At 34.2% G+C, this 144,179-nt stretch overlaps 8 protein-coding genes, 2 long non-coding RNA genes and 1 other non-coding gene across 14 annotated transcripts; 5 read left to right on the top strand and 6 right to left on the bottom strand.

Moving 5' to 3' along the window:
• The first annotated feature begins 2,842 nt into the window (after positions 1-2,842).
• LOC145608243 (KIN14B-interacting protein At4g14310-like) lies at positions 2,843-6,651 on the top strand. Its single transcript, XM_081663853.1, has 3 exons — positions 2,843-4,530; positions 4,906-5,519; positions 5,813-6,651. The coding sequence occupies exons 1-3, from the start codon at positions 2,908-2,910 to the stop codon at positions 6,342-6,344; spliced, it is 2,769 nt and encodes a 922-aa protein (XP_081519979.1). The 5' UTR covers positions 2,843-2,907; the 3' UTR covers positions 6,345-6,651.
• Positions 6,652-39,208: 32,557 nt separating this feature from the next.
• Positions 39,209-43,832, top strand: LOC145609724 (long-chain-alcohol oxidase FAO1-like). Its single transcript, XM_081665188.1, has 3 exons — positions 39,209-39,433; positions 39,549-39,821; positions 41,839-43,832. The coding sequence occupies exons 1-3, from the start codon at positions 39,209-39,211 to the stop codon at positions 43,594-43,596; spliced, it is 2,256 nt and encodes a 751-aa protein (XP_081521314.1). The 3' UTR covers positions 43,597-43,832.
• Positions 43,833-43,922: 90 nt separating this feature from the next.
• LOC145609723 (phosphate transporter PHO1-like) lies at positions 43,923-56,827 on the bottom strand. Its single transcript, XM_081665187.1, has 15 exons — positions 56,466-56,827; positions 54,445-54,546; positions 54,069-54,312; positions 49,272-49,614; positions 49,117-49,165; positions 48,404-48,475; positions 47,923-48,052; positions 47,053-47,179; positions 45,805-46,054; positions 45,562-45,666; positions 45,393-45,437; positions 45,147-45,299; positions 44,707-44,991; positions 44,484-44,623; positions 43,923-44,375 (listed from the first exon to the last, which is right to left on the bottom strand). Exons 1-15 carry the CDS (start codon positions 56,718-56,720, stop codon positions 44,285-44,287), a joined length of 2,391 nt encoding a protein of 796 aa, XP_081521313.1. The 5' UTR covers positions 56,721-56,827; the 3' UTR covers positions 43,923-44,284.
• An 8,071-nt stretch (positions 56,828-64,898) lies between these two features.
• On the bottom strand, positions 64,899-80,010 carry LOC145609285 (uncharacterized). 2 transcript variants are annotated; one of them, XR_014105998.1, is made up of 5 exons: positions 79,877-80,010; positions 79,622-79,712; positions 66,883-67,004; positions 65,612-65,707; positions 64,899-65,264 (listed from the first exon to the last, which is right to left on the bottom strand). It is a non-coding gene; the product is annotated as an uncharacterized LOC145609285 (long non-coding RNA). The 2 variants fall into 2 exon arrangements; XR_014105997.1 differs by lacking the exon at positions 64,899-65,264 and adding an exon at positions 65,274-65,503.
• Positions 80,011-85,069: 5,059 nt separating this feature from the next.
• Positions 85,070-88,196, top strand: LOC145609119 (peroxisomal membrane protein PMP22-like). Its single transcript, XM_081664673.1, has 7 exons — positions 85,070-85,378; positions 85,463-85,561; positions 85,717-85,818; positions 85,920-85,995; positions 87,010-87,080; positions 87,230-87,315; positions 87,735-88,196. Exons 1-7 carry the CDS (start codon positions 85,307-85,309, stop codon positions 87,784-87,786), a joined length of 558 nt encoding a protein of 185 aa, XP_081520799.1. The 5' UTR covers positions 85,070-85,306; the 3' UTR covers positions 87,787-88,196.
• Positions 88,197-99,154: 10,958 nt separating this feature from the next.
• LOC145609385 (uncharacterized) lies at positions 99,155-100,000 on the bottom strand. Its single transcript, XR_014106019.1, has 2 exons — positions 99,833-100,000; positions 99,155-99,392 (listed from the first exon to the last, which is right to left on the bottom strand). It is a non-coding gene; the product is annotated as an uncharacterized LOC145609385 (long non-coding RNA).
• A 6,201-nt stretch (positions 100,001-106,201) lies between these two features.
• LOC145609018 (uncharacterized) lies at positions 106,202-108,016 on the top strand. The gene has a single exon (XM_081664595.1). It carries the CDS (start codon positions 106,286-106,288, stop codon positions 107,726-107,728), a length of 1,443 nt encoding a protein of 480 aa, XP_081520721.1. The 5' UTR covers positions 106,202-106,285; the 3' UTR covers positions 107,729-108,016.
• Positions 108,017-110,218: 2,202 nt separating this feature from the next.
• Positions 110,219-121,069, top strand: LOC145608321 (protein NPGR2-like). Of its 3 annotated transcripts, none has more exons than XM_081663940.1 (6): positions 110,219-110,563; positions 111,314-111,588; positions 114,664-114,907; positions 117,760-118,985; positions 119,536-119,686; positions 120,447-121,069. In XM_081663940.1, exons 2-6 carry the CDS (start codon positions 111,328-111,330, stop codon positions 120,764-120,766), a joined length of 2,202 nt encoding a protein of 733 aa, XP_081520066.1. In that variant the 5' UTR covers positions 110,219-110,563; positions 111,314-111,327; the 3' UTR covers positions 120,767-121,069. The 3 variants fall into 3 exon arrangements, with proteins under 3 accessions (XP_081520066.1, XP_081520065.1, XP_081520064.1); XM_081663939.1 differs by having other exon boundaries at positions 111,311-111,588; XM_081663938.1 differs by having other exon boundaries at positions 110,219-111,588.
• A 1,089-nt stretch (positions 121,070-122,158) lies between these two features.
• Positions 122,159-124,516, bottom strand: LOC145609394 (large ribosomal subunit protein bL28c-like). The gene is made up of 2 exons (XM_081664888.1): positions 124,208-124,516; positions 122,159-122,656 (listed from the first exon to the last, which is right to left on the bottom strand). Exons 1-2 carry the CDS (start codon positions 124,422-124,424, stop codon positions 122,424-122,426), a joined length of 450 nt encoding a protein of 149 aa, XP_081521014.1. The 5' UTR covers positions 124,425-124,516; the 3' UTR covers positions 122,159-122,423.
• Positions 124,517-125,849: 1,333 nt separating this feature from the next.
• LOC145607677 (uncharacterized) lies at positions 125,850-139,579 on the bottom strand. Its single transcript, XM_081663270.1, has 10 exons — positions 139,391-139,579; positions 136,231-138,419; positions 135,982-136,119; positions 129,762-129,902; positions 128,863-128,904; positions 128,669-128,758; positions 127,842-127,949; positions 127,616-127,708; positions 127,432-127,511; positions 125,850-127,135 (listed from the first exon to the last, which is right to left on the bottom strand). Exons 2-10 carry the CDS (start codon positions 138,364-138,366, stop codon positions 126,286-126,288), a joined length of 3,678 nt encoding a protein of 1,225 aa, XP_081519396.1. The 5' UTR covers positions 138,367-138,419; positions 139,391-139,579; the 3' UTR covers positions 125,850-126,285.
• Positions 139,580-142,912: 3,333 nt separating this feature from the next.
• On the bottom strand, positions 142,913-142,998 carry LOC145609877 (small nucleolar RNA Z122). Its single transcript, XR_014106150.1, has one exon. It is a non-coding gene; the product is annotated as a small nucleolar RNA Z122 (small nucleolar RNA).
• Positions 142,999-144,179: the final 1,181 nt, after the last annotated feature.

Raw genomic sequence — 144,179 nt, 5'->3', positions numbered from 1 at the left:
AGCTAGACAAATTGTTTGATGTTATGCTTATTGAATAGCCATGTGTTATAATCTTGCTTTACATTTCTTGTTGAGATGTTATACTAGTATCTAGTTATATAAACCTTAACCTTATCATTTCTTTGCAAATGCGGGCCTATTCCGATTTATTGAAAACAACTGAATTGAACTGAACTGATTGGGGCTGAATAGATTGGGGTTGAACTGAGTAGAGTTGAAATGAACTGTTTATGAGAGAAGGAAATTAGGAACTGAACCGAACTAAATTAATTGAAGCTGAATTAAACTGAACCGAACCGAACCGAAATTAAGTTGAACATAACATGCCATTAATTGGTTATAAATTTTAGAAGTGGTACCTAAAATCTCAAATTGAAAACTTCTTATAATCTCAATCTTTTGTATTTTTTTGACAGGTCACAATCTAAGTATCTACTCCATAGTTTTTTTTATTTTTTATTTTTATTTTTTTTTTATTTTATTACAAGAATCCAAATCATGAACAAGTTCGTGGGCCTTTGAACAATGATAATTGGTTCCCATCAACCACAACCAAAATAATTAGTGAACACTACCTACACCCCCATGCAAAACGGTATTGTTTTACCCTTCCTCCCACTAACTCCTCACTTCCCATATACTATCCACTTTCAAGTTGCTATGGTAACCATCTATACCCCACACACTACATTATGTAAAAAAAATTGAACCACCATTCAAATTCTCTCTCTTCATTCTTTTCATTTTATTTCTCCATTTTCTCTCTCATCAAAATCTTCAAAATTTGCAAATAAATTTCAGTAAAAAGTTATAATTCTCTATAATAGTCAAGCACAATGTCTAATATATGAGGCAAATTTACACAATCACTGGAAAAAATACCAAAGCAAAGTCGAAAATCGAAATCGTAAGTGTTTTTGTTGATTTTTGAAATGAAAACACAAGTATAATATCCTAGTTTTTTTTACTGATTTTTGTTGCAATTGTGTTTTTATGAAAATAAAAGAAACATCCAGCTTGAAAATGTATCAACATAAGTATGATGATATAATTTTACTTCTTTTTGTAAAAAAAAATGGGGAAAAAAGTAAATTTGTGGTGTGTTATTAGTTTATAAAATTGCTGGACTCAAAAAGTTAAAAAAAGAGTATAATTGTCGCAAATTTCTGGATGATTTAATCTATTTCATATGAGTATAGATTTGTAAATTTAGTTCGTAGTAGAAAGTTCTATTTTTAATGAATGTTCATTTTCAATTTGGTAAATGTTCATTTATATATTAGTACGATGTTATTCACATGTTAATAGATTATTAATACAATTAATGTTCTTTTATATATTAGCACATGATCGATCATTCACATATTAATGTTCGTTCGTTTTAAATTTTGAAGTGGAAAATTCTTTGATAAATGTTCGTTTTTAATTGGTAAATGTTCAATCACATAATATTATATGATCAAATGCATATTAAGATACATTTATTGTTTCAAAAAAAAAATATTAAGATACATTTATTAGAATTTTGATATATGATAAACATATTTTTATATTACTAATTAAAGCACCCAATTATATCATGAAGTAGTTAATTTTACAAATTTAATAAGGAATTTCAATAAGAGTGTGTGCTATGTTGTAGTTGTCATGGAAATGATTCTTACATACAATTACAATAAGGAGTGTGTGCTACCTTCAAAATTTTTCAATAACAAGTACAAAAATAATAACTTTTATACATTTTTCATCTATGATAATGCTCCTTAATTAAATGTTCAATTATTAATAATTGTATGTTCATTTACAACTATTAAATAATATGTTCAGTTTTGAAATATTATATGTTCAATTACAAATATTAAATTCATTTTTGAAATATTATATGTTTATTATAAATAATTGTATGTTCATTTACAACCATTAAATAAATATGTTCATTTTGGAAATATTGTATGTTCAATTATAAATAATTGTATGTTCATTTACATGTATTAAATAAATATGTTCAACTATAAAATTATACGAGTATACTGTTTATAAAAAAATTTAAAATTTATACACTTCTTATTAAAATCAGAAGCAAGCTTTTATCAATGGTGATATGAGTTTGTTTATATTTTCCTTGTTTCTTAATCCTTTACACTTTCCCCCTCTAACCCACTCAACTAATTAAGCCACAATAACCATTGTTGCCTCATTGCCCCACGACCACTGCTGTCTCGCTGCTGCCTATCACCGCTGCCACATAACCACCATCATCTTGCACCACCGCTGTCATAACAATTGCAATTTGTTTTTAATTGCTTCGAATAGGCTTGCAATTTGCTTATTGAGCTGATTGCTTGTGAGTTAGGATCATTAATTGCTTTTTTAGTTTTTTGAAACAAAGGATCATCAATTGCTTTATTATAATTGATACCATGGAAATCTCTTTACACTCTTTATTTTATACGAGTATAATAATTTTTACATGGAATCGAAACTCAAAACATTGAATTAACTTGCAATGGTATATAACAAAAAAGAAAAAAAGAAAGTAAACACAAAAAAGAACAAAATGACGTCACTTGGGAAGGGAGGTGTAGTGTAAAATTTTCACAACCTAAACCAAATCCAAATCCAAATCCAAATATCAAACTATCAAAAAAATCAAAGACCCAAAACAAAATAAAACAATTTTAATTGTTCTTTTTTTACAAAACCGCAACACATTTTTCAACAAAATTCAAACTCAAAAAAATAAAAAATTAAAAACACTCTCTTTCCCGCTCACCTCTCAAAATTTACCTTTTTTTTTTCATCATCTCTTTCTCTCTCCTCTTATTTTCCGCCTTCTTCAAAATCAAAACTTCCCCAAAAAAACCAAATTCAAAAACCCTAAAATTCAAACTCAATTAATTTTAATCAATGTCGTCATCATCAACTCGGCGGATCAAAGAAAGGGGAGGATCTGTCGGAAAGATTCCATCTTCACTACCCAATAAAACCCTAACCCCAATTTCTGAAAAACCCTCTTTAGCTACTACTGGAAGGAAATCAATCGGCAAGGAAAACCCTAACCCTAGATCGGTTTCTAGGGTTTCCGGCGGAGCTCAGAAGCCTGTGATTCGGTCAATGCCAAGAGTTTCTGATGTCGAAACGCGGTCTCGATCTCGAGGTAGGAGAAGCCCTAGCCCTAACCCTAATTCTAACCCCTCTGATTTTACTCGAGTTTTGTCTGATATGAGGAAAACTAGGGTTGCTAGTGGTAGTGATTCTGCTAGAAGGGGTGAGATTTCTGGGTTGAAGGGTGTTAGTGGGTTTAAAGTTTTAGATAAAAAGGGGTTTAGGGATTTGAATCAGAAAATTAGTGGGAGTAGGGTTTCTATTGATGGGAAAGAAGTTGCAAATGTTGGGAAAATTAGTGGTAGAAAAGATGATAATTTATCTTCTGTTCATTCTGTAAAGATAAATGTTAATAGTTTAAGTGATGGGTGTGTTAATGAGAGTAGTAAAGGTCAAGGATTTGATCCCTGTGAATTGAAAAATGTGAATCAAATTGTTGATTTGAAGGCTGATTTTGGTTGTTCTAATATGGAGAAAAGTGTGAGAGTCTCGAGTGCTACGAAGGGTGTGATCGAGGAGGGGACGAGTGGGCGTGTTGCGAACAAGCACGCTAGTAAGTTGCACGAGAAGCTTGCGTATTTGGAAGGGAAGGTGAAGAGAATTGCTACTGATATAAAGAAGACGAAGGAGATGCTTGATATGAACAATACCGATGCGTCTAAGGTTATACTTTCGGATATTCAGGAGAAGATTTCGGGTATTGAGAAAGCCATGGGCAATGTGATGAGTGATTCTAAGTCACATGGAACTTGTGATAGTTCTAGTAATTCGGATAACTTAAAGAACACTGAAATTGATAGCTTACACGGAATAAAAGAGGAGAATCGAAATGTGCAGGGTGATTCTTCAAAAGTATCAGTGAAAAGCTTGAGTTGTGAAGAGCTAGAAGCTAGGCTTTTCCCTCATCACAGATTGTTGCGAAATCGGACTACACTGAAAGTGGGAGATTATGGCTCTCAAAGTGATGGAACCCATGTTTTAGAAATCAATAATGAATCTAATACCAAAGATGATGCAGAGTGTCCTATGGATGAGGATCCAATAGCAATGGAGTTCCTTGCTTCGTTAACTAAGACACAATCTAAGGTTGATATGAAAGGTGTAGAGGCTATTTTGGATGCTAATAAAGTTCATGAAGCAGATGATGCTGAAACTTCAACAACACGACGGAGTTCAGGTGTATTGGGTGGAAAAACTAATGCTGAAGTAGATTTGGAAGCTGACGAGACACTGGATGAATTTGATGATCAAGAGAATAAGCAAAAAATGATAGTTGATGAAGAGATGGATGATAATTCCATTACTCAGCTGATAGAAATTGGGCGCAAGACTTCTACCGGAGGATGGTTTGTATCGGAAGGAGAATCAGTTCTTCTAGCTCATGATGATGGGTCATGTTCTTTCTATGATATTGCGAACCATGAGGTATGCTTCTTAATTACAAATTTTGAATTCTGTTAGCATTTCAATTTATAAATTGCCAGTTACATACTTACATAAGCGTCTTTGGTAGATGCAAATTACTTGTGATAACATACTGCATTACTGCAGCATATAGTCAAAGTGCACTCACTTGTTGAAATGTTGAGTCTTTATGGCTTTCGGTAATTATATTCCTGTATACTGTTGTCGTTTGAAAATTGTCATGTTTGATGGAAATATTAAGGAGTACTATCTACCATTGTTTGCCTTCTTTCTGCAATTCAACATTAATCAAGACCCTTTACTCAAGGATTGCTTAAGTACTCCTTATTAGGATTGGACAATATATGAGATGTTAATTTATCATCAATTTTCCAGGAGAAAGCTGAATACAGGCCACCAGCAGGAATTTCAGAAAACATATGGAGGGACTGTTGGATAATTCGTGCCCCTAGTGCTGATGGTTGCTCTGGAAAGTATGTGGTGGCTGCTTCTGCAGGAAATACTATGGACTCAGGGTTCTGTTCTTGGGATTTTTATACCAAAGATGTGCGAGCTTTCCATATTGAGGATAACACTACCAGTCCAAGAGTAGCTCTTGGTCGGTTACGTGATAACATTATGTACAGAAGGAATGCTCCATCTAATATCATGTCCTCTGAAAACCTCCAATGGTGGTATAGACCCTGTGGACCTTTAATTATCTCCACTGCTAGTTGTCAAAAAGCTGTTAAAGTATTTGACATCCGTGATGGCGAGCAAATTATGAAGTGGGATGTTCAAAAGCCTGTGCTACCAATGGATTATTCTAGTCCATTGCAGTGGAGAAACAGAGGAAAAGCTGTTATAGCAGAAGCAGATGCTATTTCTCTGTGGGATGTCAACTCATTAAATCCTCGAGCATTGTTATCTGTTTCCACCTCAGGTCGCAGGATATCAGCTCTTCATGTGAATAATACTGATGCTGAGTTGGGTGGAGGAGTCCGACAAAGGTTAGTATCTCCTTCATTATATGAATATATCCTGCTTCATATACACATGTCTATAATGTCATCTTCTGTTTGGTAATGCTTGTAATAAACTCATCCTGGCAATGCAATGATTTATAATTTGTGAAAATTATGAGCATCTTTCTATGTTTTTGCTGGTGTGCGTGTGTTTTGTGGGGAAAAGCGGTGTTTTGCTGAAAGTATAGTGGGATAAGCAAAATCATATGAAACTAATGATCAGATAAGAGCATATGATAATTTTCTTGTGTTTAAATTGGTTGCTGTTTGATGTGCAGAGCAAGTTCATCAGAAGCAGAAGGAAATGACGGTGTCTTCTGCACTGCTGATTCCATTAATGTCCTTGACTTCCGTCAGCCATCTGGTATCGGACTTAAGATACCTAGGATTGGTGTAACTGTTCAATCCGTCTCTTCTAGAGGAGATTCCGTATTTCTTGGCTGTAGTAGTGTTGTCTCAGCTGTAAAGAAGCAGGTGAATTCACAGGTGCAACAATTCTCTTTACGAAAGCAGAAGATAGTGAACACCTACACATTACCTGAATCCAATGCTCATTCCCATCACAAAGCGCTGACCCAAGTTTGGGGGAACGGAAACATGGTTATGGCCGTTTGTGGACTTGGGTTGTTTGTTTTTGATGCTTTAAAAGAAGACGGGTTGCCTTCATTTGCTAGTGACTGTACTAGTCCACAGAGTGCCAAGGAAATTATTGGCCCGGACGACTTGTATTCGCCTTCATTTGATTGCCTCTCTTCCCAGGTTCTGCTGATATCAAGAGATCGTCCAGCAATGTGGAGGCATTTGTCGTAGATATGATGCTCATTATAAGCCAAGGAGCACCTCGCTCTTTCATGTAAAATAAGTTAAGTGTAATTTTGTTAATTATTGTGTGTTATCACTAGTCAGTTTTCGAGTGTGTTATTTTTATTTTTATCAGTTGAACTGCTTGATATGGATAAATGAGATGCCGACCATGATTTCTTTCGAGTTTCTACATGGGCAAGTCTCTTGGTTTAGGCTTATATGAGTCCATCTTTTAAGATCTCGATTATAAGCTGTAAATAATCAACCGTGTTCAATATTTCAGCTATATTCTACTCCTTTTGAGTTTTTGACCCTTAATGTTTGCCATGTACCTCTTTTTTGTTAACATGTTTTTTTTCTAGTGTTCAGAATAATAATTCAATAGTATGAAGTTTGAACTATTGAGCAGTGAGTAGAACTGAGTACCTGGCCGTGCTAAAACATGCACCTTGTATCTTCGGACTTGTAAGTACTTGTATGTGTAAGAGCTCCAAGGCATGGCTGCCACCACCTTCGTGTATGGTTAAAGTGAATCGCGATGCTTCCTTGTGCGAGGATGGATGGGTGGGAGTGGGAGCTGCGGCGAGGAGTGGAAATGGAAGTGTATCGTTTGGTGCTACTAGGAAGATGCGTGCATTGGTGCATAACATTGCTTAACGGTTCGGTTAGCTCGCAGGTACTTCCAAAATGAAAGTATAGAGGATCACCTATTTTTGGGGACCGATTCTATTCTGTTGATATTTAATTATTTTGTACTCGGTGTTGCTTTGGTTGATTATTTGGTCCTATGTTAAAAGAGATGAAAATGTTGTACTCGTATCTTATTATCAAGTATCTTGATAATGTGTTGTACAATGTACATTTTCATGTACAAGTTGTCCTTAAATTAAATAAATTAATGCAAGCACTGATCTTTTGCTTTCATAAAAAAAATAAAAAAAAACTTAGAAAGTCAAGATTTGACTCTTGATTTGATCACTACGAATATGTTCAATTCATATAATACATGAATTTATTTGACTTGATCCTGATTTGAACTTTTCTAATTATCTCATTTTATTTTATTTGATCAGATTTTCAAGTTTTACCTAAACTGTACACTAATTCATCAAATAAAACTAAGTCAAATAAATTGTTATTAGATTTCGTATCAATGTGCACTAATTCGTATTTTAAATGTTCCTATTTATTAGTTATATTTGAAGAGGGTGTGATTTGTGCACCTGGGTGTACCATGCACAATTGTACATGGTCTACCGGTAAAACTAAAAAAAGGTGGAAAGAATATACTAGTGTTTGAAAGAGAACATATCTGTATTTGACTAAAGAACATGTTTATGTTTGATAAAGAACATGACATTAAAAAGAATATAATAACTTTACAAAAAGAACATGATAATACATTAAAGAATATGTTGTTTTTCATGGTTTTTTTTTTTTTTTAGAACTCTGTTGTTTTTCATGGTTACACAGGTGATTGATTGTGTTTTAAAAAGAACATGTGTGTTTGACAAAAGAACATGTTTATGAGAATATGACATTACAAAGAATATAAAATCTTTATAGAAAGAGCATGTTCTTTTTTCATAATTACTTAGGCGGTTGAGTTTAAAATTTTATTTTTTATGTACATACTTTAAGAACATATTGTATAATATAAATAACATATAATTCAAACTCAAAGAACTTAATGATTAAATTTAAATAACATATTATGCTCGCGTTCTTTATAAATGTATACAATGTTCTTTAAAATACGCATAAAGTTCTTTCCAAATGCACCATGTGCGCATGTACATTCTAAATGTCTTATAAAAATTCCAATGTATAAAATGTTTTTATAAGAGGAAAATGATACTCTAAAGCCAAATGAACAAAAAGAAACGAAAGGGACAATAAATACGGAGTACTTCCTTTATATATTTAGACGGTCCAATAGAAGTCGTGAATCCAAACAAACTAGAGATAAATCTTAAAAATAACCTCTTTGGGAATTGGGGCGCCGGGTTTTAGTGACGCAAAAGCTCCAAAACCACTCATATCATACCCTTTTTTTTTTTTTTTTTTAAAAAAAAAAAAAAATGTGACGAAGAGTTAAGACTATCTAAGAAGTATGGAGATTGATGATAAATTAATATAACTGAACATATGTGAAAGAATTTTGAATTCTTATCTACATCCCGAAGGTGCTTAATAATTTAATATATGACTTTTGATTTCGAGAATGAAATAATATATTGATGGATAGATCATGAACAAGATACGTATGTGCCAATTTTTTCCAAACATCAAAATTGTGGTTCTAGGTTATGAGTTAGGTCAGTGGTATACGTGATATGTGTTTGGGTATTCTAGCTAGGGGTAATCAGTTATTCTTAGTCTAGGCCGGGTATTGATTTTATAATCATACATTAATTTTATTATGAGATGATCTTACCTACAACTTGCACTAATTATAACTCAATCTATGCTATTTGATTATTTTGGGTAACATTATTTTTTATATGGTGTATATTGTTTCAATTTCCAAGTTTTATTTCAAAGAGACGCTGCCTCCTTTGTTAATGCCAAATTAATTTATGCATGTTAATTATATATGCCTGCAAAAAAAAGTACAGATTTTCAGAAGCTATCTTCCAAGATGCATGGGGTTTTGGCCTTATTGTGCTGTTGTGCTTGTGCACCAACCTAAATAATTTCATGTTTATCGTCATTACTTTCGTTTGTATCTATTCTAAAAAATTATTTTCCATTTTCTCTGACAATATAAATTCTATATTTTATACAAGTATATATATCAAATTATTTAATTTAATTTTAAGTAGTTGTTTGTTACAAAGCTCACGCATTGGCTCACGTATTCTTAGTTACTTGAATAAGTTATTTATACAAAAAGGAGTAAAATAGATATGTTAAAAATTGATTTTTGGGTAAATTTGTTCAGGTTTCTGTAAATGTTTAATCTAACTCAAATTCCGAGGTGATGAGGCATTGTAGCTCTCTAGTCCAATTTGTAGCCAATTAATATGTATCTTATCATTTGGTTTATACGTTATCCTTTGACGTAGGCTTGTGCAGTTGTGCTAGACACAAAAATAAAAAATGAGAAGCAAGATATTATGAAACTAACATGAAAATAAGAATAATCATAAAACATAAATTTTGAAAGTGACGAGGGATAATTCAGGTGGTGTAATTAAATATTTCCTTTCAATTTTTAGAGCTAGTTCAAGTGAGTATAAGAAATAATATATTCTTCGGACCTAATCTCTTCAGCTTATTTTTAGTTCACTTTAGTTCAGTTCAATTCTTATCTTAATTTCCTTCTCTCGTAAAATACTTAGTTCAGTTTAGCTCCAATAAGGGCCTGTTCTCATTGACTGAACTCAGTTGAACTGAACTGAACTGAACTGAGCTGAACTGAACTCAGCTGAACTGAACTGAAATGAATATTTTATAAGAGGAGGAAATTAGGAGCTGAACTGAACTGAACTGAACTGAACTGAATTAAGCTGAACTGAACTGAACTGAACTCAGCTGAACTGAACTGAACTGAATTTCAACGTAAGAGAACAGGCCCTAAGTTCAGTTCAATCAATCGGAACAGACCCTTCGTATATAATAAGGTCTCTTTGTGCATTACATTTTTTCTAGCTTAAACCATGTGTCCAAGTTTATGTTTTATTTTTGCACATTTGAAAAAGTTTTCGAGTTTAATTTTGAAACTAAGTACGTTGAAAACTCAAACGCGTTTAAGGCGAAAACGTAGACCCTTGAATGAAGATTCAGTGTATTACAAGGTCCATTGAATGTTTATCATGATTATATAAAGCTAAAGATCTCAATCCATTATTAGTCTAACACTCTAACATGTACAAATTGTAAGAAAAGTTGGTTTCAAAGGAGAGAAAGAGAGTGTTAATATAAACCTAATTGAAGTAGTGAGTTTTTTTAGTTAGATAAAATGAACACCTTATCAGACTGATCGAATCTCTCACAGATCAACTGGACCAAGTTTGCCCTTATCAAAGATTATACCCCCGTCCTTATGATTGAAAGGTTGAATTTTAAATCTTAACTATTAGGACAAGTTTTACTTAGTTTATACATGTTCTACTCATCTCCTACAAATGTCTGTGGTATAAGAAATTTTTTATAACTATGTATACGTATATGTATACGTTAGAGAGGATTCGTTTTTCAAAGCTAACCATATACGGAGTATTATAATAATAATTCAAACAACTTAACAAGGGAGTATGTGCGGATTGCATTGTCTCCTTCCTAGGATGCAATTAGATTGGCTTATGCTTTTGTGGGCTTATGGCAAATTTTCGGACCACGTAAAATTTATGTTACTAAATGACGAAGTACATATTTTTTAGTTTATACAATAAGGTTTTTCTTAATGTACATAAGCCGCCTTCCTAAAATAAGACAGGCCCCTTAAAATCAAGCAATTATTGGACCGACCCATTTCATATATTTCTATTCTATAGGACTATTTATACATGATCATTTGTCTTTCAAAAAAAAAAAAAAAAAAAAATACATGATCATTTGTCAAGTTTTTATTTCTCACAAAGTTATAATATGAGTGAACAAATGCCATGCTTTTGGGGAACTAGCAACAACACTGCTATGAATTCAACTACTCTTAATCCTGAAGCAGCTTTAGCGAATGTAGAGATCGTTACAAAGGACAAAGTGGCTTGTGTTGAGGGCGACGACATTATTGGTGATCTTCGTCGGGTGGAAGATCAATTTGTTGACGACCTTCTTGTTGATCAAAGCAATGTTGATGAAGAAAGTTTACAACTGCCTGATGATAATCTCTTCCAACTTCTTTTGGAACTCGAAATCCAAAAATACGCGTTACCACCATGTAGTATTGACAAATCTCTATTAGAAGGTGTCCATTTGCCAAATGAGGTATACAATGCGTATGTTTCTCTTTATATGTAGTTTATGTCTTCCCTTGCACTATTTTATGTCTTTAGAATTGTTAGACCATTGCCAAAATGTACGAAAATATATACTAGTAAAAGTTTTTTTACAAAAATGAAAATTGTAGCAATGAACATTCATGTTAGACAAACTACATATTCAAAAAATACGTATTACATAGTATCAAACACATACTCGTAGCATTTTTTTTAGTTTAAGGAGTGCAATAATTATAAGTAATACTCCTTCCGTCCCCAAATGATAGTCCCTCATGGCCTATTTTTAGTCCCAAATTGATAGTCCCATTTGCTTTTTTCAAGTACCATTAATATCAATTTTTTTATCAAAATTTCCTCCAATTACAACAATATTTGTGCAAATTTAACTTTCCCATGTAAATTTTGTTTATTAATGTACTTTTATTACTTTATCTCTCTACTATTTTACATACCCAATGTAAATTTATCTTTTCAATGTAATTTTACTATTTTTATTTAAGTTTCTTAATTCCCGTGATTTTTACCCATAAGGGACTATCATTTGGGGACGGAGGGAGTATAAGCTATACGTAATTAATAAATAATGTCTGTCCAATTACAAGTATGTATACTTTTAGTCAGCTAAAGTGCCTAGCCTTCGGGTTGATCTATGAGGGTTTTCAGTTTAGTAGGCCCTTCATCTTACCTAAATAATAAGAGATACACGAATGAAATATATTGAAATATGAATTATTAATGTGGTACGTTGCAGGAAGTAAAGCACAAATTACACTGATTACACTGATTTGCGCGTGTTTTTGTCATGAATTTCTAATTTTATACAATTTTCAAGAGTATATTTAATGCTTATATGTAGCCCTAAGGGCTATATATAGCATTACCCTTTTTTTTAATCTTAACTTAAATTACTTGTTTTTACATTTGTATCGAAGAAACCATTTTGAGCACATATCTGATGAATAACAAGATTATATGTGTACATCAAGCTATGTTCCTCTCAACTTATCTTTGAAATTCAGCGTGCATCACTTGAATTGGTTAGTTCATTTTTTTAAGTGATTATTTTTACTTTTTTTTTTTAAATAAAAAAAAAACCTCTTTGATTTCTATTCACAGCGCGTCTTGTGTGTGGCTGACCACTTCCCTATGTCACTGACCTGATAATCCCTGTAATACTGAGCAAGTAATCCCTTGAGTAACACCTACAACACTGACAAAGTAACCTCTGTAAAACTGAACGAGCAGCCCATATAACACTAATGAAGTAACCCTCATGATAAATGACCACACCGTGTAGCCAGCCACATATAAGACTTTGTGCTCTACTTAATATTAGTCTGTTCACTTCCCTTATCTCACCATCTCAGTTAAGAACCTTTTAAAAAGTTTCGACTACAATAGTCTTAGGGCCTGTTCACTTTAGCTTAATTTCAGTTCAGCTCCAATCAGTTCAGTTCACCTCCTAATTTCCTTCTCTTATAAAATATTCATTTTAACTCTATTCAGTTCAATAAATGTGAACATGTCCTTAATATAATAACTTTTGATAACCAAATACCGATGTAAAATAAGATAGAGGCTAGGAAGAATCGGGGGAGTAATTACGTTTGGCATGATTTGGTAAGTGAATCGGATCATGATCGGTCCACCGTACCCTTGTTACATTTAATGGGCATAAGGCCAGGGCCTTATTATATAGGGTACACCTTAAGGCCCGCCTTTGTTACATACACATGTGTTTCTATTTTTTCACTAGTTCACTAATATAGGAAAATTAATAGGAGTAGTTTGTATTTTTTTTTTTTTTTTTTTGATAAGAAGGAGTAGTTTGTATTTTGGAACATCTGGAATTAAATCTGATGCAGCAATTATTTTTTATTTTTTTTTTATTTTTTTTTTTATAAATAGAAGCGAAATAGGGATCAAAGAAGCAAACGGAGGCAAATTAATGAGAAGTTACAAGCTCTGCAGAAACTAATCCCAAAATCTGATAATAAGGTAACTTATTTCTTCCGTTCAAACTTTAAGCATGTAATGAAAAATATTCACGGGGCTAAATCAAGTCCATATCAGAGGTAGATCTGATCAGACCACACACAACTACACAAGTCGTCTAGGGTTCTATCATTAAACTAGTTGGCCTGGTATAGTAATAAGTGAATTGAAGTATTGTATCTCACTAGACTTGTAAGTTAACCACTTTTATTTTCAATGTGAGACGATAAAACTTTATTTCGGGTAATTTTTGAATGATTTTTAACTTGTTTTTTCTTTTAAACATCACGTTGCAGAGAGACTATGCATCCATCCTTAACGATGCAATTGACCACATCAAATTCATGAAACATCAAATTGAGGTAATTAAAATCATTATTATACATAAAATTTTCTTTTTGCATGATTTTCTCCTCTTTTATGTTACTTTGATTTTCATTTTCTCTCCGTTTGCATACAAAATATAAAGTTGTGTACATCTTATCCTTATCATATTATATCATGTGTGTTATTTGACACAGACGATATTGACATGGAGAGAAATGAGACACTTCCAACATGCTGCATACGTACCTACAGCATATATGCCGATGATGATGAGGCCTAGCGTACAATTGGGTGCTGCTATGACTCCTAATGCAATTGCTGGTGCACAACCAATGCCCCAAATGCCAACAATCACACCAATGTTATGCCCTCTACCCCCCATTCCCACCACCTCGTTTGGACCGGTGTTTTTTCCTACTACTTCAGGGGCAATTTTGAGACCTAGTTAGACCTTCGAGGGAAAAGAATCCTTTAGATTACGAGGATGCATAGAACTTTTTTTTTTCAAGAGTACCTTTTGCACTTAGTTAGGACTTAGGACTTAGGACAATACTACGTATTAGAAATAACTTATAATAAATAATAAGTGGCTCGATTGGTGACCTCGCTCGTGATCAATTTGTTGCCATCGCGTTGTACATTTAAATACACATGAAATATTTACAAGGTTCGACACTGTTGATATATCTTACTTCTTCCGTTTCTTTTTAGTTGACACGTTTCTTTAGTCACGTTTGTTAATGCACTTATTCAATCATTAATATTTGTAATTATCGATAAGTAAAAATTATGAAAAGTTGATATTTTGAAAGTGTATAACGTGATGAATCTAACAAGATCCCACATGACTATATTTTTCATTACGTATAAAGCACAAAACACTGTCAAAGGGAGATGTGTGAATAGTGCTAAAATCAAAACGTGTCAACTAAATAAAAATGGAGATAGTATATTATTTTACACCGTTAATATGTGCAAGTGATACCCTTATAAATTGAAGTGTTGTCTAGCTAAATCTTTGGTAAAGTGTCGTTTACATGTTTAATTTTGTTCTATTATGTACAGGTTTTAGTTTGGATGCTAGTGGCATTTGGGTAGATTCCGTAATTGATCCACGTTGATTCAAATCATTCAATTTTAAAGATTCTTGCATATACACTACATTGATACTCCCTTTTAACTTATTCCAAGTATAAATAAACAATGTCAAACTAAAATAACATGGACAAGTGTATTAGTCCAACTTACTTTTTATAATTTGTTTGTTTTTTTAAATAATTTATTATTTTTACAAGTTCTTTATAAACGTTCCTCAAAGAAAAAAAAAAAAAAAAGAAAAAAAAAAGAAAAAATCTTTATAACGAGAAGCTTATAATTGCAATTGCATGGTCTAACGTTTTTACATTATAATTGCAATTGCAATCGAGCATTCAAAGGGATGGTTTGATTTCATTTTTAAATATATGCTCTTTAACCCCTTCTTCTTTATAACACACTGTTTTCTCTTCTTCTTATACACGAATTATATACAGTACATTATCATGTTTTAGTTATATATATATATATATTCCCTCCGCACCTCCGTGGCCCCGTCCCAGAAAAACTATGGCACGTTGGACTATTTTTTTTTTTTTTTTTTTTGTTTATACTATTTTTATATATGTTAACTTTTATTATCATTTTTTACTAATATAATACAAATATAATATTTTATAAAATATGTTGTTGGATAGGTATTTATAATTTAACTTTTTTTTTTATTTTAAATTATGGTTAATTATTTAAATATAAAGTTAAACTAATGCATCGACATTCATGTAAAGTTAAACTGTATTAATTATTATGGTACTGAGGGGGTATGCCATTATCTCTTTCCTCTGATCTATACCTCTTCTTCAGTGTTGCTATTTCTTTATTTTCTCTCACAGTGTTCAATACTCCTTACGGGCTTGTTCTCTTCAGCTTAATTTCAATTCAATTAGAGCTGATCATAATGAGCCCGACCCGATTTTGGGTAGTTTTTTCCGGCCCAACCCGATTTAAAAAAAAGTTTGGACGGGTTTGGGAAATGGATTTTATGCATTTTTAGTTGATTTTTTTGGCCCGGTCCAAAATTGCCCGAAAAGCCCGCATGGCCCGACTAATTTGGGCGAGCGTTTTTCGACCCGAAGCTTGACCTGACTCGGCCCGGCCCGAGAAATGGGCAAAATTTTTTGCCTTCGGCCCGGCCCGCCCATTGATCACCTCTAAATTCAATTCACTTCAGTTCATTTCAGCTCAATTTCTAATTTCCTTCTCTCATAAACAATTCAGTTCAATTCCGTTCAGCTCAATTCTATTCAGCTCAATTTAATAAATCAGAACAAGCCCTACCTCTAAAGCTTTAAATTTAATACGAGTACTTTATAACCATTTTAGTTTTTAGTAGGACACGATTCATCCTTATGAATGCTTACTAGCAAGCGGGACTTAAGTTTGTGTGCATCCTAATGGATGGATTCCAATGCAACAGCTTTTTTTGTAGCTTTTTGTATGTACGTGTGTGTGAAACGTCGTTTCAGATAATTTAGGGGTTTAAAGAATGACTTTTAGCTTTTTCTTTGGTTGATATGTTAGTTACTACACTTATAACATATCGTATATTTTGTCATGAAGATTGAGAATGTGCTTGAGGTGAGGTGAGCAATCCTCAACAAATAATAAATCCTCTAATTTGATTTTGCACCAAGGACAACGTCTTTAATTGTTTTAAACAAAAGGTAAAAAAGAAATTAAGATAGTGTTTTCTCAAAATTATACCCTAACTTATTAGAACTAGGGCAGCTAACGCGCGCGATGCGCGCGTCAAAGCTAGTCATACCTAGAAGGTTTTTTTGTTTGGCTTTTAAATCACAAATTTAGTTAAATTAACAATAAGAGAAAATATATAAATAACTATATTTAGGAGGTATAAATGTTCATGATAACTAACATTAATGAAAACATAAAAGTAAATAAGTACTTTAGAGGGTATAGTTGTCTAAACATTATTCATTAAAAATAGCTTGTACATATTAATGAGGGTATGAATGTAAATACACATTTTGAAAAGTATAATTGGCATTACACTATTCATAAGAGTAGTTTTCTACTTTTTATAAGGTAGGGATACATAAAAAATGAAAATTTATTATATATGAATGGATTAATATCTTAACGAGCTTGCATTAAATGGTTCAAACTAGTAACTTAATCTGCTACCTTTTCTATATATGTGGCGTGAATCATCATAGGTAAAATTTTGAAGCAGCTCTTTAACATTTTTTATCAATAGCTAAATTTTTCACGGACACTAAGCTTTTTTTTTTTTGCGAAATGTTAATAGTAAGTAAATTATTTAGTCCCCCTTCAATGAACACCTTCAATTCATTGTTGTTGGTCATTGAACATCTTCAATTCATTGTTGTTGGTCATGCTCTATAAAATCATCTAACACGCGCTCTACACCTTATAAAATATTATACATTAACACTTGTATGTTACATTAAAAAGTAGAAGTGTGTAACTGACCAAATAACCCTTCCAAAACAATTGTAAACCGACATCCCAAGAAGCAGCAACTGTCAAGAGACGATATAAATGAGAAAAATCTGGATTTCAATACATCCAATACTTGCCTCTCTATATATGCGAACAAATTCACTGCACAACAAACACCAATTTAGCTAATTATGTAACGGTATTTTTTGACGTCACGGTTTAACGGAGTTTAGCACCCTCGCTTAATTAATTAGTACTCCCGTACTATACAAATATATAGTACGAAGTACAAGTATAGAATATATAGTAGGTGTCATTTGGTAAATAAAGCAACAAACAGTCAAACAACACGAAGAACGAGTTCACAACCAAAAAAGCTAAGCTTTGCCGGTATTATATGTATATGACACTCAACTTAGGTAACTCCTCTGATAAAATGGCACGAAGGCTCTTAGATATTGTTATAAGTGCCAAAAGATATATCATTCTTAACTTTAGTGCATGACTAACACACATCAAAGTTAAACAAATAAGTTTGTAGGATAGTGTTCCACCGTTTAACAGTTAATTTTAGGGTAAAATCAAATTAAACTTGTATATGGTTAAATTATTCTCTAATGCATGTCAATGCATAAATTTATGAGAGATTTTGTGGCATCTGAGCATGTTAATATACAGGCCTGTAAATTGTTTAAAAAAGAGTGAGGCCCTGTTCTTTTGAACTTCTAAGTAGAGCAGAGCAAATTTTATTATTGTTATTGTTATTGTTATTATTATTATTATTATTATTATAATAAAAATTGCAAAAAACCTACAAAGTCAATCAATAATTTACAAGAAATTAGTGGGGAGCCGAGATACAATATGGGCCCTACCCCTCTAGCTATACCGAACCCGATCCTGCTGAAGATGTGAGCAGCTGCACGAGCACCAATATCCCGAGTCTTAGCGAACGCCTGAATCCACTTCAGCAACGCAATAGCATCCTTTTCTAATTCTCCCAACGAAGAAAAGGAGAAAGGAAGAAAACCATAGCCAATAGCCCTGCAACGCGCCCCATACTTGTCCCGTTTCCGCTGAGCCACCGCCGACACAACACGACCAGGAACGAAGTCAGACAACCCCGATTGAGTCAAAGGTGAAGACCCCGTCAAGTCGATCAACACATACATCAAGGCCTCTATCCTAGGAATAAAGCAACACATCTGCTGGTCGTAGAGCCCCGTCGTTCCCACCAGACAACCCAACGTGAACATCCTTTCGAGCAGAAATCCCAGACTGAAACAAATATCAACAAGGGTGTCACAAACAACATTGTGCCGATGTTTAATACCCACCACCCCACCACAAGACACTGCATGATCCCCATAAATATCCCTATCAAAAACCTTGATATTATTGTTATTATTATTATTATTATTATCGCATTTTTATTATAATCATTAAATATTAATTATTATCATTATAATTAAATATTGTTTAATTATTTTTTTTTATTATTATTAAAAATTAATAATAACTATTATCTTTAAATATTAGTTATTATCTTTAAATATTAATTTTTATTATAAAAAATCAATTATTATTACTACTACTACTACTACTACTACTACTACTACTACTACTATTAATTATGATTAATATAATAATTAGTAAATATTAATTATTATTATAATTATTAAATATTATTTATTTATTTATTATTATTAAATATTAATTTTTAATATTATTATTATTAAATAATAATTTTTAATATTAATTATTATTATAATAATTCATTATTAAGTATTATTTTTAAGCAGAGCAGAGCAGGGCAGAGTAGAGCAGAGCAGAGCAGCTTTAAAGAACAGGGCCTGACTCAAGTATTATTTGAACTTGATCTCAATGGAGCAAATGGCCCATCAAAAAATTGATTAGCCCAAGAAGGGTTATTCGACTTTATACTAAAGGTCGAGAGTGTTAATTATGAGAGCATACACAAAAAAAATTAAACTTAATTAACCATATTGAAGCCTTGAAGGTACTGAAATAAGGGCCTGTTCTCATTGACTGAACTCAGCTGAACTGAACTGAACTGAACTCAGCTGAACTGAACTGAACTGAACTGAACTCAGCTGAACTGAACTGAAATGAATATTTTATAAGAGAAGGAAATTAGGAGCTGAACTGAACTGAACTGAACTGAATTGAGCTGAACTGAACTGAACTGAACTGAACTCAGCTGAACTGAACTGAACTGAACTGAACTGAATTTCAACGTAAGAGAACAGGCCCTAAAGCCCTAGCCTCTCTGTCCTTTCTCTAAAACCCTAGTCTCCATTGTTGAATTTTGGAAGGACTTCCATCAATTTAAACTAGTGAAAAACCCCAAACTTTATTTCTTGTGCGATTTTCTCTGTTTTTTTTTCTCTGTTTTAGATTTATAAAAATTCTTCCTCTTCTAGGAGGAACATTTCTCCTTCGAAAGAAAGAACTTTTCTTCTTCTTTAATTAGGAGGATTTTTCTCCTTCAAAAGACGGGGTTATTCTACTCTCTTTTGAGGGACAATTGTCAATCGGCATCCAAGTGGCAACACTACGTTTAAAAACCGTATAAACATCAATATGCATGTACCTATTTTTTGCTATAGAAACGAATACCTATATAATGAGGTTAGGGTTTTTCATTATATATATTACTTAAAATTAAATTCAAATTAAATTCACTAAAAACATGAAAAACCAGCTGGTGTGTAGCACCCCTATGAGCACATCTTCCATTACTCCAAATTTATTATGTGACAATAATAATTTGATAAGTTTTATGGATGATAGTCTTGCTTCTTGCTCCCTTGAGGGAAACATAGGGGTTGATAATTTTATCTCATTGCATGATTTTTTTCAACATTTATCCCGAGTTCCTCTTGGCCATGCAACGGCAACATCACCACCACCACCAACAACGGCACCGGCAACGCCCCGAGTCGACAATTGTCACTTGGAGGTAAGCCTATTCATGTGGTTGCACAAGGTTGCCAAACTATATATGGTTAGCAAATTATTCTTCTTTTACAAGTTTCAAAATAAGAAAAATCGATCATATGGGATATCATGTAATTAATTTTTTTATTTTTTATTTATTTTTTTTTTTTTTTTTTATGCAAATATCATGTAATTTTAATAGATTGTTCAATTCAATTTATACATAGTATTATTCTTAATTGAAATTAGCTTTAACATCAGCTAATTTATTCATGGGAACCGCTTAGTAATTTAGTGTTTAGACTTGAACAATTACATATAAATTGTTCAAATCCATATCATTAATCAAAGATAACATTAGAAAGAGGAGGCCAAGAAACAATCGATTGAAGAAATATGTGTAGATCTAGACGATCAATTATATATGTTTCTTATTTATGGGTTTTTTTTTTTTTTTTTTTTTTTTTTTTTTTTTTTTTTTTTTATAAATATACTTTTTATTTATTTATTATTAGGATTGTCTTAAATCTTAATTAGGAAAAGGGATGAGAAAATAGGGAACAAGGATGAAAACGAAAGGGCTTTTGCAAGCATTTTACTTCTATACTAAAAACAAATTCGGATGACTTTGGTTTATTTTTAGTAATATATTTGTGAAAATCGAGAACATTTAATTTCTGTTGTTGTTATGATAAAAAAAAAAAAAAAGTAATCAAAACAACAATGATTTGTACTCCATTATAATGATTTTGAAAAATTAACAATAATTATTTCCATAATTTAACAATTGACAAGATACTGCGCAAAGTGATATATCAATATATGAGTCATAGTACATCTAATTTTGATGAAGATACACATATGTAACAAATGATTAAATACACAAAATTCGAAAATAACCATTTACAGAGTATTTTTTCATCACATATGTAACAAATGATTAAAAACACAAAATACGAAATTAACCATTTACAAATATACTTGTTCATCACATCCCTTTGTAGCAAATCAAATCTCACTCATTTTTGTCACTTCACTTTATTCGTAGCTAGTTTTGATACAACAAAAATCAATTTTTTTTTTTGGACGGAATCATGTAAATTACATATAAGTAAAAATCATTAATTGTTTTTCTAACATTCATTTATTTAGATTTTAATTGTTTTACAATTAATCAAGAGTAGTTTTGGCGTTCATACAATTGTGTATGTGTCACGTGTATCCCTTCTTACACCAGTATAACGCCACATCATCATTCAACAACCTTTAGTTTCATGCCACATTGGATTAAAAATGCATGCAAAGAGATTAGAACCCAAACCTCATTGAATGGAAACCATATGTATTACCATCTAAGCTAGGCTTAATTCATGCTCTATAAATCCAAATGTATATATAAATATGTACATGTATCAGAATGTAGAATAAATTATTATTGTCATCGTATTATAATTTACTGACGTTAAAAAAATTATAAGTCTTTTAAAGCGTCTAATATAAAAATAAAATTATTCAAAGTATCATCCGGGGCAAAGCTCGAGTCACACACTAATTATATAATACTAACATGTTTCGTATTTGCATAAGAAAATACTTGTGTATATATCCACTATCCCCTCTCAAAAGTTCACAACTTATTTTTTGAGAAAATAATTAATAAAATTTCCATGTCCTCAACTTTAACAATCAGCAATTATTATTTGATTATTTCATTCCATACATACATACCAAATCAAAATGAGAATTAAATTTGAAGACAAACTGTTCCTAACAATAATATAATAATATCATCCAATCAATTATTAGTATCAAAAATATTAATTAAAGACTAATCTATCAGATCAAAATAAGAGATAATTATATAGTAATAAAGCTTTAAAAATGGGCATTATGAAAGATAAGTTTTACTCTTGTATGTAGTTATACCATATAATACATTTTATAAGGTGTGGATCGTTTACAAGTGATAAGAGTCAAAATATATGCATGATCCTTAACTATCAGCTAAATTAAGCTTTTAGTTGAGACTCAGGTATATGTTTTATACTATCAACATGTGACAGTTAATTATTTAGCCTGACTCGAGTATTGGAAAGTTGCTAAGCATACAAAACTTTGTGCTAACATTGATTTCAGGAACAACAGGGTGTAGTCAAACCACATTCAAAGGGAAAGCAACCTCTGAATCTTGAGCTCATGCACATGCCTTATCAAGATGTTAAAAATGTGCATAACGACCCACAAAGGGTGAGATTATATTGCAACTCTCATCTTGTTTAAACATTTGTCCCATACTTTCATTACCCATGTAAGCTTAGTTGTTAATATATATATATTATCGAAATTTGACCTAGCTACTCTTTGCTTAATTGGGTAACAGACTTAGGTTTAGTTTAGTTCTGGTCTATTTGATCTAAGAGTTATTTTTAGAATTCAAACTAACATGAACCCAATAAGATTCGCATGATATGATAATTTTAATTTTTTGTAACTTTTTATGTCTACATTACGGAGTTTCTATTAGGGTAAACTATATTAATGCCTGTGCAGTGTACGGATTTTACCAAAAAAAATTAATTTTGTGTAAATTAAAGTTATATATTATTAAAATAGTTTTAAAATCAATACGTAACTTAATTGCTACAACAATAATAATGATTGATAGTCTAGTCCTTAATTCAATGGTACTTACGAAATGAAAAAGAAAACAAACAAAATAGGGATGTGATGTGATAAAATGAGATTATAAAGAGGAAATGGATGGAATTTAGTTGATAGTCAAAGCTATCTCGTAATTTTTTGGAGATAAGAAAATAGTTACATTAGTTTTTTTTTCTAACACAATATAAAATGCATCTCATTAAATTAAAAAAACATGATTACCTAAAAAAAATGACCAAATATGAAATCATATCATACAAATATTCTTTAAAAAAATTTTGGCAAGAAAAGATACGAATTATAATATATTCAGAATAAAATTTTAGTTAATTGTGTATATATAGAAGATACTTGTGAAAACCAAAAACAAATCATATTATATAAATATTTTCTGCAAGAGAAGATGGAAGTTGGTTTTGGAGGGAAAATGACAGCACCAAGAATGACACTGACATGTATAATTCTTGGTGTTTGTTTTAGTATTATGTTATTGATTATTTTCAGTTGACAACAAACTTATTAATTGACTGTATGTACAAATTAGATGTTTTGTCTAATTTGTACAACTTTTGTTGTTTTTGTTTAGTACAAATTTTAATTAAGCTGATAATTGGATTAAGGGACAACAAAAGTTCAAAGATATCAACGTAGTCAAAGCAATCGAAGGACATTCAAAAGGAAAACAACCTCCGGTTGAATATCAATATGGTTCATCAAAGGTAAATGAATAAACCTTCATCTCCTTTTTATATGCTCAACTAATATAATAAATAGGTAAAATAAATAAACAGCTAATAAACTATAGAGCATAAGTAATATAATAAAAATAACTTAAGAGTCATGTTTCAGACTGATTATCTTACGGAAAAACTAACCAATTTTTATTTACACAATGCATTACAATTTTTGCTCGTTTTAAAACGTGGATTTTGTGAATCCAATTTATTCGATTTTTCTAATTGTAATAACTCGTTAACTTTGTACATGAATATGAATAGAGAAATTCACAGAGACGAAGTAGTGAACACAAACGAAGGGAACGAATCAACGCAAAGATGAGAACTATGCAAGCTTTAGTTCCCACTTGTGACAAGGTATGATGCCCTTAATTCATTTTTATTTTTTTCTCCTAATTGAATTTTGCAACATCATTTGCATGTACATATATAATAAACACTTAGACGATTATACTTATACTTGGTATAAACATATAGATGTTATTTCCTCGTGTTATTACTACATATATAAGAGACAATTTATATATATGTGCACAACAGACAATATGGCCTGACGCTCAATGTAACAGTACATTATAATTTACAGTGATTTGCGTTATTGATGATGAACTATTTTCCTAATTTTAGACCTACATAAAAGCATAATCTAATTTGCTTAATATGATACGAGAATGAATTGACTTAATGCCTTAGCTTATAGATACATAACAACACATGATGTAATCTTTAAGAGTACAATACAAATAGTGTTGTGCATGGTTTAATCTAGCTCGAATCATTCTATACTCACCTCAACGATGGGATGATTGAATGAAGGAGTATAGTATGAATGTGCTCCCTTTGAATCATCAGATAAAGGAGCTAAATTAATTTGTATAAGGAGTATAGAAGAAAAGCACGAGAATTTAGAAGTTTCATTGAAAGAATGTTGGCAAGTTAAGGAATTTGGAATATATAGTTCATCTATCTCAATTCTCAACTACATACGTAAACACATACGAGTATACGCACATTTTATAATACTCTACTATTTATACAATTTTGTCTCTAATAGGCACAATAGATAAGTTTTGATTATATTGCTGAAATACGGAGTAGTTACTTACTGTATATAGATAACGAAAAATATAAATTATTGAAATGTTCACATTAGTAGATTATTAAATTAATTAAATAATATTCATACGAAGGAAATAACTATTTAACTATCCTATTATCCAATCAGTTGCTCGATTTCGTTCCCGAAAACATTTTTATTTGTGCTTAGATATTTATGCCCTTGCTGGTGAGGCAAACTACTTGTTTTTGCCGACCTTGTAAGGTAACAAGTTATTGGAAGATTGCATGAAAATCACGTGAAAGTGTGAAACCATTGTTTTATTCTTTCGGTTGTTACCAAGTTGTCTTCTAACATTCCAGATGTAAAATTGGGCAGATGTTATAAAACACCTCATGTAAAACAATCAAATTAGACGTAGTACCAATCACAACTAAATGACCTCGTGGGTCCGTTGTGAATACTCAACAATTGTGCCCTTAGAGACCGTTATTATAGCCACCTATGAACTATGATATCAAGCCACGACGGTGGATAAAACCCGACTCGAATATTATCCAAATCAATCCAAAATTAAACTAAATAATTTATATATTATCATATACAATCTTCGTTAATTTTTAGTTGTAAAAATTTAAGGTATTATTTGTGAAATATAAATATTTTAAAATTTGCAATTAAAAATTAACAAAGGTAATATTAAAGTATCAAGTTAATCCAAACATTTTTAAAATTAATTGATAATAGATGGTGATGTCGTCTGACCGTGTGGTATGTTAGTCATTAACTTTCCTTTGTCTTGTAGGATAATTGATTCCAACTCACGTAATATTAATTTTTTCTGATTTATGTCTATAGAATTTTAAATTCATTAGACCGTACATTAATATATTATGATTAATTATGATCCATAGTCTAAGGAATTTCAATTCAAATTGATAACACTGTACATGTATTACAAGTTTATATAATTAACCAACAATTTCGTGAAAAATAATACTCCCTCCGTCCCTAAATTACATTTCTCTTTCTCTCTAGTATGTGAGGTTTTAATACTAGAAAGAGGAATGTAATTTAGGGACGGAGGGAGTACGGAGTATGAAGTATATATAAACAAAAGCTTCTCCTACTTAATTGATTGGCCTGGATTCAATTTCACCAAAAAAAAAAAAAAATTAAATTAAATTAAATGGATTCAATTTCACCAAAAAAAAAAAAAAAAGGATTCAATTCACCAAAAAAAATTTAAATTAATTGGATTCAAATTTTTTTTTTTAACAAAAAATGAAAAAGGAATGTTACTTAGAAAATTGTTTTATGTGAGTATATCCGTTACTGATGAAAACCAATTTTGTGGCTTAATATGCAGGGAGATCATGCGTCCATTTTGGACCATACAATTAAGTACATCAAATCCATGAAGCTTCAAATTAATGTAAATAAAATAAAAAATGCATCTTATATTTTTCATTCCATTTTTTGTCTTTAACGTTCTAATCCTTTAGCATTAATTGTAACAAAATCTAATTAAAGTTTATGTTGTTAATGTTGCACCTAGCAACAGATGATGTCAAGGTCAATTGGACAAAGCCAACTCCAAAATTTATATGCACCTCAAATGATGATGCAACCCACAATGGTCCCTAGACTCGGATATGGTACTTGGCCTTCTCACATGTCACCCTCGGGCTACACGTACATGGTTACACCCCCGTGTGATGGTGGCGTGCCTATACAACCCGTCCCTCAGGCTCAGGCTCAGGCTCAGACTCCGGGTACTTTTCCATCAATATTATGCCCTCTACAATTTTTATCTACCACTATTCCTACACCGGCTACTCCTACTGTGATGTCGTCTTTTGTCTCTCCTCTACCACAATTCACACCGTCGAATTCTTCTGATGCTGCATCTCATATCCAGCCTCGGATTTCTTGATTAGATCTATCTACTAATCTATATATACTACGTATTATAGTAAGACTTTTAAGCGTATAGAAGTGTAAAATATAATCACTACTTGTTAGCAAAACATATATGTACTAGTACAAAATGTTGTATAATTTTGTTTACTAGCTTCAAAGTAATCAAGCTTAAATTAGTAGGAACCATATATATGTAAAGCCTGTTGTGTACTTGTGTACATTTTTATAATTAAATCATAATTTTCCATTTCTTATGGCCTGTTCACATTTACTGCACTGAGTTGAACTGATTGGAGCTGAGCTGAACTGAACTGAACTAAACTAATTGGAGCTGAGCTGAACTGAACTGAACTAAACTAATTGGAGCTGAACTGAACTGAAATGAATATTTTATGAGAGAAGAAAATTAGAAATTGAACTGAAATGAACTGATTGGAGCTGAACTGAACTGATTGGAGCTGAATTGAAATTAAGTAATTATAAACAAGCCCCTATACAATGGAACTTTTTTGGCTTTCATAATATATACGAAGTATATATACTTGTCAATCAACGAACATTTGATAGGTTGTCATACACCTGTCAAAAATAAATTCCTAACAAAACCAACTAACAATGTAGTAGGATAAGTAGGGTCGAATCCACAGAGAGATGGCTATTTAATCTAACTTCTAAGGTATGGAGAAACTAAACTATGTCACGAAATTGGGATTGAAAAGTAGTCTAAATTAAAATAGGAATAAAACAATTAATAAAAAAGAGCTAGGGTTAAGGTTCACCATGTTTATAGTTCTAAATCTATCAAAAATCAATAACAATTCAATCAATCAATTATCTAAAGCAATTGCTAAGCCTACGGTCGGGTCTTAACGCTCTCAATTCAACATATGTAGTTCGGTCGCTAACATAATCAGAATTGCTAATTGTAGGTAAGCCTCTAAAAGTAAGATCTTTCGATTCAAACTCTTATTAACATGAATTAATCATACAATTGATCAGGTTGCAAGATTATCAATAAAAACACTATCAATTAGAGATATCAATAATCAAAATATTAAAATTATCAATCAAGATTCATAATATAAACATGGATTCCCAAACCCTAGAAATAAAACTACTCTAGCATGAAATAAATAAATAAAACTAGATCTAAGGAATAAAACATAATAAAAAGCAAGAAAATAAAAATAAAATACCTTAATGAATTGAAATAATAAACCCAAGAATCATCCATGGAAGAATCCATGGAGATGCCATGAGAAACTAGGGTTCGAGAGAAAACTAAAACGAACGTAAACTGATAAAAAAACATAAAAAGGCATAAGGGAAAATAATAATCCCTTGAGTATTTATATTATCCTAAAGCTAATCTAAAGATAAATAAATAAAATATGATAAGAAAATAAAAATAATAAAAGTTGTCATATGATTGGTCGCTTGAAGGAGTTATAATCGAAGTAGGATTCCTAGTAGATTGCGCGCACACCCCACCCATCGGGCGATGGGTGGCCGATGGTCGTACAAGCTGCACAAGGAGGAGTTCGACCAGCGGGCGCTGGCTTTCCATCGCCCCAACCAGCAGCTCCAGCACGAGCGCACTTCACGGCCATCGCCCGATGGCCGGGCGATGGGTTGGCAGCTTCGCAGGGTCAACTTTCAAGGGCTGTATCTCAAGATCTAGGAAGTGTATAGGGGCGTGCAACCTATCAATGGAAAGCTCTTCAAGTCTAGTTTCTGATGCAATTTGAATCGCTTTATTCCGATCTTTAGAACTCAAGTTATGATCAAAAGAGTGACCAAAGGTCTGTTTTGACACTTTGTAGACCATCGTTTTCCTTCGTTTCTAACTCAAATTCATTTCCGTAAAGTGCATAACGACCCTTGTGGATGCTATTTTCATTCCTCATACATATTAATCTCATACTAAGCTTCCAAAAACGCATATCCTTCATTGAGCGACATCGATTCATCAACTTTTCATCCTTTCATTGTCCGATTCTTCCACTACTAGAAAAAGCTCAATTACCGATGGGAAATACCGATGGTCAATAAAAGCCATCGGTAAAAAAATAATTTACCGATGGTTTTTTCAATCCATCGGTATTTCTCAAAATACCGATGGCCTGACCATCGGTATATTTTTTCCGATGGCTTTTATCCATCGGTGAATCTTATTTTTTTAAAAGAAAATTAAAATTATTTTCCGATGGTTAAAAGCCATCGGTAAAAAAAAATTACCGATGGTATTTTACCATTGGTATTTTACCGATGGCTTTTAACCATCGGTGTTCTTTAAAAAAAAAAAATTTACAAAATTAAAAAATCTAGAGTAACCCTAATCCGGGCTCCCCTCTCCTACGCCTCTTTCTTCTCTATTTCTCTCTCCTCCGCCTCTTTCTTCTTTCCTTTATCTTCTCTCCTCTCCTCTTCTCTCTCATACGCCTCCTCCTTCACCCACCTACTCCTCTCTCTCTCTCCTGTCTTCTTCTCTATCTTTCTCTTCCCTTCTCTTTCTCGATTTCGTCCTCTTTTCTCACCTCCGGTTTATTTTTCTCATGGTCTTCGTGGATTTTATTGGTCATTGTAGATGAATTTCGTGCGAATTCGGCGGCATTATGGTTTTTTTGGTCAAATTCGTCTACAGAAACTCCAGATCTGGAGTATTTATGGCCGAATATGACCATTTAAACCTTAAGTAGATGAATTTTGGCCATAATATTAAAGGTATGTTCGTTTTTGTTTGATTTTGTGTTGATTTTTATTTTTTTTTTAATTTGATTTTGTGGGTTGTTTGAGTTATTTAGTAGGTTTACTACTTTGATTTTGTGGGTTGATTTTGCTTTTTTAGTAGGTTTGGTTTTTGGTATGTGGGTTAATTTTGGCCATTTTTCTTGATTTGCATTATGTGGTTTGATTTTGGTTATTATTCTTAATTTTTGTTGTTTTTCATTTAATTGTTTGATGTTGGTTATTTTCTTGATTTTCGTTGTTTTTTTGTTTTCTGGGTTGATTTGCATGTTTTACCAGGGCGGAGGGTGGTCGTGATTGTCGGTTGGTGTTTGAGGTGGCGGTAGATGGTTTTGGGTGGTGGTGTGGGCAGTTTGGGTTGTATGGTAGGGGTAGGGGGTATGGGCAGTGGGTGGGTAGGGGGTGTATTATTTTTTTTTTATTTTTTTTAAAAATAATACCGATGGTTATTCCCATCGGTAAATCGAAAATACCGATGGGTGTTTGCCATCGGTAATATATCCCGATGGCTTAAGCTGTCGGTATTTTAAAAAAATCCGATGGTTTTTGGCCATCGGTAAAACCATCGGTATCCGGTTTACCGATGCCTTTTCCATCGGTATTTTCGTTTTTACCGATAAATTGTCATCCGATGGCCAAAATACCGATGGCAGCCATCGGTAAATTGAATACCGATGGTTTTTTATACTTTTACCGATGAATTTTGGCCATCGTTGGCTCATTTCTAGTAGTGTTCCAAAACCACTCCGAAAGCAGTCAAATGATTATGAAATCACCTGAAACATTAAGAAAAACACAAACGAAGCGTAATAGAGCACAAAACAAACAACTTATGCATTTGAGACCTAAAAAGCGACAAAAGACTCAAAAAGCAATTATAAAACTAGCGTAAACGTGCCTATAAATCCTATATAAATGTGATTCATCAATATTCATCTTTCACTAATACGAGAAATATATTTAATAGGCATTTGATACACGAGAGTGAGAATTTGGGGTTTAAGAGTGGAAATCAGAGGTATGGATTCATAAATTTTGTTTGGGTATTGTTGGAAAAGGATAGGGAATAAATGTTTCGTACATTTTTAACAAAAAAGAAAATTAATTCGTACAAAATTAATTCACAACTGTACTCTTATGAAGTTATGCTCCTTTTTTTTTTTCCTTCTTTTCATTGATAGCAAATTGGTCTTGCTGTACAACAAACAAGGGGATTTAATTAGATGGGATCAACACTCTTAACCCTAGTTTTTTATTTTACATGAAGAAGTTAATGTCTTTTAAGAAGTTAATATCTTTATTATAAAAATATAGACATTAATTGAGATTAACCCAATAACATTTAGAAATTTAAAATTTCATTAATTTTTTATAATATACTAATAAAACATATAAGTCAATGCTCATACAAGAATAATATCATACATATTACAAATAAGGGCCTGTTCTGATTAACTGAATAGAGCTGAATTGAACTGAACTTATTGGAGCCAAATGAACTGAACTGAATTGAATATTTTATGAGAGAAGAAAATTAAAATAAAAAGTGAACTGAACTGAACTTATTGGAGCTGAACTGAAAATAAGGTGAAGAGAACATACCTTAAGACTGGAACTAATCACGGTTTAGTTGTCTCCTAATTAAAAAATTAAATTAATTAATGTCTTATAATAGATGAAGTCTCTCTTCTTTGGTCACCTAAACTCCCGTATATTGTGCATGAGTTGTTTACATGTAGCATGCAATTTTCTTCTTTTACTAGAAGACTCAACCATACAATAATTGGTGCTTTGACAAGTGTTAAGGTAGAATTGCAGAATTATCCAATAATTAAGTAATTAATAATCACAGTTTAGTTGAAAATTACATCACCCCCCCCCCCCCTAGAGAAACTAAAACAAACATACCAACTAACCTAATCAATAATACAAGACTCATGCACATTACATTAGCCTTCAAAATCTTTTATTAGCCTTATTTTTTGTTAATTGCTTTCCAACTTAGATTTTATTTATACCCTAAGGTCCCTAACACATAAATTTTAAGTACAACAAATTATTAAATCCATGTACCTTGCCCAAAAAAAAACAAAAAAAAAAAAAAAAAAAAAGATGTCACATTTAGTGGTTGGTTGCATAACATGCATTTATTCATAATTTCCTAAAATAGTAAATCTTCACATCAACCTTTAATACCAATTTTCATTTTTGTTTGAGGAATGTAATGTTGAGAAAATGAGTGAACCTTATAAAAGACACAAGTACATAACTATGCGTTGTGAAACATTGTAAAATTCAATAATGTGGGGGTAAGAGGTATAAATTATTAGGTGAGAAAAAAACATAATTCGTGTTGTATTCATGTCTTGTTGAAGTAAGAAAATTAAATTGCAATTAAAATGTACAAAAAAAACCAGTTTCTATTTTTAAAAACATACTACTTTGGTTCTCATCGTGGTCACAAGCCAACAGAATTTGTGTTAAATGATACTATCATGGATTCTACCATGCATGTGAACAACTAACTCATTTAGTGTTCTAGCTATAGAAGTACTTATTCAGATAAGCCTAGTAAAAATGATAGAGATGGATTCCTATATGAGTAATCTTTGCGTACAAGGAGAGTATACTATTAAGTTAAAAGTACATACCCTTAACTTATAATTTAGACTCTTGTCTGACCTTCCTCGCAAAAGCTATTGTCCATTGCAATAGCCTCCTAGGGATTTTACAATTTCTGATATTTTATTGAAGGCGATAATCTCACAGTTATTACTATTTTGCAGGGTTATTTCAGATTTTCAGCTATTCATGCAAACTACAACTTTTTATGGCAGATGTCAAGACTATTTTGGATTCTTTTTCGAGATTTTAGGCACAACATATCTAATCTATCACAATGGAAAACGGGCAGCAGACTATGTTGCCTATCTATACTATTCTTCTCCGATCCGACTCATCAAAATATACATAGTATATCAAAATATTGATATACATAATACATATGGTCAGTCAGTTTAATTTAAGTTGAGTATCTTGATATGTCGAATTATAGAGGGTAAAGAGTTGGTCAAAACAAATGTAAAGGAGCGCTATTACGAACAATATCGTGTACACATAGCCGCATAGGTGAAGATTGTTGGAAATTCTTGATGAAAAACAAGAAAAGATAACGAACCTAGACACTTGGTTGAACGAACCCAGTCATGTGGTTGAAAGAACTTAGACACCTTTGTGTTTGTAATGTATCCAGTCAATTGGTTGAACGAACCTAGTCACTAGGTTGAACGAACCTAGACACCTTTGTGTTTGTAACGTATCCAGTCACTTGAATGAACGAACCTAGCCACCTTCATGTTGTGATGTATCTAGTCATTTGGCTGAATGAACCTAGACAAATTCATATGGTTACCATGAGTTGTTTTACCCTATAAATACCATTGCTCTCATCAGTCACAAAACACAACAATTCCAATCTTCTCTCTTCTCTAAAATACTAAACACTATTCTTGAGTTTCTGGGCAAGTATTCTGAATTCCAGTCGGGTTTGTGAGTGCACATAAACTCCGGCGCCGTGCTTATCCTGGAGGGCGACCGCATCTAGTCTACTGCACCGGGAGGTAGCGCGGAATCGTCTTTTAGGTCAGTGGTTCTCCACGACGCGGCTATTGTCAGTTTGGTTCACGCATCAAGAGATAAGTTAATTCTGTTTTATTGCTTATTAGTATAACAATCTAAAAGACGATTATGGCTTCCAAATTCCTTGTTCCTGATATGTCTAAACTAGAACCTCTTGATGGAAAGAATTATAAACGTTGGGCTGTTAGGATGCATTTTTATTTGGAGCAGATTGATGTTGCATATGTTCTTGATGATATTGTTGAACCTGTTGATAAAGATGATTTGTCTGAATCTGAGATTAAGTTTTCTAAGGATGATAGAACTTGTAAGGGCATGTTGTTGCATTATATGTCGAATAGTCTGTTGGATATTTATATGGGTTTTTATCATGCTAAGGATATTTGGGATGCTTTAGAGAAAAAATATGGAACTGATGATGCTGGTACTAAACGTTATTGTGTTAGTAAGTGGTTAAGTTTTCAAGTTGTTGATGATAAGCCTATTATTGATCAGATTCATGCTTATGAGAGTATTTGTATTAATATGGCTGCTGAAGGTCTGTCTATTTGTGATACTACCCTTGCTATTGTTCTGATTGAGAAACTCCCTCCCTCTTGGAAGGATTTTCGTAACCAACTCATGCACAAAAAGAAAGACCTAACCTTAGAGGAACTTGCTGCCCACCTCAAAATTGAGGAGGAAAACCGTATCAAAGACAAAACCCCTTCTGTTTTTCCTTCCTCTTCTTCTGCCAAAGCCAACCTTGTTGAACCCAAATCAAACAACCAGTCCAAAGTCAAAAACAGTAACCTTAAGCCTAATGGGAAAATTCAGAAGTACAAGTTTAAGGGGATCTGTTATGAGTGTGGTTTGACTGGTCACAGGGCTAGAGATTGCAGGGTCAAGAAGAAGAATGGGCAAAGTCAAGCAAATCTTATTGAGGATTCTGACGTTATTGTTGCTGTTGTTTTAGAAGCTAACTTTACAGGTAATGCTGCTGAGTGGATTGTTGACACTGGAGCTACCAGGCACATCTGCGCCAACAAGGACATGTTCACTACCTATGACAAGGTTGAAGGTGAAAATGTCTTCATGGGCAACTCAGCTTCTGCTTCTATCCAAGGCAAAGGGAAGATCGTTCTCACTCTCACTTCTGAAAAATTGCTTACTCTCACTAATGTTTTGCATGTTCCAGAAATGCGCAGGAATTTAATTTCTGGCAGTTTGCTCATGAAAGCTGGACTGAAGCTCTCCTTTGATTATGATAGATTAGTTCTTACTCGCAATGGGGAATTTGTGGGGAAGGGCTTTTGTAATGGGGGGCTTTTTACTCTTGATGTTAAAGTTGACACTATGAATAAGAATGCTAGTACTTCTTCTGCTTATATTGCTGAGTCTATTGATTTATGGCATGCTAGATTAGGTCACGTTAATATTGATTCTATTAAAAGGCTTAAACACTTAAATTTGATTCCAAGTTTTTCTAACACTGATTTTTCAAAATGTCAAGTTTGTGTTGAAGCCAAATTTACTAAGAAGCCATTTAAATCAGTAGATAGACAGACTGAAGTACTAGAACTTGTTCATAGTGACTTAGGTGATTTTAATAATCACGAAAGTAGAGGGGGTAAAAGGTATTATATTACTTTTGTTGATGATTGTTCACGTTTTTGCATGGTTTATCTTCTCAGGTCTAAGGACGAAGCTGAGGAAATGTTCCTCAAATATAAAGCTGAGGTAGAAAACCAGTTAGACAAAAACATCAAGAGGGTTAGGAGTGACAGGGGTGGTGAGTACAGCCCTGACACTCTTAAGGCATTTTGTGAGCAACTTGGCATTGTTCATGAGACGACGGCTCCCTATTCACCCGAACAAAACGGTATAGCTGAAAGGAAAAATAGAACTTTAAAGAATATGATGAATTCTATGCTTATTAGTTCTGGGATTCCTAATAACATGTGGGGGGAGGTTATTCTTTCTGCTTGTCATGTTTTGAACAGGGTTCCTCACAAAAAGCTTGACAAGACTCCATACGAAATATGGAAAGGTCGAGCGCCAAACCTGAAATACTTGAAAGTGTGGGGGTGCCTAGCAAAAGTAGGCATACCTAGCTTCAAGAGGGATAAGATTGGTCCCAAAACTGTTGATGCTATTTTTATTGGCTATGCTTATCAAAGTGCAGCTTATCGTTTCCTTGTTAAAGGTGCTAACAATTCTTATGCAGGTGGTCATATCATTGAAGCAAGAGATGCTGAGTTCTTTGAGAACATTTTTCCTTTGAAAATGTCTCCTTCTAATGATAGTGAATTGCATGCTAGTAGTTCTGTTAGTTTACCTATTGCTAATGCTCCTATTACTAACAATGATTCTGTTTTGGAGCCAAGGAGAAGCAAAAGGGCAAGAAAGGAAAATAGTTTTGGTCCTGATTTTATTACTTCTTATTTATCTGAATCTTCCTTAATTGATGATGATTTTGTGCATATTTTTGTTTTGAAAGATGATCCAAGAACCTATGATGAGGCAATGAGGTCAGTTGATGCTGTTTTTTGGAAAGAAGCAATTGATAGTGAATTACAATCAATTCTCAATAATAACACTTGGGAATTGGTTGAACTTCCTAGAGGTTGTAAGCCCATTACTTGTAAATGGATCTTTCGGAAAAAATTAAAGGCCGATGGATCCATAGACAAGTATAAGGCAAGGATAGTGGTAAGGGGTTTTACTCAAAAGTTTGGCATTGATTATTTTGATACTTATTCCCCTGTTACTAAAATTGCAACCATTAGGACTTTAATTGCTCTTGCTTGCATTTTTGATCTTGTTGTTCATCAAATGGATGTCAAAACTGCATTTTTGAATGGTGACTTGGATGAGGAGATTTACATGATCCAACCTGAAGGGTTCGTTGTTCCGGGCAAAGAGGAAAAGGTTTGTAAGTTAGTCAAGTCATTGTATGGGCTTAAACAAGCTCCAAAGCAATGGCATGACAAATTCGATAAGACTATGACTGGTAATGGTTTTCTTGTTAATGAAGGTGACTCTTGTGTTTATTTTAAGCATGATAGTCATGGATGTGTAATTATTTGTCTTTATGTGGATGATATGTTGATTTTTGGGACTAACTTGGATCGTGTAAATGAGACAAAACAATTTTTGAGTTCGAATTTTGAAATGAAAGACATGGGTGAGGCAGATGTGATTTTGGGAGTAAAAATCAAAAGGACTCCAAATGGCATCTGTCTTAATCAGTCACACTATGTTGAAAAACTTCTTAAAAAGTTTGACTCATTAAATGTCGATCCAGTTAAGACTCCCTATGACCCAAGTTTCCACCTAAAGAAAAATAATGGTAATCCAGTTAATCAGTCTGAATATGCTAGAATTATTGGTAGTGTTATGTTTCTTATGAACTACACTAGACCTGACATTACTTACTCTGTTAGTAGGTTGAGCAGGTACACTCATAATCCAAGCAGTGATCATTGGATTGCTCTAAGGAGGTTGCTTAGGTACCTTAAGGGTACTATGGATCGGGGTTTGCACTACTCCAAATTTCCTGGAGTTTTGGAGGATTTTTGTGATGCCAACTGGGTATCCGATAATGATGAAGTTAACTCCACTAGTGGCTATGTCTTCACCCTTGGGGTGGAGCCGTATCCTGGAAATCTTGTAAGCAATCTTGTACTGCTATGTCTACTATGGAATCTGAGTTTATTGCTCTTGAATTGGCAGGTCATGAGGCAGAATGGTTGAGGAACATGCTTGCAGATATCCCACTGTGGGGGAAGCCAGCTCCTTCAGTTGCACTTCATTGTGATTCGCAAGCCGCTATTGCTGTTGCACACAACCATGCCTATAATGGGAAGAAGAGACACATCTGTCTGAGGCATAAAGCCGTCAGAAATTTGTTGTCTGAAGGGGTGATATCACTGGACTATGTTAAGTCCGAAAAGAACATTGCGGATCCGTTAACTAAAGGCCTATGTAAAAAACTAGTTTTGGAAACATCGGAAGAGATGGGGCTAAAGCCCGTTGTATGAATTGTGAAATAATGAACTCCTACTCACTATGAGTTCAAAGGGGAACATTATGTAATAATTCGGAAGCACATTTTATTTTATTTGTCCATCTCTAGATGTTTGTTTTGTGCTTAGATACAAATGAGAAGGAGGTTGAGCATACGGCTCTTAATGAACCCATATCCATATTTTTGGAGGTGTGTTGTAGCTCACACTTGATGGAGTTCACCTACTTAGGTGTGGAAGTGTGGCCGCTTCCTATGAGTATTTCGTGGGCTTATACTCTAGAGCACCTATGAGCATCCAGGCTGGACGTATGGCTAGTATAATGCGTCACTTTTATTCGCGGAATTTCAGAATATTATACATGTTCAATTGTGTGGCTCAAAGTGACGGGTCCCTAACTCCCTATTGAGTTCAAGACGAAGGTCACTTGGTAGGTGAGGGATCATAGCTTGATGTCCACTATGTGTTAATTCAAGTCGCGAGACATTGACACTTATGCAATTGTTTTGTTTTGCCCAGAAATCATTTTTTCATTCTTTTCTTTTTCCTCATCTTCGAATCTGTGGGGGATTGTTGGAAATTCTTGATGAAAAACAAGAAAAGATAACGAACCTAGACACTTGGTTGAACGAACCCAGTCATGTGGTTGAAAGAACTTAGACACCTTTGTGTTTGTAATGTATCCAGTCAATTGGTTGAACGAACCTAGTCACTAGGTTGAACGAACCTAGACACCTTTGTGTTTGTAACATATCCAGTCACTTGAATGAACGAACCTAGCCACCTTCATGTTGTGATGTATCTAGTCATTTGGCTGAATGAACCTAGACAAATTCATATGGTTACCATGAGTTGTTTTACCCTATAAATACCATTGCTCTCATCAGTCACAAAACACAACAATTCCAATCTTCTCTCTTCTCTAAAATACTAAACACTATTCTTGAGTTTTTGGGCAAGTATTCTGAATTCCAGTCGGGTTTGTGAGTGCACATAAACTCCGGCGCCGTGCTTATCCTGGAGGGCGACCGCATCTAGTCTACTGCACCGGGAGGTAGCGCGGAATCGTCTTTTAGGTCAGTGGTTCTCCACGACGCGGCTATTGTCAGTTTGGTTCACGTATCAAGAGATAAGTTAATTCTGTTTTATTGCTTATTAGTATAACAAAGATTATTCCCAAACGGATAAATTACACAAGCACGTATTCTATGTGTGTGTATGTGTTGCAACAAAATAAATCATTACCATTCATTGTATTACTTATTACATATTACAACAAATTAAATGCGATCATATGCCAACAAATTAAATGCCCGTTATATAGGCTCACGATTAACACGCTAAAGCTGAAATTAAGCAACTAAACAATGTATAACTACGGAACATGGCAAACTAATCTCACTACTCTTCCCTGATTATGTCTGAATTGATGCTGACAAAATAACTAGACAAATTTTAATCCTAGAAATCATCACTAACAATTAACATCCACAAATTTTAATCCTAGAAATCATCACTAACAATTAACATCCATTAAATAATCATGAGAATAAAATTAATAAGCATTTAATTCAATAAAAAAATGGCATTATAGCAAGGGCTTCAGATTATTTTCAGTTCAGTTGAGTTCCAATAAGTTCAGTTCAGTCAATCAGAACAGGCCCTAAGTGTACATTATGCAAATATGTGAGTATTGACTGCGCACCCAACATAGAGCTAGTAAGTTTACGAGGATCAAGGTGTGTTCTTTTCACCTAAATATATCTACACTTAACCAATTAGTTTTGATTAACTCTAATTAATATTGAGATTTATGATGTATGTATAGCTGGTTAGACCTGATAAACCCTGAATTTCTTAATCTGGGTGAATAGAATATACCCTCATTACTAAGCCCATAAATGTGAATTATGTGATGTTTCACATTAGGATGATTCTTTTTTAATTTTTCAGAAATTAATTATCTTTATCTTATCAATTAAGTACGAGTACTTTCTATCAAACCCCTTTTTAATTCACAAATTTATTGTACTTTTATAAAGTTACATCTCGTCCTCATTTTTTAATTTGGCGTTGAGATATGATATTTAAAGTCCCACATGCATTATTAGGCAATTAATTACCGACCATTTTTGTCTAATTTGCGTTTAAATATGATTACGACTGTGCTTGTTACTTAATCAGTATGATAAAAAAAAAATATCTTCAATAATTATGCAATTTGCAACCGTTATATCTCACGTAAAGCTAGTTTCTAATACTATAAATACGCACGCAAACAACCAAACAAACCATACACATTTCAACACACACTTTAGCAAACATATATTTTCATACACGAAAAAAAAAAATGAAGAAGGTAAACCAAAGTCATCCTAGATTAAGAAAATCATGGGAGAAAAAAACCTATGAACAAATAATTTCTTCCTCAGAAATGGACTCCTTAACAAGTATTTGTGAAGCTCTCTTCCCTCCACTTGATCCTCCATCTAAACTCGATCATCATCAACCAATCAATAACTCTATCAAAACCTTCTATCAATCCTCTGGATCTCAAAAACCAATACCTTCTGAGGTAATAATCAATTACTACGTACATATATACTTTAATTCCCTGTATAGTATTTTATAGTCACGTTGATAGTGTAAATTTATCAGGGTCATTTGTTTTTTTTCCCCTTGTGGTTTAGGTAGCGGGGGTGATGAAAGATAGAGGATTGCCGGAGGCAGTGATATTGGTAAGGCTAGTATTATGGTTACTATCAACAAGATTAGGGACACTTTTGTTATGTGGGTCTCTTTGTTTTGGTAAAGAATGGCCTTACATAACAAAGTTCTCTCATTTGGCAACTGAAAGAAGAGAGAAAATTCTACAGAATTGGTCACGTCACAAGTTCTTTAGTCCACTAAGATTGGTCTTCTATTTTCTCAAGTCATTGTGCCTCTACTTCGTCTTTTCCTTGGTAATTAATCTTTATTTCTGTATATATTTACTTTGCTTTTTATTTAAATAATATAAGAAGTAGTAGATATTTATTTATGTCATATAATATTAAGCTTTGGATGTTGCTTAAGAATTTAGTTACTATAATAACTTTGGTCATCTCTTTTTGTAGTAAATAGATTAGATAATAATTGTATTGTTTGTCAATGTCATGATGAATATAACGTTGTTTTAATCTTTATACTTTCGTGATGTACACTTGTTAAAATATTATATGATATGTTTTTAAACGGGGAAAATATAGATGTGATTAAAGTAAATGAAAGATCGAGAACACCAAGTAGTATATATGTTCAAAATCAATATTTTGAGATAGACAAAAACGATAAGTGTAAAGGTAAGGGATGGGAGATTGGAAGGACTATTATTACTATGTCGTCTATGTGTGCTCCAAGAAAATATAATGTTCACATGGGTTGAAATATATTAAAAGTACTTAGGTCGACTTTGAGTATATATGTATATGTTTGGTTCGAAAGATGATCATTTTCTCAAAAATGTTCGTTTTCTCATTTTTCTTTGTTTGGCTTGTAAACTTTACACACTGGAATGTTGGGAAAGTATACGCCACTAATTTGTAGAGTTCACTAGGACTCTAATAACATGGCGTTGGTATTAAATTGTGTTTAGATGGTATCATCATCTAAATACCAAAATACTTATTCAGTAGTACCAACAAATGCAAAAATGTTTAATTGGTATCAATATAATCTTTGCTGATATTTAAATGATACCATATTACAATTTAATACCAACGCCGTGTTATTAGATTCCTAGTCAAATTAGTGTCTTAGACAATGTTGTTATCCAAATAGTAAGCAAGTGCTCGGAATTTACTTATGAAGTGGCATATTTTTTGTCCCTTCTCTTTGTTTCTATCGTATAGGGGTCTTCTCGTGCATGGTCCAATTCCTCCATAAGATTATAATACATGAGCTAGGAAACAATATAAATGGTTATGATTTTTTATTTTCAAAAGTAATTACTCATCTAGCTGAAAATTTCTCTTTAATTCTCTATCACACCTTCCCAACGGTATTCTATGATTTTTGGGAAGGGACGAGAAACGTACCTAATCGTCCAATTACAATTTTTTTTTTTTTTAATTTATTATATTTTTATGGTAAGGAATTAGATAAATGAAGTTTGAATATGATATGATATGATAAATTTTTCATAGAAAAAAAATGTCTAAGTTGGTCAACTGTTTTTAGCTGTAAAATTTGATGGTTATAGATAAGTCAAGCAAGTTCATTGCAATATTTAATGAGCTTTTAGGGCACCGTTAATAATTAATGATTTAGTCATTTGGCTAAAAGGTCTTTTGATTTGTTATTTATTTTAATAAGTCACAATTTATTTATATAAGCTGAACCGAACATAGCCTAACTTAGGTGTGATATTAATCAATTTCGGTTATTCCGTTTTATGAGGAAAGACTTTCTTACATAGACATCATTGTACTTCACTTTCTTTTTTTCTTTTGAAGGGGGTAAAGTTTGGCAAGCAATTATCCTATAAATTTTGTAGGGATATACATTATGTATGGTACGTGCGTCACTATTACCTACATTCAATAAATTGTTGCTTGGCATTAGAAATAGAACATATACCCCGTAGAAGGAAGAAGAAAAAACCTAATATTAGTTCGTATTATTACTTTATTAGTACTAATTTGTAATTAATATGTATAGTACGTTAATCGGCAGATAGAACAAGATTTATAATCTCTACAGTCCAATCATTTCGCATAAACATGTCTTTGATGTAGAGCAAGTCTTGGATAAAATCGTTTTATACCTATATATCACGAGTAAATAAATTTAGCGGAAAAAAAAAATTTAAGCTTTTCCTGGAACTAATTTCATAATAAATTGTGGATTGTCTGTAAACTTTAATTTTGCTGCTTGTGTTATAAACTTATAGTCTAGTATACCAAATCAATATTAGCAATACTAATTATTAATGATTAACAGGTGGATGATAACTCTCATAACGCGGTATGGGAGGCAATAGATTATGAACCTGATACCACCACCACAGATAACAAAGCAAACAACCAAGGGCGGCCTCTAGAAACTGGTATCGTCGAGACCCTCTATGAAACTCCATCGACCCTATTCCAATCTCTCACGAGTAAAGGTCTCGATGTCAGAGAGAACACCAAAGATAACCTCTACAAGATTAAGTGTGATGTTGTTATTGTGGGATCTGGTTGTGGGGGAGGAGTGGCAGCTGCAATCCTTGCTGCAGCAGGCCAAAAGGTGGTGGTCCTCGAAAAAGGAAACTACTACACTGCCCCTGACTATTCGTCCCTTGAAGGCCCCACGATGAACGAGCTCATGGAGAAAGGCGGAATGATCCCCACCACTGATGGTGCTGTCATGCTACTTGCAGGGTCTACTGTTGGGGGAGGGACTGCTGTCAACTGGTCTGCTGCCCTGAACACTCCAGACCCTGTCTTAAAAGAGTGGGCTGAGGAACAAGGGTTAGGCTTGTTTGGTAGTCCACAGTACAAGTTTGCCATGCAGGCTGTAACTCAAAGGCTTGGTGTTACAACTGAGTGTGTGAAGGAAGGATTTCAGAACCAGGTCCTGAGAAAAGGGTGTAAGAATTTAGGCCTAGAAGTCGACCAAGTTCCACGGAATTCCTCTGAGGCTCACTACTGTGGATCCTGCTACTACGGATGCAGGACTGCGGACAAGCAAGGGACTGATGTGACCTGGCTTGTCGATGCTGTCAACTTAGGAGCAGTGATAATCACTGGCTGCAAAGCTGAGAGGCTTCTCTTCACAAAAAATGGCCGCAAGAGAGCGAAAAGATGTGTTGGAGTTTTAGCAAGATCAATAAATGAGAAGATCCCGAGAAAGTTTGAGATTGAAGCCAAGGTGACCATTTCAGCTTGTGGGTCATTACTGACACCTCCGCTATTGATCTCAAGTGGACTGAGGAACAAACAAATTGGAAAGAACCTCCACCTCCATCCATCCCTGATGGTGTGGGGATATTTTCCAGATCAGGGACCCACTTCACATTTCGAGGGAAAGAGCTACGAAGGTGGGCTGATCACATCTGCACATAAAGTGGCACCAGATCAAAGGTCCAACACCATGCCGAGGGCCTTGATAGAGACACCTGCCCTAGGGCCAGCTGCTTGTGCTGCCCTCTTCTGCCCTTGGGAGTCAGGCAGTGATATAAAGAGGAAAATGTTAAGGTATTCTAGGACCGCCAATTTGTTTGTGATGGTGAGGGACAAAGGGTCTGGAGAAGTCTGGTCAGAGCAGAGGATCAGCTATGGGTTAAGTGCAGAGGACAGAGAAAATATGACAGCAGGGCTCCGGAGAGCCTTGAAGATTCTGATTGCAGCTGGTGCTGTTGAGGTTGGGACTTATAGGAGCGATGGACAGAGAATTGAGTGTAAAGGAAAGAGTGAGGATGAAATAGAGGAATTTTTAGGATCAGTTTCTGCTACCAAAGGGCCTTTGACAGCTCGTTTCTGGGCAGTTTACTGCACGGCCCACCAGATGGGAAGTTGCAGGATGGGGAGGAGAGAAAATGAAGGTGCAGTTGATGAGAATGGGGAGAGTTGGGAAGCAGAAGGATTGTTTGTATGTGATGGAAGTGTTCTGCCTAGTGCTGTTGGTGTAAATCCTATGATCACTATACAATCTACTGCTTACTGTATAGCAAAGAAGCTTGCCGAATCTCTGAAGAATGGGGAGTTCAACATCTAGATAGGTTTTTGTTCTGTAATCTGCATTTCTAACTGACTAATAAATTTAAAATTAGGTGGGTTTGTTTCACATAGTAGGGAGGTATGAGTAAATTCTTTCTTGTGAACTGTGTGGTTTTTCTTTGAAGGTTAGATCAATATGTTAAACAATAGATAAACTGTTTTATTTCTCACCAGTACAGCAGTTCCAAAATCTAACTCAGAATCATGAACCAGCGTAATTTGACAGCCATACAATCTGATTATGAATACTCGTGGAATATGCATTCTAATATTCCAATGTAATAGGTGACTGGTTTACAAGACAACAGTAGAAAGAAAAGAACATAAGATCAACTCTGATGATACATATCCGGATATCTATTCAGCCAAATGCGTCAAAATTTATTGCATTTAAGAAAATGGATGTCTTTGTTACAAAAAATAAACATACATTTAGGTCAATATATATTGCTAAACAAAATCTCCAAGTTTATGGAGACTGAATTCAATGGTGCACCTTCTGTACAGAAATGGGCTTTGCAGGTTGCATGAGTATATATTCAGATGCATAATGAGTGAGAGGTTTTCACCTGTAACGGATACTTCAGTGCAGCTCTTTTAAGTTATGTGGAAGACATAAACAAAAATTTGCATTTCTTCCACCACTGAAGAAGTAGAGATATCTGTACAAGATTTCAGCTGACAGTTTAGCCGTCAGAATCTGTTTCACGGAATGGCAGAGGAACTGCTTTTACAGCCCTGTACTTGCCCACATTGTTTAGGTGCTCATTCTCCACTCTGTTATTTGAGGGAAGATAGGAAAAAACAAGTCATAAAAGGTTAAGGCCCTGCTACAATTCCGAGATAAATGTCACAAGTGAGAAAAGCTACTTATTAAGGGCTTACCTATAAAAGTTCCAATGTCCTCGACGAATTACTTCTAGAGAAGCCAAAGAAAAGTCTAAAAATTTGGCTTCAATATTTCCAACTTTTATAAACCTCATGACGCTCTCCACCCAAGCAACTCTTAGGACCAAATTGATAACCTACAAGGAAAATTACCATTTGAATTGGTTTCTTTTTGACATGTCAAATGAAAAGGAGGGGAAAGAGCAAGATGTGGACTTACTATGGAAATATAGTAGATACTTTTCTTCTTCAGAACAAGATCATCCCTTAGCCACTGGTTTCTGGAATTGGGATTGAAAAATCCCCAGTCTTGCACATAATCCCAATATAGCTGGTATATTGTGGCTACAACAGAAGTCAACACGACTAGAATTGTGCTAATAACTGTAGGTTCTTGTTGCTGGGCATATGTTAGCCTAGCACCAGCTGCGACCATGGCAGAAACATACTTGCCCAAGTTAGCTAACTGCTTTGGGTCAGATTCATCAAACCATCTCCTGGCACACTTGAAGGTCATGAAAAGGGAAGACACCAAAAAACAGAAAAAAGGGGGTTAACAAATTTTGTAATTCTTATGTACTCAAGAAATATTAGAGCATGAAAAATGGAAAGCAGTTATGATGTGTTCTACAGAATATCATTAATAATCAAACTATGTACCTGCATTGCACGCCAGTAATATGGTGCAAAGGAGATGACATATGCAAGCTCTCTGTACATTGTTCCTTTCTTGCATACATCATAACGGTGTGTCTTGAAAGTGCCAGCAAGTAAATAGCAACCTGTGGTTTCCATGTGCCTAAGCAGCGGAATCTGCAAATATACACATTTGATTAGTATTTGGGCTCATCAATGATAATAATAAAGTTTAGCAGATAACATCGTGGTTCCACTCTCGAGAAGTACCTGGCTAGTCAGCTGATCAGCCATGAAAAAATCTACCATCAAAACCTGTTACATAATTTCCAAAACAGATTGGTCAGCTTAAATTATTTACCTACTTTATAAATCATTACATCAAAGAATAGCCATATAGCAAGATCTCAAGCAAGCATAGCTTAATTAAACATATTACCTTATATAGTGGAGAGAACACTATGTTACGTATAACCTTGAGGAAGCTATATCGAGTTGAACGATAAAATACATTGAAGGGGCAGATAAGGATTACAAGAAAGATCTGAAAATCCAATATAAAAGAAAATTTACATTCTTCATCTGACCATACGTGGTCACTGCACCATTACAATTGCACATTATATGATCGTAGTAGAAGAGTAGAAGACGGAGGAAAATAATATTTGTAACAATGACTAACCAGAAGAAGGATGCTAGGAATGGCGTCAACTTCTTGTGCAGAGAAACCACTAGATCTTAATATGAGATGAATGACCAGGGCACTGACCACAGCAGTCATCAAGGAAGTACATATAAGAAAGGCATCCCTGTACTTGAGAGCTGTCTTTGGTGAAAACTCGAATATGAATGTATAATTGATCCTAGTGGCCTTCCACATAAGCAAGTTGCATCCATACATGAACATATGTAAGCTTAGCAGAGCAAATGTGCTGCACCACAAAGTTAATGAAAGAGTAATTTAGAGGGTTATTTATCCTTCAAAAGTGTAAACAATACCCCAAAAAAAAAAAAAAAAGAAGGTACCCCTTAGGGCCTGAGGATTCGGGAAACAAATTTTGGGACAATCAAGGGCCGAGGGTACCAATTACCAAGTGGGTTTTTACACCACTAGGATATTCCATGGTCCTTTGCCACACTATTGTCAATGGGCATGGCCATATGGGAGGTGTATATTTGCAGTTTTGGACTCTTCGTCCCAAAATATTTGCAACTTTTGGAGTTTATGATTCATGATTTTGTGAGTGACAGTTTCCAAAATTTGCAAATATTGCGGGACTGATTAAGTATAGAGGTAGAAAATGTTTATTTCTCTCATTTTCTTTCATGTTCTTTACAAAGGTTCCCTTTTCTTGTCTTCATACCGGGTCTATATGAGCTATATAAAATGAAAGTTTCACATACAGTTCTTAGAAGTGCTTTCCACAGTTAACATATGTCAATAAAGTCTAAGATTGGCAAAAGAATGTCATGTGATTTAGGCCATTATGCACCACACAAGAAGAAGATAGTATTAGTTCGGCAGGCCAGAAGCTAGCTCAGAGAATTAATCTCCTAGCCCGCTTAGGTGACCTTGGGCTGTACTTCACCTACATCACGCTTGAGTTCAGCTAGACAATCAACAATCAAGGACAATAAAGTCGATGTGACACATTCTATGAATATGCCACAGGGTTGATAGTCTCACCAATGCCCTTTGGGCCTCCAATGTCGAAAAATATAAAAATAAACAGTACGTTTCTAGCTACCATCCCATACCCCCAACTAGAGTTTCATTTACAATTATTCAATGCACTATTAGAGATATATAAATTGAGGTTTAAGAAATATATTCAAGACAAACTGATGATTTATGAATAGTTAAATTCTTAAGGGAGCTAAGCAAAGGCAAAAAAGAGTGAAAAAAGATATGAAACGATTCGATGATTACCTAAAAATAGGATAAACGGTCTCCATATAACCAGACTCATCTTTGCTTCCAGGCGAAAACATACCAGAGATATGTGCCAAAATAGCATATACAACAAAAAGGGTCACAAAGCAGCCTGTAAACAGTCCTGTTCCAAATAAACCAAAAAGAGCTTATGAACCAGCTAAAAATCATAAAAATTTTCTTATTGTTTATGTTCATGGGTTCAAAAAGATATCTATTCAGTACTCAATTGTTCAATCTTATTGACAATTTTCACATCATATATTTGTATTACATTATCATGCTAGTCAAATCATCATGATTATTGGCACATCAGTTTTAGTTCATCTGCCTATGACTAGTGAGGGTTATTAGCAATCGCATTGGTATTCAAATCAAACAAATAATAGTGCATTGGTATTCTAAACTGATAGCTAATATGGAGCAGAAAACAGCTAGCTTAGAGCTCAAAGAATGAGGAATTAAGGGTCTTTGACTCTTTGTGGGAGTAATAGATAACTGCAATTTATTTCATAAATGATAAACACATATGAAGTATATTATAAACTTAATTTAAAATGATAGTGGAAAATGATTAATCATGTGATGATACAACCACCCACTTAACTACGTGTCAAAATTGAATTCAACTAAAGGCTAATTGGTTATATTTAATGCTAATTACACACATAAAAGTATGTAATTTTATACCGGTAAACAAACTTTGTAAATCAATTATATCATTGGCAGCATTGTCAACAACTCAACAACATCAATATTCAGAGTGTATTGTGATATGAAAGAATGACATTTTATCTAAGAATAAAGAGGTCAAATATAATTTACTGTTAAATTTTATCTTGGGTATTAGGTGCAAGATAAACTTACCAACAAAAAAAGTAACCATGTGGGAGTCTTTCTGTTGCTGAGGACGCAAGAACTTCATAGCCTTTTTCCTGTCATTGTCGGCAAAGTGCTTGATGAATAAGGACTCCACTTCATCCATTAGTCTAACCACCTTTATGACACCACCATGAAAAATAGCAACTCAATTAGATAACTTTTTTAACATAAACTCAATTCCACAATCAACAAGTTGGCAATACAAAATGTGTAACTCTTAAAAGTTACAGCAGCCACTGCCTAACTGGATCTTGAATCTTTCTTATAGCCTATTGCTCTTGCAATCTTATATTCATAATGTTCAGACGATCCAACTTTACGATGAAAGATTCCAAGTTCAATCTACTTTTCTCTAAATTTTGGTGGGAAAATGATGCGTTCATGTTATTAACCAATACGTTAGAATGTTCAGAAACTACAGAAAGCAATTTATGAAACACAGAGAAAAAAGGTTTCATTTCCACACCTTGTCAGAATTCATGAAATGCGAACTCTTCACTGTTTTCAGATAACCAGCAGATGCTTGTCGATTCGCTACCTGTTCAAGCAAATGAGAATTCTCACATCAATCACAATTGATAAAAATTTATTTCCAAAAAAAAAAAAAAAACAATTTTACCATACAAATTTACACAAGCATCTTTTGCTAGGAAAAAGGTTCATGAAAGCCACTAGCTTAGATTTTATTCCGAGAACAACTGTAAGAAAAGTCGATTTGGATAACTAAAAACTATTTGGATCCATTGAGCTACTAGTTGCACTTTCTGAAAGTACACTTACCCAGTGTATGCATATTGACATTCTAGCAGAAAAGGCAAGTATACCTTTTTTGAGCAGAGGGGTATCTATTTTTAGTGTCCTTCCCAAGTAGAATACTGTCCGAATTAAAGAATCCAATAACTACTTTGGTGAAAATGCTGATTAAAAGTTCCACACTTTTTTATCATGGATATTGGCTTGAAGAATTAATATGTTTCTGTTTTCCACATGATTGATGCAACTAGTAAATTGTAGCTCAGATATGTGGGTGCAGCTGTTATAGTTACATTCTCCAGCACGGTATAGGATAACAATTGAAATCCATCATTTGTTACACATGAAAGGGACTAAGCAACCAACCATTCTTAGATTGTTAGAACTTAGATGACATGTTCATAATAATTCAAATCAGTGTTATACCTTGTCGAACTTCTTGAGAATCTTCGTGAATGCTACCAAATTCAGCGTACTGTCAAATGGTAGACCACAATTAGGATTGCATATGCACCAGCAATATTGAAATAAGGCAATAAAGCAAGAAATAAAAACAAAATTCAAAAGTTTCATATATATACCAGTAAGTTTTTATAAGGCCAAGACCCCTGTAAAGTTCCACAAAAGCCCCTCTGATCATCTTTTCAGCACACTGAATTTTCTTCCTGTTAATCATCTCCCTAGGACAGTCTTTGCTAGCACTGTTGGCTAGATCCTCCCATAATGTAGACGTAACAGCGGAGATTGTCCGAGCTGGGGTGGTGGCCGGAATGTCAATCCTCAGGGCCATCTTCGGCTTCCCTTTCTTGGTCTTAGACCGGGTAGCCGCCCCAATAAAATTCAACCCATTCTTTTCAAGAGCTGCTACTACCTCATCTGTCTGTGATGAGGCATCTGTACCCTCATTGGCATCAGACAGGTTTTCTGCAAATTATTGGTTTCCATCCTCTTTTAGTAATCAAATCCAGAAAATAAGTATAGAATTTCCAACAAATAAATGCTATATCAATTCATTTTAGTAGAATCAATATGTCATGTATAAACAACTAAGTACAAGCAGTCCTTAAATCCAAGTTCTGATACTTCTCTGAGGAATTAAAACAAACACCTGGTGTGCAAGTCGAAAACTCGAAATCCCAGAAAACACCCACCAAATCAAACCCCAGAAATTAAAAACTACCGCTTATTACATCAATTTTAACAAAGATCATTGGAAAATATTTGATGGGTAAGTGGGAAAAAAGGTGGAAACTTTAGATTATACTGGAAAAGTGATCAAAAGTGGTGAGACAAACAAAAGAAAGAAGATTTGATTAAGACAGTTGATTTTTGTTTTGTGGGTGAAGAGCAATTAAATTAGTTGGTGTCTAATCCCTAAAAAATCTAGGTGAATTTTGTTTTAAGAGTTCCACACGATTGCTATTATGTTTGTGTTTTTCTAAACAAATGTCAAATTAGGAGAATGTAGAGATTTCTTAGGGTTCATACTTTGTATGAATGACATGCACTAGTAGGCTAGTAGCACTACTTTTTTCCTTTCTTTAAAATAACCAAAGCAATTAACCAATTATAGAAAATAAAACATTAAAAAAAAAAAAAATATGAAATGGGCCTGGGCAACCCGATCAAGGAGGAGGAGAGTTTGGCCCACAAACAAGGCTTTGGAGCTTCCATACTAAAACCAATTGGCAAAAGTAGGAGGTACTCCTCTATCTTATAAAGTGAAACCACCTCTCATCTTTCTCTAATGTGGGACACTCATAAGTGGGTTACAATGGGTTTCAACAAAATGTGAATGGGCTCAAATGCTCAATGGAGTATTTCTAAATATGCGAACTAAAATTACATAGATTTAAGGATGTATAATTTCTTACATACACTCGATTGTATAAATTTAGGGACACTCGTTACTCATAGACTCACTTCTAAAACCTATGTTGAAAAATGTGTTTTTGAGTTAATTATTACGAGTAATTTTTTTTTAAAAAAAAAAATGTAAACAAAAAGTTAGAACAGTCTTTTGTTAAAACTATATACTGTTATACTTGTATTATTGTTTGTGTAAAAAAATAAAAATAAAAAATAAATAAATAAAAAACTTTTTTTTTCTTTTTGGGTCTTGTATGAAATTTAAAAACATAGATGTGCCAAGATTAAATTAGTGGCCACTATTTGCATGAGAAATTTGGTGAAAATAACCCACTTGATTCCTAACCAATAACATAAGGAATAGTAGTATAATAAAGTAGAAAGTCAACATTAAAAGTCAGAGGACATTAAGACTAAAAAGAGTATAGTGGAGATCCTATTATAAAGTCCATGATAATGAATTAATTTAATGATAATGTCCTACATTACATAAGCAACCATGTTATATTGGACCATATAGTAACATTTTGAGGGGCACTGTACTCAGGTGTCTGCCACTATAAATATATGCTTAATTAATTTACACTGCCTTATTAGCTTAATTAAATTATACTCCCTCCGTCTCAAAAAGAACGACCCATTTGGGTTGATTACGCGGGTATTAAGGAAGTTATGTAAAAAGAAGTAAAAGTATATTGGAAAGATAAATTTACATGGAGTTTATAAAAAAAAAAAAATAGAGAGAGAAAGTAATAAAATAACATGGAAAATTAAATTTTTATATGGGGAAGCTAATTTTGCACAAATATTGTAGCAAATTGGTGGGTGTTTTAATGCAAATGGGTCATTCTTTTTGGGTCAAAGTTTTAGACAAATGGGTCGTTCTTTTTGGGACGGAGGGAGTACTAGAAATTTGAATGAACATGTAATTGCTTACTTAATCATCAATAACATTTTCTTTGTAAGGAGAAGAATCCTACTTAACCGACGTCACTAGTTAATCGAGATTGGTGGTACATATTAACTTGTGACTGACACTTAAAGAGTTACAAAATGAGTTTTCTACCATTGTTTTTCTTATAATTCATGTATAAACAACCGGCTACCAACCTACCACAAATACTTACTAAGTACTTGTAAAGTCGTAATTAATATTAATAGTTGCCACTAATCTTACTCAAGTTGCAATTTTTGTTTGTTTGTTACTGAGAGTAGTCGTCGTATCCCACTAACTTCTTTTTCTTATCATATGGCAAAAGAAACACTATTACTTACTGTTTTTAAGCATTTAACAACTAACAACCCACTATAAGTAGCTATATATATGTATATATATTGGACACTACTTTATGTAGGGACAATAATTAAACCATCTGTAAAATTAAGGTCGGCTAATTTTGAAGTTGTTTTTAAAGTGTTATATTAATGGTATGTTTTGTCACGTAATTTTTTGCGTGGATCTTGTATACAACAGATGTATTGTGTACATTTAATAAGTCAAATTCATTCTATTAAAGAAATTATTAATTTTATTTGATATGGAGTTATTGAATTTAAACGGATCAAAGTATACTATATGCTCATTGTTTACAGCAAGTTCTTACTAAACATTTCCCTAGCAAAATTGGCTTGAATTTTTGAAGGAATGAAATTAAGTTTTATTAGTACTCCACTAATTTTGTATATGTAATTATGTGGAACTATTACAATCGGATTGCATCAAGGGTCTGCATTAAGCCCTTTTCTTTTTGCAACGGTTCTAGATGAATTAACTAGACCAATTCAAGATGAGGTTCCATGGTGTATGCTGTTCGCAGATGATATCGTTTTGGTGGATGAGACTAAGGATGGGGTTAATGTCAAGTTGGAGCAATGGAGGCAAAGGTTGGAATCTAGAGGGTTTAAGCTAAGTCGGAGTAAGACTGAATATTTGGTATGTCGTTTTGGCACTCAGAGGGGGACAAGCAATGAAGTGGTGAGTTTGGATGGAAAGGATTTGACCATGAGTGAATGTTTTAAGTACCTAGGGTCGATCATCCAGAAGAATGGTGACATTGATCAAGACGTGACCCACAGGATTAAGTCAGGGTGGCTTAAATGGAGAGCGGCCACGGGAGTGTTATGCGACCGCAGCATTCCCTTAAAGTTGAAGGGAAAATTCTACAGGACTGCCATAAGACCAGTGTTGCTCTATGGTACAGAATGTTGGGCTTCTAAGAAAGAGCATATTAAAAAGATGGAGGTTACGGAAATGCGCATGTTAAGGTGGATGTGTGGAAACACTTTAAGAGATAGAATCAGAAATGAGGTTATTCGCAAGAAAGTAGGTGTGGCGGGCATTGTAGATAAATTAAGGGAAAATCGTCTGCGTTGGTTTGGACATGTAAGACGGAGACCCGAGGGTGCACCGGTGCGAAGAGTGGAAGAGTGGGACCATGGAGGGATTAAACGAGGAAGAGGGAGACCAAAGATGACTTGGTTGGAAGGAGTGAGGAAGGATATGAAGTGCATGGATTTACGTGAGGATGAAGTTTTGGATCGTAAGGGATGGAGGAGAAAGATTTATGTTGATGACTACACGGAATAATCAAATTTGGTTCATGTTAGCCGACCCCACTTTTGGGATTAAGGCTTTGATTGATTGATTGATTGATTGATTGAATTATGTGGAACTATTGATCTCTATAATCTAGTATTAAAAACTAAAGTGGTCTCATTAGTATTAGATATTGGAAACAAGAAATTAGGTAAAAATATGAGAAAGCTAAAGCTAACGAACAAATGATATGACCTCGTTTTACTGCTATAATTGTAAACTTCAAAGCGAAAAATTAAAGCGTGCTTCACTGAAATTTTAGAACTCATGCATGGTGCATGTACGTCTACTCAAGGTCATCTTAGATATTACTACAATTTTATCACTTACTTGTTTGTGCCAAAAGAAACATATAATATACCGTGATGTAAACGATATTTAATTTTAAGTCATAGACGAATGATATAATTAAGATTGTTGGTATCAATTTCTATCGTGTATAATATTTGTGTACACTTGATATATGATTGCGGAGTATGATTTGTGTATAACTTTTGACTTTTCATAGTAAAAAGACGTTTGTTCTCAAGTAAAATTATTTTTAATGGATTATTTGTGTTTGGTTGCCAGGCCAACTTTCAAAAAGTTTTGAGTAATATCTCACAAAAAAGTAGTATTATGTTAGGGGAAATTGGATTAGTGTCGTAAGCAAAGTTTGTAAATGGAACTAGTGTTAGGTCTTGATCAGATCATATGTTATTTAAGTATATATATTTTGTACATAATTAATGTTTGATAATGCATATATATACATGCACGATATAGGAGTGGTCAATTTGATAATTATTTTATTATTATTAAAAATAAAACTCACGTTGATTTTGTTTACAAGAAAGATACAAGTGTAAATTTGTAATAAAATCATGTCAATGTTCACGATAAATGAAAAATAAATCATTGTACGTAAACTTACCAGAAGTGTCCGAGTTTCGCGTTGATGTTGAATTAGAACGAGACATAAATCCTCCATGGAAAGATGATTTTGGTGATGAGAAATTCTTTCGACGACGTTGATCTAAGATTTGCTTAAGGTCTTGTAATATTTGTAGTTGCTTAAGAAGAGCCTCTCCTCTCTCTAGGAACTCAGTTTCCCTAGCAATGTAAAAACGATTTACCTTTTCTAACTCCTCATCCAACACATCAAAAAACATCTTCACCTATATCGTCATTAATGATATATATATCTATGTTAGTTATTATTAAAATCATGATAAACCTTTAACAATAAGAGGTCGATACAATACACGTAACAATTAGTGTAGAATAGGGTGATTATTGCATCTTTTTACCTCGTCTTCTTCAGAGAAGAGTTGAGAAAGTTCCGTTTCATTTTCTTCGCGTAATTGATCTTCTTGATCATCCTCCTCTTCTATAGATGCTCTTTTCACTGCCTGTAAAATTTTTAGTTCACTTGTTATACTTGCAACTCTTTAAAATTCTAAATTAAACTACAAGTAATTTTTTTTTATCACCCTATTTTATAATTATTACTTTTATTAATTTCATGATTTAGTAGTTTATATCACGATGATTTCGTGCATGATGGTTATACCATAAAAATGGCCCCATAATCATGCATAACAGACAACATTTAAAGGGACAAAATTTTGGTCTTTACATCAACTTCTAAAAAAGAAGAGAAAGTGACCTATTTGCTTGCTACCAAAAAAATTTAAAGAGAAACCGAAAGGTATGCCAATGCATTTTTAAGCTACCTAGTGCTTAATTATTTACATATGTTTGTTTACCTTAAATAAATACAAATAAGAGGGGGTCCAATTTTATTTTTCTTTTTATGTCCAATGAACGGGGAGAAAGCATGTTTACAAAGCTTTTTCTACATGATGATGTTACTCTCTCAGACTCTCACATTTTTTTTTTTAATTAGAAACATAGGACTTTATATATATATATATATATATATATATATATATATATATATATATATATATATATATATATATATATATATATATATATATATATATAAAAGAACAAGCTAGGATTTCTTTTTAATTATTGATTAGAGTTAAAACCTCTATATTTTCATCACATCATTCATATTGAAAGAATATTCTAGATAGAAGTATACTCCATATGGTACTACAAATGAAACTATGATTTGATATTTAAACTATTTAAATCAATGTTATTCTATGTTGATGTTAGCTAGTTATGTTACACACAAACACTACTAATTCACAAAAAAAAAACAAAAACAAAAAAAAAAATATTGTTATTAAAGCAAAATATTGCATTTTTATTAAAGATCCTTACATATAAAAATGCAATATAGAAATTCCAAAGTTTATATAGAAATAATTAAATTCTAAATTTTCCTAATATTTATATAATTTAAATGAAAAAGAATGCTTTCTGGTTTGTTATAATTTTCCCATAATATAAGATCTTAATCAATTTAATGTGTCCCCACTTCCCACACAACAAAAAGCCATTACACCACTAATGGCACTAATACATCATTTTTAAAATTTTTTGCATCTAAAATCAAAACTTTAGGTAACAAAAGGAAAACACTCATATTTACTCCTTGCCACAAATTAGATACGGGTGGCCACCACAAATGACAATTTTTTTTTAATAGCATATTCCTTTTTAACACGAGATTACGGGATATTCAAGTAAAACAATATATGGTATATTATAAAATTCATAACAACCACCCTAGTTATGCTTTATAATTGTGTTCAAAACTATTGAAGTAGCTAGACACCTCATTGAGCTTTGCCCTAAACCAGATTCTAAAAATCGAACTTTTAAACGGTAAGCTAGCACGAATCATGTACTTGTGAAATATTGGCTTAATGTTTAAGACTGAGTGTCTCACCCTCATTTGTAATTTACACTATCCTTGTGACTAATTTGATGCGTTAACAAAATTGATATAGTGTTGCATATGGTGAAGGTTAACCAATCAAATAAATTAATTAAAAATTCTTTTTTATTTTTTTTTTCTTTTAATGATTAAATAAAGATGTGAATGACTAATATCGTTTAATTTTGAAACGTTACTAAAGAGGCAAAAACAAAAACCAAAAAAACTTCAAGCCCTCTAATAAATAAACAAGAAAAACATTCATTAGCAAGATTTTTTTTTTTTTTTTTTTTTTCAAACTAGTCATCAAAAAGTACATGCTTTAATCCTAACTTAAAGCCTTTACTCACTTAAAATTCACGTGAATAATCAAGATTATTGTGTTTGTGTTCCTTAACCCTCCCACACCACCCCAAAAAAAAGGGTATGGTTAACGTTTTTTCGAAAACTCGAAAATGAGTTATATATGTATACCTCATTATCACCTGTAGAAGAAGAGCTACCAACATGGAGTTTATTAGAGATGATGGAGACGAAGGAACGAACGGGATCGAAAACCGAGTGACCGATGTTGGAGCAATGGCCGGAGGAGTAAATTTGAGCTTCTTGTTTTGGTTTGAGGGAGAGTCTAATTTTCTTGATATGTTTTTTAAGTTGCCAATAGTTTACAAAATAATCCTTCCATTCTGGTATAAGTTGTGCCTCCAATTCCTTAGAAAACTTAACCATGTTTTTTTTTTTTTTTTTTTTTTTTGGTAAAATTTTTAGCCTCTTCTCTTTTTCTTATTTTTCTTCTTTGTTGTATGAAAACAAAGAAGGAGAGAAGGGAGAAAAGAGGAAGAAGATTGCATTAGAGAATTTTGGTAGATTTATTTATATATATAGAGTGGAGAAAAATTTAAGAAAAGTTTGTTGGTGCATGGTGGGGCTAGTACTCTTGTACTTTTTTTGGCATATGGGGTTTTTAATTAATTTAAACTAAACTTAAATTGGAAAGTTTTTTAATTAAGTATTGTCAAGGTGATTATACTTTGAGGGGATTCAATTAAGGCGGAATTATTTCGTGTTGTGTAGGTTCAAGTGTCGTGTTATTGTGCCTCATGTTCAAGCAAGATGCTTAGAGCAGGCCAAAAAATAGTACCTCTTGTGCCAGACTGGCTCATAAATATTATCTCTAGAGAAAATGTTTAGTTTGCACACATTTCTCCACCTACAGTAAATAATACTACAGTAAATAATACTCCGTACTGTATATCCCACGTACCAAACTATAACGTGAACCACATTGTTTTTAGCTCTCTTAACATGACTACACTCAAAATTTAATAAACAAAACTTTGGAAATCACTAATGTCTTCATAAAACAGAGATAGATCGAGGAGTAAAGGCAAGTGTTTCCTTGTTAATAACAGCCACCACATTGTAGGCATCACATTCCACAATTTTGTTAATGTATCCAATTCTTAGACCAATTTCATTCCCATATAAAAGTTGCTGCTGCCTTTGCTTCATTCTACAATGTGAAATTTTATGTAGTATTTTCCAATCAATTGGACATTAATAAATTTTAGACATTAACACGTAAAATAAAGCGTAATGAACTCCATTTTTAATCTGTCAGATCAAGTAGTATGTTAGCCAAACAAAAAGACTTCGTAATTGAAGTTCAAAAAAAAAAAAAAAATAAAGATAAAAAAAATTAAATTAAATTAAAAAAACATTGGATCGGTCAATTTAAGTGAATTGGCTCGACCACTTTGTTTGATCACACCATTTGACAAATGACCAACTGATAAATTAGTGATAACTTATTTCCAAATGCCCTCTTATTTCTCTTCCTATGCCTCCTTAATTAGGTCGAAAATAACCTAATTTCTTCAATTTAGTCATTCCCTACTTTTAATTTGATTTAATTTGTCTTGAATTTCACCATTGCATTTACATGTTTTGAATGTAATCCGAATACATGGTAGAATTATATTAAATTGAGTTTAGATCGAATTTAGTCTACTATAGATAAATTCGTGAATGGAGATTTATACGTAGTGTAATGTCATAAAGTTCAAACTTCACAAATGAACACTGATATGAAAGTGGGATGATAATATGGTCATAATTTAGTCAAACACGGAGATCATATCAGACTTCATTTATTTTTAATTAGTATTAGTGAGAGTTGTTTACTTGTTTGTATGTTGTGTGTCTTAAAGTGTTGAATTACATGCCTAATTTAATTTTCGGTAGGCTGTTTGCATGCTTACTTTTTATGTAATTCTACTTGCAGGCCTTTTGGCCCATCTAAGGCTCAATCCATCCAACAGAATCCAATCTTCGTTCATACATACTTTTTTCTCAATTGACATTCGTACATGCATGTTCCTTCGTAGCACCATCAACTATCACATACTTCGTATAAAAATTAGAACCTAATTAAATTATCTAAAACTCAACTTCAACAAAAGTGTTGGTGTCAAAAAACAAAAGTGTTGCAAATAACAATACTTTTTTTGGTTACATATTGTTTCATTCTATGAGATAAGGAGTAAGGGTCTGTTCTGATTTACTGAACCAAGCTGAACTGAACTAAACTGAACTAAATATTTTATGAGAGGAGGAAACTAAAAATCGAACTAAACTGAACCAAACTGAACATAAGCTGAAGAGAACAGACCCTAAGAATTAAGATATGGACTCAATAATAGTTTCATTTTTCCTTATATAAGTTAATAATCCAAGACCCCCAAATAAAGAATTTGTTTTATGTATATCCTCAAACTATGATTAGAACAAGACATTATTTAGGAGGAACATTTTTTTAACTTCTACTGATATTTAAAAACAAGATAAATGTGTTTTAATTACAAGAAAAATTATACTAACCAATATATATATCCATTAAGTGCTACTCCCTTTATAGAAAAACAAAGAAAACAACTAAATTTGTGTTACCTTTAATTGCATCAATCATTGTTAACTTCATCTATCTTACAATTATTAATCGATTCATAATTGGTCTTCTAAAAAGAAAACTTAGAGGCTGCCTTCATTCGTTACATTTGTGAGGTTATTTGTCCCACCCTCTATAATACTATAATAATATGGATGCGTATCATGCCAATTTAATTTTTAAAAGGTAAAAAAAAGGAAAGCTAACTCCACTTAGAAATCATGCAATTTTCTTGATAATTTAGGGTATAAAATATAAGAATAAAGGTAAAGCCTTAACCTTTATTTTTATATATATATATTTTATTTGAGAAAAATTGATTAATTAAGAGGTCATTAGGTTAGTCGATGGATCTTTACATAAAATAAATAAGATTTTATGGATAAAATCTAACTAGGTATCATTTTCGGCCCAAGGTTTCCTTAACGTAAACAAAAAGCATTTACCCATATGAATAATATGATTACTTGAATAGTTTCATCATTATTAGATATCGCATTCATAAATCATAGAGCATGTACTAAAATAAATAAAAACTCTATAAAATTAAATGTCTTTATACAATATTAAACTTCAAACCGATTCTACGTAAATAGTAATTTAGAAATAAACTTCATTCCAATTCAAATAAGAAACATAAATAAGTTATGAAACAATCATATTCATCCGTTCATATTTGTAAAATCATCTAGTTATGAAAAAATCATATAAAAATTACAGCTTACTATAAGAGGGATTGAATCTTGTCTTTTATTTTTATTTTTATTTTTAGTCTATTTGAGTGCATAACATTATTGTATATATGCACTAGTTGATATACCGTATAACATGGACTTCTCATACATTGTGACATTTTAACCCGTTATCATTGTCGTATACCAATTACCAAACAAGGCGTTAAGGCCAACACAACATTCCCCGTAGACACATACATATAGTATCATAATAACTATTGATTGGATCTATAAAACGTCACATAATATATTTGATACTATAATTATATGCCATTCAAAAGAAGATATACTATAACTATATGCATGACAATGGATTACTTAATTATATGAAAGTTGAACCTTATAATCATTTGTCTAATCAACTAACAAAAACAGTAAATTAGCCAAATTGTTAATAAGTTTTGTAATCATTAGATAAGGACTTGATAGATAGAGCATGACACAATCATAGTATTGTGTAACATTATGCAAATTTATGGTTTAGCATATAACTAAGGAATTTGGTATCTTTAGAAAGAATATACCTAGGAAAGAATATTATTCTTATGAAACAATGTAAAGTGGGGATAAGACAGCAATTACAAAGATTAAGTCTAAGCTTTGTGAGATGTATAGTTCAATTCATCAACTATACAATCATTCTTATATGTTTCTTCTTTATCAAGTTGCACCATTATTGCACTAGCTCGATCGACCTCCTTTATGGGTGTTATGAATAATAGAAGGGTAGTACCGTAGTAGGTTTGGTGTTTTAATTATTCGGGACATAGATAATAAATTACGTACGGTGTTTAAACATAAGATGAGAAAACAATAACGAAGATATACATCTTGGTTTAGTTAACATAAATTACATACTACAATACAAATTGATGATGATGATGTACCATATTATAACTAATTATCGGTCTAGTGATAGTAGAAGCGAATGAGTTAATTTCTCTATTTTACGAAGTAGTGGTACTTTCTTTTCTCTTTCTCAAATATGAAATTACTCACACGTGGACAATGTTGAAGTTTTAACAAAGAATAATACTTTGATCATGAGCTAAAAAAATACGGAATACTTAAATTAATAAGTTGAATAATAATAAATTATATAGGACACAATAATAATATGCAATATAAATTAGAATACTTCGTATAACCAAGATACTCACCAACATGATCAACTCGCCATATGTAATGGCCTTTTACCAAATTATCAACATTATCAATTGAGTCTATTTTAGTCACTCATATAATAATAGAAAGAATATTATCCACCAAATTCATACGAATATTGTCACAATTAATGCTTTATGAGTTACTCGTATGTTTTATGACTAATACGTTTACTTGGTTTTAAAGCTCTTTAGAACAATTGCTCTAATCAACAAATCGAAAAGTGAGTATAAAATTAATTGCTAATATTTTGTTTGGCAAAAATGTATTAAAGCCTTTTTTTTTTTTTTTTTTTTGAGGTACTTTATTTTTTACTTTCTATTTATATTAAATGTATTTAATCTCTCACAGTCTCACGTGATACTAATATACCACGTAATTGTTTTAGGAAAGGACTTAGCTTGATTATATAAATTTCAAAAAATAAAGTATATATGCATGATAAATGGCATGATACATTGTATGTGCACAATAATTTGGTATCAATAACCTATACTAAAAGCGAACCTAAAATGACACTTGTCACAATGTCATTAACAATTTTCCCGCCCATTTTACTTTCCTTTTTTACGAAGATTCTGTGAGGAAATCATTTTATAATAATGAAAAATATCTTTCTTCCAATTAAAATTCTTAACAATAATAACTCTCCATATAAACCCAACTAATATATTTTTATATTTACTTTTGAATTAATATTATGAGTATAATTTTTTTTATATATTATAAAATTCAATACAATAATAACTCTTTAAAAAATTAATAACAACCGTGCATTGCACGAGATTTAAACTAGTTGGTATGATAAAGGTGAGAAATAAAAGAAAGTTATATTAAAGGACAATTAAGGGCCTGTTCACATTTACTTAATTTCAGTTCAGTTCAGTTCAGTTCAGCTCCAATCAGTTCAGTTCAGTTCCAATCAGTTCAGTTGAGTTTAGCTCTTAATTTCCCTCTCACATAAAATATTCATTTCAGCTCAATTCAGTTCAGTTCAGTTCCAATCAGTTCAGTTCAGCTCCAATCAGTTCAGTTCAGTTCAATTCAGCTCAGTTTAGTAAATATGAACAGGCCCTAAGTAATCAAAGACTTAATGAGGAAAAAAAGGTTTTTACAAAGATGTAAGAACAAGGCATTCTTGTGTCATCTAAGTCAAGACACTATGATTCAAAAATATTACTTCGTATAAAAGTATAATTGATTAATTCACTCCTAAAATAGTTAAAATTATCTGTTTTATAATAAGTTATTGTAAAAATTGTCTCATAAAATATTTCACATTTCTTGATAATCATTGATCCCACTATTTTATTTTATTTTATTTTTTGTTTATATTTTATTTTGAATAAATTATATGTCTATTTTAAGAAGACACTAATGGCTTAGACATTCTTTGTCCTTATGCAAATTTGAGAACACGCACCAATAAAAAGATTTTTGTAAAAAGAATTCCTTTCTTTCATTAGAGTGAAATTGATTATAACCTCCCAAAGTACTCATTTTGACTTGTTTCCAAAAAGCTAAATTTATGCAATAAAAAGGGAGGGAAAAGCCCGTCAAACAAAAAAAAAAAAAAAAAAAAAAAAAAAAAAAAAAAAAAAAAAAAAAAAAAAAGGTGAAAGATAAGGTCTTTAATCAAAAGCATTCTTCAAACTCATCATATGTTAAAAGAAATCTATTTTTGACACTAATTATGGTCCTTGATTATTGTATGCTTGTTATTTTTGTCATACATATTAAGATTCATGGCACACTATACTACTCCTAAGGAAGCTCCATCCAAGAGTAAACAAGATGATTTTTTTTATGTAAACCCTATAACCTTATACAAATCACGGAGTACACATTAGATTTATGTCGCATGCACCTATAAGTTATGTGTGAAATGAACAAACTACATTATGAAAATTAAAGGTAAAACCTGGCCTAATCATCAAAGTTTTCAAGTTTGGCAATGTACAACAATAATATTACTATGTAGTGTGTAGGCTCATAATAATTTCTTCATCTTATCAGAAAGTACGAGAGTATTTAGATTTGTCATGGGAATTTTTCACGTGTAAAGATTCTTCCAAGAGTTTTAGTTTACAGAATATACACTAGCTTTGCCCTTGCCAACCAAAGAATTTTCAGAATCTTTGATAAAAGTATTTGAGAGTTGCTCACCACAATACACACTAGTAGTACGTGCAAATGAGTTGTAAATAAAATCAATTTTTTATACTAATTTTTTATTTTTTATTTTTTATTTACTATATATATAAATTACTTATTAACTTGCTTTATCTGTATATTGTACTGTACCTGTGTACCACAATATATAGGTAATAATATAAGCTCACCACTATGCAAATGGGTTATAAAAAATTACTTAATTATAATATAAATGAAAAAGGATGATCTAAGAGGTGATACAAGAATTAATAAAATATGTATCGTTCTTTTTTTAAAAAAAAAACAATTAAACTATAAACCCTAAGATGTAATATATAGTATTTTCCATAGCTTAACTAACATTAATAATTAGGTCAAAACCTTCCATGCAAGAATCTTAGAATATAGAAATACGTAAATATACGTAGTGATGACATAAAAAAGATTTGATCTCATGTGTTATATACTCCCTCCGTCTCTAAATTACATTTGTACTTCTCTCTATTATGTGAGGAATAAATGCTAGAAATAGAAATGTAATTTGGGGACGGAGGGAGTACTATTTTTAAGCTCCATCTTGTAAATTGGAATATTTTCTTTACCAATAGATCCTATTCATTGAAATGACGAGAGAAATTAAACTAAACAAATTGGAAAAATTAAAGTGTATTGAATTCAACTAAACTTAAAAGTTAAAATGAACTAAAGGAAGCTCATCATGATCAACAAGTTATAAGTTTATCTGTTTATATAGTACAGTTAGGGTTACTTGAGACTTGTGATCAAATTATGTCTACATCATTCACCCTTGAAGCTCTCTCTACACACCAAAAACACTATACAAATAAAGTTCTATCAGTTTACAATAACATAGGATTTTTTTTAATATAATATATTATCTTTTACAAATGGGAGAGCATTTACTACTACTAAAAAAAGGAAATTATGAATATAAATGATTTTGATAATTCTATTTCATTGCTGATCTAATGAAGCAAGTGCAATTAAAAAGGTAGATAGGCATGTGGTGGGGAATAAATTGCTTGGTTTAAGCAAATGTTGGAGAGCAAATATTAGCCAACACCTTTTGTGATTAGTGAGCATGACGTAGGAAACATTAAATACATTATTCTCCACTAATAAAATTTTAACTAGTGATTTATTAATGTATAGTTTCATAATTTGCGTAACGTGTATGTAGTATAAGGTTTCCATTATATGAGATTTTGAGCAGGGGACCAAGAACTACTTTCTTAAGAATCATTTGTTACCAATCGTTTGTTCTCTATTATTGTATGGATAGTTTAGCTTTATGATGCATTCTTGACTAATAATAGTATGTATGTGCTACACCAACTTATTGTACATTAGAACTAGATGACTCAAAATATACTCATTTAAGTTGCAAGGGTCGAGTGTATGAACCATGTTCCAGGGAGCATTATACGTGATTCTTTTGCTGGATTTTTCACGATATATACATATGCTATATGAAGTTGGGGTGTGATATAAATGCACTAGTTCATGTTCGGACGTTCTCATGATAAAACGTTACAAAGCTCCATTTTTCATTTACAATGTCATAGATTTGGATCTCATTGAAGATATGGCAATTGCTATACGAAGTTGAAGAAAGACGAGCAATGAAATTCATACCAAATTAGCAAGTAGATTGCAGTTTATTGTTATGTTCTCATTTATAGTATGCACTTTTGTCAACCAGACTATGTTTTGTATTTCTACCTTTAATTTTTATTCAACTTTACTAAATTTTGTCAATCAAACGACTCTAAATAATTGTAAAAATACACATGTGGCCTATTATTTAAGGGAATAAGGGGTCGTATAATTTACAACAAAACGGACAAAAGTTGATATTAGTCATACAACTACATGAAAGTAATGGCAAATTAGATTGTTGAAGCAGCCCCATGAAGCTGGAAATAGATAATATAAATACTAGTAATTAAAGACTAAATCTGTAAGCAATTCAATGGGTCCTTTTTGACTTAAGTGGATTTAACCACAAAATAACTTGATAGGGATCATCTGACCCTTCTTGAAACAAAGAGCTAACAAAATGTCAGCTCTCAGTACAAAATTACACAACACATATACATTATTTTAAATTTATACATATATAAACATTCAATCCAGCCAATTATTTTTTTATGCTCTTTTTCCTTCTCGGACAGTTCCTTATGACAATTCATGTTAGCCGACCTCAAATCATTCTGAGACAAGGCGTTGTTGTTTGTACATTTAAACCAGCCCCTGAAAATAATTAATAAATAAAAAAATAAAAAAAACCTCCGTAGTTGTCTGACTATCACTTTTACTACTCCGTATTTATGTCATCTTTCCATTGAAAACAACAGTTATTTTTCTATCAGAAAATTCCAATTCTGCAACTGGGGTGTTCCAACAACTTTCCAGTTAAAACCAGGGGGGGAGAACAGAAGCAAATGGGTAAAAATGTAATTCTTCATATGACTGGAATGCCGTATCTTTATCTTAATCCACGATCCATAGCATAATCCAAAACACAAGGATAGTTTAAGAAAGATAATTAGACACTAAGTGGTCCATAATCTATTTAATTATATTGCAATATGACTCACCAAAAAGGCGATAGCTGCAATGCGAGACCATGAAGACCCGACAGGATTGGCTGCTCAAATTTTCACCAGGTAGTGGGTCTGATACAGTTGCATATACTGCACAGTTCAGGAAACAAACACATTTTCTGTTAAGAAAGTGTTATGATATATGTCATCAAGAAATTATATATAGAAACATTTGCAAGTTTGCAACTAGTGCCTATATTAGGAAAAACTCACTTTCTTGCAAGAAAGTGAGAATATTTTACCCTCAAGGATCTCAGGTTACAAATCTAATTTAAGTCATTAAGAAATTAAGCGTAGACAAGTTCATTGCGCAGACACATCAAAAGGTCCTGTAAGCATTTTGCATGCTTCACCAAGGTCAAGAGTAATCAAATAGAAAATGCAGAAAATAAAAGAGAGAGTACAAATAAATTAACTGATGTTGACGGGCCCAATAATTTAGAATATGGACATTGAGGTGGATAAATTAATAGCCTTGCATTATCAAATGAGTACATTAATAACATTATAGTATTAGTGTTATATTCAGAATTTGTATATCTATTCAGCAAATAAATCTGGTGATAGTTCCATCAAAGTACTCAACTAATTTCATTCGACATATTTATTTGGATAAACAAAATCCAATATGGCACTAATTATTTAATTAACTGATTTTAAATGATAAAGTACTAGTAATTAGTTATTAGGCAGGCTTCCACAAGACCGTCGATAAAGCATGACCAAGAGTTTTAGAATCAACAGATAAGCACAAGTGCCAAACAAGCACACCGTTAGCCATCAGTGCGATACACGACATTTCGTGCAAAATTTTACAGAATTCATCTAGATTATATTAGAACAGGTAGGAGATGTTCATGTTCCTCGAACGTAAAGAGTGTTCATTGGCAAATCGTCTTAAGTAACAATGCCAATTGCTGTAGCACACATCAGCACAGTATTAGCGGTAATAATGGCTTCAACCTTGAAAGGGTCAGGTCATATTCTATAAAATGAAATGCCATTAGTGTAAAGTTAAACTCTTTTTTCATATCATGACCCTACCATTACCTTGTCCACTACACTCACACTCTCACAATATGCATCAATAATCCAATAATAACATTATTAAGAGACCAACTACAGAAAATTTTAAGATTCTACCAAGTTCACACATGAATTCCAAGGAAAAGCGCTAATTAGGCACACTAAACAGCTTTATTCAGATAAAAGATACATATCTGAGCTACCAAGAATGGAAAAGAAGTAAATGAATGGATACTTACCATAAAAGGTTTAAGAGGAATCATAGCAAGGAACCAAAATACTGAAGCAAGAAAAGGGGTATTATACCCTGAGATCCAAAAATGTCCCTTTTACCTGATGTATCAGGCTATCAGCATATCGCCTGCAGAAACAGATATCCAAAATTTCTGTCAGTCACAACATTAAAATTACAAATATCTATTCTTAAGGTCCACACAAACAACACAACACAACTATCAAGCAAAAGATACTTTAAAGTTTACACAGATAAAACCAATGAAGTTGACCATTAGAATTAAAACAAAGATAACAATACTGAATCACAGGTGCAATCTGTCCAGCCAATGGAGTAAATGTAATTATTATCCTTGTGCAAATGTTTCCGGCCACATCAATTTGAACAGCTCAATATTTTCAGAGCCTAAGTATTATAAAGACCGCATTACATAACTCTTGTCTCAAATTATTGACTTACAGGTCTTAACAGAGCAACTGCGGCTTATACACTCACTCTTAGATACTTTTGTGCTAAAGTATAAGAAACTCTTCACCTTCTGGAATAATTTGAAGCTTTTTGCCATTAGTTCCTCTGTCATAATTCGAGTAGCACAAAAACACAAAGAAAGAGGCATGTCCTACACTCCACAAGCAATCATTGACCCATCTTAGACATATGTTGGAATTTCTTACTTTCGTATATTGTCATTTTCAATTCTGTGACATGCCTCATACTTCTGGCTGTATAGTCCTTACAAATCTCGCCAGAAACAAAAATTCTAGCAAACTAGAACTAATAAGATACTTTGTCCAAAAAAAAAAGCACCAGAAATCTCCCATTCAAGCTGATTTGGTACATATAGCTGGTTGGCTTGCGGGTTCAAAAATTGTTTAAACAAGATATAACATCCTCTTTTTGCTTTGAGCAATAAGGAAATAAGCAGACAGATTTTTTTTCCATCATATGACAAAGATTATGAGTTCTTGGGCCAATATGTCAAACTATCTTTATTTGACCTCTCACCATGACAATGTAAATTTCACCTTGGTATGAAAAAAGGATACCTGAATAAAGAATATTTCTAAATCAACCAGTAGCTTTGATTATGATATAAGTTGTTATCAAGATAAGTCAACTATTACTTTAATTCAATGAATAGTAAACAGTCAGTCACTGAGCATAGTTTCATTTGCAACAAGACAAAAGTTTGAAGGAATAGTTTGTAAAGTATTCCTAAACTCAGGAACAAACAATTCAGTTTATTGTTATAGCACCTTGAAAAATCTCTTGCCACCCTTCATAGGTAACTAAGCTGCAGCCAGGTGTTGGCATATTTTTCTATTTTTTGATGTAGGTTCAAATTTCTGCTCTATCCTTCAAATTTCCAAATTTCTGCTCTATCCTTCAAATTTCCAAGTGGGATAGTCCACTAGGACTTTAAGGGTACAGTGAAGTATGTTACTTTCAGTGCACCCATGAATTCCAAGGACCATATCAATTTAAACAAATGATAAAAGGAGATAAGGACTCAAAATACTATCATTGGCATCTCCATCACAAATGAAGCGACCTAACTGCTACTTGAGAAACATTTGGCCTATAGGAAAAAACAATAATTTATCAAGCAATTATGAGACCTCGATGCAAACATTCACCAGTTTGTTGTTTTCCACGAGTTTTGTTTGGAAGGCAAGTGCTTGTGCACTTCTCTTCTACTTAACCTATTTCTGTATTTAAAATTCCATTTTAGCTAGGTAATTTACAATAGATTGGTTGAAGTTGGCAAAGCCTAACTAAAAAAACATAGAAAATTAGATGGTTGGGAGCTGAGAGAATGTTAAGTGGTTCAAGATGTGCCACCTACACAGAGAGCCATATTACCTCTAATATAAAAAATTGCAAGACATCATTGCCGCTACAGGGACCAACAGAGAGCTAGTAGATGTAGTTTTAAAATACTAATGGGAAAACTATTATCATGCAACTATATTAAGATAACATCGACAAAGACACGACCAGCATAGGAACCACGTAACAGGGAAACAAAGAAAATAGTGGCAACGAAGTTGGGACCTGTAGATCCTTTCTGTGTGGGTCAATCAAGACACTGGCCGACTGGCCAATCAAGATTAAACCAAAACACTGACTGCAGTAACATGTACTGTCTACAATAAAACTAAGAAGTTGAATACTTAGGTAGTTCCATGACTTAAGCCCCCTTAATTAAGAAAATGATGCAGTTGTCTATTTTAGACATTTATAAAGAACTTAATCTTCCCAAACACCATAATTAATGTTACATCAGACATAATAAACCAATTCAGCATAACAGTTACGGCACGATGGCTTACTCTAAGAATTTGTCACTGGAAGTAATCATTTGATAGGTCAATGAAAAGCAAATATAAGAGCTAGTAGTAAGAGCTTATTTCTATATGTGACTATACTTCGCATCTATACACAAAATTTCGGTCCACAATCATTCTAGCAGCTCATGGACAAACTCAAATTGTATACATCAAGATTGTCAGAGTTACATTTCTACTTTAGACTGGTATAATACTCTGAAGGATTGGGTTTATCCAAAAAATATCTTTGTTACAAGTTTAAAAATAGATATACTAAGAATTTTTTTAAAACAAAAGGTTCTTAAAGCAAACCAACAAATAAAAGCAAAGCAAGAAAGACAAGAAGCTTTGAGACCTCAAAAGATCCTATTTAATATCATATGGGATCCTAAACAACCCTACTCTGATCCTGAATGATCCGATATAGAAAAAAGAGTGTTAACCCTCTGATATCCTCCACATTCTGGGTCGTACATTCAATCTGAAGATTAATTCTAATAACTAAGAGGTCTATGACATAAATGACAAACGAGTCATATATGTATTAGCATATTATCCTTTGAATAGCTACTCAAAGCAGGTGTGAGGTGTGACGTCAAACAAACTTTATCCCATTAATCCAAATTTGGAATCACTTTTCATGTGTTGATTTCTCATCCTGAATCAAGAAATGAGAAAAAGATGTCATTCTATGACTCCTTCCCTCTTCTCTAGGCCTCTATAGACGGTGATGTTCTTTCATTGTAGAAGCTAGAAATGAAATAATTCCATGTGCTCTACCATTTTTTCATAATAAATGCGGAGCATGATGCAAAAATCTCAGTTGACAGCTTTCAATGATACTAGACATAGCTCCTGATAACTAATGCCTTCAACCAGTAATTGCTAAGGTTAAATCACCCACCAAGTTTACTTGACAGAGTTCCAAATATTCTTTTTATTCCTAATATATTCACTACCATGGAAAATTTAGAGTTATATCTTTAAACTTTTGAAGTGTAACATGTTAAGCTAAGTGAGGATATCCTATGCTCAGCTGCCTGTCTATATAGGTATCACATGCAGAAATATAAAAGAGTGAACTGATGATTAAAGTGCAGTGGCCAGTGAAAGGAAATGAGCATAGGCCCAAGGCAAATGAGAGTTTTAGGTCCAATACCTATTAATTAGAATTTTCAGCTAAATTTGGGCATCCAAGTAACCATAACTTGTCAACTAGCTGGGCCTGTAGTCTGAAGGTCCACCAGCACTCAAAAAGTATCATGGATTAGGCCAAACTTAAATCATTTTATTTAAAGTTACAAGTCCACTACAATTGTCTTAATATATACCAATCATGGATCAATAAACTACAAGTCTTCCCACAAATCACAATTGGGGGATGCATAAAATGCTTTGCTTCTAGCCAATGACCACAAACATGATCCAGCTTCTTTCAAAAAAAAAATGATTGCCAACGAAAGGTGTTAACTGTTAAACAGCAAAGCTCATAAATACATCCGATTAAAACCACTAAATTGCTAAGAAAGTATAGCTCTCGAGCTACTAACCAGCACCTAGATCAAGCCTTCAGACAAGCAAGGTGCTAGAGATCAGCTCAGGCCTCCTATTTTGGTCACATACGCAAGGAAGAAGCAGGGCAAGGGGAGTGGAATCAGTTAAGCAAGCCAAGGGTAGAAGAGTCTTTAATGCAATAATTCTGTTAAGAAAGTTTGTTATGGATTAAGGGGAATCTTTAGGCAAGTGTTGAGCTGGCTTAGTCTATATTAGGGGGGAATAATCTGCTGTAATGATCATGCTATTTTGTTAATTGAGTGTGATTAACTCTGGGAGAGCCCTTTCCTCTCAAATGAAAGGTGTATTGGATGCTCATTGTTGAATATCAATACATACTATCTTCTTCCTTCTCTTATCTACTCTCTCTACTCAGTTCTCCTTTCTTACAAATTCTTACAGTCTAACCGAATTCATAGCAAATTGGTATCAGAGCAATCGATCTTACCTGTGCAAGTTATGGCTCGATTAACTCATGCGCAGCGTTTGGATTTGCTCGAGCAAGAGATTGCCGGAGTGCCGTCGCAGGTGGCTCATGAGGTTAGCTCGGCGTTAGCTGCATTTCGAGCTGATATCGCAGCTCAAATCGCTGCAATTCAGGAGAAGTCGCGTTCGGAGCCCCACCCTGAGCCCCGGACTGTCGCGGCGAATAGGCCACCATACCAGTGGGACAACCCATTTGCGGGAACACCATCTCAGTTGGTGGCTGGAGGAGGTGGTGAGCAAGGAGGTCAGTCTAATTGGAGGTTGCGGAAGTTGGATTTACCCTTGTTTGATGGAACCAATCCGGATGGGTGGATTCTCAGGGCGGAGAGGTTTTTCCATTTCTACAGACTCTCGGCCGATGACCAGCTGGAGGCGGCGATTGTCGCGCTAGAGGGCGACGCCTTGCTCTGGTATCAATGGGAGCAAAGGAGACACCCTCTCCTGTCGTGGGAGGCGTTGAAGAAGGTGATACTTCGCCGCTTTCGCACCACCGCCACTGGCACCCTCCACGAGCAGTGGCTCGCTCATCACCAATCTGGAACAGTGGCGGATTATCGGAGGAGATTCATTGAACTCCTTGCTCCGATCGAAGGAGTTCCAGAAGAAATCGCGAAAGGCCAATACATAAACGGGTTGAAGGAAGAAATTAAGGTGGAGGTTCGGATCCTTGACCCGATTTCGTTGGACCAGGCAATGGAGTTATCTGGGCGGATCGAGGAAAAGTTGCGTTTAGGCCCAAGGCCCAGATCTGTTGGACAGCTACCCACTTGGAGAACCCCGTTCCCTTCAACCCGACCCGTTTCCTCTACCCAAATCCAGCCTTACCAGACCCCAAACACGATCCCAGCTCACTCAAACTCCACCTCACCTCACCCAAACACTAGCCGCTACAACCCTAAACCCACCGGAGAGATACGGCGGTTGTCGGAGACCGAACTTCAGCACAAACGCGAGCAGGGGCTCTGTTTTCGTTGTGACGGAAAATGGAACATCAACCACCGCTGTCCGCGGCGTGGGTTGAGTGTTCTCTTGACTGTGGGGGAGGGTGACGACTTTGAGGAGGCGGATGAGATTGAACCCAGGGAGATGCCGGCGGTAGACCCACAACCTTCTCACGAAACCACACCTCTTCCCTCATCCGACACAATCCCTGGTGTCTCTTTTAGCTCGGTGATGGGAATAACCAATCCAAGAACCATGCGCATGGCGGGGACGGTGAATGGCCAAGCCGTGGTGGTGATGATTGACCCAGGTGCCACGCATAATTTTATTTCCACCATCGCTGCTCAGAAATTGGGGATTCCTCCGTCGGATTCTAAGAGTTTTGCTGTGACTTTGGGCACCGGTGAGGCGGTGCAAGGGGAGGGGGTGTGTAAGGCGGTGTTATTGGAAGTTCAGGGCCTCTTAATAGTGGAAGATTTCCTTCTCCTTCCTCTGGGAAATTCTGATCTAATTTTGGGTCTTCAATGGCTCGAAAAATTGGGCACTATCGCTACCAACTGGAAGACACAATTGATGAAGTTCCAGTTGGGTGGTCAGACGGTCACATTGCAGGGGGATCACTCTCTTGGTCGTTCTGGAATTTCGCTTAAGGCTATAATGAAGACATTGCAGAAAGAGGGGTATGGGTTTTTGGTGGAATTAAATCATTTGGTGGGGGAATTTTCTGGGAATACACCTTCAGATGAGGCGCCACAGTTCTTACAGCAGATCCTTCATGAGTTCTCTGAGGTGTTTGCAATGCCGGAAGGGCTGCCTCCCCGACGCTCAATTGAGCACTCAATCATCTTGAAGGAAGGCACGAACCTCATTAGTGTCCGACCTTATAGATACCCGCAAAGCCAGAAAGATGAGATCGAACGTTTGGTACATGATATGCTCACGGCAGGTATCATTCAACCTTCTTCTAGTCCTTATTCTAGCCCCGTGTTGTTGGTTAAAAAACGGGATGGGTCTTGGCGTTTCTGTGTTGACTATAGGGCCTTAAACAAATGTACTGTTCCTGATAAATTCCCAATTCCCATTATTGATGAACTTTTGGATGAATTGTATGGCGCTTGTGTTTTTTCTAAATTGGACCTTAAGTCGGGGTATCATCAGATTCGTGTCCGCGAGGAGGATGTGAATAAAACTGCATTTCGTACCCACGAAGGACATTACGAATTTCTAGTAATGCCTTTCGGGCTAACGAATGCCCCTGCCACTTTTCAGTCATTGATGAATGCGGTTTTCAGACCTTTCCTTCGCAAGTTCGTTTTGGTGTTTTTTGATGATGTGTTGGTTTATAGTAAGTCTAAGGAGGAACATGTGAGGCACCTAGAGGAAGTCTTAAGGGTGCTTCATTCTCACAGGTTGTATGCAAACCGCAAGAAGTGCGATTTTGGGCAAGAGCGTGTGGCTTATTTAGGCCACATTATCTCTGGCCGTGGTGTGGAAGTTGACCAGAGTAAAATTCAAGCAATGTTGGAGTGGCCTCGTCCAAGAAATTTGAAGGAACTTCGGGGATTTTTGGGATTGACAGGGTATTATCGGAAATTCATCCAAAATTATGCTCACATTGCTCATCCCTTAACTGAGCAGCTTAAGAAAGATAATTATGGTTGGTGTCCAGAAGCTACTCAAGCTTTTGTCGCTCTTAAGGAGGCTATGACAAAGGCTCCTATCCTTGCTTTACCCGATTTCTCACAACCTTTTATTCTGGAAACCGATGCTTGTGGTCAAGGTGTGGGTGCGGTTCTGCTGCAATGTGGGCATCCCATTACTTATTTCAGTAAGTTACTTGGACCCCGGGCTTGGTCCAAGCCTATATATGAAAAAGAGTTGATGGCAATTGTGTTGTCTGTTGAAAAGTGGCGCCACTATCTTTTGGGAAGGCATTTCATTGTGCGCACTGACCAAAAGAGTTTGAAATTTCTGTTGGAGCAAAGAGAGGTGGGTCAAGCCTACCAAAAATGGGTGGGTAAGCTTTTGGGCTACACTTTTGATATTCACTATAAACCCGGCTCAAGCAACGTGGTGGCTGATGCTTTGTCTCGTGAATTACTTCCCCACATTACTTGTGCTACAATGACTTATTCTTGTGGGGTGCCGTGGGCTACATTCCAAGCTCATATTAACAAGGACCCTTTGATTTGTAAGCTGACAGACAACATCAGGCAGGGACTTAAGGTTCCTAAATGGTTTGCCTTGGACAATGATGTTCTTAAGTATAAAGGTCGGGTTGTTATTCCCAAACACTCGGCTCTCACTTCAGCCTTGCTTAAGGAGTACCATGACTCACCTATTGGGGGCCATTCGGGGGATTTTCGCACTTATCAACGCCTTGCTGCTGAATGGTATTGGTTGGGGATGCGGAAGGATGTTACCCGTTATGTGCAAGCTTGTCTTGTTTGTCAGCAAAATAAGACTTCTTCTCTTACTCCCATGGGTCTTTTGCAGCCTCTACCTATTCCGGAGAGAGTTTGGGAGGACATTTCATTAGATTTTATTGAAGGGCTTCCAAAATCTGCTGGGTGGGACACGATCTTGGTGGTAGTGGACAGACTTTCGAAGTATGGTCACTTTATTCTTCTTAAACACCCATTTTCTGCTCCTATGGTGGCCCAAGTTTTCATTAAGGAAGTAGTAAGGTTGCACGGGATTCCTTCTACTATAGTGTCGGATAGAGATAAAGTCTTTTTGAGTATCTTTTGGAACGAGCTCTTCAAGTTACATGGGACACAATTGGCAAGAAGCACAGCATATCATCCCCAATCTGACGGGCAAACTGAGGTGCTCAATAAGGGTGTCGAGTCCTACCTCCGTTGCTTTATTAATGGGAAGCCCCGTTCTTGGTCTGCTTGGATTCCTTGGGCAGAGTACTGCTATAATACTTCTTTTCATACGGCTACAAATTTTACCCCCTTCAAGATTCTCTATGGTCGGGATCCACCTCACCTTGTTCGTTATTCTACGGGTAGTACTGCAGTTGCCTCGGTGGAGGAGCAATTGTTGGAACGTGATGCGGTTCTAGATGAGCTGCAGTTTCATTTGGTTAGGGCACAAGAGTTCATGCGCTATTATGAGAACAAAGGAAGACGCGAAGGGCATTTTGAGGTGGGGGACTTGGTGTTTCTTAAGCTACAACCTTATCGTCAGCAATCTGTGGGTCAGAGGTTCAATCAGAAATTATCTCCCAGGTTTTATGGTCCCTATCCTGTGGTCAAGAGAGTGGGTGAGGTCGCTTATCAGTTGCTGCTGCCTGAGGGGTCAAAAATACACCCTGTTTTTCATTGCTCACAGCTCAAGAAGTCCGTTGGACAAGGTCACACACCATCTCCTTTGCCTTCTCAGTTGACTGCTGACTTGATCCTTGAGGTGCAACCTGAATCTGTCCTGGGGATTAGGAACAGTCAGCAAGGAGCTCTCACTTTGGTTGAGGTACTCATTAAGTGGCAGCATCTCACACACACTGAAGCAACATGGGAACCCTTTGATGATATTGTGGCTCGTTTTCCAGCTTTCCACCTTGAGGACAAGGTGAATCTTCTTGGGGGAGGTATTGCTAGAGATCAGCTCAGGCCTCCTATTTTGGTCACATACGCAAGGAAGAAGCAGGGCAAGGGGAGTGGAATCAGTTAAGCAAGCCAAGGGTAGAAGAGTCTTTAATGCAATAATTCTGTTAAGAAAGTTTGTTATGGATTAAGGGGAATCTTTAGGCAAGTGTTGAGCTGGCTTAGTCTATATTAGGGGGGAATAATCTGCTGTAATGATCATGCTATTTTGTTAATTGAGTGTGATTAACTCTGGGAGAGCCCTTTCCTCTCAAATGAAAGGTGTATTGGATGCTCATTGTTGAATATCAATACATACTATCTTCTTCCTTCTCTTATCTACTCTCTCTACTCAGTTCTCCTTTCTTACAAATTCTTACAGTCTAACCGAATTCATAGCACAAGGTTCATAAACTAAAACATCTTTGCAAACTATTCTACAAGGTAAAATAACCAATCTTCAATGTAAATCAAGCACCGTATATCTGGTCAGCTTTGCTGCCTAAAGTTAATTTACATTGAGTACTTAATAAACCAACATCTAAAATACATATGTTTATATATGAAAAGCTAGAAGTGCTGCCTTCCTAAGAAAAACTCAATCAAAACATCAGCCTGTGACATCTTAAATATTTCTAAACACCTCCAAAATCAGCTTGTACTTCAACCACCTACTGTATGCATAAAATCTTAAAAATTTCAACACTAACTAGATAATTTCATCATACAATAAAAGAATAACTGGCCCAAGAGATCTTCTGACATGTGATTGAGACTTTACCACACAAATACACAACAGTTCCATTTATCAGAGAATTTTAAAAAAAATTGTTCTTTGACTTTTTGTATGATAATAAACTAATTGCAAATTGTTTAATTTATCTTCTTGAATATTACAATGTAATATAGAAGGTAGGCGTCGCATATTAGATTAAGAATCAATCGGCAACAACCTATTTTTTGCTACCTAGACTCACCTGAACCTTCTACTCTGCACACTATTACTACGTATATGACAAAAGGATCCCTACTTTTTCCATTTCTCTTTCCTCATGCTAACACTTACCTCTCCTTCTCCTCATCCACTATATAGTTTGTGAGCAGCTTAGGCCCTAATAATCAATATTAATAAGTAGGGTCAGTTATAAGTTCGGCTATTTCACCAAATGCCACTGAGCAATTTAAAAATTCAACAAATGCCATCGGACTTTTTAGAATTCACCAAATGCCACCTAGTTTTTAAAAAATTCATCCAGTGCCATTAATGACCAATGGTCGTTAACTCCGTTAGTAATTAGGGGTTAATCATGACACGTGTCATGATATAATTGGACCATTTATCTTAATTCATAAAAATTAAAAAAAAAACAAAAAAAGTTAAAAAAATACAAAAAATAAAAAAACAAACAAAAAAAAACCCAAAATTTTCCCAACCACCCCCACCATCGCCAAACCCTAGCCCCTCCCCTCATCTCGCCGGAAAACGGCCAGTCACCACCGGAACCACCTTCACCACCATTCCCTATCCCTCTTTCCCTCCCTTCACGCAACTCACCTCTCCCCGGCCAAAACCCGACTTGCCGGAGTCGGGATCACTCGCTGTCGCCGACCCCCGCCCATTGTTACTCTGACCTCCCCTACCTCCCCTACATGACGTGCCACCCATCCAATCTTACCTTAACCCGCGAAAACAAGGAACCAACCTCCACCTTCACGAGCAACAGTTCTGATTCAACCCCTTCCCGACCACCGCAGCCTCGAAACCACCCCCTCCCCTGTTTTCCGGCTCCTATAAACCCCATTCCCTCACCTTAAACCACCAAAAATCGACTTAACCCAGAAAACCCGAAACCCTAGAAAATGGAATTTCTGGGTTGAACCCGAAACCCAAATGGGTTCTGTAATGTGGCGGTGAAGTGGCGGTGCATCGGGGTTGAGGATTTAGACCAATTGGTGCGCGTAGGAGCAGCGAAGGGAGCTGGATGGTGCTAATCGTGGCTGATGTGGTGGTGCGTGTAGGTGTAGCAAAGGGGGCAGTGTGGTGCTTGGAGGTGGAGTTGTTGTGGTGGCAGTGAGGGAGCAGGGTTTTTGGGGTCGGGACGAGCAGCGTGGGTGGTTTTGGGGGTCGGCAGTGGGTCAGGTGGGGAGCTACATGGTCGGCCGGCCGATTGTTGGTGGTTTCAGTGGTGATCGGCCGTTTTCCGGCGAGATGAGGGGAGGGGTTAGGGTTTGGCGGTGGTCGGGGTGGCTCGGAAAATTTTGGGGTTTTTTTTTAAAAAAAAATTTGTTATTTTTTTTTTATTTTTTGTATTTTTTTTAACTTTTTTTTAATTTTAATGAATTAAGATAAATGATCCAATTATGTCATGATTAACCCCTAATTACTAACGGAGCTAACGGCCGGTGGTCATTAGTGGCACTGGGTGAATTTTTTTAAAATTGGATGGCATTTGGTGAATTCTGAAAAGTCCGATGGCATTTGGTGAATTTTTAAATTGCTCAATGGCATTTGGTGAAATAGCCGTTATAAGTTTAACCAATAAATATAATTTCAAACTTTAAATTTAGTAAAAATCAAGCTGATTGAATAGGGCCTAAATTAACTATGTAGGGCCTGTTCTCATTGACTGAACTCAGCTGAACTGAATTGAGCTGAATATTTTATAAGAGAAGGAAATTAGGAGCTGAACTGAGTTGAGCTGAATTTCAACGTAAGAGAACATGCCCGTAGACTTAGGGCATGTTTAATTCACCTAATTTTTGCTTATTTGAGTTGATTTGAACTTATAATTTCTAATTTGATTTGATTGAACTTATTTTTTCTGATGAGACATGATCAAATTATCTTATTTGACTTAACTTTGACCTAAGACATACGCTAACCTATAAGGAAAAAAAAATATCAGGTGAAGTCCTGTTAGATTCGTTATAATGTGTATTTCATTAATATGTATTTTTTTTTTTTTAAAGAATTAATATGTAATTTTTAATTATTGATATTAAGCGAAAAATAGCCGCACATAAAACAATGGAGTATGTTAGAGATTATTTTTTCTGATATGACCTGAATAAGTAAATAAGGTGAAACTAAACATGGCATTAGTTTTCCAAGTCAAATTTGCTTACTTTTTTTTTTCAAAGTTTCCTATCTTACCATGGTGCCTTTATCCTTAAAACAAAAAAAGCAGTCATTTAAAGAATATAGACTATTCCAACCTACACCTAGACAATCATGCCACACAAATTCCAATTCAACCTACATACTTTAAGCTAACAAAGTAACAAATGCACAAGAATAAACCCGCCATGATGCATCATCGCAACAAAGAAAGGATTAAAATTAACCAAAAAATCTTTGCAATCTAGGAATATTAGAGTAATAGCCACTATAGCGCGAATCCTTAAATTCAATCCCAGAGTGTAAAAAGGAAAGCGAAAAGACACACGGGATTTAAAATGGCAAAGCATCTTGAAGGTAACAATTACAGTACTTTAGGAACCTTATGTTACATCAATTACCGGAAACTCGGCTCTCTACACCCTTTATCTAGATTATGGATTGAATAACACTAAAATCAACATCCTAATTCTAACCGACAAACTTGTCTTACTGTAACTAGCTTGTACAATTAGCAACAAAAACGCAGAAAACAACTCTAAACTATGAAATCATATAATATATATAGAATTAATAATACAATTGACTCAAATACAGGCATATATTCAAATATTAAATCCAATAATTGTAAAGAAAGACCAACCAGCTCAAATATTAAACTCAACAACATAAATAATTGATGCAAACAAATACCAAAGCTATCATATTTAATTCTGATATTACCTCATGCCCAATCATCTAGCTTCCCAATTGAAAATTAGGGTTATCGGAGAGAGAAGGGAAAAATCCAATTGCCCAGCATTTGAAATCAAACCTAAGATTAAACAAATTATAATGAGTATACTAATAATATTCGAAAATTATAGCAATTAGCCAGCCAATGAATCGATTAATAATGTTAAAATCATTGCAATATATGATAATATAATTAAGCAGAATATAATTTGTAATTTTGAAAAAGGAAATTGAAGAAATCACCTGTTTCTTAGCAAATTTAGGACTGAATTACAGTGAGTGGAATCTGGACGCTGGATGAAAAAAAAGGAGGGATAGAGCTTGTTCTTGTTTTTGTCTTTCCATTTTTGGAGAAAATAGGTTTTACTCTTTTTTTTTTTTTTTCTTTCAAAAATAGGTTGTACTTCGTATCTCTTTAATTCACATTTTTAGAGAAAAATTTTTTTACAACATAAATTATTTAATTTTTTTTTACAATTAGTTGTACAAAAATTTGAATAATACTGAAATATAGTCATATACTCATATTGATATGTTTGAAATAGAATCGACTTTTCGGAGAAATGTTGTCGCATTTTCCAAAAGATGTATAATATGCTTTGCTTATGCTTCGTATTTGACTCTTTGAGTATGGTGCTTATGGAAAATCTATTGTAGTATGCGCGTGATTAAACACATAAGTATCTATTGAGGATATATTTAGGAAATATTAGATTATATTGTGTGACCATATTTTTGGCTAGAATATATTTTGGATATATTCTTGTTAGTTTCCTAATTCTATCCTATGTGGGTAATCTTGTATTATATATTGGCCATTAGTGTCATCAATGAGGATCAAGCTTTTTGAGGTTTTACACAATTTAACATGGTATCAAGAGCGGGTTGAATTCTCTTCGTTTTTTTTTTTTTTTTTTTTTCTGACAATTTTCGAATATGCCTGGAGAGGATGTTCCTCCGCCTCCCCTGCCACCACCACAAACTGAAATTAAACCCAATTCTCCTTTTTACCTTGGTTCTTGCAACTATTGCAAGAAACGAGGCCATATCGAGGCAAAGTGCTTTGATCTTCACGGCAGACCTCCCCCGAAGGATGGCAGTCAGGGGGGGAAATTTTCGAGTGGTCGAGGCCAAAGTTCAGTAAGGGCTAATGCTGTTTTAGGTTCCAATTCTTCTCAAGGTGGAGTGTTCTCTAGTGAACAATGGAAGGCTATCACGGGTTTGTTTGGTAACTCAAATATTCCTGAAAATCGCTTGAATGGTAAGTTTGATGTTTCTTCATGGATTATAGATACCGGAGCAACTCATCATGTTACTGGAGAAAAGTCTTGGTTGATTGATTCTAAAATTTTTGAATGTCCTGTTGGTTTACCTAATGGTGATAATGTCGTGGCTTCTTTAATTGGTTCGGTTCGTTTATCGAACAAAATTACTCTTAAGGGAGTTCTTTATGTTCCTCACTTAAGTTGTAATCTTATTTCTGTATCTCAACTTGCGGATGAGCTTAATTGTACTGTCCAATTTAATCCTTTTATGTGTGCTATTCAGGACCAAACGAAGGAGCTGATTGGAACGGGAGCTAGGAGAGACGGATTATATTATTTTAGCAATACGGATTTGGTGCATCATGTTGGCGTGGGAGAAGCAACCTCAACTTTGGAGTTGTGGCATCGTCGAATGGGGCACCCTTCCGAGAAAGTAGTTAAGTTACTTCCTCACGTTAGTAGTAATAAAGCTTGTCTAGATAAGGGGTGCGAAGTATGTATGCGTGCTAAACATCCTAGAGACAAATTTCCTTCTAGTGATAATCGAGCTTCTAGAATTTTTGAGAAAATACATTGTGATTTGTGGGGTCCATATCGACATGTTTCGTCGTGTGGAGCTCGTTATTTTTTGACTATAGTTGATGATTATTCTCGAGCTGTGTGGATTTATTTGTTGGTTGATAAAACTGAGGTTTTTCGAATGTTTTTGGCCTTTGTTGCTATGGTTGACAGACAATTTTCTCAAACCATTAAGATTGTGCAAAGTGATAATGGTACTGAGTTTAATTGTTTGCATGATTATTTTGTTGCTTCTGGAATAATTTTTCAAACTTCTTGTGTCGGAACTCCACAACAAAATGGGAGAGTTGAGCGAAAACATAAACACATTCTTAATGTTGGGAGAGCTTTGAGATTTCAAGCCCATCTACCGATTTATTTTTGGGGTGAGTGTGTCCTTGCAGCTGCTCATCTTATTAACCGTACACCCACACCCTTACTTCAAAATAAAACTCCCTTCGAAATACTTTTTAATAAACCTCCCTCCTTTGATGCTATTCGTACTTTTGGGTGCTTGTGTTTTGCCCATAATCAGAAAACTAATGGTGACAAGTTTGCGAGTCGGAGTAGGAAGTGTGTTTTTGTGGGATATCCTTTTGGGAAGAAGGGTTGGAGAGTGTATGACCTTGAGTCAAAAGTTTTTTTTGTCTCTCGTGATGTAAAATTTATTGAGGAAGTATTTCCTTTTGCAACCCCGGATGATGTTAATATTGTGTCGGCTTCATTTGATAATGGTGATATTCATGATGATTTTATGGAATGTGTGACATTCGATGAGAGTGAAGTGTGTAATCATGATGGTGGGGTTGATTTTGGTGATACTAGTAGTGTTGATGAAGTTGTGCAGCAATCACCGCAGAACGAAGCTCCTGGCAGCCCACACCATAGCACGACCATGGCTGCCAGCGAGCAGGAAGCTGCTGCCCAGTCACGGCTGCCTGCACAGCAGCAGCAGCGTGACCAGGCAGAGCACTCCGCAGGCTCCCCGCGGCAGTCTGCCACAGACCGCAGGGGGGCTGCGGAGGGGCCTGTTTTGAAGCCTCCGCCAGCAGCAACCACTGCCACCCCGCGGCACACTGCCACAGACCACGGGGGGGACGTGGCAGCCCCTGTTTTGCAGCAGCAGCAGCTGGAAACAGGGCAGAGTACAGAGCAACAGGCCATGGGTAAAGGGCATCGAGAAAAATATACTTCGGTTAAACTTCGTGACTACGTGACTCACTCCGTTTTTGCTAATAATCCGTCTCCGTCCTCTCCGTCATCCAACACTCCTTCAGGTACGCCTTATCCTTTAGCACACTATATAAATTGTGACATGTTTTCTGTAAATTATCGGAAATTTCTTGCAGCAGTGGTTCAGGACAAGGAACCAAAATCTTTTAAGGAGGCAATGAAATCAGAAGGTTGGCGATGTTCTATGCAAGAAGAGATACGGGCTTTGGAAGATAATGGGACTTGGACATTAGAGCGTCTTCCTCCTGGCAAGACAGCTTTAGGTAGTCAATGGGTGTACAAGACAAAATTTTTGGCTAACGGTGGAATTGAACGTCTCAAGTCTCGTTTGGTTGTCTATGGTAATCATCAACAAGAAGGTATCGATTATGGTGAGACTTTTGCTCCGGTGGCAAAAATGACTACAGTTCGTACTTTCCTTGCTATAGCAACTTCTAAGAATTGGGAAATTCAGCAGATGGATGTTCATAACGCGTTTCTTCATGGAGATCTAGATGAGGAGGTGTACATGAAACTACCTCCTGGTTTTGAGAGTTCTGATCCGAACTTGGTGTGTCGATTGAGAAAGGCTTTATATGGGTTGAAACAGGCTCCGAGGTGTTGGTTTGCAAAACTGACCACGGCTTTGAAAGGGTATGGTTTTCTTCAGTCCTACTCTGATTATTCTCTTTTCACATATACTAATGGCAATGTTCAGATTAATGTCTTAGTGTATGTTGATGACCTTATTATTTCTGGCAATGATTCCGCTGCGTTGGTCGTGTTCAAGGCTTATCTTTGTGATTGCTTCAAAATGAAGGATCTTGGTTCTTTGAAATATTTTTTGGGTATCGAAGTTGCTCGTAGCAAATCAGGTTTGTTTTTGTGTCAACGAAAATACACACTTGATATTATTTCTGAGGCAGGTTTATTGGGAGCAAAGCCAAGTGGTTTCCCGATTGAGCAAAATCACAAACTTAGTCTTGCTAGTGGTGAATTGCTTGCGAATCCTGAGTCTTATCGAAGACTTGTAGGAAGGTTGATTTATCTTACAGTGACAAGGCCAGATTTGGCATATTCGATCCATATTCTTTCCCAGTTTATGCATGAGCCTCGAATTGAGCACTGGGAAGCTGCTCTAAGGGTGGTTCGTTATTTAAAGGGTACCCCGGGACAGGGTATTTTGTTGAGTGCAGATAGTGACCTTACTTTGGAGGGTTGGTGTGATTCAGATTGGGCAGCATGTCCTATTACACGTCGTTCGCTGACAGGTTGGCTTGTGTTTCTCGGTAAATCCCCTATTTCTTGGAAGACTAAGAAACAACCTACTGTTTCTACTTCTTCTTCTGAGGCGGAGTATCGATCTATGGCTTTGACTACAAATGAGTTGAAATGGTTAAAGGCCTTACTTTTGAGTATGGGGATTGAACATCCAAAGGCCATCAAGTTGTTTTGTGATAATCAATCTGCGCTACATATTGCTAGAAATCCAGTTTTTCATGAACGCACGAAACACATTGAGATTGATTGTCACATTGTTCGTGATGCGATTACAGAAGGCTTAATTGCACCATCGTATGTTTCTACTAGGGAGCAATTGGCAGACATTTTTACAAAGGCACTTGGGAAGACACAGTTTGATACTCTTCTTTCCAAGTTGGGCATTTTTGATCCTAATGCTCCAACTTGAGGGGGGGTATTGAGGATATATTTAGGAAATATTAGATTATATTGTGTGACCATATTTTTGGCTAGAATATATTTTGGATATATTCTTGTTAGTTTCCTAATTCTATCCTATGTGGGTAATCTTGTATTATATATTGGCCATTAGTGTCATCAATGAGGATCAAGCTTTTTGAGGTTTTACACAATTTAACAGTATCAGCCTCACTCGTATGTATAATGCATGTTTCTTTTAGGACTTAGGAGTGCATGTGTGGTCAAAAAGCCTAAACTATCGTTATAACACCTTGTTAGTCAGCACATCCATGTCAATCATTCATAAATTGACTACTTGCACCTATCCAAAAGTGAACATTGAGGCGTTTTTGTGTGTATGGACGCGGTAGAAAAGTGTGGTAAATTAAAAAATTCTTCCGATTGAAGTTTTTGTAACTTATGGTCCGTAAAATTCCTACGGGATTAAAACTTGTGTTATCATATCGCTTTTGAATTAAATGGAATGGAAATCTAGGTTCCTATCCGGCTATTCCATAAAGAAAGTTTTGTCCCTATACCAAGTATGGATATATTGCGATATGAAAATGAGACGCTTTTTGAGAGACAACTCAAAAACGAAATCGGGATTCGGGAGTTCGGGACAATAAGGGACCATAGGAGTAATTGTAATTTGGCAGGAGTTGCTATTCAATATAGTGCAGTTTATAGAGGGAAAAAACACAGGTCCTTGCTGAGGTCAATACAAAAACTTTAAAAAATTGAGCTTCTCATCACTGCTTTCAGTCATGATTCCACCTAACACCGTTGCATTGAATAATCTTAACCTACCATTAAACTTCTCTCTCATTTTCATCGGTCAACCCACCTTTATTCATTCTTCTCCTGCTTTTCATTCTCTGCGACATTTCTACAAACACAAAGCAGACATCTTTGAGAAGCACAAATTTGATCAGCCATGTCTGATTTAGTTACTGAAGTTTGGAAGAAATACCTTTTGCAGCTTCAAAACCACCCTCTTAGAACTAAGGTTATTAAATTTGGCAATAATTGTTGTAATTTTAAAAAGGGTTTTAATCTGATTTAAGTTTTCTGTTTTTGATGATGATTTTAGGCAATTACTTCTGGGGTTCTTGCTGGGTGCAGTGATTTTGCTGCCCAGAAAATTTCTGGGATCAAAAAGCTTCAGTTTAAGAGATTATTCCTTCTTATGGTAAGTAATCCTTTTGATTGATATATTTTGTTGGTTAAAATGCGCCATTAATTCAAACTTATCATACTCAACTGGTTTTGGTTGATTGTCTGTGTTATCAAAGATGATGTTTTTGTTACCATTAAATTGACTGATTATGAATTTGTTGATTATAGATATATGGGTTCTTCTATTCTGGACCATTTGGGCATTTTTTGCACAAAGTTATGGACAAGATTTTTAAAGGAAAGAAAGGAAGCACAACTGTGGGAAAGAAGGTATAAAAACTCATTTGTAATTGTGTTTTTGGTTTTGATTATGATGTTTTGAGGGTTGACTTTGTCTTTTCACATGTTTTGGTTTTTCTTCTTTTTGTAAGGTGATACTGGAACAATTAACAGCTAGTCCATGGAATAACTTGTTTTTCATGATGTATTATGGTCTTGTGGTTGAAGGTTTGTCATTTTCTTTTCTGATTAAGCATTACTATTATATTGGATTCATCTAGCTCATTATAATGGTTTATCAGAATTATTACTATGCTGTACCATGGTGCGAGATCTTAATTGACTTACCTGTAATGTATTTGAGTGAATCAAGGAGTCTAGGTTTGCTTGAAAATGTCTTGGTGTTGCTTGAAATTAAATGACTTTCAACTAATACATTTGGTCCCCAGTCTAGTCTATCAAGCTTTGGACGCTCTAGGAATATGGATGTCGTATTCTGTTTATGTAAGGATCCACATCGAGGGTCTTATGATTTGAACCCATTATGTACAATTATGTTGCAATAGATTTGCTCTTTTGGGTTATGATATCTTGTTGAATTACCAAGAATATGCTCAATGAATAATTGATCAAGGCTTCTAATTATAAATCATCTAATAAGGTTAATTTGGAGACTTGAAAATGAAAGTGCTAAAATTCCTGTCATGCAGAGTAAACATGTAGCCTGATTTCAAGCTAAAAACTGTAACTGATTCCTAAGATTATGCATAGCAATATTCTCTTAATCCAATCAAAATATATATCAAGAACTGCATTTGACTATACACTTAATCCTAAAGACATCTTTGTTGTAAGGATTAGCAATTTTTTCTGCCTTTGAATAGCAGGAATCCTACAGCGATAGTGTCCATCATACTGGATGTAGAGAGGGTAGGTCTTCTATAACAATCAATTGTGTTTTGTAAATCTCTCTTCTTATGGAGAGTATGCACTTGTGGAAGAAATCGAATGTCCAAATAAAGTGTCAGTAGAGAATATAAAACCTGAATATGGTAGCATGCAATTCATTGAATTATAGTATAATTATTAGCTGCAGGGATTGTGTATGCCTTCCCTTTCAAACAAACTTGTGGAAAGAAAATGCACCTGGTACCCAAATCAACTTGAGAAAGAGTGTGTTTGTAACTTTTGTTGCATTATGTCAATTCTGAGTTGAGTTCACTGAAAACTTACTTCTAACAGGAAGAACATGGCCACTGGTCAAAAGTAAGATCAAGAATGACTACCCTCCTGTACAGCTAACTTCTTGGAAGGTATTCAATGCTCTTTTCATGAGTTATCCTCGCAAATTCAATGTCATATAGCTTTTTAGGGTATCTTCTTAAAAATTGATGATATGTTTTGCATTTATGATACTCTGATAAATTCTGGGTATACATATTTTAATTCTTGTTGTTTGCAGTTTTGGCCAATGATAAACTGGGTCAACTATCAATATATGCCTCTGCAACTTCGTGTTCTGTTTCACAGCCTTGTTGCCTCTTGCTGGTTAGTTACTCTTTGATCTTATGGACTCGATTGTCTTGTTTTTCTCCTTGTTAGAAGCTTCTTACCTTTTTGTTAGAATTTTGCATATGAGAACCTTTCAGGACACTTGAGTTCTAAAAATTGTATTATTGATCAAATAGACAAATACCTCTAGCAAACAGATGAAATCTTAGCACACTTTTCTTTACAACATAAATCCTTATAATAAGTCTAGGGTACATGCTTGATGATGCCTGAAATTAGCACTGTTTTTAATTTTTCATGCACACTATGCATCACATTGTTTTACTCCTATATCTTGCTTGCTCATACCCATGTTTGAAGCTCGATTCCCCTCATCAGATAGAAATCTTCTGTGCTTCTAAAATGGACTATATCCACAATATAACCACATAGTTCCACTATTTGCTTACTTGCAGGGCAATCTTCCTTAACCTCAAAGCAAGATCTACCGCCATCAAGAAGGCCTAGACAGTACACAGATCAGTCTCTTTACCTTTCATCCTTTCCTTACAGTCGTCTCATCAGTTTCTCAAGTTAAAACCAATCGACGGTAGTAGCTCCAGGGTTTAGAAGTTCAGGAATTTGAAGTTAATAAGTACAGGAAGCATTGAATTTGATTATACTTGTATTATTGATGATGATTTGTAATTCTATTTTGTTAGCCTGTCTCCAAATAACTACCCTATTCATGTGGGATAAACATGTGAGCTTTGCAAGACCATGTGGGGACAAGAGTTGATGGGGAGCAAAAAAAAACTACAGTATTTGTATTGAGTAACTTGTAACTACCATACATAAAACAAATTATTCTAAGTTTAGTAATTTTCAGTCTGAATTGAGTCTGATTGAACTCTATGGTAAATTGGGGTAAAAATGTATTCCTGAGAAAGCTGAGATCTGTAGATAAAAATGCACATCTTTAGACTTCAATTGCAATTAAGTGGCTTCACAATTAGGTGAAGTAAAACAAATATTAAAGAGGGAATGAAAGAGTGTAGCAATTGGGACATGTTTGCATGTACAAGGAAACTATTGTAGGAAAATAGGAAATAAAATGTAGCAAGTGGAATTTGTGTAAGAAAAAGTAAATATGGTAGCGTTGCAGCTTGCAAGTGGGGCATTATGAAAAAATTATAAAACATTCTTAGCATGGTGAATTGGTGAGACCGTGAGACTAGTTAAATGTGTTGAGGCGTTGCTTGGCTGCATAAGGTAAAGTTTTGGGTGAGACGGACTCACGTGAGTCCACTATCATGTTTTTGGTGTTGCGGGCCTCGCGATCGGGTTTAGTTAGCCCGCGCCCTTTTATTGGACTTTTGTTATTGAGCCCGGTCTCACGTGAGTCCGGTCTCACACAAAACCTTTTGGCTGCATAATAAGTTAGCTTCAAGGGCATGTTCACTTCAGCTTAATATTGCTTTTAATTTTGAAGTTTTCATTTTCAGACCTTTATTTTCTTTTTCAAATACCATTCAATTCATTTTCATATCACACTAATTTTCCTTTGATCAGTAGGCATCGTCTAAACCCAATTTAACAGAGTGGAGGAAAAGAAGTCTAACAATACGCATAAATTGGCAAAGGACCCTAAGGTGGATGATGACATACATATTCCTTCTTGTGTTCTTTACAAACTTCTCATCCCCTATCAACTCATAAATCATAAATCATAAATCATAAATCATAAATCATAAATCCTCCTCAAAAACAAATCATCAACAACTTGCTTTTTTAATTTTATTTTTTTGTGTACACTTGGATTTCATCTCCCTTGTCACTTTCACGAGAACAAATTTTTTTTTTTTTTTAATTCCTTATCCATCTTTGTACTACAATTGACTATTACTCCGCATTTTTAAGGATATAGAATTTTCTCACTTATTCCCCGTTCTTTTCTACTTTTAAGAGTTGACCTATTTAGTTAAGATGACTAGTTTGTGAGATGCGTCATGTTATGGTTTAATAAGTTTCTTCATCAAAAAATAAAAGCGTAAATAATTCTTGAACAAGTTTTATATTTGAGACTTTTGAGTAAGATAATCCCAAACTTTGTTTCAAAATAAAAAAAATAAAAAAAAAAAGAAAACAGATAATCCCAAACTATATACTTGTATCATGTAATACGGAGCATTTACTCGTATTTGATTTTAAACAAGGACCTCATAATGAGGTGGCATCTTAACTATTACTTGTATAATGCAACCTAACCTTGCTTGAGTCTCACCAAATTTCGTTTGCTAAAATAGTTTATAAATAATGTACTTCGTTTTATTAAAATACTAGCTTCTCTTTTTGCCCTTGACAATGTATACTTTCAACTTTTGATAGATACGTAGTATATAATTATATAATGAAACTAAATCGGGTTGATCTTTTAATAATATACAATGAGATAATATCATACATAACTATTTCTATCACTAAAATAAATTGTAAATGGTATAAAAGTACATCATACTTTGTATAAGACAAAAAGTTTGCACACGCACGTCAAACCTTGTTGTTAAATCTTAATTTAGTTTATGATTTTAACACTTTTGTACGTTGAATACAAAGGGTGGATGGTGGACTGGGTGGTGGTAGCAACAAACGATGGTGAGCAAAAAGTACGATATGGGGTGAGAGTGCACCATGAATTGGACTCATTTGGTTTGAGTTTAGGTCATTCTAAGAGTTACACTTAGGTTAAATGGTTTTTATGAAGATATCTTCCTCAAATCCGCCTAATTAGGTAATAAATCATTAAAAACTTAATTACAAATCTTAAGTTGAAAGAAAAGTAATATCTCAATTGATCATGTTTTAAAATTTATGTTATGAATCATGAATAACATTTTAAAAATTAAATCTTAATTATCATATAATTAAACCAAACCGTCATGAATAAGTAAGGGTGCATCAGACACTAATGTAACATTTGTGTGATGCACTCATGATGAATGCACGTTAAATTGCTTGTGGTGCACTGTGCACAATGTTATCACATTATTTATGTACATACGAATAATTTCTTTGTGATGTGCACACTTGTATCAGGAATTCAGGATGCATCGTGAACCTAGGTACACTATAATGACTCTATATATATATATTTGACAGCTAATGACTCTATATATGAGCCACAAAGAAATTATAAATATCAAGTCTCTCATTTATGCTCTAATTATACAACACTTTTCATCGAAATATCTCTAAACCCTAACCATATAATTAGGAACTATAGAAAAAACAAAGGTTCGATAATTACATTTGCCTTGGAAAGGAATAGAAACCATAGCTTGTGACATGCATTAAGCTAAAAATTAACTAAGAAAGAGTAGAAATTAAGCTAACATACCAATCAACTGATTCTAGTCTTACTTCATAATCATACCATCGTCGTTAATTATTCTAACTTTTTAAATTACTCTTATATATGAGACCATTGACAATGATTTTAAAAATAAAAATTAAAAAAAAAAAGAAAGAAAAAAGAGAGAGAGACCATTGACAATGTCTTGAAATCGCAAAAACCCAACTCCTCCTATCGATAACCACCATGGTTAATCACTAATCATCACATTATACACCAATAAAACATCAATTTAAACTTAAGTTAATTAATCTTTATAAATCTATAATTAGCCAATCACCATACTTTTTGTAGTAAGTCCTCAAATCCCATTTCTAATTCCAACCAAATCATCACCCTTCTCCAAACTTATACACTAGCTATAATTCCTGACATGCAACATCACAACTAGTAATAAAATCGAAAGACGTGAATTATCATGATCATGTTGATGGTGTAATTTGAATCTAGTCAGGTCGTACTAGAGTAGGTACATGACATTTGATATTGAATTATAAGTTTACAACTAAAATAATTTGATTTTCTACCACTATAAAAAACGTAATCACCCACATAATAATGTAACACATGCATGTACCATGCATTGTACTGTTTCACCATCGATCATCTCTATCTACAATTAAAATATGCAAATTCCACATGCATTAACCAATCACTTATAAAATCAATAAATTAAAATACCCAAAAATATTCAGTAATTACTGAATTAAAACAGAGGAATCACAAATGTAATAACATAAAATTAATAATAATAACAACAACAAAAACTAACTAGTAGTGAATTACATTATATAGATAAATAATGTAACATTGATTAAACAACAAGTTTATAATTTAATTTAACCAAAAAAAAAAAAAAAAAAAAAAAACTACATCTCTGTTTCTTATAAATATTAACAACAACAGAGGAGAGATAAGGGGTAAAAAAAATGCCGGCAAATGACGTCATCATTTTCCGGCGACCGGAATCTCACTGAACTAGTGTTGTTGAAGTTTATCAAAATGGAGAAGGGGGTTAATTTGAATTTCCCTCACCTCATTAGAAAGCGTGACAGACCAATGTAAACCCTCCACGTGGAACCCTACCTGAAATCGGGTTTCCGGGTCAATCAATCGGGTCACATCTGGATCCACCGAGCGAGTTGCGTAGGGTTGACAATTCCAGGAATATGGGTCCCATCACCCTTCAACAGTTGCGCCACGTCAGCATAGCTTCGGTTCGGTTTAACCCCTGACCCGAACCCGGTTTGACCCGGCTTCCTCTTGGGCTCAGCGGCTGAGACAGGGACAGCTTCGGCTCGGGCCGGGTCAAACTTCTGCCCGAATAAGGTCCCTTTGGTTAGAAACTCATGGGCCATGTAACCCGCCAAAAGTCGGTTCGATGAAACCGAACCCGATTCGACCATCCTTGGTGAAGAAGACGACGTCGTACTGTTGTTGTGGTTAATATTATTATTGTTATTACCCACTAAAAGCGGTTTGTGTGAGTTTCCGAAACTACCCTTGTGATTGTAAAAGGATGAATTCTCAAATTCGCCTCTATCTTTGCGCTTTCGTGTGGCTGTTACCACGCTACGACTCGTGTGATTCATCTCACCGTCCGTTATTTTCAAGGATATAATTGTAATTTCACCTCGAAAGATTTTTTTCCTTTTATTTTAATTTTTTTTGGAGGGTAGTGGCTTAAAATAAGAATATAGGGATGTATTTGTTACATCAGGGAAATGGCGTTTTTATTGGATAAAACCGTAATTTCACAATAATTTAAAAAAAACAAAAGGATAAATTCTTAATTTAAAAAAAAAAAAAAAACAAAATGTTTTAATTTAAAGAAAAAAAAAAGGGTTGCCGGAAATTAGGGGGAGAGAGAGAGTGAGGGAGGAGAGAGAAAGAAGAGAGAGAAGGGAGAAAAGATTGGGAGGAGGGGAATAGAAAGAATGTGAGCACGGAAGAAGTTGGGGTATTTATATAAGATGGGGTAATTATTGCCCTTGTTGTTTCAATAAATATCGAGAATGCCATTGGTGAGATACAAAATGACGAAATTGACCTTGTTTTGTTGATTGAACTAGGCCCAAATTAGATGTGGTCCAATCCAATATGATTGTGATAATTTGTAACGACATGGTTTTGAAACGAATCTTGTGATTAGGATCTCATACTATTACTAATTTACTATAGATAAATCAAATATTGATATATTACCACTTAAAATCACTCACTTTTTTCTTTGATTTTCTTTTATTAATTTGGGGGTGGATCTTGTATGATATGTTTGCTTTTCAAATTAGGGTTGTTGGATTACAATAAGTGAATTTTATGGTGCATTTAGCTTTAATTATCATACACGGAGTATCATATACTACGTATACGAGTAACATTATTGCAAGTCAATTTCTAGTGCGAAAGTGAATTGATTTATGATCGTTATATACCTAGATTGGGATGGGTAAAATCTTCAATTTTATAATGTTTCTAAACAATTTTGTTATCATAATTCCTTCCTTAGTACTATTGTTATATGGATACATATGAATCAAAGATAGATAGATTCATCTTGGTTTGATCAAATTATTGAAACATACTTATTTGCATTGGTTAAACTTTAAATGAAATACTATAATTCAGATTATAATTTTTCGTCTCAAATTCAATGTTTGTAGAGAGAAGATGATATTTCAAGGGGGTGTAGTGTTGACCACTCAATAATGATCTAATATAATGTCGAGTTGCTCAATTAACAATAGTAAAATTTGCTATCAGTCTTGCAAGAACAAATTGAATTTGTTTGGCCTACTCTACTACTAATTGATAACCATTTGGGTAATCGTTTTTTCATATAAACTACCTCGATTAATAAATGTGATACATGATGACCGCTATAATTGATTTACCTAAGGATGATTGTTCGATTAATCGTGGATGAATCAATGGATTATATGATCGATATATAATATGAATGGAGTAGATGATTCTCCATCAATTATTAAAAGTGTCTTTTAGGTCTTTCTAATTTCAAACCCCATTTTATTAAATGTTTTTCTAATTTAAAATGAATTGTATATGTTTATTGTTTCCTAGTCAAACTCATAAATAGTAAACACAATGATATGGTAGGTCTTACATACTTACCTACACAGTTGAAAGGTAATCCAATGTTCATGAATCATGCATTGATTTTGATCAGTGATCATCAGAATACAACAAACTTCTTTATACAATATGCATCATCGTCTAAGGGCCTGTTCATATTTACTGAACTGAGCTGAACTGAACTGAACAGAACTGATTGGAGCTGAACTGAACTGAACTGATTGGAACTGAACTGAACTGAATTGAGCTGAAATGAATATTTTATGTGAGAGGGAAATTAAGAGCTGAACTGAACTGAACTGAACTGATTGAAACTGAACTGAACTGAACTGAATTGATTGGAGCTGAACTGAACTGAAATTAAGTAAATGTGAACAGGCCCTAAGACATCAATAATCCTCAAATATTTCACGGCTCGCTCAAGTATATCCGGCAATTCAAATTCTACTAGACATTGAAAATAACAGCTCGTGTTAAACTTGAAATGATAGAGTATGAGCCATGTCAAGAATGCAGAAAAATTATTATTTTGATCGTAGAAGACATATTCCTTTTTCAAATGTTTTTGGTATTTAGAGAGCCGCAAGGGGGCCACCAATTGACCAAATTGGTAAATAAAAAAGACCTCTAGTGACAATTTGGTAAATAAAATAGTTCCGGCGACAATTTGGTAAAAAAAGCTAACCCCATGCGACAATTAACCCAAAATATACAAAAAGTTCCAACAAAATACTTGTAAATGTTTAATTTAGTTCGTTTTTTGTGATTTTCTTACCTAAATCTCCAACCCCTTTTTCGAAATTAACAATTGTTTTTTTTTTTTTTTTTTTTTGAAACAGAAATTAACAAGTTGAAGAAAAATTATTGTTTAAATATTAATTATCACGTAATTTTCCTACCCAATATTATCGATTTTCTTAAAAAATGAGGTTGAAAATAAATTTGATATAGCAAAATAAAAAGAGATGACATATTAATTAAATTTTAAAATAAAAAAATAATTTTTAAAAAATATAATAACGAATTGAATTAGAAAATTTGAAGACTTTGTCGGAAAAAAAATTAGATTACCAAACTGTCGCTTGGAGTTAACTTTTTTTTTTTTACCATATTGTCGTCGGAGTTATTTTTTTTTACCAAACTGTCACTAGGGGTCTTTTTTATTTACCAATCTGGTCAATTGGTCGCCACAAAGGCGGGTGATGAGAATCGATCCCTTTTGGAACCGGGAGGAGAACTCGAACCATTTGAGCTATCCCTAACTCTCTAAATGACATTTTCTTCTCAAATTTTTTTGAGGCCTCCAATTTTATTAATGTTACAAGATCTCTTAAACATATAAAACGACCTTACGACCTTGGTATGACTGTATGAGATATATATTCTCATTGAAAATTTTCAAATTGAAAATAAATAAGAGAATGAATATGACTAATGACTTAACTATATTCTAACTAATCCAAATAAAGAAGTGGAAAAATATAATTAATCGCTATTGTACATTTCCACGTTGAGTGACTTAAATTGATTAACCAATACTTATGTTACAACTAATCATCTTTATCTTGGGTTTATATTGCTGACTTTTTTAATGTATTGTCGTTTTGATTGATTTATACGAAGAATTCAGAACTATTCCAAATTGCCTAACTAATTTTATTATTTTTTACTGTATCATTTTATAATACTAGTATTTTTTTTTAACCATACTAGTATGTTGTTTAAAATACTTGTATAATGCATTATTGTACGCTTGTATAGTTGTATAGAATCTACGTTGTAGATTGTGTTTCGTTAATAATAAAGCTCAATAAAAAATTTTGTTGGTCAATAGGAAATTGAAAAGAAAAAATTTCCAATTTTAATGACAAACTGGAAAGACTTGACCTAGCTAGACGTAGTCCGACCTATAAGGCTTACCAATGTTGAGAGTCTTGAGGCTTATCAAAGTTGTTTGTATTGTTTACATTTTTTAAATTTGGCCATTTGTCACTTTATGACTCCTTACTTGTAGTTTTAGTGTAGTTTTTATTTGCATTACCGTCATAGACCTTACACAATTGTTATAGTAATTACAAAAAGAGAAGAGGATACGGAAAAAATAAGATTATACTCGTATTTAATTAAAAGTGTTCCCTAGAATATTGTATTAAAAATCAAAAGTGTAACAAACAAAATAAAGAGTAATATCAATTTACTTCATTTATTTATTTATTCATACATAGAGACATAGTTTCTCAAAAAAAAAAAAAAAAAAATTAATTAATTAATTAATTAATTAATAAAATAAAATAAAAAATGCATAGAGTTCTATCTTATTATGAGATGAGAATTAGATTCTGCCCAGAGTTCTAGACATAGGGCAATCTAATCTATTGCTTTTCAAATTTTCATAATCCGTAATACCTTTATCTAAAAACAAAAGAATCTGAAACTTATATTTTGGGGTTCTTCTTTTAGTCACTTTTATCTAAGCATCAATGTTTTATAATAGTAGTAGTATTTTCATCGTGTTCTTATTGCCGACTATTTTATATGATGGGTAGTCCACTAGTCCTAATTTCTTCACAATAACCTCTCAACAATGTTACTCCAATACTCCGTAATTGTCCATGGTATTGGTATAGAGGTATTAAATCGGATTGTAGAAATATGGCCCGGTGAAGTCACAAGACATTGCATTTGTCATGCGTATTTACATACTTTTCATATAATTAGGAAAAACAAAAGCATGCAAAAAATAAAAAGTCAAATCGATTTTAATAATCATAGTATGAAAATATCAATTTTTTATTAAATTTTGCTCATCTGTCATTTATATAATTAATGGTTAAATTAATACATACATTGACAATTTGACATATATGACTAAAATAACATGTTTAAAAACGCATGTCAGCTAAAATAAAAAGAAATGTACAAATAGTAACTTAAAGTTACTACTTCGTATGATGCAATCATTCGAATTAAGTATCGTTTCCATGGAAAATTACTTAAAAGTATTGTTTGGATAATGTTGAATTGATCCATTCCTTATTCTATAAATACGAGTATTGAAGTTTTTTTCTTGAGATGCTTACGGCTTACCACATACTTCGTGTAAATGTGTAAAAAAATAGGGACCAACTAATTTTTTTTATTTAACTATAATTTGGCACCTCCCTTAGAATAATTTCAATTTATGTATTATTTCCCTTTTTCAAATTCCTATAATATTCTTTCCTTGTTCTATTCTAAATTTCTAATTTGTCTTTTTCAATATATCCAGACTTAGTAGAATATATAATTACCTACTTCTTTCTTTTTATATGATGAAACAAATTAAAATTTACTCTCTATTATATTAAGGCCCTGTTTGATTCACCTTAATTTTGCTGAATTGAAATTATTTTTACTGAACTAAATTTATTTTTACTGAACTGAAATTATTTTTACTGGACATAAATTATTTTTACTGAACTAAAATTATTTTTTCTGATTTTCTATTATAATTCTTCTTTAAGAAAATTGAATTTTACTGAACTGAACTTATTTTTACTGAACTGAAATTAATTTTACTGAACTGAACTTATTTTTACCGAACTGAACTTATTTTTATTGAACTGAAATTATTTTTACTTAATATTATTTTATTAAGGTGAAGAGTACAGGGCCTAACATCGTTTTTTTTGCAAGAAGAAATGAGATTTCATTAATAAGATATAGTCAAATGACACTTACATATAATTACTAAGAAATCAAGAAATTCAACACAAGTATACACCTTAAAACTAAATATATCGTAGATTTGATTAACAATTGCCTTAATAAAAACTTTATCTAAAGCAATACAATTCGTGAGTTCGCACTAACTCGGCTTGAAATCCACTGATGCGTAGTCGTATGAGTGAAAACACTCATGTGGTCCTCAAAATTCTGTACATATTATAAAATCCTAGATTTTCAATTCTCGCCAAACAAACATTAAAAAAAAAATTAAATTAAAATTAAAATTGAAAAAAAAAAACCCCATCATTTCAAGAATGAGATCTATTTATTGGAAGCGATTAAAATATTTTTGGGGCTTACTATTAGGGCCTGTTCACATTTACTTAATTTCAGTTCAGTTCAGTTCAGTTCAGCTCCAATCAGTTCAGTTCAGTTCCAATCAGTTCAGTTCACTTCAGCTCTTAATTTCCCTTTCACATAAAATATTCATTTCAGCTCAATTCAGTTCCAATCAGTTCAGTTCAGTTCAGTTCAGTTCCAATCAGTTCAGTTCAGTTCAGTTCAACTCAATTCAGTAAATATGAACAGACCCTTAGTAGAACACCAGTAAAAACCCCTACAAAGATTTCTGAGATCAAGAGGATAGTGTGGAAATAGTGGGAAAAAGAACACATCTTTTATTACGAAGTACTTGGTACACGGCCAAGCGAAGACCAATCGTCAATGACTGGCCCAAGCCCAATGTCATTCGTCCTTTACTCATTTCCGACCTGTCGGATTGCAAAAGGATAATTGTCATTTGATTTTCCACATTTTGAGTGATTGATGTTTGTATTTGAGGATAACATTTTCGTCTTGGGTAAGTCTTATATGTGGTTAGCCACACGGTGTGACCACATTGGTTTATAAAAATAATCTTTATTTATATGTTGTCTATAAAAGTAACTCAAATTCATTATACGAGTGAAATCAAGTAATTTAGAAATAAGTAACCCCATTTGTTCATTCAAGTAACCTCTATTCTTTTGTTTAAAAAATGAAGAATAATTTCACATATTTAAGAGAGTAACCCCTATTTTTTATTTAAGTAACCTACATACGTTAAGGTAACCCCATTTGCTCATCATCGTAACCCCTATTACTTAATTAATTGCTTTATATGTGATTATGTGAAGTGGCCACACCATGTGACTAGCCACATATAAAGACTTTGTGGTATTACATTGGTATTATCCTACAAATAATTTTACTATTGTTGAAATCAATCATTGTTCTAAGCCGCAAGGTAGAATTTGATCCTAATTTATGATCAGTAATTTTCCAAAACTTCAACCAAGCAATATGGCTGGTTGACATCCAATGTTAAGATATTTTATTTATCACACGTTGAATGTAGGGCTGGCAATCGGATCAGGTCGGGTCGGGTTCGTGTTCGGGTCAGCTGATTTCGGGTCAGCTACCCCCTGACCTGAACCTGATCCGTTTAACATTTCGGGTTGAAAACCTCAACCTGAACCTGATTTTTTCGGGTTCGGGTCAACCTGAAAATGACCTTATTTGACCTGATTTTTTTTCTTTGGGTTTAAATAAGGTTATTTCAACCTGAATATGACCTGAAAGTCTGAAACTAACCTAAACAAGTGAACTGCCAAAATTTTCAAAGTTTCAAACCAACTTAACAGATAGTCCAAAATCAAATAGCATAATCTAATTATGGTACCTAATTATCAATTACAAACCAAGAGTGTACTAACAAATTACAAACCAAACAAGTTCAAATATTTAAGTTCTCAAATAACATTAACATTAATTAGAGGATTGTATGTGGCGTATCCATTCTTGTTCTGCATCTCAAGCTTCATGATTGATCCACAAAGCATTTCCAATTGAGGATCCATAGAGTGGTGGACATAATTACTTCCTGCCAACACTCAACAGTCACAAATTGGCAAATTATTAATTTATTAGCAAAATAAACAACAAAAATACATAAACTAGCAAAAAATCGATACTATGTATCTTAAACAACAAAAATCCATAAACTAGCAACATCAAGTCGTAAACTTGTATATAAACAACAAAAATCAACACAAAAATTCACATAAAACATAAACTAGCATGAATTATTCGCATAAATCCATAAATTAGCAAGATCTATCCGTATACTTGTAAATAAACAACAAAAATCAACACAAATTAGCAAGATAAATTCACATAATTACTTAAAGTAGCCTGAAATTTCGCATAAATTTATAAATTAGCAAGATCTATTCGTATACTAACAAAATAACAAAATCAATTCGCATAAATTCATAAATTATGAACAAAAAGCATGAAAAGAATAGTACAACTGTACAATACCACATGAGAGTGAGAAGATAGTGAAGTAGTCGAATTCAACAATGGTAAAGAACTTTGATTCAACAATGGTGAAGGGATTTAGGGTTTTTGAGGAGAGAGAAAATTAAGAGAGATTGAGAGAAGTGAAGCCAAGGAACGGCTGATGAAAAAATGAGGGGAACAATCAGATTTTAGGGTTTTGTCATTAGAAGCCTCTTTAGGAATTGGGCTGGGCTGGGGGTTTTATAAGCCTTTTTACGTTTTTTTTTTTTTTTAACTTTAACTAGTTCGGGTTATCAGGTCGGGTTCGGGTTGACCCGACCTGATTTTGACCTGAATTTTTTTTTCGGGTTAAGTGGGTCGTTTTCGGGTTGAGATTTTCAACCTTAACCTAACCCATTTAATTTCGGGTTCGGGTTCGTGTCGACCCATTTAAGTTTTCGGGTCGAAAAACTCAACCCTAACCCGCTTTTTTCGTGTCGGGTTCGGGTCGGGTTTTCGGGTCGGGTCAGTTTTTGCCAGCCCTAGTTGAATGTACAACCCCTTGTTGATGTTATTGTTGGGCTTATTAATTTGATTAGGTTTGGGCTCCAATAGAGTTGAACTTTAGGCTATATTAGATTGGGTTGGTTTTTTGGGTTCAACAAAGCTTTACTAATGGGCTTAATTTTTTTTTTTTTTGAAAATATACTAATGGGCTTTAACAACATTTGAAAAAAAAAAAAAAAAACTTTTCATTGCAAGTCATAGAAAATTTATAACACAAAATTTCACAGGCTGGCTATATCGTGTGTCCGAGGTTACCTGGTCAAAGGTTATTCGGTCAGGGTTTATTTAGTCAAGAGTTATTCGATCGATCAAGAGTTACTCGATTAGTCAGAGGTTACCCGGTCGGTCAGGGATTACTCGGTCGGTCAGGGGCTACCCGATCAGTGTTTTGGTGTGTGTTAGCTGGCCACACAGAAAACGAGGTGTTAGTATAAAAAAATAATAATTTCTGTCAATTTTAAAGATAATAATACTCCGTCCGTCCCCTATTGATGGTCACTTTTGCCATTTTTGGTGACTCAAAATGTTAGTCACATTTGCTTTTTTCAAGTACCATTAATATTATTTTTTTACCAAAATTCTCTAGCATTTGCAAAAATGTTTGTGCAAATTTAACTTTCCCATGTAAATTTTACTTTCTCATGTACTTTAATTACTTTCTCTCTCTACTTTTTTGCATACCCAATGTAAATTTACTTTTTCAATGTACTTTCTTTATTTCTCCTTAATTCCCGTGATTTTTTTAGCAAAAGTGACCATCAATAGGGGACGGAGGTAGTAATTTTTTTTATTTTTTATTTTTGTGAAAGTTAACCTATGTTAATTAGGTCGGGAAGAAAAGGGGGAAAAAAATAAAGCCGTAGCAGCCACGCTTCGGATCCTGCCCCTCTCTAAAGCCCCCGCTTTGCAATAGGTAGCAGTTTTAGGAGGGGCTTTTAGTTGATTCGTGAATTGGTACACTTCTAATTAGTAAAAAAATTAAGTTATTAGCGAAAACTAGAACTCACGATTTTATTTTACTTCGTATATTTTGAGAAGACTAGGACTCCCAATTTTTAATGCCCTCTTTCACAAATCACAATATATTGTTATTTCATGTAGCCTTCAATGAGAAGGTTTATCGACTTCTCGTGGCTTTGAATTTGTTTTTTGTTTTTTTTTTGGTAGTAAGCAAAAATCTGACATTTGTTACAAAATTGATTGAATATATTGTCTTAGATAACAATACTAACAATAAACTCCATGTGGTTCTCTACAAATAAAATCCCATATGGAGGATTAATTAACAAAAATTAACTCAAACTACATACAATAAACCATAACACATAGATAAATAAAACTACAATAAATGAATCAAACCAGAAAACAGTTGAAATTAACCAATTTATGAGAAAACTTGAGTATTTACGGCTTATAATAGCATATAAATCAAAACCTTAATGACTAAAGGACTTAACTTATTAAATATTGTTTTATTATTGTTGACCATTTAATAATATGGAGTACCACATAGCTAATATCTTGTTTCTTGACCTAGCCTTTTGGTACTCTTTAAAGATAGTTGCAGGCCATGTTGAGTTGTTTTCAGTGTCAAAAACTCGATCAAGCTCACATATTCTGGGGCTGGCTAGACTCATATACCACTAACTACTTATCAAGTTGATAAAATGAAGCTCTAATACGATTTAACTATTTAAGTCCACAGCCATAGTGTTGTGTCATGTACTCATGTTTGCGAAAGCCAATTTTTTACAGCTTTCATATACAAAGTCAAACCAATTTTCAAAATCAACAAAAAAAACCTTGTACAACACATAGTTCAAAAATCAAGTTTGAGTTTTAAAGCCGTTCTTCAAATATATTATTGATACCGAAAAACAAGTAATTTTGTAATTGAAAAAGATTTTTGAGATCCAAATCGAGTCTCACCATTATAAGCAAATATGAATATATGATCATTGATGATGAGCATTTAGCAAAGACTTTTTGCACCATGACCCACCCATGAAACAAGAGGTAGCACACAAGCACATGCACCTTGTAGGATCTCAAATTCTCAACTCCTCACGTTTGCATAATTATACATACGCGTTGTAATAGACATAAATAAATGAACCAGAAAATGCAGTCATTCAACCAGAGAAAAGTGTTCCATTCAACTTTATAAATAATGCTAACTAGATCAATTCATTAATAACTACTTTACTAGTAGAAACAATGAAGAAAATTTGTTAGTGGGGTCCTATTTCATGTGCTTGGTAGATATAGAATTAATATGGATCTTGAAAATAATCCTTTTTTAGCATTCAATGTTATTCAACCAAAAACCTCTAGTTGGTCCATGGATGGTAAGTATACTTGTTCAATGTTCTTAAATTGGAATTCTTTATATCATAAAGCAATAACGAATAATGCATAGGGTTCCAATTTTTATGGCAAATTAAAGTGACTAACTTTTCCTCTACAAACTTGTTTCATACTAGCAAATTTAGCTATAGCTTGCAATTATTGTACGAATAAATGAATGGATGATCCATCTAAATCTTAATCAGCCGAAAGTTGAAATTATAAATGAGTGTTGAACTTGATTTTTCTTAATTTATACTGCGACATATCTTACTAGAGTGATATAGTTTCTATCGAAGGTTATTTATTTATTTTATACAAACTACATTGAATAAATTTTTTTCAAGGTCAATTGAAGGTTTCTTAAAAAAGCTATATCTATATGAGATATTATTTGCATGTGCATGTCTGTCGTGGTGGAGTGCCTAAACTTTTTTGGTAGCTTAGGTTAATTGAATCACATTTTTCTATGTGTAGATTAAATATAGCGAACCCTACAACTTTCAAAATTGTTACATTTTAACCAATCAAAAGCCTAAATTATATTTCGCATGTATCCAATAACTTTCAATATAAACCCCTTCTTAATTGTTAAAAGAAGATTAAGATTGCAGCACTAACATGATGCATGCAAACATTATTCTATAAAATTTCATTTGTTTTTGGCGTTTAAATGAAGTCAACTTATTAAAAAACATAAATCTAATATTTTGGGACCAATTTTTGACACGTTACTAAATACGATTAGCTTATAGAAATTCACCCTGATATAAAACCTCATCAATCGTACTATTCCTAGAAGAAGGTCTTTGAGATTGAGAAGTAAGACACTTATCCTCTTCAAAAATAGAAATGATAATAATAATGGTGTGAGCTGCTCATGAGTCATCTAGGGTTGGCAAATCCTCCTATCATCCTCAATAATAAATTAAAGCAGATACAACACACGAAATTAGGCAAACCTTAAACTCTTTTTGTGTTGACTTGATGTAACAAACTTCATGATATGGAAGAATGTCATGATGAAGGTTCTAACAGCTTGTTTGAAAAGAACTAATCAATTGAAATTCAAGAAATATAAACAAACTTTTACAGGTTCGTTTGGCATTAATGTGGTTTTCAGTTTTTTGGTTTTTTGTTTTTAAAAATCATATGATAAATATCAAATAATGAATCAAAAATTAATCAAACTTATTATAATCATAATAATTTTGAAAACTGACAACAGAAAAGTAAAAACACTTTTTTTTTTTTCTTGTTTCCTGTATTTAGGGTTTGTTCTCTTACGTTGAAATTTAGTTAAGTTCAGTTCAGCTTAGTTCAGTTCAGCTCAGTTCAGTTCAGCTCCTAATTTCCTTCTCTTATAAAATATTCAGTCCAGTTTAGTTCAACTCAGCTCAGCTCAGTTCAGTTCAGTTCAATTCAGTTCAGTTCAGCTGAGTTCAGTCAATGAGAACAGGCCCTTAGGGTTCGTTTGGCATCATTGTGGTTTTCTGTTTTCTGTTTTTTGGTTTTTTTATTTTTAAAATCATATGATATATGTCATTTAATGAATTAAAAATTAGTCAAACTTATTAAAATTATAATAATTTTGAAAACTGACAACAATAAGTGGAAACACCTTTTTCTTGTTTCCTGTTTTTGGTTTTCAAAAAAACAGAAAACTAAAAACAAAAAACGATGCCAAACAAGCCCTTAGTTTTTGGTTTTCAAAAAATTGAAAACTGAAAACAAAAAAAATGCCAAATCGGTAATGGTAGGAAATTAGAGGGAGCTACTAAAAATATACCAAAATACTTAGAATTTCCTTAGTAAAGAGAGCGACTACTCTTAGGTTTTTGTCCGTGATTTACTAATAATTCACTATTAGTAATACATGATTAAAAAAAAATATTGATAATTTTAGTAAAAATATTGATATCTTTTTAATCCAGTTGGTATGTAGATGAAGTAATAAAATTTACAGATAAGAGAAGTTGGGCATTTCCTGATTAGCTGGAGTGCACAAACACCTTTTAATAATTAACGGACAATTAGGGTAATTAGCTTCAACATCACTGTTGTTTCCTCCTTCTCCAAGTAGTAATTTGATTAAGACATCACTTTTTGAAATCCATCTTTTGCTATTCCTTATTAACTAAATAACGAGCATATAATTTGTAATTTTATATTCGTATCTATAAACTTTGTACATAAAATAATACTTTTATAGAATACAATACTCAAGTGGTTATATTAGAGCTTACCTGCCGGTTCCAAAAGATCATACGTAGTAATAATAAATCTTAAACAACATATCTAATTAGAAGATTAAATAATTAATGATATGAAGTACTTATGTATAATTTAGTACTCGTATAATATTTAAACGATCCGAGTAAAAGACATAAACAATATGTATTAGTTTGAGGATTATGGTTTATTTAAGGTAAGGTACATATTCCAGAATTTGTACTCATATAAGTCATATTTAGTTGGAAATTTCTGACTAATTTGTTTTATGTAATTACTTTATTTTATTATTTACAAGTGACTGCATGTAATTTTTATCCGTCCTACTCGAACCTATATATCACGAATTAAAAGGCTTTTAATTTCATCTCTTTTACGTACTATTGGTACTTTTTGTAAGAGAATGTAAAAATCTATTTGTGTAATTACTTTTTTTTACAAGTACTGTAATTTTATTTCTTCCTATTTGAAGTTATATATAACGAATTTACAGGCTCTTAATTTTCATTTAGTTCTTTTATTTACTTTTGGTACTTTTTGTAAGAGAATGTATAAGTATAATTAACCTATGGTATCTAATATGGTTAGGCGTACTTAAATATCCACTACTCAGCTAATTAGCTTATAAGCAGTCCATTAAATAATTACCATGTCATCAACTAACCATTAAGTACATTTAAGAAACTATTTCAATGAATACTTCGTATATAATGATATATCAATGAATTTTTACATATGCTTATTGAATATAAGCCTGTTGGTAATTATATTGCATTGATCTTTGATAGTAACACCATTCATGATTCACCAATATTAGCGTCTTAGTGTGTGGTGCATTATAATTTTTTCTGATAAGACGCGATCTAATAAACATGTTGGTACATAATACGGATCAACCAAAAAGCAATTGCCTATTTCTACAAAAACTAGTTGTAGTGAATTTTCACATAAATTTCATGTATTTGTAGTATGCAACAAAGGGGGTGTTAATTAGTTAGCAATCAAAATCAGTAACAATACAACAGTACAAGTAGCTGTGATTTTCAATTCCGTGCTAAAAGTAGTATAAAAAAAGAAGTCGTTCCTTCAAAGTAATAAATGCACGATAATGAATAAAATCGGTGATAATATAATTTAGAAATAATATAAAATTATCAAATAATATCAACCATACTACGTACAACAGTTGGTTGTTGATAGAATTAAATGCATTTGTTGTATTGATATTAGCCAATTACAAACTCTATATAAAGTCCCTCAAAGTTTGTATGTTTTGCTCAACATAAAACAAAATAAAATCCTCCTCCTTTATTATTTGTGATACATTTTGATTTATTTATCTCCAATATGAAGGGTGGGACTAAGAGACTTTCTTTGTTGTTTTTAGTTTGCTTTAATGTTTTTGTATCAAGTGTGAGTGCAAGAAGTTTGGAAGCAACAAAGGATAAAGATGAAAAATTTCTTTTTAGTAAGGGAGGTGGATTTGGAGGAGGGTTTGGCGGAGGCGGCGGTGGAGGTGGAGGCGGTGGTGGAGGAGGAGGTGGTGGATTTGGAGGTGGCGGAGGATATGGCGGTGGAGGAGGATTTGGTGGAGGTGCCGGTGGTGGTGGTGGACTAGGTGGCGGCGGCGGTGGTGGCTTAGGAGGTGGTGGTGGAGGTGGTTTAGGAGGTGGCCACGGAATTGGTGGCGGAGTTGGTGGTGGTCATGGAATTGGTGGAGGTGTTGGTGGTGGACACGGAGTTGGTGGTGGCATTGGAGGTGGCCATGGAATTGGTGGTGGAATCGGTAAAGGTGGCGGCATTGGTGGTGGAATTGGTAAGGGTGGGGGACTAGGTGGTGGAGTTGGTGGTGGCCATGGAGTTGGTGGTGGATATGGAAAGGGTGGAGGACTAGGTGGTGGAGTTGGTGGTGGCCATGGAGTTGGTGGCGGGGTAGGTGGTGGATATGGAAAGGGTGGAGGGGTAGGTGGTGGATATGGAAAGGGTGGAGGATTAGGTGGTGGATATGGAAAGGGTGGAGGATTAGGTGGTGGCCATGGAATTGGTGGCGGAGTTGGTGGTGGCCATGGAATTGGTGGCGGAGTTGGTGGTGGATATGGAAAGGGTGGGGGATTAGGTGGTGGAATTGGTAAGGGTGGGGGCATTGGAGGTGGAATTGGCAAAGGAGGAGGTATTGGCGGTGGATATGGAAAGGGAGGTGGACTAGGTGGAGGAATTGGAAAGGGTGGGGGAATTGGTGGTGGAATTGGCAAAGGAGGAGGTATTGGTGGTGGATATGGAAAGGGTGGTGGATTAGGTGGTGGAATTGGGAAAGGTGGAGGGCTAGGCGGTGGAGGAGGTTTTGGTAAAGGAGGTGGAATTGGAGGTGGCATTGGAAAGGGTGGAGGAATTGGAGGTGGAGGTGGCTTTGGAAAGGGTGGTGGTTTAGGTGGCGGCATTGGAAAAGGTGGAGGAATTGGAGGTGGCTTTGGAAAGGGTGGTGGCATTGGAGGAGGATTCGGTAAAGGTGGTGGCATCGGAGGAGGGTTCGGTAAAGGTGGTGGCATTGGAGGAGGGTTCGGTAAAGGTGGTGGCATCGGAGGAGGGTTCGGGAAAGGTGGTGGAATTGGAGGAGGGTTTGGAAAAGGTGGTGGCATTGGAGGAGGGTTCGGTAAAGGTGGTGGCATCGGAGGAGGGTTCGGTAAAGGTGGCGGATTTGGAGGAGGAATAGGCTCTGGTGGCGGCTTTGGAGGTGGCGGTGGATTTGGTGGTGGTGGAGGTGGTGGCGGCGGGATTGGAGGACACTACTAAGGCAGAGACTTCATTTTCTAATTAAGCACATGCTACACGAGAGAGAATTTCATGCATGAGCGACCACATCCATGCATGGAGCTGAATTGGTATTGTTGCCAATTAAGAGCCTAAGTAAAAGATGTACTTGTATTTCTTATTTATCATTATCTATAAGCATGGTTTGTTGAATTATTTGGTGTAACTCATTCTATAGTTTCTAGATAAACTTGCTTAATTTCTTGATCATAATGGATTCAATGTATTGTTGTATTGATTGAATAATCAGTGAACTAGTTGTCAATTTTATGTTTAAGTTGTTGCCTTTGTTGGCCCCAAAATTTTAAATGCTAAGTAATTAATGTGTTCTTTATCAATTATTAAGAGCTTTTCAAGTTTTCACATATTTAGATCCCTCAATCGCTTACCAGCTAATCGGTTATTACTCGTGTGTGACTATGTGAAAGGTACGGAATAGCTTTTAAGCTTTATATAAAAAAGTTTTACGCTTATAAGATACTTGATATTCCCTCTTTGCTTCAAAAAAAAAAAAAATACAATACTTGATATTCCCTCCTTTAATTTTTAAATTCCAGGTTCATCTGTACTAGTAGAATGCCAAAAAACCATATTTATATTTTTTATGTTATAATTAAGTTTGATCCTTCAAATGTCAAACTACCACTACTTAACTATACATCTCACCAAATCCAAAATAATACTCCATAGTTATATTTTTTATGTTATCATTACTCACATTTTTTTGGAAAAACGGGTAAAAAGGCCAAGGACATACGCACTCAATAAACTACGAAGTATTATAATAACCTTGTCTTATTGAGACACAACATCATATCCATTTTAATAATTAATGTAAAATTAGTATCTCGTCTTCATAGATTATAACAATGTATAAATCTAAATCCAGATACAATACGGAGTAATTTTCTTTTGAACACAGATTATAATCATCATTAATATAATATTAAGTCAAATGAAAAATTAAATAATATCCCTTAAGTCTTGACTAGTGCATCAAATAAATAACATGATAGAGTATTACCAATAGTGTATTACAAATATCTTTTCAATATTAAAAAGTTCGTAAAAACAAATTATTATTCTACTCCAATTTAAATAACTCATTTGCTACCTCAAAGAGAGATTACTACGTAATATACTACATCCGTCGTACCAGTCCGTACTATTTAAATTTGTCCAACTAGGATTAGAAGTTGAGGGAAAATTACAAAGCAGAAGAAAAGGTGAAGATCCAAACAACTTGAAAAATGTAACATTTGTCAAGTTGTGTTAGTTTGCTTGTGGTTAGAAAGAGAGGGAAAAAGAGGATAAGGGTTTTATATGAAGTTGTATAAATAAACACATCATAACAAAACAAAAAATATGAAGAAAGTGACAAAAACATAGCAAAGAATTAGCATATTATGTCAATATCCATGACTTCACATAGCCAAGGAAAATGAATTTGTATAATTAATGCAATGTTTGTACAATTCATGTACATGTACTAATGATTTCACCAACTTCTTATTAACTTCTTTTGAGGGTGAATAATAACTTAGGACTTTTTGTGTGCAAAATTATTGCCCCATGCTTGTGCAATACTTATTACAATTCAACTACTACTCCATTTGTTTAAGTCCATTTGTATACATGAACGTGAAATCAAGTTCTAACAGGTACATACACGCTAATATGAAAAAGAGTTCATACAAAGTACAAACATATTCTAAACTAATTATGGTATTTCATCTCCACTTTAAATAATTATGATATAATTTTATTACGTTGCAAGGCTTGCCGATATGTTTATTGCTAGATGGCGACAAACAAGAACTTAATATGCAGATTACTTTATTAATCATGTCATCGTAATTAAACTTACACAAAGGAGAGAAAAGACCTTCTAATTATTATTTGATAAGATTTCTAGTTATTGTATATACATTTCGTAAGTCCGTACATTTTATTTTCAAGATTAAGTGTTTATTATGTGACACTTCAAGTGTTTGTTTAAGAAAATCACATTCAACAGGCTATTTAAAGCCATATTATAATACTCATTATTTAACTAAGGATTAAAGTAAAGCTGATTGTACTCCATATGAATCTATAATTTTCGGGATAATTATATCATTTGCTACAAGTACAATTTATGTCTTTTTCTCAAGTGCTTTACATTTTTTTTTTTTCAAGTGTCTCACAACATATAAAATGTTGTTTGTACAAAATTCAAAGTGCCCAAGTCCCAAGCCCATTTCACATTGGATAATCATTTTCATAATTAAATTAAGTGGACTACTAAAAATAATACTCCAATGAAACTCGAAAAATTAAACAAATCATTGTCAATTAGCACGTAGTTGACCCATATATGACAATCCAAGAACTCATATTTGACTAAAGTGGACCCCCAAAAATACAGGACATTCTTCTTCTTCTTCTTCTTCTTACAATTTTTGTAATGTAATAATTTAATTTTTAGAAAAAACTTAAACCCCTCACAATTGACAGTCTCATACTTAAAAACCCAGAAAATAATTTAATTTTTATTAATAATTTTAGAATTTAATTCTATTATCCAACATCTTATTTGCTCTAATATATTAGCTAAGTTTGATTTGTTAGCTTTTTTGGAGATATCTTTTGCTAAATTGTGATTTCATACCATATATTATACATGTATAATAAAGGTGTAATATGAAAAGAGGCAATTTGGTTGGTGGGTCTGTGGATTATAGACCAATTCTAGCATTTTGGAGGCTTTATATACTGCAGAAGATTAAAATGTTTTCTGGGTCTAACAATTTTTTGCTTTTTCTCAATCAACAGCAGGTATACTTTTCTCTTTTCTTTTTTCTTTTTTATTCCTATGATTATGACTTTGATTCCTACTTTATTTCAGTTCACTGTTTGCTTTAATGTAGTGTTTTATTGTTGTTTAGTACTGTAATTTAGGGGCTTTTTCCTGCTAATTGATATCTAAATTATGTGATTTTACTGTGATTAATGAGTGCTAATTGAGTTTTTGATGCTGGGTTTTGAGTTTTAGGGACACTTTGTTGGTGATTGATTGATGCTTAATTCTGTATTTCATTGTGATTAATTGGTGTTAATTGAGTTTATCAGTTTGGTGGGTTTTTATTTTTTTATTTTTTATTTATTAATTAATTTATTTATTTATTGGAGAAGAACTTGGGTTTCTGGGGTTTGGATTTTATTGATTTCTGATTAATTTGAAGCTTGTTTGAATGTGCTCAATTTTCAAGGTTTATGATATAAGATTAAGATTTTTGGAATTTAAAATGTAATGTGAAGAATTTTTGTCCATTTCTTGGAAAATGTGGAAATTTGCAGTTTTGTAATTTTTCTCCAGTTTTTTTTTATTGTTTATGATGGCTGTAATTTTAACATCTATGTATAAGTTTGCATTTCTGCCATAAGGTTTAGTAAAATCTCGATGTAGATGGCCAAGTTTGCAGAGACTCTCTATGTTCTGTATATTTTATAGGAGAGATATTATCAGCATCATTAAAGATTTTCACCTGACATTTTTTGTTATGTGTATTTGGGGTGGAAAAGAAGTATTTGTGTGTAATATGAAAGCCAAACCTTCGAGGAAGAGTCGGAGAATCGGTGGTAAAGGCGGATTGAAGAAGATGATGAAGTGCATTTTCTTAGGGAAGCAAGTTAGGGAAGATGAGGCAGCTGAATCATCAGATTCTTCCTTAGCTACCAGGGATTATTCAGCCAGTGGTGGTTTTTCAGGTCAAGCTGGGGAGGTTGTCCCAAAGCCGAACATGAGCACCATTGAAGAAGCTGAATTATCTCTTCGTGCAAGTGGTTACTTGAACTATGAGGTAGTTTATCAATGCTCTTCTAAGTATCAAATCATTTATTCGTAATTAATTTGGGGGGATGATGAAATCTAAGAGGCTTTAATTGATAGATTATACCTAATTCAGCTTATGCATTGCTAAACTGTGTATGATACATTATCCGTTTTTGTTCCGTTAAGCTAATTAGTTAAGATTTTCGTCTAAAATTTGATATGGTTTCTCCGATTCCTGATTTGCTAAAAACTCACTCCTTAAAGTTAGATTATGGTATGATTAATTAGTTTTGTATCACTCTTCTTTTTTTTACTGGAGTCATTTGACCTGATGGTGTTTTAGCCTGTAGGGTTTCATCTAAACTTATCATGCATGCAACTGTGAATAAGAAGGTCAGAGACCTCAGAGTCTCTAATTACTATATGAGACAAATCTTGCATATGTGGATAGTTCTACACAAGTGATGTAGCATTGTAGTTTTACAAGATAAAGATCAAGGAAGAAGGTAGAGACATTGTTTAGTTTTATCAATGAAGCTTTATAACCATGTAAAAGGTCGAATTGTATCTTGCCGAAGAACTTTTAATATCACTTATTGTTTGATGAGTAATAATTAGTCTGGCTGTCCAAACATATTTAATATCAGCTTTTATAGCACAAACGACCGTTTTTTTGGAATGCTCAAGTATGAAGATTCTCAACCTGAATCTATGCTAGAAATAATTATATAGAGTAAGAATAAATTGGTTGAAGAAGCAATACGTTTCTTGAAATGAGTCTTATTAATTTGCTGTTTTTAGTCCCTGATATATCTTTTTTCTTGCATTAAGTGTTGAGGCTTACAGTAAAAATTCAACCCATTGGTAACTTGACTCCTGCTCCTCTCCTTGCCCCTCGCTCTAGGAGTAATAATAGAAGTAAGAGATAACAGTAAATATAGTTAATTGCGTACAATGTGGCCGTAGCCTATTGCTATAAAGGAGTCCTTTTCTGCCTGTAAACTTCAGCTTACTTTAATGTAAAGGGTTTAGCTTACTTTGCTGTTAGTTATCTTCGAAATTATAGAAAATCCCCTTGTTTCGTGGTTGGCTACTGAGCTCTTGCATTAAGTGTCATGTCATACGAGTTCTTTCACATGTCAGAATGCAGCACTTTGCAATTTATGACAGAATTGTGTGCTCTTGCCCGAAAGGCAGTGCTGAAAGTACCTATGGTTAAAGTCTTGGGAACACTTTATCTATAATGCAGATGACTGTTTGGCATGCTTATGTTGAAAATATGTTGTTTAGTTATTTCATCTCTAGAGTGTGATCGTTAGATTGGGTGTGAAGTTCTGTTTATGCTCGTATTATTGTTGCTACTTGATTGATAAATTTAAGTTTGGTTCAAATAGAATTAAGATAAATTATGCATAATGATACTAATGAAACAGCCTTGATAAATAGGGACTCTTGAGATATTTAGGGACTGAAATTCAGTTTAGTGCTACATAGTTAACTTTGGCTGCAGCAGTGATGAATCTAAATGATTCTACAAATCTACATCAATCAGAGAATCTTGATTTGATGACAGTCTTGGAGATCTTTGAGAGTGTCAGTAAGTGAGTTAATAGTTAAAAATTGTAAAGCCGTATGAACAAGATGCTTATGTAGCAATTGGAAACAAGAGATTACATTTTAGATGCATTGCTTTGCCGATGTAAGCTTAGAGTGAGAAATCCATAAAAGCCATTTGTAGAATGCATTGGAGGTTAGGTTTGCTTTCTATGTGTTCCACAATAACGGTTGACCTAGGACCTATTTTGAAAAAAGTATAGTGGAAATAGGATGTTCTTGTTAATTGAAAAAATAATGGTAAAGGCCACATAATCACCATTTATTCTTGGATATCCTAATCTTTCTGCTCCCTACTCCTAAGCTCCTCTTGGTGTCATATTTGTTGGCTTATAAGGTGCTTCCCATACACCCAACTGCAGCCAAATCCACTTGCTTAGGATATTTTTTTTTCACTTCTTCTCTCCATCTCTTTTTGCGGAGGGAAAGCGGATTAATTGATAAAGATTCATAATGCTTCTTTTTTTAGAGCATAAGTCTTGAATAGTGAAAATTTGCTTAGGATATTTTTTTTTCACTTCTTCTCTCCATCTCTTTTTGCGGAGGGAAAGCAGATTAATTGACAACGATTCTTAATGCTTCTTTTTCTAGAGCATAAGTCTTGAATAGTGAAAATCAAGAAACACTAAAGACAATGGTTTTCTTTTTGAAGGACTAATTTATCTGAATTATTCTAATCATCGAGTCTTTATTGTTGATCATATACTGTGAAGCAGGAACTATTAGTTGATCCACATCTGGGGTGAAAATAGTGAATTTTTGCAACTTGTGACCATGCTGTTGTAGTTTTTCCATGAGAGCAGGTCTTATAAATGATGGATGGTGAAACTCCATTTTTTATGAAATATGAACAATGGGGTGATGTTTAGTAGTATGAAGTCGGACTTGGTAACATGGGGTGATTCTTAGTGAGTTAGTAGTATATGGGCGGACTTGGGCTATTTTATTGCACACACCTATCTTATGTTAAAGTTACCTGAACCGTTTTTCCTCTATGCCCCTCCTTGCCCAATGGCGCAAAAGCAGCAGTCCTCCATCTGGAGTTATTACAACAATAACACTTTGACTTATGGTATAATCATATTTTTCTGAAAAAGCTTTCTAGGAAGTGTGCATGACTATATTTTCTTAGGCTCTGTTGGTTTGTATAATTAATTAAGAAAGAAATCCTCATTGTATTGATAGAAGAAATTTCCATATATCGACCGAGTTTTGGTTGGGTTATTGTAATGACCAAATTGAGACCTGGTTGAAAAAAAAAAAAAAGAGGATACTAAATCTTGGAAGGAAGGAAAGAAAATCATCTTTATGCACACTATCTCAAGACTTTAAGGAGCTGAATTACAGAGTGTTTCAATAAAAAAAAAAATCAGGACATTTCTTCTATCTTTAAATACCTCATTGAAATAATAATTTCTACATTGGGGTTTTATTAGACTTGGAAAACAAAATTGCTGCAAGGTCTCATGAGTGCTGCTACAATGTACAGGAAGCCAGAGCATTGTTAGGAAGGCTTGAGTACCAGAAGGGAAACATAGCAGCAGCACTTCGCGTTTTTGAAGGTATTGACATTGATGGAGTTATGCCTAATATCAGAATTTCATTAGCCGGGAGATGTGATCTGCAAAGACAGAGTGATGTAGTGCTGCCCATGTCAATGCATGCTGTTAGTATCCTTATTGAAGCAATTTTTCTCAAAGCAAAGTCATTGCAGGCCCTTGAAAGGTTTGAAGGTACTTTTTATTTTATTTTCTTCTTATTTCACGTTTATTTTCTTGGACTACACATGCTAGTTTGTTGTGATCAACATGTTCATAAATCATAACTCATTTCTAAGAAATCTGTCTTGGCACTTTGTTGGCCTTTTTCTTGCTTGGTTGTTGTAGGGAAGTCTCATGTCTTATGAAGTTTTTGATTGATGGGTTGGTGATGGTACATTAGGTTCAAACTTCAAAGTGATCATGGAAAGTTTGATTTTTTATTTTTATTTTTATTTTTTTTTATTATTATTTTTTATTATGGTTGGGTATCTATTGGATTTTTTACCTTGTTGGCTTCTAGATGTAACATTGCTGAGAAAAGAGGGACTTAGGACAGAAATGTGAAGGATATAATTTAAGCAACTCAATGGTTTATTTGTATGTAAAAGCATGAGGGTAGGGTGGAACCTTGGATGCATCCTAAATTATAGAGGTTGATTTAGATGCAAAACGAACATGAAACAATAAAATTTATGTTCATATGATAGGCAGTACATTAGGAAAGAAGATTTGCTTGTTATGAGGTCTAGTGTGCAATTTTCTCCTGAAATTTACGTATAAGAACTTATCTGAATACATTGTAGCTGTGAAATGAGTTTGGGTAGCCTTTATTTAAAGTTTGGAACTTCTGCGAACTTTTTGAAACTTATCAGCCCTTTTTTGAAATTGTTTTTCCTAAAATAAGTTTGTTAGGGTGAACAGGTTTTTTGATGGATAATTACCTTTAATATTCCACTGCTCTCATATGGGTATTCAGGTCAGCAGGTATGCTTCAGTAATGATTTGAATTGATCTGGATCAGGATTCAGGATTCTGGATATGACGAATTGTTCTTTGTCCCTAAATTAGGATCTATAGGATCTACATTGCAAACATGCCGGGTTAAGTTAGTCCATATAAATTGCCATATGTACTTGATTAAATTATCCTAAACATCTCACTTAGAGCACGCACAACCATTAACCTAAAAAAGTTATTAATGGCTCTCCTTATACCCCTTTCTTAATCCTTCACATCATTTGTCATGGAAATTTTTTTTCCCACCTCAATTCACTCTATTCATGACAAGATTTTTTGTCATCACTTCCTTCCTACTCTTTCCCAATTAGACAATTACCCCCATTCCATTTTCACTCAAATTCTCAACAAAATATGGGTATTTATTTGAAGCCTAAAAAATTTATGACTATTGGTAAATTTTTTCTTTATTAATTCGGGTACCCGAATTTTCGGATCGGTTGTCGGGTACCCAATAAGATATTCAATAATGTTAATTAAACTTAATAATGTAGGGTCCGTTTGGCATCGCTGTGGTTTTCTGTTTTTTGGTTTTTTATTTTTTAAAAGTACATTATATATGTCACATAACGGATCAAAAAATATTTAGACTTATTAAAATCATGATAATTTTGAAAACTGACAACAAAAAAGTGGAAACACCTTTTTCTTGTTTCCTGTTTTTGGTTTTTAGTTTTCAAAAAAACTGGAAACTGAAAACCAAAAATGATGCCAAACAAGCCCGTAGTTATTATAATATCATTTAACACTAATTAACAACAATACATGGTTTTACCAAATTATTAATAATATTACTAATTATAAAGTGATTATGAAGTAAAGTAAGACTTAAGATTTACAAAAATAGATTGAAGTAGGGAAAAAAAATAAAAAAAATGCTTATCGGATCGGATTGGATAACCGTTAATTTTAAAATGATATCCAATAACCATATCCGATAACAAATTATCGGAACGGGTACCCAAACCTTTATGGTTATCGGATCGGGTACCCTAATTTTTGGAACAGTTACGGATCGGGTTTTCGATTTTTCGGGTAGTTTTGCTCAGCCCTAGAAAAAAGCCCTTAAAATAATAGTGTAATGGGCAATCTAATGGCTAATGCTATGTGTCCTGGTTGGGTTGGTTGATGACAAAACCACATACACATGACCCAACTACCCAAGGCATGAGTTATATCATAGAAATCATATTTTTGACTTTGTCATGCCGTACAAAATATCTTTTCATGATACATGAACCTTTTTTTTTTTTTTTTTTTCCGTAATCTCATGTCATGAACTACTAAAAGTCCATAAATAACAATGCTCTTAAGAAACTCAAAGAAAGAAAAGATCAAGTAGCATGAATCAAATGTTGTGAAGTTGAATCACTTAAGTAAATCCATGGTCAAATTGACCATAGTCCTAACAATGTAAAACTTGGAGCAAGAAATCAGACTGATCCTCCATCCAATTTTTAAGCTAACATTTACCTTTTGCACGGAGATTAAGGAGAGTGAAAAAGTAGAGAAAAATAAGTAAGTGGGTGTGAGACCCAGCTTTGACATTGGAAAAAGAGTAGAGAAAAAGATTTGTAGAAACCAGATGTTATAAAATGGGAAATTTCATCTTAAATTAAGATGAAGGGGGGTATATGCCAATAGAACATAATTGGCTCAGGATTATCCCCAATTCATCTATTTTACAGACTAACTGCGGCTCTTGTATTCTAACGACTTTGGTCGCCTTTTACTCTGCCAATTTCCACAACATGCGCATCAGAATTAGTGTGAAGCTGTTTCACGTTGCTCAGAGTTTGTTTCTCAGTATGATCATGTGGTTAAGACTTAAGCTAAGCATGAGATAACTTCACTAGGTCCCATGATTCTGATAGATTCAAAGTAGCAATATGTGAGTGTGCTTGTTCTTTGAGTAGCATAGTATTATAAACCTGTGGGGCTTCCCCCGTGGCTTAATTTAATAGTCAATTGCTCATGATTGTAGAATTACTTCAAAGGCTAATTTTGTAATCTTTATCTTTCTGCAGAAGCTGCTCAATCATGCCAGGTGATTTTGGAAACTGTAGAGTCTGCGATACCAGAGGGTTTGAGCGGACGGTTTTCCAACCACTGTAAAATGCAAGAGACCTTGGTTAGTACAGTGGAGTTGCAACCTGAGTTGTGGAAACTTGCCTTGTGCCCCAATAAAGCAATTTCATCATACCGTCATGCATTACTCTATAATTGGAATCTTGACGTGGGAACTCAAGCAAGGATTGAAAAAGAATTTGCAATTTTTCTATTGTATAGTGGTACTGATGCAAGCCCCCCAACGCTTCGTTTCCAAGTGGAAGGAGCATATGTTCCTAGTGACAATGTAGAAGAGGCAATTCTACTTCTTTTGCTCTTTCTGAAGAAATTTCTTCAGAGAAGGATTGACTGGGATCCATCAATCGTGGATCATCTTTCCTTTGCGCTATCTACGTCTGGAGATTTAAGCATCCTAGCCCGTCAATTAGAAGAATTACCTGCTGGTGCCATTGACAGGAAAAAGAATTATAGCAGCCTTGCGCTATGTTATCATGGACTAGGAGAAGATAAGGTTAGCTTAAACCTACTGAGGAATCTTCTTAATGACCGCGAAATTCACAACTGCACCCATGAACTATTACTTGCTTCGAAAATATGTGCTAAAGATACAAATTTCACTGAAGAAGGGATCAATTATTCTGGAAAAGCGATCAAGAGACTGGAAGGAGACTGTGAACAACTGTCCTGTAAAGCCACCTGCTTGTTAGGTATTTTGTCATCAGCACAATCCAAATCGGTTACTTCTGACTCTAAAAGAGCACGGATGCAATCTAAAGCTCTAGACCTGTTGGGAACTGCTGAAGCAATGACGAATGAAACAGACGCAAACGTCATATATCATCTTGCCTTAGAAAATGCTGAGCAGCGGAAGTTGGATATCGCACTCTCGTATGCAAAAAAGTTGCTGAAACTGGAGGCTAGTTCAGGTACTGCAGGATGGGTTCTTCTGGCTCGTATACTCTCTGCTCAGAAGCGCTACATTGATGCAGAAACTATAATCAATGCTGCTTTGGAACAAACTGGGAAGTGGGAACATGCTGAATTATTGAGAACCAGAGCAAAACTCGAAATTGCTCAAGGCAAAACTAAGATTGCCATACAGACATATACTCATCTTCTTGCAGTTCTTCAGGTTCGGAAGAAAAGTAGCGGGCCTTTTGGCATCAAGAAAAAGATAATAGAGGTATATTCTCAGTTGCTTATTTAACTTCATTTCCTAGTGACTGTTCTCCTTTCTATTCTGGATAACTTCAATAGTCCAAATTGATTTTCTGAATATTCATTGCAAACAATATCAGATCCTTATTCTTGATTCGTAATTTATTGTTAAGAAAATATTTATATTTTCAGTTGTGAATCGTCAAATTTGATAATCACTCTGAAATAAGAAATTCATAAAATCATGAGGATTGCGATTAAAGAGCTATAACTTGGCCACTATTGTGCTCTCTGCCTACATATTTTTTACAAGAATTCTAAACTGCAAAAGGATAATGATCAGCATAAGAACTTGACATTTTTGTACTGATTGTACCAAAAAGAACTGCAAGTCAATTTACTTGATGTGTTCTTTGTTAAGCTTGTTGTTTTGTTTTGACACCATGTTATTTTTTGACAAACATCATAATTGAATTTTAGCATATAAGATAAACCATTTATTTGAAAATCTTCATAGTGTCTGCTCTGGTAAGGTACCTAGTGAAATGACTATACATTGCAAATTATGATGACAGAGGAAAGAAGAAGATAAAATCTTGGAGATGGAGACGTGGCATGACCTGGCCAACGTGTACACAAGCCTATCACAATGGCGAGATGCTGAGGTCTGCCTCTCAAAATCAGAAGCACTATGTCCTCATTCTGCTTCTAGATGTCATTCCAGAGGTAAATGATGTTATATTCAAGTCCATCACATCTCTTGCAGGCCCACATTGATAGTTTTGATAGAACATGAGGAATTGATATCTACTTTTTGCAGCCATTTTTAGCATTCCTTTGATGTAGCTCCTCCCCAGCCCCTCTCTTCTGTATGTTCATATTTGGTTGGACTGATTGGAGACAAAAACCTTGTCTTTTTCCATCGGATGCTTGGCAGATAATGAAAATATGACCTTCTACATGCTTACTTTAGATACCATTGCATAATCCATAATCCCTTGTTATCTGCTTGGTAGACTGAGCAAGTTAGCAACTAGCATTGAGTGGTATGTGAGTAGTGTGTTCAAAAATCTTTAGCGCAAGGAGCCATTAGCTGTAGATTTAGGTTTTTGTGTGTGAACTGTAAGGACCAACAGTCTAAGCATCTAATCAGGATTGCAGTTAGTTGTTGCGAGTTAGGGTCCAGGCTCGAAAATTGCCCCCCTCATCTCATCCACAATTTCTTCACATGTATTGTGTACCAGTACCATTAAGCATAGCTAGAGAAGTTTATTCTCCTTCCCCCTCATATGCTATTGCTTCTAATTGGTTGTCCATAACAGCTGGAATAAATGGGCCAGGTCCAAAGCCATTAGTAGTGATTGTGGCTGTCCAACATGTAGTCGTTCAAAAATTATTTCTCTGTACTTACCTGTCATTTGACGAGCTTTGTGATTGATTTTGTCATCAATACTGATGCTTGTGTGTATAATGTATTGTGCACAAGGTTTACTTTACCTAGCAAAGGGACTTGAAAAGGAAGCTCAGAAGTCATTTTGGGATGCGCTGGACCAGGATCCCAACCATGTTCCTAGCTTGATTTCCATGGCTCAAAGTCTTGTGCAATTCGGAGATCAAACCCTGCCAATTGCCATAACCTTTATCAGGCAAGCAATTCGTCTTGACAGGACTAATCATACAGCCTGGCACATTCTCGGGTTGCTACATCGATCTGAACCTGAAGGTGCAGCAACAACTGAAGCTCTTGAATGTTTTGAGGCTGCTGCTCTTCTTCAAGAAACTGCTCCTGTTGAACCATTCAGTTAATGTGTTCTCCTGTTGTACAGGTCTTATTGTTATAGAAAATTTTCTGCAGGAAACTCACAGGCTCTCAGGCCAGAAAGGTTTTCTAACATAGGGAATCATAGACGGATAGACCACAGTTTAAAGTCAATTTATCATAAACCACAGTTTTGAATAGCAATTGCCCCAAGTATCTTGCTGCTTGACTTTGCAATCTAGTTCTTTCTTTCATGGATAAGAACTAGGTCGCAAACTTGCAAGTAATTTAGATATGCATCGTATTTTGATTCATATGCATAGCCTAGGATATCTATCTACTGGCTTTAGTGCAATGGTTAAATGTCATATATCACTGATAGCCTAGCATATCTATCTATGTGATCGACTGGCCACTAGTCGATCACATAGAGGCATGTGGTAGTCTCGAGTTAATGAAGGGCAGTGTTTACTTAGTCGGTTGAATCAATAATTAAAAGCCAAATTGGATGTACTTGACTACTCAAATGACCTCCTAGGATCATGTAGGGATTGCGGGAAGCACTTTGACCTCTTTTTTTCTTGGAACCTGAAAGCCGAATATTGTCTAAAATTGAAAGCTATAATTCACACTTTTGGACAATTTTGTGATTTTTTCCAAAATTGAGGTGAGTGTGTGGGGTGTCTCCTGATGTCATAAAAGTTGGTTTGGAATCATAGTAAGGTTATAATAGGTTTTATAAAAGTATAAAGTTTTAAGATTGAGTTTGGTCATTGAGGGTAGTATCATGGCTTATCTTAGGGCCAAGGATAAGACAAGACAACAAAAGGCAAGGATTTTAAGACATGATAACGAGGAGTGGGCCAATACATGAATGAGATGGTTCCAAACACTATGCAGGCTTCCTAGGGAATCTTTTTTTGTCCCATTCTCAATCATACAATAGCTTCATTTGTCCACTATCCATACATACGACTATACGAGTCTTCTAAACCATTGATGTTCAGACCTAATTTAACCCTCCTAGATCGCAGTAAATGATTTTAAGCAACTCCCATTTTCACTGTAGGAGCCTTTATCAACAATTCTCCACACTCATCACTATGTCTGGAACTATACATCCCTGTCAACTTTAAGTCAACCATATGTAACATAGGTCAGGCAGACGGGCACCCATCAACCCCATTCTTCACAAGAAATAGGGAGAAGTAGGGCAAATTTGACTCAGTTTTCCAGTCTCACATAAATTTGTTCCCATGGAGAAGGACCGCCGTTACAGGACTCAGGAGTCCGTTTTCCTGCTCGTTCTGCACCACCATATGTACCAGTTGAGGAATTGAGGTCATAAGAAAAAAGAATTCCTTGACTATATGGAAAGCACCCGGCTTTACATGGCTAAATGATTACAATGGAAACATGTATATGAGAAATGCAAAATGTTATGCTGAACAATTACTGAGTTCTATCAAATATTAGCACTTTAAGTTCATACAAGAATATTTTCCCAGAGAAACAACCAGATATTGTAACACCATGAACCTCCATTTTTCTGAAATTTGCTTTTTCATTAATTTGCTCAATATGCTACAGATAATTTCAAAAACCTAGGGAAAAAGTTGTAATCAATATAAGACAACCATAAAACTTTGGATTACAAAACAAGAAAATTGGCGTTCTCGTTGCTTTACAAACATTGCTGTTCTATCATGCCTTGCTAAGGTCAATCCCTGCCTTCTTAGCAACAGCGTCCAATCCATTTTTCTCTATGGTCTTCAAAGCCTTGGTAGATAACCTAAGTTTGAGAAACCTTTTACCAGCTTCCCACCAGACTCTCTTGTATTGCAGGTTCACAAACTGCAATCTCTTTGTTTTGTGGTTTGAGTGAGAAACCCTGTTTGCCTTGTTTGATTTCTTCCCAGTAAATGGACATACTCGGCCTGATCAGCAATCAACTCATAAACTTAATAACCTCAATTTAGTTACAAAAAGTGTCACAAATATTAGATACTTTGAAATTCAACAGCCAATATAAAGATAAAATGACATTGCAGCCAGGACTGAGAAAGCAATTGATCTTTGATCAACAATTGTTCATCTTCCATCTCAATGCCCATACAAGTTTCATGGACTCAATATCACTAACTCTGCCACAGATACTTATGGCCAGTTTAGTTGGCGACAATTAATGATTGTAATAGTAATATATATACTTTGTATAAGTTACTTTGTTAAGATAAGTTCCATCTAAATGCCCATAGTAATGCAATTCACGAATGGAAATCTATGAAGAGAAAGGGATACCTTTGGGGTGAAGTAATACTATGAACATTGGCATAACACTTAAATAGTTTACTTACAAAATTATATACTTCATATAATTTTATTGTCATTTCCACCAACTATTGCCTTAGCTTTCCATGGTAACAGATTTCAGACATGCTGAGCAATAACATTTTGTACATTGGCCGTTGATGCTTTAGCTTTCCATAGTACTCGTAACAGATTTCAGACATGGCTGAACAATATAATGTTGTAATTTATGACCAATTTTGCAAGAGATTAGGAAAAATAAACATAGTAGTTTCATAAGCTAGACAAATCAAATTCAGAAAGAAAAATTTCTCATGATTAAACTAGACATTAGTCTGCATTTCTCCAATATCAAAATTCTGCAATGTAAAATGCATCAGCAAAGATTACAATAACAAGTAGTGACTCGAGCAATAGAAGGGGGCATGGGAAGATGTAGAACAAGAGAATTTATACTTCTATCAGGTATTTTATGGGGCGAATCTACAAAGGTTTTAACGCTAAAACCCACTCCTTCCTAGTATCCTGGGGCAGCTAAATTTCAATTGACATCATCCATTACAAAGTTCTGCTAGCAAAGATGAAACAGGTTCCATACAGTTCATCCAACAACACTGCTAAAACTCGAAGGATAACAATGCCTTTCCTCTTGTTCTCCAATACAACAATACTCAAAAAGATAACGGCGATACAACAATACATGTTATCCAAACATATTTATGTGCAAAACATTTATTACAATCTGATGGTAAAGCTAAGTTATGGTATAGCAATAGCATCAGTCCATGATCAAAAACATGTTCAACCAACAATTATCGGCTAAAACCAAGAGCACCCCACCTTCACTTGAGCTGTAGTTAAAGCAGCTTTCACCCAAAATTCCTCAACTTACAAAAATAATATCCTTAAATTCTATCCTTTACAGCAAAATTGAAGATAATGCTCTAAATTTCAGCTCAATTTTGCAGAAAATTAACCAATACTGTACTAAATATTCTACAAGTATAACATCAAGCAGATACTAAAATCACAGAAAATGTAACATATTGACACACAAATTAACCCAAAAAAAAGCAACAAAACTCAGAAAAATTGAAAACCCACAAAGATAAAGCCAAAAGTAATCCAAAAAACAGAGAATTTAATACAAATTGAGAAAAGGGGAAAAGGGTTCTTACGAGCAACAGGTTGAAGCGAGGGTTTGAAAGGAGCAGAAATGGGTTTGTTAATGGTGGTGAGAAATGGAGATTGAGAAATTTGAATGCCATTGAATTGGGAAGTGAGAAACCCTAGCTCAGAAACAGTTGTTCTGGGTTTCAATGAGCATGAGAATTGGGGTTTGCGGAAGCAGACATTGGTTGGGTTGCTTATCAACATTCCTGAAGCAGCAGCCATTTTTCTCTCTCCTGTTAAGCTTTCTGTGTCTCGTTATCTGTTTTTAGAAGGTTGGAAATTGAGATAGGTGGATGATGTTCAAGTGTATAACTGCTCTGTTTCGGTCTTTCCCTCTAGTTAAGGGAGGGTCGGCAGTGGGTCGCACCGTAATACTCCTCTCGTTTTTAAATACTTGCAACACTAGTGTATTTTGGTCTCTAAATACTCTTTAGTACTTTTCATAATGTCAGTTGCACTAAATTATACTAACTCCATTGGAAATCAAATTCACATTACATAAAAATTTAGTCATTTTACAGATATTACTCACTAATCTTTTAAAAACTACGCGCAAACACAAGTGTTACAAGTATTTAGGGAGAGAGAGAGAGTAGATAAACACATGGATTTACCAAATTGGTATATAAAATTTCCATTTTATAATAGGAAAATTTGATTCTAATAATCCAACCTTTGCGTGGTCTTATTTCATTAATCCGACCTTTTGATTATTCCTCAATAATCCAAGCTTTGGGGGGTGTCTTAGTCTATTAGGCCAAACTGACCTGCTACTTGTTCTTCAGGTAACTTTTTTTTTGGATTTTAGAGAAAAGGGGGTGGTGTTGGTCGGTTTTTGGAGGGGAGGAAATGGTGGTGGTCGGATTTGGGAGGGGAAGGGGTGGTGCTGCATTCATGGAGGTTGGAACTTGGAAGGGAGGAAGAAGAAAGGAAAAAATAAGTTTTTTTTTTCACAAAAATTAAAAATATTTTTCAGACAAATAGAAATGCAACACGTGGCAGGTGACCTACAATTTTAGGTGAAGTAACCGGTTTGGCCTAATAGACTAAGATACCCCCCAAAGCTTGGATTATTGAGGAATAATCGAAAGGTCGGATTAATAAAATAAGACCACGCAAAGGTTGGATTATTAGAATTAAATTTTCCTTTATAATACTATCATAGAAAGAAAGAAAATAAACAATGAAAACATTTGTAGTTTTGTAACATTGTATCATTGTAACCCCTCCCCTCTTTTTCACATAGATCACCTTCCTCCTTGTTCTTCAAATTACCTCCATTTTCTCCTTTCCCTTCTAATGAACCTTTCGATTTCTTCAGATTGCATCCCACCTTGCAATCGATGCAAAACTACCACCATTAGGTTGGGCAAATACTTCCTTTTAAAAGAGATTAAGGGAGTTCACAAAGATATCAAGGAAGAAGAAAATACTCCATTAAAGAAGAAAAAGCGAGAAAAACCATCTGACTACGCTTGCAAATTTCCCTTCAAAATATTGAACAATACTTGTCCAGGAATTCAGTTTCAGCAAAGAACAAGATCACCTGTTAGCCACTTTCACTTTTATCATAAAATTGCTCCTACAGAAACCGAGTAGCAAACACTCATTCGACAAATCAAAATAAATTGGAGGGTGAAAACAGAGAAAGGGAAAGAAGCAAAGGACTGCTAAAGATGCAAGTAAAATAGAAGTTATCAATACACTAAACTCATCATAACTAGTACTTGTATACGAGAGCGCCAGGAATCCATTGTTGGTATACAGGTTAATAAGTAAGCATATTCTGTTAACAACATTGGCAAAAATTATATGAGCACATTGCTGAAACATGAATGCTCATAATAATGGCCATACATCCTTGAAACCTTCTGTTCGTAAAAGAGAAATTTCTTCATAAGTTCTTTCTGAAGGGTTGGAGGACAAAGATTTATACAGGGGATTTTAAAAGATCCCTGAACCATACTGCATGCTGAGAACAGAATAGATGTCAGAAACCTCACAGGTTCAAAATACAAAATTCTCCAGTTGATGGCCATACTTAAGACTGCAATTCTACCACCCCGTATATTGAACCACATTTTCATTTTGGAAACCTTTCTCGGTAGGCCTTCAGTGATACATACTTCACTGTCACGATACGGTCATCAAAGGCACGTCCATGCAAACAATGTGCTGCCATACATGAAGCTTCTGTCCTCTTAAACTCCACCAAAACACAACCATCCTCAAACAAGTTATTACCCCTATCACAAGGATTTTCATTTGATAGACCTTCAATAGCTCCTGGAATGGTAGGCAAGGGTACAGCTTCTAGCGTGTCATTATTTTTGTCCAACTCAGGTACAGCTTCTAGTGTGTCATTATTTTTGTCCAACTTGGGTACATCTTCAGCGCACAGAGTTTCACCATTCCCTGATTTCTCAATAACCATACTCCCATCTGAATTTAGCTCAGCAGATATACCACTCTCCTGGATGAACTCCTGACGGTTCCCCTTAGAATCATTGACACTTTCCATGTCATCAATAGTAGAAACACCAATCACAGCGGCATCTTGTGGGTCATTATCAGGTTTGTCATCAGCAATTTTAGGCAAATTTTCATCGGCTTCTTTTGATTCTTCAACAGTTCTTACTTCAGCAGCTCCTTCTTCAAGAACTGGGTTAGTAGTTGCAAGGACTAGTTCATGCTTATCACCTACAACACCATCCATTGCATGATTTTCATTGAATTTGGTTGGAGCTTCATCATTAATGCCATCCCTGCCATCATGGTCAACAGCAACTTCTATTGAATCCTCGTTCAAATGGTGATTTCTTTCTTCTGGAGGCTGAATAGTATTCACATTAAATGCAACCTCTAGTGCTTCTGAAATGGCAGTATTTGTGTAGCCACCTTTTACAACATTAATGGACACAACACAGCCAAACCTGTAAAGATTGGATACAATTAAATATGTGTAAGTGTTGCACAACATAAGAATTAAGGATCAACATAGCATGGACTTTCATTCCAATCCAACTACCAAGATTCAATCCTTGGAGGCTTGGACAACAAAATATGATCACACAAAAGTAGGATACACAATAATACCAAAATCAGGCAGAACAAAGGAAAGCGGGTATCTTAATGCATGACTGTACTAGACTACTAGTGTGTATCCTTGAGTTCAAACAACACAGACAACCAAGAATCAAATTAGAAGAATGTGAACTCAGATCTGTACCTGGAACACTCTAATCGTACATCCTCTAAAATTTCTTCCAAGTCTGTTTCAGATAGCGAATCCATGATCTTCTGATCAAGCTATGGAAATAATATGAGAGAAAAAAATGATTGTCAGAAGACTGAACACTTACCAAATTATAAGGTTTATCGAATAAATAATCAAGTTGAAAGACAGAGCTCACCAAATTGCTAAGCTTGAGGACCTGTGTTGGCATCTCAAGAAGGGGTTTCACATGCTCGGGAATTCCATAAAATGGGGGCATTCCTGAGCTTTCCTGGAAAAACATCAACCAACGAGTCTTCATCAACCAACGAGGCATAAGCCCTAAAGGGTATATATATGAATGCAGATAAAATATTTAGCTCAATGTCAAGACAGTAATAAGAAAATTATAGTGAAATTTATACCACTGATTCTGTGTTTGGAGCAGCTTGGGCTACAGTCAGAACTCTCCCGCCTAACCTCATGCCATTCAGGCCAGCACAAGCTTTCAACGTGACAGACTGGTCTGTATACTGCAATAATTCCAATAAACAAAAGTGAAATGACCAGAAGTGAATATTTTCACATTCAACTAGAGAGGGCATTTGAGTATTAATTGTGTAGCCTGTTGGTATCAATCACAGGAAACGGATATAGATGAAGCTGACTTCTAAACACAAGACACCCAGAAAAAGAAGTTTCGTACAAAGCCATTTTGCTCATGCTAAACCATCTACTACCTCCGTTACAGGTTATGTGCAACGATTTGACATAAAGCAGAGAGGGTAAATGTCTAATCGTTGCACACAACCTGTAACGGAAGTAGTACAAGAAAATTGCAGATTCAAAAAGGAAAAAAAAGAAAGAAAAAAACACCCTAACACAAGACCTGCGTCAAAGCAAAAGGTGACGGGGCAGAGGGGCCGCAGAGCTTGCAACAAATTGTATTATTGATTTCTTTAATGTAATTTCAGGCCATATGATCGGCAACACTGCACTCCAATTTCCCACCACAGCAAGTCAAAAACCCACCGGGAAAAAAAAAAAAATCACTTTTCTCCATCCACTCTCCAAACGTATTCAATTGAGAGAATGCCAATTTTGGCAATCAACAAGTGTCAAGCAATCATATAATCTATCTTCTTATAAGGTCATGAACAATAATTTTAAATAAATTAAAAGAAAAAACAACAAAAGCAGTCAGTCAATTACCAACAAGTGAGCAGCAACTTTCAACAAAAACAAGGGATACCTCTAAGAAAGCACATGATTCTTTGAGATCTGCATTGACTTCAAAACGGTACGCCTTTAATGTTCCAAAGGCACTAACAATCTCCGCAATCTGAGAAGAAATTATTAAGCTTATAAGTCCGGATCCTGGAGACAATTGGCTTCTGAAAACATGTATAAAAAATACAGCACCAGACCAATGCTGGAGCTCATTACCATTTCAGAAGAAAGATCTTCAGCAATTCCACCAACAAAGATCTGCATTACCATAACCAAAGATTAGTATACTGAGTAAACAGTTGAAAATAAAAATCACAACCCAATATTAATCTTGCTGCAACAAAAACAAGAGATTTTTTTTTTTTTTTACTCAGTGTTACGACTAACTCTTTTATGACTACTAGAAAGGCTTTCAATACAAAGAGCACATAGAAAAAGGAAAAGGAAAAACTACAACAGATGCAAAAATAGTCAAAGAATAATCAATAACTTATATAAAAGTATTCATCAATTAACTTAGATAGAGATGGAGCATAAGATTCAGTAGTAATGTACGAAGTTTCAGGCTATTCATATTACTAAAAAGTTTCTATCATTATCATTAATAGCAATAACAGTACTAATGCAACTTCTACTACACTATTATTAATATTAAAAAACTGAACAAACATAATATACACTAAAAGAGCAATTAAAGATAGCATACAGGAATCACAAGCAAACTCTCCAATGTAAATTCAGATGGATGTTTGTGATCTCCCTTATATATCACAAATTAGAAAAGGCATCTTAGATTATAGTCAAAGTACCACTGAAAAACATGGATCACTTATATTGTCCAGCAAGAAAGGCATTTACAAAATACCAAGCTGAAACCTTTGCCTGTGGGAGGGCAATTAGCTTATTAATTTTGTATTAGCTCATGTCATCATCAGATTATGAGAATAAGGAAGCAGCATGTTAACAACCTAATGAAAAGAATTTTATTTGTCAATATCTTCTCTAGAAAGAAGCAGCATGTTAACCACCTAATAGAAACCCACTGATAAACAAAAGATAAGAAAAAACAAAAAATGAAAACAGATTACACTGCCTAAATGCTGTCACATGCATACCTTGTGTGGAGAATCTTGCACAAAATCACTTATGGCCTGAATACCAACTTCACTGATTGAATTGCCTCTGATTGAATTGTCTCGGATAGAATCACTTCTTATCAAATCGGCTCCAGCTTTAAATTTCTCTGAAGATCCACTCTGCATGAAAATAGCAACTGTCTGAAAACCTGCTTCATGAATGATAACCAAAATATACCTCAGAAATTGCAAAAGTAGTAGAACCACTTCATCTTAAAATACATAATTTCACCAAGAATCCCCAAAATGTGTTCAGAAAAATAACATGGTGCTGGAACCCTCTTTATCTTCTATTGGATCTGTTACTCAGAATACAATGACAAGGTACATTCAAAAACATTTTGAGTAAGACAAAGAAGAGTAACAGAACCAAAAGTTACATGGAAACATAACAGCACTCCCATCATGAACCTAACTGCGGACAAGACTTAAGAGCTGAAAAAGCATGTTGCTGCTGTGTCATATGCTCATTTCACAATTCAGGTAGATTGGCCAAATATATATACATCTTATACTTCTCAAAATACAGTTTATATATATATACATATAATCAATACATCCATTATCCAAACAAAACTGCATATTCTGAACTGCTAGAGCATGGCAATCTTAGTAAGACATCTAATATCTGGTCAACAGCTGCAGGTAAGAGATGCCAATGTATTCCATTATTCCAAAAAATTTTAATGGATGAATCTAAGATTATCACTGAGCTAAAGAGTTCTTTTTTTATCGACTGATATCACCATCTTGTCATGAACTAATGATAGAAGGATAACTTACTGTAGATGGTGGGAAAAAGGCTTGACTTCAACTAAGCTATCAAAATTATTAAAGTGCTTGGAAGCAGTCTCCAATTTAGGCACGTTTTTCACTTTGTCTAAAACAGAACAACATCAACTTAAGAAAATAATGGAAGTAATGTGACACACAATGGGAGAAGGGGCAGGATATAGGACCACAAAACAAGAGTATTATTGCTCAAAGTTGTGCAGTGGAGCTATTAGAAACCATAAAAGAAACATATGACACCAAGGCAATAAGCAACTTAAATGAAATAAATCATAACAGGTCAGAGCAATTGGAACAATCAATTCACTGTCAAGTCACGCAGTTATAGCATTCTTCACAATAGCTAAAACATGAAACTAAATCCACCAAACAAGAGCTTAAGATAAATATGCACCCCAAGCTAATACAAACCTTTTACCACCTTACCATCCTTACCCTGCACTTCATTTATTTTTATTTTTTTTTTCTTACACAGACCCACTTTTCTAGTCCCTCTATATATTTGTATCCACCTTTTTCTTATCAAATTAAATGAATTTTTTATATCAAAATTTTCACCTGAGCAAATTAGACTAAACATTTAAAAAAACCAATTTAAAACAAAGTTCTATATAGTAGGTGAAGGTCTTATGATAACCAGTCAACTAAAAAAGAGAGAGAGAGGCTTTAAGGCCTAAGACTCTCTTTTTGCTAATATAAACACAAAGTTCTATAAACACGAAGTTTATAGAGTGGATATGAACACAAAGTTCTATATAAACTGTATGGATTTTAATTAATATATTCATCATTTCATTAGTCAGAAAAAATAATTGGTAACTACTTCTACATAAACCAGCTTTCATTGCTGTGGTTATTTTTATCATTAAGATTCTCAATTGGAGGAGTTCTTAATAGGAACAGAAGACACTAGCAGAAATTGTTACTATCAGATGCAAGCTAAGCTTGCATCAGCCATGAAATAGTAATTTTTGTGTCAGCCACGACCACCAAATGATATGACTCACAATATTGCAAGCCTTGAGCATCAAATAAGAATATTAATATTAGTATACCTAATAAAATGGAATAATATTTCTAAAAGTCCAGTAAGGGGCCCCACAATTTGCTGAACAAAGCTGCAAACATGTCAGACTTGTCAATTGTCACTACATCTGGAGTCTTCTTAATTATGAATCAGCTTCCTCACCATCCTTTAGATGAAATGGTGAATAACGACACACCCAAGATACATACCCTATGTGAAAGATTCCAACAAGCAAGTCAGAACATCATTTATGAAACATTAAAAGCACAATCAGTAGAAACACTGATTTAAAAGCACAATACATTCTTAAGAAACATGTTGTAATTGTGTTCATATCTCCATTCACAAAAACGCTACAGAACATCAGGCGCATCATGCTAATCCTAAATGGAGTTTAATTTCAAATTTTTGTAATACTCTCAAGATTGTCAGCATGCCAACAAGTAAAGTTGGACAGTCAGATGAACAACCATCAATCCTAATTTTCAAATAAGCAGCTTTATCCATATTAAATTATTAATCATTAATATTTTCGGTTGCGGGGAGGGGGGTGTTTTATCTCATACTTGACAACAAAAAGTAAAGAAAGCATAAGAGAGAAGAAGGGGGAAAAAAAAAAAAAAAACCAAGAAACCTAGTCTTCCCATAGTACTTTTCACAGTTATAGTTTTTAGACTTGTTCCAAGCAAGATTGAGAGTCAGAGGCGACTGACCCAACTAATTAAGAGTGAGCAACAGAGATTCTTAACAAACAAAAGAATTAAAATTCCTCGAGTAGAAGAACAAAAAAAAAAATATCCTTTTTAAAAATTGCATAGAGACTAAAACACTAAACAGAAGAGGATTAGAAAGAATAGGGAAAATAAAATGAAATCCAAAAGAGGCTAGTCTCAAAGATTCTTCATCTCCATTCTGCACGCCCAAAACATGCCCTTTTTAAGAAACTTAATTCTTGGCCTACTATCCTTTTTAAAAGCAAGCTCCCAACTGTTCACCTCTCCTAGCTTGTCCATTTGCAGCTAGTTCACAAGCCAAAAGTTTATCCTTTGCCTTGCTCAGCTTCAATTCAGATACCATCCATCTCATACCCCATACATCCCCCTCAGGCCTCAGCATTTGCAATAGCATTCAGAGCAATTAAGAGTGTACACTAGTACAGAATGCTTCAATTATTATAAAGGAATACAATAATGTCACAAGAATCCATATATCAACAACATAGCCGACTTGATTTTAGTATGTAGTTAGCATCTATATCTATGCCCCAAAATATAGATCCAACAAATCCAAATATGTTAACAGGAGTCACTTAATCTTCAATTAGAACTTCTCATGATTTATGCAATTGTGCTTGACCAAACTTATACTTCTTTGAACCCATAAATATAACTAGATTTCCTAAACCTAGAAATTCCAGAAGGCATAGAGATTATGGATATGTAAGACATATATGATTGGTAAAGCTACAATACTAGTATATGCAAGACAAAACACCTTGTTTCCATTTTATTTTCTTCTATAAATTAAAAATTCCGTTTAAATGTTTTACTAAAAATTTCTAGTCTTAAAGTTTAAAATGATTTACCTCTAATTTAAAATCGTCTGACAGACTTTGCATTGACATCTAACAACGATTGTACAAAAAAGAATTAAGAGAGTTCATAATTAACGATGCAAAAGAGTCCAAAATAACTTATTATATAGAGCCATAATGCAACACTTCTTTCATTAAAAGTAACCTTGATATATAGTGGAAGATAATGCCTGCCAATACAAGCCTTGATAGCTTAATAACACACTAAAGGTATGCCTTTTATAAGTAGAAATTAGATTACTCCCTTCCTCTAAGATTAATAAGCAACTATCTTTCTCATAAATATCTCTCAATTAGCCTTCTTGCTAATTTGTCTCTTGCGAGATAGAATCATAGAAATCCATACTATTTCTATTTCCCATAGATAACAATATGCCACTCAAGTCTTTACCCCATATCTGTGGCTCATCACTTTACTTCCATCATAATAGGCTCAACTCTATTTACCATACCCAATTAGTGTTCATCTCCTCCACCAAACAAACAAAAACCCGAATCTTAATTCTGAGCACTTATATATCCAGATAAAACCACTTATATATCCTGAGCAGTGTGAGAACTATACTTCCAGCCTCATCTTTGTTTCCACCCAATCACAATGGTGTTGTTTCAGATTTCTTCTTTATCTCATCAGTCAACACTCTCAGAAAAACAAGTCACAAGCTCATTCTAACTAACAGGATTATGGCAATAGCTTCACCAATGATCAATCCTCCAATTTATCACAAGCCCATTCAACTTGCAGTTTGTCTTTAGTCTTGACAGGATGAATATATATATATATATATATATATATATATATATATATATATATATATATATATATATATATATATATTTGGAACCCGGATATTTATATAATTTATGATTAAGTCTAGAACTGCTTCACTTTGCTCCTTTCTTGATTTGTTTAACATACTCAAGAATTTCAAGATGTTTCCATTTCATATATATTCCCACATACTTTACTTTTTTCAATCACTATCATCCATCAAATTTTATGGACCTCCACACATTACCAATCCTATTAACTGATCCCAAAATCTTCTAAAATCCTCTTTTTACCGATTTGCAAGCCACTTCTCATGGTGAATAAATAAATTGAAACGAAGAAAGTGAAAAATTTTATGTCAATACCATATCTACAGGAGATTCTTGATATACGAAGCCAAAGATGCCAAAAACCCATAAAAAGGCACTAAAGAAAGAATGACATGAATCACTATTACAGCAACGTATTGAAAAATCCAAAGTGCCCTAAGGTGATGTGGGGCCTGCTGCGCCAAGGCACAACCTGGGTGTGCCTCGTCAAATTGAAGGCACCTTGCGTGTGCCTTTTTAAAGTGAGGCGTCTTTTCAAAAAGTCAGAAATTTTTGGAGTACAACAAACATTTGGGCCTCAAGGTTTGCTTCTTAAATGTCGCTAGCAAAAAAGTGGTGTACCCCATTTGCCTAGCACTGTGCTTTCTCATACAATGTACAACGGGATAACTGTGTTGAGCAATGGTGAGATTTAGAAACTTAAAAGGTTAATGAGACCATAGCGGTTCCCTTGAATTTCTCTCTATATTATGATAGTGTTCTTGGTCAATGTAAACTCAAAATACAAAGAAAACGAAGTTATCTTCACAATGAAACCTACAGTATACAAATTCCCTAGTTCTGCTAAAATTTAATAAGAAAAATACCCCGTACCCTATTGAAAGTACAAAAGAGATATAGACCAGGATATAATAAATGAACTACCCAGTCACATAGAGAAAACACATTAATATATCAGCAGAGTTCTTTCAATCATAGGCGCCAATATATCACTAAAGCATCGTCTCTCTATCTAACAGAAAATGATGCCAGTTTAATCTTGCTCAAGTCTAGTATTCAGATAAAACTAATCTTAAAGGAATGAAATAAAGGCACTAAAGGGTCAGAGGACCAAGTGGGAAGTTGTAGTGACAAATTGACATGTGGTCCAAATGCTGCCTCAAAAAAAAAAAAAATGGTAATAGTAATAACCAATTAAAATTTACGTCAAAACCAAGACTCACAACACAAAAGGGGTAAATTTTAATACGGACGGAAAAAGGAAGGCAATTGTTGGCAGGCTAATACAAAGGAGATAATACTCAAACAATTAGTATAGAGAAGCAACAATAGAAATACTCGCAGCAAAATAATTTCATATAACAGTTATATACCTCATAGCAACAAAGGCAACCTCCAAATCTCCTTCAGTTATTCTGGAAACTAAGAATACTAAACCTTTGCTGATTCATAAATTGTAAAAAATATCAAATCTAGATATAGGCCTATAGGGTAAAAATATAATAAAAAATTTTATGACATTCAGAAGATAAAACTAAGCAACAAGAGGCCCTTTATACTCAGCACTGCAGTAAGCAAGCATTTAAAACTTTACCATTTCAAACACAGCTTCGTATCTCACTGTATTAGAAGACAAGCAAACAATACGAATGGAATTTAAAAATTATGCTGCAAGTTAGCATAATCTGGCCACATAGTAGAAGTCCATATCATCAACAATCAGCAGAAAATATGTAAAAATGATCTAGAAAACACAATTAACCTCAATCCTAATTTGACTTCTGCCTTGAGGAGAGAATAGGGTCGTATGGGAAGGCAATGAATAACAGTTAATTACATAAGTAACTTGACACATTCAGTAGAAGGATCCATGACAGAAAAAGTGACAACTCATTTAATGGGAGGAGTAGAAAAGTAGCTTATCAAACGAGAAATGCAAAAGTGAGATTGTAGTCAATTCTTACTGGCACTTCAACAAAATCTTTAGGACGTCTGATTTTGAGTATGCTCCCAGAGAGAGATCTTCCATCAAAAGACAGCGCTGCAGAGGCATCTTCAGGAGTAAGGAATTCCACTAATGCTTGCCCCTTTTCCTTGTGAATCTGCAATAAATTAAGCAACACTACTAAGCGTGATTCTATCGCATAAATCCCATACATTAAAGAGGAAGTAAGTGCTGCAAAATACATGAAATAAATATATAAGCCACCTACCATGCAGCTAATACATGGACTTGTGCCTCGAATATAATTGGAACCAGAAGAGAGCAGAAAAGAATTGAAACATTCCATAATATCTTTCTCAGTGGCAGAGCCTGGTATATTATCAATGTACAGCCTCCTCATAGGTCTGGTGGCTTGTGTTAGTTGAACAGAGTCAATTGAGGCCTGCTTAAATGCAGACAGACTGTTGGACAAGATTGAAGATATGGGCTTTCCCATGCCTGGAGCAACGGAAAACCCAGCTGCTAACTCAATCATATTTGAAGGCTTGGTTTGAGAAATTAGGTGTGTCCCAGAAGGAACAGCAATACTGAGATTTTTATCTGCCCCAGAAGGTGGAAGATCCCACCCAGCACTTTTTCTTTCAGGTGAATGTATAGGTGAAGGAGTCTTAACAGCAGCTTCGCTTTTTCTTTTCCTAGGTGAATAGCCCCCAAGCCCACTTGAAGAGCCACCATGTCGTCGATGATGGCTGCTGGAACCATCAATGGGAATCTTGCTCCGGTCAACATCAGAATGGCGTCTAGACCTGTCTCTTTCAGAGCGTGAAGAAAGCTCACCATGATCATGCACAGGATCTAACACATTTTTCCGTGCCTTAGGTGAGGATGATCTGGACCTCCTAGCTTTCTCCTTAGTACGCTCTTGACTTCTAGACCGCCTTCTTTTGGATCTAGTTTCATCATGCTGTGAGCATGGGAGCTCCGTCTTCTCCTTTCTCTCTGAAATCTCAGAGTTGCGCCTACTTCCACTGTCAAGTTTTTTTACAGGATCCCTCATTCTATGTTTTTCATCATCTCCACTTCTATCTCTCTTTTTGTTTTCTCTTTCATATGCTCCTCCATTTCTCTCAATGTTTCTATCCTGTGCAACAGAATCATTGTTATGCTTATTTTCTTGATTATACCTACCATCACCCCTAGAATGTTCCTCTATTTTGCTTCTCATGCGACCTTGCCTGTCATTTTTAGATTCAGCATCATTCCTCACATCATTGTCATGTCTGTGCTTTGATCTACTCTCCACATCATGCCTCTCTTTGTTCTCACTTTTACTATGTGTATGTTCTGTCCTTGAATTCTTTTCCACAATCTTTCTGGGACTGGATTCCCGTTGAGGATCTCGTAAATCACTTCTATTATGAGTATGCTCCATCCTATAACTTTTTTCCACATTCTTTTTGGGGCTAGATTCCCGTCGAGAATCTCGTAAATCACTTCTAATATGAGTACGTTCCGTTCTAGAACTCTTTTCAGCATTCTTAATGGGGCTGGCTCCCCGATGAGAAACTTGTAAATCACTTCTACTGTGAGTATGTTCCGTCCTAGACCCCTTTTCAGCATTCTTTATGGGGCTGGCTCCCCGTTCAGAATCTCGCGAATCACTTTTACTATGAATATGTTCTGTCCTGAAACTCTTTTCCACACTCTTTCTGGGGCTGGATTCCCGTTGAGAATCACGTAAATCACTTCTGCTATGAGTATGTTCTGTCCTAGAACTCTTTTCCACATTCTTTATGGGGCTAGCTCCCCGTTGAGAATCTCGCAAATCCCTTTTACTATGAATATGTTCTGTCCTGAAACTCTTTTCCACACTCTTTCTGGGGCTGGATTCCCGTCGAAAGTTTCGTAAATCACTTCTGCTATGAGTATGTTCTGTCCTAGAACTCTTTTCCAAATTCTTTATGGGGCTAGCTCCCCGTTGAGAATCTCGCAAATCACTTGTACTATAGATATGTTCTGTCCTGGACCTCTTTTCCAAATTCTTTCTGGGGCTGGATTCTCGTTGAAAATCTTGTAAGTCACTTTTACATTCCGCCCTTGAATTCTTTGGCACCTTCTTTCGGGGGCTAACTTCACGTTGAGAATCTCGTGAATCTATCATGGCAGCACCGTTTGTATCCCTGCTCCGACGATCAGGGTTCCTGACAGTTTCTTCATGTCTAGTAGTTTCTGCTTCATGTGCTTCCTCAACGGAACCTTCAACTTCCTTCTTACTTTTTCTTTTAAGCATTATTTCATCATAGCTTAAAGGTCTTGTACGAGCAGATGATTCCTCGCTCGCATCGTCAACTATATGTTCACAAATGATTGCAGATTTTAACCTTCGCTGAGTAGAGCCACTCATCTTGCTCAAATCAACATCATACACACTGAAGTTCTTTTACAACAACTGTCAACCTGAAGTATGTAAAATTCTTATCATTAGATAAATTGTAAGATAATAAAAAGTGACTTTCAACAGCCAATTTAATGCCAGAGAATCAAGTATGACACTATCATCTCTAATATAATCATACTATCAGCCAACTCAGCTCTAGTCAATCAAGCAAAACCCACTATCCTGGGAACACCAACAATAATAACATTTAAAAGCCTACCAAGGAGGGCAACATAATGAAATAGGTCAAATATAATGCCTTCAAACCTTTACAATGCCAGTATGCCACCACCTAGATCGGTCTCTTCACAAGCTCATTTTCTGATACTCCGATGTTCAACCCCCCCCCCCCCCCACACACACACACACACCAGTTCCTTGATGCAGAAAGTGTAAATTCCAATTAACCACCATTGTTCAAACTTCAAAATATGCCTTAATGCTTCTCTTTCTCTTTCTATCCTTAAACCCACTATCATGAAGAGAACTCTCCATCTGCCAAAATGCTACAGTTCGAACCGAACGGAGGGAGTATCTGCCCTACCCTAATTCCTAAGTAAATGTGATGGGATAGTTCATCATCATTTGCTCACCCACAATCACTCAAAAAAAAAAATAAGTAGATCGCATGCTCCAATTCATTTACCAAATAATCTTTATTGCAGCTAATTCAACAAAAGAGCATGCTAAAAACTGAATTCGAAGTAATCGAAAAACCTATCAGTCAGCTATAACCATACAATCAACAAAACCCCATTCAAGAATTCGCTTTTCTGCATCAAAAATTGAAAACCCTAACCCATGAAATTAACCCACAATTTTAAAAATCTACCAACATTCTGCAATTAAAATGTAACAATAATCACACAAACAAAGAGTCAAATTCAACAAAATAATGCACAAATTAGAGCTTGAAGTTAGATAATTGTGTAAAAGTAGAAGAATTAATAGGAGAAGCAATTTAGAATTTGGGAGAATTTGAAGAACTGACCTAGCGGAAAACCGGAAAGGTAAAAGGTGCGAATTTGACGAACGCCGGCGAAGAGAGTGTAGGAAATGGGGTGTTGTGTTTGCGGTGAGATAGATGATGAGAGGTGGGGCTTCAAAAATGCGGCATCCTACTAACACCAACTTTGTGACCGGACCTCTCTCGGCTTCGGTTTTTGTGTTAAGAGGGCGGGCAATACTGTAGCTCGTGTAATGATAAAATAAGATAGGGATTTTAATTTAGGGGTGAGCAAAAATTCAGGGTATCCTGATATGGAACCGGAACCTATTCGGAACCGCAGGTTCCAAACCTATCAGTCAGCTATTAGGAACCTGTTGCAACAGGTTCCGGTTCCGGGTAATAAAATTTTGGACCTAGAACCTGTAGGGTACTCTGTTAGTACAGGTTCCTTATAGGGTACATGAAATCGGAACCTATATGGTATTAAATATTCTAGACAATTAGTGTTGGTTTGTTATATTTAAAGTACTATACTAAGTCGTAAGCTTTTTATTGTGATCATCTATTTTAAAAAAAAAAAAAAAATGTCATAATTTATCAAGTAACTATTAAGCTTACTTTGACAGACAGGGTACCCTGTTTAGAAATGTTTAGAAACCGGAACCTGCAGGTTCCGGTTCCGGTTCCCAATATTAGGAACCTGTTGCAACAGGTTCCGGTTCCGGTTCCCAATTCTTAGGAACTTGTTGCAACAGCTTCCGGTTCCGGGTCCTGATATTTTTACAGGGTACCCTGCTACGCTCACCCCTAGATTTTATTACTTCCTCTGTCTCAGGTATCCGGGTTAGACCGTTCAGAGGCAATCGTTTAATTGACCTATTTGTTAATTCACTACTTTGATCATTACCCCGTACTAACTTTTGTTTTCATATGCTAGTCAAATTTATTTAAGGTCAAAGATACATAATATCTTAACTTATTTAATTTTACCTGAACTTATTAGACATTATTAAAAACTTGTTTTAGTTGTAATTTGAACTTGGGTAACCCCAACGAGAACTTGTTTTTCCTGAATTGAACTTATTAGACTTGAACTAAGGTGAACGGAAGAAGCCCTTATTTGATTTAAATATATAAAATTTGATGTAAATCTTCTAACGGATTATTGCTGATTAATTATCACATTATTATTCAAGTTTAAATATATCAAAGTTAATAAAATGTTTTAAAATATAAGAGCGGTCAGGTTTAAAAGGTCCATAATACAACATCAAGATTTTTTAGATTATGCTAATTTGCTAATTTCAAAAAGATTTTATAGATCATCCATCAACGTTCATATTATTATTGAGTTCTCAACAATTTCCTATTGGCTTAATTTTGGAATCATTGTGCAACTTAGCATTGTGCCAACAATATTGAGTTTTGATGTCTTGCTACAAAAGATCTACTTCAACCATTAATCAAATTTGTTTATAATAAAGGATAGGGGGATAGTAAGTTCGTATAGAGGGTGCAGATCGAACAAAGATGGAGGTGTGGTTAGGGGGTTATTATATAATTGGTAAAATTCTTGTTGATTCAAATAATAAAAGATAATGAAAGGGAAAAACTTGATTGAAGATCCCAATAACACAGTCATGTTGCGAAATACGCCACCACAGGTACAAGTTTCCCAATGATGCACCCTCCCCAAGTTTAACACAAATTCCTTCCTAATCCATGTATGCTATTTCAAAAGATGAAACTGCTATAAGGACTATTCAGATATCAAATGGTTGGTTTGTGTTTAGTGTTTTTAAGGTTTCAATGTTTTTTTTCGCATCGTGAATATGGGGACTTAAGAGAATATATATAAGAAACAAATAAAAAAAATTTATCCTCTGAGCTATCCCTCGCTCGCCTGTGAGCGACTTCCTCTGTTCTTTTTTACTTAACTTATTTATTTTATCACGCTTGTCAATGCAATCTTTAGTGATCTATAATTTTAATTTTCCATAAATAAAAATTATAAAAGTTGTATATTATGATAGTACTTATTAAGACAAATTCAAAAAGATTCCACATGAATATATTTTTCTTTACATATCATTCATAAAATGCGGTCAAAAGAGGGGTGGTGAATAGGGTAAAAGTCAAAGCAGGTCAAGTAAAAAAGAACAGAGAAAGTATATCTTAGCCTTGCCACAAGCAATTACGCTTCCGTGACATCTCTCGTCTATGAGCTATAACTCGACCTTGCTGCAACAATGCTAGCACTCGAGCTATAGCTCGGTCTTGCTGCAACAATGTGAGCGTTTAGGTTATCTATCACTCGCTTGCGAGCTAGTGTCGCGCTAGCTTCAATTAAATAGCTCACTCGATCGCTCATGAGAAAAGCTTCCGATTGCATTACAGCCAATACAACTCCTACAATCATGGCCTCCCTTCTAGCCAAGTACTATGTAAAACTTTTTACATATATATTTTTCAGACAAAATATAATGTTACCTTGCTTAGTAATTTTGCTACATTTTCCATTAGAAAGTAAACATTGAAGTATTGGTTTACTCAAGGCCTGTTCTCATACGTTGAAATTCAGCTCCTAATTTCCTTCTCTTATAAAATATTCATTTCAGTTCAGCTCAGTTAGTCAATGAGAACAGGCCCTTAGTGTTCATCACATATTAATTTCCCTCTCTATTTGTTTGCACTCTCATCTCTTATTGACTCATCTACAAGATACAACTCTATAAGTATAGCAAAGGCATAGTAACTTACTAAGAGAATATGGTTGATTGCTTAAGCCTCTTAAAAAATCTTGTTTTCCTGGACTTGTTTCATGTTCAATTCATTAACTTAATTTCAATCCAATTCAGTTCCGCTTAGTAAATCACAAGCTACCCTAAGTAACTACAACTGTAATGCTTGGATAGAGTGCTAGTCCATCAGCGATCCCCTCATCTCTTTAGTTTCTTACGGAGTATTCTTGTAGAAATTGTATGTCATTTTATCAATAAGTTAATTTCTTTCTCCTTGGACAAAATGCAAGTAAAATTGTCCTTAATACAAAATCTCTACTGTAGGAAATAGGAATAGTGGGATACATTAGTCTTGGTCTCTTGACTTCTTACTCCGTATAATTTACCATAAATTTATCATTTGACTTGTTTCATTTACCCATATTCAAATTAATAAAATGTCTTATTGTTATATGCACTATTTCAAGAGTAAAATGTAATTGTCCATAACATGTCGAGGTCATACAATAATTTTTGAAACCACAATTTCCTTCAACTTTTGAAAAGCATATTTCTTAATCAACCTGAGTAAAAATAATTAAATTCAAATACACCCATTTATAAAAATAGGTTAGTAGTAATTCAACAAAATAAAAAGAATGTATCAACTCTACTGACCAACAGATTCACAGAAAACAGAAAAAGAGGACAGTTATAGAGTGAACATGGTAATATTAGTCCATTTTAATCCAAAGCTATTCATCTTTATTTTTCCTGCTTTGCTGAGAATGGACTTTTTCATTTTCATTTTTATTTTTGTAAAAAGAAATTAAATTAGAAAAAAAAAGGGATCAGACTGACGTGCAAATAATACGAATCAGCAAAGCTAAAGCTCAGATTAAATACGATGGTTTATCATCATTTCCCAACACATAATTTTAATTTGGAGAAAAAAAATAAAAAATGTATCATCTCCAATGATCGGAAACCTCATTTGATAATTAGAAGATCAGAACAGGGAGGAGATGTAACAATATGAAATTTAATGTAAGTCCATTAGCATTCAAAATTAGTCATCGCCAAAGGCCGACTAGCTTTGCCAAGATGGACTGCATCATCTATCTTTTTAATCATAACAAAAGGGAGTTTTAGCAGGAAAATTTAAAAGATTTAACAAAATTGAGAAAAAATGGGTTTGATTAAGTAGGAGAGAGAAAATGGGAGAAGTAGGAAGATGAAGATGGCGGAGACGAGTGATTGGAAAAGGGTTTAAGGGGAGATGTTATATAGCTGCGTTTTTGTTAGGGTTTCAGGGGTGGATGAGAGGCATACGTATTCACCGTACTGTTTTCTATTCGGGTTGACCCGACTTGTTTTCTTCTTTTGGAGTACAGTATGTCTAGCCTAATTTGATCCAAAACCATACCCGAATATGGCCATTTTTATTATGATGATAGTCTAGCCCGACCTGACTTTCGATCATTTAGCGTGTAGAGAGAATTAAAATGGTGTATAAGTGATCATCTTGAGTTGATGTATACTTCTATCACGTTTAAAATTTAATCAACTAAACTAGTTGTCTTGGGTGTGAATCTTACTGATAATATGTGTTCATTACGAATCTTATTGAGTGAATTATGCTTCATATAATATACACAAAGGGTTTGTCAAATAATAGGGTTGAAATCTATACTAAGTACTCATACTACATACATAACCTTAAAGGGTATGCCATTTAAGATAGATATGAAATAAAGGGATGTTTGGTTCATCAAGTTGGAATGGATTGGTGTGGAATCTCATACTAGAGAGGTCTGGATTCTTAAACTCATACTAGTCCAAAGTTGTTTGATTTTATTGTTGGAATGAGTTATATCCTTCATAAATGGCAAAACCTTAAAGGGTATGCCATTTGACTTTTTGCGGTCTCCAACAAGCATTTTAAAACGGTTATATCTCTATTTTCACACGTGTAAAATTTATAAAAACTAAATATCAATAAAATGTATAATGAGATGTATCTAATAAGATCTCACATGGCTATATTATCACTTATAGATTTAGAGTATTTTATAGTCAAAGTTTATAAAATTTGACCCAAATTTTTGCAA

This window comes from Chenopodium album, chromosome 23 (assembly GCF_948465745.1).
Source record: "Chenopodium album chromosome 23, dcCheAlbu1.1, whole genome shotgun sequence".
Lineage (NCBI taxonomy): Eukaryota > Viridiplantae > Streptophyta > Magnoliopsida > Caryophyllales > Amaranthaceae > Chenopodium > Chenopodium album.
The sequence above is the reverse complement of the archived record's forward strand: the minus strand, read 5'-3'. Positions and strand labels throughout refer to the sequence as shown.

What these genes read in the sequence shown, in the direction of transcription:
- LOC145609724 (XM_081665188.1), top strand. Translation starts at nt 39,209, where the DNA reads ATGAAGAAGGTAAACCAAAGTCATCCTAGATTAAGAAAATCATGGGAG. An exon ending in AAAAACCAATACCTTCTGAG is followed by an intron (nt 39,434 to 39,548) that starts GTAATAATCAAT and finishes CTTGTGGTTTAG; the next exon opens with GTAGCGGGGGTGATGAAAGA. An exon ending in TCTACTTCGTCTTTTCCTTG is followed by an intron (nt 39,822 to 41,838) that starts GTAATTAATCTT and finishes AATGATTAACAG; the next exon opens with GTGGATGATAACTCTCATAA.
- LOC145608321 (XM_081663938.1), top strand. Translation starts at nt 111,220, where the DNA reads ATGTTCTGTATATTTTATAGGAGAGATATTATCAGCATCATTAAAGAT. An exon ending in TCAAGAAAAAGATAATAGAG is followed by an intron (nt 118,986 to 119,535) that starts GTATATTCTCAG and finishes TTATGATGACAG; the next exon opens with AGGAAAGAAGAAGATAAAAT. An exon ending in TTCTAGATGTCATTCCAGAG is followed by an intron (nt 119,687 to 120,446) that starts GTAAATGATGTT and finishes ATTGTGCACAAG; the next exon opens with GTTTACTTTACCTAGCAAAG.
- LOC145608243 (XM_081663853.1), top strand. Translation starts at nt 2,908, where the DNA reads ATGTCGTCATCATCAACTCGGCGGATCAAAGAAAGGGGAGGATCTGTC. An exon ending in ATGATATTGCGAACCATGAG is followed by an intron (nt 4,531 to 4,905) that starts GTATGCTTCTTA and finishes TCAATTTTCCAG; the next exon opens with GAGAAAGCTGAATACAGGCC. An exon ending in GGTGGAGGAGTCCGACAAAG is followed by an intron (nt 5,520 to 5,812) that starts GTTAGTATCTCC and finishes TTTGATGTGCAG; the next exon opens with AGCAAGTTCATCAGAAGCAG.
- LOC145607677 (XM_081663270.1), bottom strand. Translation starts at nt 138,366, where the DNA reads ATGAGTGGCTCTACTCAGCGAAGGTTAAAATCTGCAATCATTTGTGAA. An exon ending in CTCCAAACACAGAATCAGTG is followed by an intron (nt 127,709 to 127,841) that starts GTATAAATTTCA and finishes ATGTTTTTCCAG; the next exon opens with GAAAGCTCAGGAATGCCCCC. An exon ending in TCCTCAAGCTTAGCAATTTG is followed by an intron (nt 127,512 to 127,615) that starts GTGAGCTCTGTC and finishes TTATTTCCATAG; the next exon opens with CTTGATCAGAAGATCATGGA.
- LOC145609394 (XM_081664888.1), bottom strand. Translation starts at nt 124,424, where the DNA reads ATGGCTGCTGCTTCAGGAATGTTGATAAGCAACCCAACCAATGTCTGC. An exon ending in CTCGCTTCAACCTGTTGCTC is followed by an intron (nt 122,657 to 124,207) that starts GTAAGAACCCTT and finishes ATTGCTGATCAG; the next exon opens with GCCGAGTATGTCCATTTACT.
- LOC145609018 (XM_081664595.1), top strand. Translation starts at nt 106,286, where the DNA reads ATGAAGGGTGGGACTAAGAGACTTTCTTTGTTGTTTTTAGTTTGCTTT.
- LOC145609119 (XM_081664673.1), top strand. Translation starts at nt 85,307, where the DNA reads ATGTCTGATTTAGTTACTGAAGTTTGGAAGAAATACCTTTTGCAGCTT. An exon ending in AGAGATTATTCCTTCTTATG is followed by an intron (nt 85,562 to 85,716) that starts GTAAGTAATCCT and finishes TGTTGATTATAG; the next exon opens with ATATATGGGTTCTTCTATTC. An exon ending in TTATGGTCTTGTGGTTGAAG is followed by an intron (nt 85,996 to 87,009) that starts GTTTGTCATTTT and finishes TACTTCTAACAG; the next exon opens with GAAGAACATGGCCACTGGTC.
- LOC145609723 (XM_081665187.1), bottom strand. Translation starts at nt 56,720, where the DNA reads ATGGTTAAGTTTTCTAAGGAATTGGAGGCACAACTTATACCAGAATGG. An exon ending in CATGGTTACTTTTTTTGTTG is followed by an intron (nt 47,180 to 47,922) that starts GTAAGTTTATCT and finishes TATTTGGAACAG; the next exon opens with GACTGTTTACAGGCTGCTTT. An exon ending in ACCGTTTATCCTATTTTTAG is followed by an intron (nt 46,055 to 47,052) that starts GTAATCATCGAA and finishes TTTGTGGTGCAG; the next exon opens with CACATTTGCTCTGCTAAGCT.